Source organism: Natrix helvetica, assembly GCF_964273705.1.
Source record: "Natrix helvetica genome assembly, chromosome: 15".
Lineage (NCBI taxonomy): Eukaryota > Metazoa > Chordata > Lepidosauria > Squamata > Natricidae > Natrix > Natrix helvetica.
The window spans coordinates 10,720,893-10,861,693 of record NC_138565.1 but is presented as its reverse complement, the minus strand read 5'-3'; the positions used below and the strand labels follow the sequence as shown (position 1 = coordinate 10,861,693).

Genomic DNA, 140,801 nt, shown 5'->3' with positions numbered 1-140,801 from the left:
CTGCCGGCTGACTGCAATTTGGCAGTTCGAATCTCACCAGGTTCAAGGTTGACTCGGCCTTCCATCCTTCCGCGGTGGGTAAAATGAGGACCCAGAGTGTTGGGGGCAAAAGGCTGACTCTGTAAACTTAGAGAGGGCTGTAAAGCGATATATAAGTGTGAGTGCTATTGCTATTGCTACAGTGCTTTCCAGCCCTCTGTAAGCGGTTTACACAGTCAGCCTCTTTCTCCTAACAATCTGAATCCTCATTTTACCCACCTTGGAAGGATGGAAGGCTGCATCAACCTTGAACCTGGTGAGATTCGAACTGCCAAATTGCAGGCAGTCAGCAGAGGTAGTCTGCAGTACTGCACTCTAACCACTGCACCACCGTGGCTCATGTTTGTTTATTTGTGTCAGAAGCATCACAATTAAAATAAGGCATGCTATATGACATAAAATTTAAAATATAAAATATCAGATGAAAATTGGTACAAGTTAAACAGATCTTGTCCAGAAACTAGCAACATTAATTGTGTTCTATTACACTGCCATGAGGTTCTTAAGAGTACACTGATCAGGACACAAAGGGCAGGTATACACATGTGTTGTTGTCTGCATCTCACCACAATCACAAAGAACAGAAGCCACTGGATAGCCTCATTTGTTCAGAGTGTCTCTGTGTCTTGTACTCATGCACAGTTTATTCAATGATTTCCACACTGCCCAGCTTTCGCCAGACTCAGATGCCAGCTCCTCCGTTGGTTCTTTGTAGCTTTCCAATTTCTGAACTGAAATTGTTCAAAGTCTTCCATTGACTAAGGGAGCTTTTCCTGGATTTTAATCTCTGATGTTCTGGCCACAGGGAGAGCAAGATTGTAGTCCTCATTTAAGGACCATTTGTTCAGCTACTGATCAAAGTCAATGCTGAACGAGGGGGATTTATGACAGACCAAATTTATGACCGTTATTAACAGCCCTATGGTCACGTGATTCCCATGCACTTGCTGTGGGTTACCAAGCGCCCCTCCCCCTGTGCAATCTTGCCTGCTGGCTTCTCCAACAAGTCAGTGGGGAAACCACAGGGAAGGCCACAAGCCACTGCTCCATGCCCAGATGACTCCCTCTGGCTTGACTGAAAAATGACCATCCCAAAATCCAACCAGGATTTCCCACTTGGATTTTTGGAGGGTTTTTTTTTCACCCAGCCTCATTGGGAGCGAAAGACTCCATCCTGCGTGGAATGAAATCAATCTGTTGGGCATCATTTCTGCTGTCAAGGAGGCTGAGCGAAAAAGGCCCACGTGGGGGGATTTCTTGGGGGCAAAGGGGCTGCCTGATGGGTGGATTTCGCCTGGGGTGGGGGGTCTGAGCAGCAGGCAGGAGGGAAACTGCAGGCTAGGCTGGAGAAAAGACATTTGGCTCACAAAGATCCAAGTTCCGTTCCGAAGTCCTTCTGCTCCATCCACTTAATGACCTGCACACTGCAGTCACTTAGTGGCGGCAACAGAGAGAGAGAGCCAGGATTGCAATCGTTGAGTGAGGCAGTCCCTGGTTATAAGTTGAGACTATCTGAACAAATTCTATTTTATTTTTCTTTATGTACACTGAGAGCTTCTGCACCAGACAAATTCCTTGTGTGTCCAATCACACTTGGACAATAAATAATTCTATTCTATTCTACTCTCTAATAATTCTATTCTATTCTGTTCTGTTCTATTCTATTCTCTAATAATTCTATTCTATTCTGTTCTGTTCTATTCTATTCTATTCTCTAATAATTCTATTCTATTCTATTCCATTCTATTCCATTCTATTCTCTAATAATTCTATTCTGTTGTTCTATTCTATTCTATTCCATTCTATTCTCTAATAATTCTATTCTGTTGTATTCTATTCTATTCTATCTCTAATAATTCTATTCTATTCTATTGTTCTGTTCTATTCTATTCTCTAATAATTCTATTCTATTCTGTTCTGTTCTATTCTCTAATACTTCTATTCTATTCTATTCTATCTCTAATAATTCTATTCTATTCTATTGTTCTATTCTATTCTATTCTATTCTATCTCTAATAATTCTATTCTATTCTATTGTTCTGTTCTATTCTATTCTCTAATAATTCTATTCTGTTCTGTTCTGTTCTGTTCTGTTCTATTCTATTCTATTCTATTCTATTCTATTCTATTCTATTCTAAAAAAAGAACCTAAAGATGGCTTATATAATCAGAGTTAAAATGGGATATGTTACTATTTGAGGGGAATCATTTCTGGATTGGAAAAGCTGTTGGGTATTGAATGTGCTTATTAATGGGAATTGAGAGACGGAATGGTGAGTTACATCACCCAGACTGGAAGATATGTTTCGGATTGGGCTGGCCTTTAAGTCAGAGTTGTGGGATAAGAGTTTATAGGATGAACAGTTTCACATTTGTAACTCAGTGGAGGTGAAGAGATAGTGAGAATTTTTATGCTTGTCCTAATAAGGGGGGCAAATTGCTTTTTTAGTGGTTTTTTTACTTTTTTCTCTTTCTTGCACTTATTATTCTTTGTTATTATTGTAGTTAAAACATTTAATATAAATATTTTTTGAAAAATCGCAGGGCCAAAGTTCCTGACATTCCTGAACCCTCTAAGAAAAACAGAAACTAATTTCTCTTCTTTCCACCCCAGGAGATCTGGGAAAGCAATGAGGAGGAAGGGATGGGCTTCTCCAAAGCTCTCTCTGCAGGGAAGGGGCGAGCAGGGGTGCTGGCTGTGGCAGACACCCCACAAAGGGACACTCCTATCTGAAAACAGGCCGATCGGAAACACCTCCACCCCCAGCTATTTATTTTATTTTATTTATTTATTTTGTCAAGCATGTATTAGATAACATATATAAGTATAAACATGACTTTGAATACATGAAATGGATACGAATAAAAAGAAAGATTAGGACAGGGACGGTGGGCGTGCTGGTGGGCTTATGCATGCCCCTCACAGACCTTGTCATTTCATATACTTGCAGGAGATGTTATTTTATCTCGGAAGGGCATTTGGTGAATCCTCTTTTGTGGCAGGAAAGCAGCTACCCAACCACGTCACTCAAACCCTCGCCCGGAGTTTAATGCTCTCTGACGCCAGGTAAATCTCCAGCTGGGCCTCCCATGAAGATCTGGAGAACTTAAGGGTTTCCCCCCCTCACTTTTGGGAGTCTTAAAAGCAGTTTAGCCCTGGGAGAGATGCTGCCTCTGGGGCCTCCCCAGATATCCCGGTCAGAAGGAAAAGCAAATATTTGTCTGGGTTCTTTTCGCTTCCCCTTCAGGCAGAGGCCAGATTTACACTGTGTGTGTGCGTGTGTGTGTGCGTGTGTGTGCGCGCGCACGTGTGTGTGGTGCAAAGACACCTGCCAGGTGCCTAGGGCAATATCTGTGGCTTTTTGCTTCCAATTCAACGCCCTGAGCAAAGCAAAGGCAACCGAGGGCTTCTGGCAATGGTTCAAACACTTGCAGGGATCTCATCAGGAAGGCCCACAAGGTTTGGATGGATGGATGGAAGGAAGCATGGAAGGATGGAAGGATGGATGGATGGATGGATGGATGGATGGATGGACGGACGGATGGGTGGAAGGATGGATGGATGGATGGAAGAATGGATGGAAGAATAAAAGCAAGGATGGATGGATGGAAGGATGGATGGTTGGATGGATGGATGAATGGAAGGATAAATGGATGGATGGATGGATGGAAGGATGGATGGAAGGATGGATGGATGGAAGGATGGATGGAAGGATGGATGGAAGGATGGATGGATGGATGGATGGTTAGATGGATGGGTGGATGGATGGAAGGATGGATGGAAGGATGGTTAGATGGATGGATGGATGGATGGATGGAAGGATGGATGGAAGGATGGATGGATGGATCGATGGAAGGATGGATAGAAGGATGAATGGAAGGATGGATGGTTGGACAGATGGATGGATGGATGGATGGATGGATGGAAGGATGGATGGAAGGATGGTGGTTGGACGGACGGACGGAAGGATGGATGGAAGGATGGATGGATGGAAGGATGGATGGAAGGATGGATGGAAGGATGGATGGATGGATGGATGGATGGAAGGATGGATAGAAGGATGGTGGTTGGACGGATGGATGGATGGATGGATGGATGAAAGGAAGGATGGATGGATGGATGGTTAGATGGATGGATGGAAGGATGGATGGAAGGATGGATGGTTAGATGGATGGATGGAAGGATGGATGGTTAGATGGATGGATGGATGGGATGGAAGGATGGATGGATGGTTGGATGGACGGACGGACGGATGGGTGGAAGGATGGATGGATGGATGGAAGAATGGATGGAAGAATAAAAGGAAGGATGGATGGATGGAAGGATGGATGGTTGGATGGATGGTTGGATGGATGGATGAATGGAAGGATAAATGGATGGATGGATGGATGGATGGAAGGATGGATGGAAGGATGGATTGGAAGGATGGATGGAAGGATGGATGGATGGATGGATGGTTAGATGGATGGGTGGATGGATGGAAGGATGGTTAGATGGATGGATGGATGGATGGAAGGATGGATGGAAGGATGGATGGATGGATCGATGGAAGGATGGATGGAAGGATGGATGGATGGATCGATGGTTGGACAGATGTATGTATGGATGGATGGGATTAGGCATGGAAGCCAACCTGGGTGATGGGATTGGCAAACCACTTCTGAAAAAATTGCCAATAAAGTGACAGGATTTGAACCTGCAGGAGTCAGGATTGACTCAGAAGAAAACAATGAATGAACTGTGGGGATTTTCTCCTTCAAGATGATCTTTGCAGATCCAGGATCACCTGGTAGTGATCCTGAGAGACCCTTGGGGGATTCAAGGGCATCTTGATAAGTTGAAACCATCAGCTGAAACTAACAAGATGAAATTCACTAAAGCCAAATGTAAAATCCTACATTTGCCTAAGAAAAACCATGAACAGGGACCATGACCACACGGTATCTGAGGTTTGACTCTGACCACAAGCAAAGTGTGAGGCAGGAGCTGCATCCGTAGAAATATGGGGCTCAGATCAGGGGGAAGTCATTGTTCCCCTCCCCCCAGCATTGATCGGGTCTCACCCCAGGTTCTTTTTATCGGTCCCGTCCCACGCATCTGGCCCCTCATTCCTGGCTCAAGCATTGAAGAGCGTCACAACCCAAAGGCCCAAGAGATCTGCCTGCTTTCAGTTCTGGGATTTGAAGAAAATTGGGCTTAGCCAATGTTGGCCTCTTGCTTTTAACCAGCTTTATTGGATCAATTTACAGGACTGATTAAAGCTGATTGCACCCAGGCCTTATTGTATAACAGAAGATATTGGTTATAGAGTCGATGGTGATTCTTCTCAGCAGGGGACTGGCAAGTGAAGGGACTCCGTTGCCAGAGAGATTTCAGTCCCAGCAGGATAGGGTGGGAAAGGGCCCCTGAGGGCCCCTGAGGTCCAGCCCCTGCCAGTGCAGGAATCTTCATACCACCTGAGACAACTGCATCCAAGGTAGCAGGCAGGCAGGAATGAGCCTCTGCAAGTCACTCTGCGCATGCCCAGAGAACACTGCTCTTTTCTCCTGTAGAGCAGAGCAAACGATGCTAGCCTTCCTCCTTCCATGGCTGAGCCTTTCCGTCGGCCTTAGCCTTCAGGGGCAAGAAGGTGGGTGAGGCTGGGGAGGGAACAAGGCCATCCTCTTTGGCACCCCTTCCATGGTCCGTGAGGAACATTCAAGCTCCATTCAAGAGAAGCCATCCATCTTGGTTATAGAACAGGCAAAGTTCTTTTCTTGCTTAAAACAACCGACACAATTCCCTTGGTTTTGAGCCCAAGTCCCCAAAGAGACAGCCAAGAAAAAAAATCATTTATTTAGCCCCTACCCCCACCCCCACCCCCTCTGTGCCCTTGCAGACTGCCAGGAGGGGGGCTCTTGCTGGAACTGCCAATGGGCAGCTGGGCATCGAGGAAGGCAGTCCCTCCAGCCAGTGGTGCTGATGAGCAAGGGCGAGATCACAGCAAGGAAGACCTTTGAGGGGCCTCATTCCTCCTGCAGGAGAATCTCTTCCTCATACACCCCCCCCCCCTTAGTGTCTCTGAACCTGCACAACAGACGGGGGTTGCTGGCTCCTTGGAGGCTTAGTTGTGATTTTGCATTGTTCTAACAGTCAGTTCGGAATAAATGGCCAAAGAAGAAATTCATCCATGAGGATGAAAGACACACATTAGTGGCCCGCACCATGGCCAACTCATCATGACCAACTCATCATCGCCAACTTACCATGGCCAACTTGTCATGGCCAACTCACCACAGCCAATTTGTCACGGCCAACTTACCACGGCCAATTCGTCATGGCCAACTCACCACAGCCAGCTCGCCACAGGACAAAAGTTACACTAATATCAAAGGAATCCAATCCTGATGCTTTTAGCTGAATTGCATTTGCAGGAAAACATTTGACCAGTCTCTGCTGGGACAGATCTGCCGCCCCCTTTCCCATCCCTGTGCCCTTGGCCTGCCCAGTCTGATGACAAGAAGGGGACCCGGCCAGAGATGCCCCTCTGGCAACAGATGTGTTTTCCCAAGAGCAGGAGCCTCTGGTCACGGCTTTCCCTTCTGAAGCCTTCCTATGACTGGAGGGCAGGGGGGAGGCAGGAGGAATGGGTGGCCTGCACTGAAAGGCTCAGACACCCCCATAGCACTTGTCTTGTCCCGCAGAAATTGGAAGAACGCTCTCTCACCCAACCTCAATTCCTTGGAAGGGCTTTTGAAATCAGCTCTGTGATCAAACTGTCAGGAACCAAGTGACTGAGAAATAGGCAGAATTTCCCCGGTTCCCTCCCCTAGCAGGAGTGGTATTCAGCCGGTTCAGACCGGTTCGCCTAGACTAGTAGCAACAATCGCAGGTGAGCCCTCCCACCCCCCTGCCTCGGTTCTATGCCCTACTATTTAGGCATGTTTTTGAGGCTGGGCGCATGTGCGGAAGAGATGCACTAAGGCGAACCAGTGGTAACAAAATATGAAACCCACTGCTTCTCCTCTGGCTCTCCCCAGAGTCGCGTCCAGGACAGATCCCCTCTCAGCTCCAGGTCGGGGACTGGAGGCAAAGCAAGTGCCAAGAAGGGGCACACAGAAACACAGACGCACAAGCACAGAGCCCCTGCCCCAGAGAGCGGATACTTAGAAGGGCCCTCCCGCTGCCTTGCAAGTCCAACCCCTCCACCCCAGAGGTTGCTCTTCAAAGCCTCTGCTCGATTCCATTAAATCCACCTCTGAGACCTCCTGCTCACCGAGGGATTCTTTCTCTTTCATCGTGGCCCTTAACAGAAGCAGGTGGGGATTTAGGTTCCCATGTCCTGTGCAGAAAATGCAAAGCTGCAGCAGCAACTGTGCTGAAGAGTATTGCAGAGACCGGCCTTGCAACATCAAGGGAACTGCCCACTTCGCTCCCCTGGCCTTGCGGTGAAGTGACAGTACAGCTGGACAACCCTGCTGAGTGGAGGGTGCCCGCTGCCCCTCTGAGTGAAGCACCGCTGAAACAGGGGAGGCCTGCCCAGAACACTGATGCATCCAGGGGGGGGGGCATCTTGCAGGGTGCTGGTTTTTGAAGGGTTGCCTGCAGAGATTGTGGCCTCAACCTGAACAGGGGAGGGGGGGGGCGGAAGCTCAGCGTTCATTGCAGAGATCCATCGGAAGACGCAGCCCACCCTCCCCTTTCTGCCTCCGGATGTCAGGCAAAGTTCATGGCAGCTACGGAGGGCAGTTAAACTTTAACCAAGAGGGTTGCAGCACCCACCAGGCCCTGGCAAGGGAGCAGCGCTCTTCACGCACACACCCACCCACCCCTGGCTATCCTGGCACCAAGGATGGAGCAAAAAGAATTGTTGCATCAATTGGAACAAATCTCTGCCCAGATCTGGTAGCCTTAATTTATACTTCCCCCTTCCTCCCATTCAGAGACCACTCAGAGAGACAATGATGTTGGGTCAAAACCATAATGGTTGCATCCGTGTTACAGATCTAAATTGGTTTGTTTCGTTATCTTATTCATTGAAAATGTATATGGTTGCCCAACTCATTCACAGTGACTCCAGGTAGCTTACAAAAATAAACCCTAATACAAAAGCCAATAAACTCCTAATCCTGGTTATTGAATTCATGCATTTTCTAGGTTTCTACAACAAAGATCATGTGACTTACAGTGACGCAATGGCCGTAAGAATGGGTCCTAAGCCCTTTTGCCAAAGCTGACATAAATTCAAATTGTTTTTAAATGAAAATGAGATAAGAACCACCTATATAGGAAACGCCAATTCTTTATTCCACTCATTTCTTAACATCTGCATATCAAATTATTTTGTTGACAATATCTATAAAACCAATAATAGAAGTTTTAGTTTTAAAGGATTTAACAAGTTGTCCTAACACCTCAGGTCTCTCGGAAGCTGAAAATGTTGTTCGTTCAAACAATATTATTAACAAATGTTGTAATTGCAAATATTGCCATTGCAATACCCGAAGGGTCATATTTATCTCTTAACCGAAGCTACGTTAAATCATCTCTACCTGTGGACCCAAAGTCAATATTCCCGCTTCTATCCAATCTTTCATATCAACATCTTTTCCCCGGGTTTCAAAGTTTAACGTCCTAAGGAGGGAATAATTGTTTCCAGAGTTTTTAGTGCACAGGTAGTCCTCCACTTACGACAGTTCATTTGGTGACTGAAAAATGTGATTTATGACCACTTTTCAAAGTTACGACCTTTACAGCATCCCCATGGTCATGTGATCAAAATTCAGATGCTTGACAACCATTTCATATTTATGACCATTTCTCTCTCTCTCTCTCTCTCTCTCTCTCCCCCTCTCCCCCTCTCTCTGTGTATTCCAAAGTTGCCCAATTTGGAAAACGGCGACAGACTTCCAAAACTTAATACTTAAGCAACGCTCCACCCCTATTCTATGTCCTTCGTGCGCCAAGGCTTCTCCCTCCTGGGATCCTGTCTGTGATGGGCTGAAGCATCAAGTCATGGCTGGGAACTGGACCTGCCCAAAAGAGGCCTGGGGGTGTCTCAGGAGCAAGCCAACCCACAGTCTCACAGAGTGGGATGGAGGTGAAGAGAATGGAACCCCCCCCAATCAGCTGTTAAGCTGCCAGGGAAGATGTAGGGGAGGGCAGAGAGAGCATTAACAGATCAACAGAGTTGGAAGGGACCTTGTAGGTCATCTAGTTCATCCCCCACCCCCGCCCAAGCAGGAGACCCTACACCATTTCTGACAGATGGCAGTCCAGTCTCCTCTTGAAAGCCTCCTGGGATGGAGCTCTCGCAACTTCCGAAGGCAACTTCTGTTCTGTTGGTTGATTGTTCTCCCTGTCAGGAAATTCCTCCTTATTTCCAGGTTGCCTCTCTCCTTGGTCAGTTTCCATCCATTCTTCCTTGCTTGGCCTTCGGGTGCTCTAGGGCAGCCCCTCAACTACTGGAAGACTCCTATCCTGCCTCCCCTGGTCCTTCTCTTCCCTAGACCAGCCAGGCCCAGTTCCTGCAACCCTTCGTCGGACGTCTTCGTCTCCGCCCCGCCCAGCTGCTCCTCTGGCCCTCGGGGGCAAAGCGGGCACCGGCCGGCCGAGTCAAGCCGCTTCTTTCCCGCGGGCAGGGAGACTCCGTGGGCCGGCCTGGTAGGCAGAACTACGGGGCTGCCTCCCCGTGAAGCTCCCCGGGGCGGAGAGGCGCATCCGCCGCTCGCGCTGCCCGGGGGGGGGGCGCTGGGCGGGCGTCTAAGGGGCGCGGGGGGGGCGCCCTCTCTTCTGACGTCACTCCGTCCTTTTCCCGGGCGGGAGGCGGGGCCGCCCTCTGCTCCCCCCGCCCGCTTTGACCTGCCGTTCACCCCCAGCGCCCCCCCGCCCAGCCGGCGGAGAAAGAGCGGCGCCCGGGGAGCCCCCTTCCCAGTCCCCGGGCTTCCCCCGCCGGCCTCGGCTTCTCTTTTGCCTCCGCTCGGCTTTCTAGGAGTCTCCCAGCGGCGCTTTCCCTCCCTGAATGGCCCCAGGCAGGACCAGAACCTCTGACCGCCCCCAGAAGCCTCCCACGGCAGGCCCCTCGCTCCCTCCTCCTCGGAGGCTTTCTGGACCAGCTGTCGCTTCCCAGGGGTGTTCAAGGGCAGCCCCAGGTCGAGGGCATTGCAGAAGCCAACTGTACCAGGACTCTAAGAGGAATCCTGCCTTCAGTGCTGGTCGCCACCAGGTAGAAAAGATGTGGAGACTCTAGAAAGAGTGCAGAGAAGAGCAAGAAAGAGGATTAGGGGACTGGAGGCTAAAACATATGAAGAACGGTTGCAGGAACTGGGTATGTCTAGTTTAATAGAAAGAAGGACTAGAGGAGACATGATAGCAGTGTTCTCAGAGGTTGCCACAAAGAAGAGGGAGTCAAACTATTCTCCAAGGCACCTGAGGGTAGAACAAGAAGCAATGGGTGGAAACTAATCAAGGAGAGAAGCCACTTAGAACTGAGGAGAAACTTCCTGACAGTTAAAACAATTAATCAGTGGAACAGAAGTTGCCTCCAGAAGTTGTGAATGCCCCAACACTGGAAGTCTTTAAGAAGAGGTTGGATAGCCATTTGTCTGAAACGGTATAGGGTTTCCTGCCTAGGCAGGGGGTTGGACTAGAAGACCTCCAAGGTCCCTTCCAACTCTGCTATTGTATTGAATATTGTATTGTATTGACTGTATAAGAACATAAGGTAGTCCTGGCCCATCTAACCTACCAGTCTCTTTTCACAGGGGCCAACAGCTGCACAAGGAAGCCCGCAAACCTCAGATGAACTCTAACCTTCAGAAGCAGCCCCCCCCCCCCCGCCCTCAAGGCTAATCGCCATTTATCCCCATGGCTTCCCTTCATTGATCCAGCCCTCCTTTCATGCCAGGCAACTTGGTAGCCAGCACCGCCTCTTGAGGCTCTGAATTCCAGAGTTTAATTGTGCATTGGGTGACTGTCTCCTGTTGTTCGTCCAGCTTCTTCCAAGAGTCACATTCATGGGGTGATCTCTGGTTCTTGCATTTTGGGAAGGGTTATGTGTCCAATGTATCCATGACAGACATGGTCTTCAGCAGGTTCTGACCAGTTCTGGAGAACCAGGAGCGGAAAGTTTGAGTAGTTCAGAGAACCAGCAAATACCACCTCTGGCTGGCCCCGCCCCCATCTATCCCCGCCTCCTGAGTCCCGGCTGATCGGGAGGGAATGGGGATTTTGCAGTATCCTTCCCCTGCCACGCCCACCAAGCCACGCCCACAGAACCCGTAGTAAAAAAAATTGAATCCCACCACTGACACCATGCATAATTTTGTATGCCTCAATCATGTTCCTGATTGGTCATGTCGCCTCGAAAGGAAGTCATTTGCCTCTTTTTCTAAGCCAAAAGGCCCCACATCAGAGATGGGTTGCACTTACTGTCACTAACGGTTCGCTGATCACACGTGTGTGCATTCCATTTGCGTGCACGCCTGGGGCTCGTGCAGGTGCTGTGCGCGTGTGCGCAATTTGCCTTTTGCCATAAAAACAGGTCTAGAGCAGAGGTTGGTGGGCCAAAAGTGCCGGCTCTCTTGTCAGCTGTTCCAGGCCACTACCAGTTTGGCCAAAGCAGGCCGAATCGGCAGCACCGCACCTCTGCCCCAAATGTCACCCTCTTTCCTCAGCCAAGAGCTGCGCCAGCCCTGTCCTCCAGCTCCACCTTTCCTTGTAGAGGAAATGCGGCTACACCTGATGCGGCTGCACCATTGGAGCCTATCTGGGCATTTTGAGATTGGCATCTCTATTTTCAGTATTGTTTCTTAAAAGTCTGTAGAGATTCTCAGTCCTGGTTGTCTTTTTTGAAAAAGGTGCTTTTTCAGGAGTCAACTGGCGTTTCTAGTTTTTTCTTGAAGATGTTTCGCTTCTCATCCAAGAAGCTTCTTCTGCTCTGACAGGATAATGGAGAATAGAAGGATTTATATTTTCTTGCAGACAGTTGGTCATTTGCATCCTTTACATCATTGAAGCACTTGGAGGAGGTTTACCTGTGTCCTCAGGGTCACCTGAGTAGTTCTCCTGGTAGCTGAAGTCTGCAGTTTTTTTTTCCTCTGGAAATCCATTCCTATTTTTACACCATTAAAAAGAGTGTTCATCCCAAACTGCCTGGCTAAGAGCTGAAGGAGCTTCTTGGATAAGAAGTGAAATGTCTTCAGAGAAAAACAAGAAAGTCCCGTTGCCTCCTGAAAATACTCCTTTGGGAATCTTGTTTTTTGTTATCTCTGACACACTGTGGGTCTTTTTTACAGTGGATGCAGACCCTGCATTGAAGACTCATCCTTTGGTGCATTCCCTGCCCTTCCACATGTACGGAGGAAGACAAGTCATGCTGACAAGAGAAAATGCTGTTGATGTGATACTGGGTGAATGTCATTTAGTTTTAATCCTATTTACACACTTTTTATATGTGCTATACATTTATGAATTATTTTATATCTATTTTATTTTCTCAGTATTGAAGGTTATATATTTACAAGCTTCTGACACGAATAAAGAACTGTTTCCGAGATCTCTTTCCTGATCAGCTCAGATCCTGTGAATTAGTTTGGATTTTTTGGCCCCCGTGTGCATCACATTGAATGACCTCTTGTCATTTTGAACATCGGCCATTTATCTAAACTTTGAAACATCTGCAGCCTTTCCACCAGGTAACTTCGTGGCTTAGCCCAGCTGTGCGGAGCTGGCCCCTTACTCCCCACCCCAAGGAGCCCCGTGTCTGGCTGGCCTGGGTCCTCCGGAGCAGCTGGACCTCTCCCTGCCTGTGGGTGGACACCCAATGGGCCAAGCTTTTTGATGGCTGGCCAGCTGCGGAGAGAACTCCCGACTCACTTTCGCAAGGCAATCCAAGATGGACATTAGCCAAAGAGAGCGAGAAGCGTGGCTGGGGTGGGGTGGAGACAGGGGATCCATTACAATTGCCCACCTCTTGGCTCCTCACTCTTGTGCTCCCCTTAAGTAATGTGCTTGCCTACTCGCCCCTCCCCCCACTCAGTCTTAATATTTGTGTCCAGGCCAGACCAATGTTGATGTGACAGCGAGGCCACGCAGCCCAACGGAAAGTTCATGGTGGCCTCACGATTCATCCCTCCCCATCCCTACTCTTCCAGGGGCACCCTGAGCCTTACAGATTACAGATCAACAGAGTTGGAAGGGACCTTGTAGATCACCTAGACCAGTGGTGGGCAACCTTTTTTTTCAACTGAGCCAAATCTCGCCAAAACCACGATTGAAATTTACTTTGAGAGCCACATTTTTAAAACCGAAAATACATAGGATGGTACACTGTTTTTAGTTTCAATAAGTTTTTATTGAGAATATTCTGCATGCAAGTATCCACATAGGTCGGGAGGATACAAATAACACAACTAATAAAACAAAAACTTTAGAACGATATTATTTATCGATAACGTTAAATTCCGTAAAATTTGCCTTACAATGTAGAGAAAATTACATCCTGACATTGACTGACAAAGTCACAACCACTAATGTGAACATTGGCCTTGCATTTCCTTGGATAGTTTGAGTAAGTCAGGTTTGTATGTTGTTGTTTTTAATTTCATCTCTCTCTCCCACTTTCTTTCTTTTTTTCTTTTTCTTTCTCTCTCTCTCTCTCTGGCTCTTTGTCTCTCTCTCCCTCCCTCCCCCATCTCTGTCACTCTGTGTGTGTGTGTGACTGTCTGTCTCTCACTCACTCTGTGTGTGTGTGTGTCTGTCTCTGTCTCTCCCTCTGTCTCTCTCCCCTCCCTTCCTCTCTCTCTGTCACTCTGTGTATGTGGGTGTGTCTGTCTCTCACTCATTCACTTAATCACTCACTCTGTGTGTGTCTCTCTCTCTGTCTGTCTATCTTTCTCTCCCTCCCTCCCCCTCTCTGTCTCTGTGTGTGTGTGTGTGTCTGTCTGTCAGTCTCTCTCTGATTCCCTCACTCACTCCCTCTCTCTGTTCCTCTCTCTGTCTGTCTGTCTGTCTCACTCTCTCTCTCTCTCTCTCTCTCACACACACACACACTGTGGTCACCTTGTTGAGTGTTCCAATCACATTTGAAACACTCAACAACTGGCCTGCATTTATGGTATTTTGCAGCATTCTGCAGTCATAGGACCAAAATTGATTGTCACTTGCCCGGGCTTTTGCAGAAGCTTCCCTCCGAAGCCCGAGAGGAGGGAGGGGAGCGGGCACCCGGCACACAGAAGAGCCGCATTAAAGGGTGTAAAGAGCCACATGTGGCTCGCGAGCCGTGGGTTGCCCACCACTGACCTAGTCCAACCCCCCTCCCAAGCAGGAGACCCTGCACCATTTCTGACTGATGGCTGACCAGTCTCTTCTTGGAAGCTCCCAGGGATGAAGCTCCCACAACTTCCGAAGACAACTTCAGTTATGTTGGTTGATTGTTCTCACTGTCAGAAAATTCCTCCTTATTTCTAGGTTGAATCTCTCCAGTTTCTAACCATTGTTCCTTGTCTGGCCTTTGGGTGCTTTGGAGAATAGCTTTGAGCCCCTCCTCTCTGTGGCAGCCCCTCAAATATTGGAAGATTTGTATTCTGTCTCCCCTGGTCCTTCTCTTCACTAGACTAGCCATACCCAGTTCCTGCAACTGTTCATCATATGTTTTAGTCTCCAGTCCCCTAATCGTCCTGGTTGCTCTTCTCTGCACTCTTTCTAGAGTCTCAGCATCTTTTTTATAATGTGGTGACCAAAACTGGATGCAGTAGTCTAGGTGTGGCCTTTACAGAGTGGTAGTAGCACCTCCCTTGATCTTGACTGTATCCCTCTGTTAATGCAACTCAGGATTGCATTGGCTTTTTTGGCTGCTGCTGCACACAGCTGGCTCCGATTTAGCTGGTTGTCCACTAAGACTCCAAGATCCCTCTGACAGGCCAGGGCCCCCAGCCCTCCCCTCCCCAGGCAAGAAAGAGTGCAGGTCTGTGCTGCTCTCTTCTGCCTAGTTTGGAGGCAATTACTCAGCCAGGATTGTCTCTCTACCTTGGTCCTTGGTGGAGAACCCCCAGAGGCATGGCTGCTGTAGGACAAGGCTAACTGGGGAGCCCAGTTCCCACCGCTAGCCATCTTTGGCCAGCACGGTGCATTTCTATCCAGCCCTTCTCCAAGCAGGTGTCTCCATCCACCCTTTTTTGTGGTTACAACAACACTGTGATGTGAAGGACAGTGGTTCCCCCAGGGGCCAGGCAGGGCACCAACCGGGATGGGGTGGGGGAAACCTTAGTCCATCCCCCGTCCTCCGACTACTGCACCACATCACCACATCATTGAAGAGATACTTTTCAGAAGAAGGATGCAAAGAAACAATTATAGGAAAAGAAAAAAGCAACCTCGTATGCTGGGCTCCAGCAGCAGCTGAAACTGTCCCCAGACATCCTCCAGCCAACCAAACTTAATTTGCAAGGTGGAAAAGCCTCCTGAGCTCTCAGTAATTCAACCCCGTTTGTTTCTGATGCAAGGAAAGCTTTCCATGGGAAAGTGAGGAAGAGGGGCTGCAGCCTGGAGCCTCCGTGGAGAGAAGGGACTAGGAGCAGAATGAAAATGGCCTCTCAGCTTCACCCGTTCTCTTGGGGTTCTCTTGAGTGAAAGAAATCTGGTCCATGGCCTCGGGGAATAATGCATTGGATGCTGGGCAGACACCAGGGATGGCCGGGGAAACGGCTGCCACGGATGGAGCCCAGAAGGGGAGCTGGGGAATGTGCTTCTGTTTAGCCTCCTTCCTCCCTGTCAGATGAGCCATCATCATCATCATCATTTCCACATAGATTGCAGTGGGGTTTCCCCCTCCACCCAAAGCCGGAAGGGGTTTCACCTTTCTTTAAAAAGACAGCTTTAATTTAAATCTGACCACCGTGAGTCATTCTGTTCCCATTTCTGTGGTCGATCAGTGGCTAGAAAAGACAAAGAAATCCATTCTCTTTGCGTTTTCATGGAATCTTTTGTTTCCACTCCTTAAGGCCAAGATAAAAGGACTTGCCTTTCGTAAGATTCACACTTCCCAGCCTTTTGCATACTTTTAAAAGAAAATCAATGCATGTGGAGGAAAGTAAACAAGGGCGCATTTCAGACTTTGGGCTGGCTGGCTGACTGACAAAACTCAAATGAGGTGGGACAAACTTCAGGTTAGATCAGGGGTGTCAAGCTCGATTTCATTGAGGGCTGCATCAGGATTGTGTTTGACTTTGGGGGTCAAGGTGGGCATGCCTAGGGTGGGCGTGGCCAGCTCAATGTCACTCAGGTCAGGGGTTGCTTGTGGCCCAAGTGCTCTGCCAATGAAAATGGGCTCCTGAGCTCCGTTTTCAGCTGCGATGGCCTCCTGCAACCCTCTGCCAGCGAAAACAGAGCTCAGGAGGTTCCATTTTTGGTGGCAGAGGCATTGCAGACTGGTCCTTTGCTGTTTCCAGGTTGGCCCCCATGGGCCAGATCTAAGCACCCCGGGGGCCAGATTCGGCCCCCGGGCCTTGAGTTTGACACCCCTGGGTTAGATAAATGAGAAACGAATCAAATCCAACCTGACCAATTGTAACTGAACAAAAGTCTTGCAGTTGGTTTGGACTGAATGACTTCAAATATCCACTGATGGAGCCTGATGGACCAGAGAGATTTGAGGTGCCTTTGCCAATGCTGAGGCAACATCTCTCTCAGAGGTCATGGAATGAAAACACCGAATTATCAGTATCTCGTATGAAAATATGCCTCCTGCAATTAATCTATTCAGATTTCATTTCTTTGGTGCAAAAAAATAAATAAAAAAGAATATAGAAGTTGGAAAAGTTAGAGAAAAAGATGGAGAGAGGGAGAGTCAAGATGGCTGGTGGACTGAAGGCCACTCAGTTCAAAGAGTTGAAGATTCATGGAAGAATTTCCACTCTTCAATTGGTGACTCCACTTCCCCAGAAATGAGGGCTGCTCGGTGTGTGTGTGTGGGGGGGAACTAAGCATTTGTGCTTTTCCTGTTAGGGAAGCCCGCCTGTTGTGTCCCTGAGAAGGCAGAAGATAAAGTGAGACCTTCTGCCCTGTGAAAGCATGGATGAAGGAAGACTCAGCAGCCACCGTTTCCAAGGCAAAGGGCCCCGGGGAGCCTCCTCTGGCATTGACATCGTACCACCAGCCCCTTCTTTCCCCATCCCTGATCCAAAGAGTTGTAGCTGAAAAGACCCTTTCAGAAGTGTCAACTTTCTCCTACCAGGTTTCATGTGTGAAGGAGCCACGGATTCCTTCAAAGACCTGCCTGGTTTTTGGAGAAGGGGGAGAAGGAGGAGGACTGGAAAAGAAGCGGCCTACAGACGCACTGCTAAGGTGCCCCATTCAGTCAGTGGCGGCTTTACTGGGTTTGTCAGCACAGAAAGATATTTATGTTCATACATGCTACGTTTCGTCCATATGTAATGCTTCAGCCACATCAGGGAGGGATTTCTGGGAGGACTGAAGGTTGGTGCTGTGGCCCTCTGCGTCAGTCACACCAGCCATTTCCGGTCCTTGCTTTTCCTTCTCCGTATTAATTAAGGATTTGTTCCTGCGCCAACCAGTGAGGGATTTACAGCCATTGCCAGGAAAAAATGACCCCAGCCGAGAAAGCGGCCTTCCTACCCAATTCCCATGGAGCCAGAAGCTGTGGCTGCCTTGAGAAGGTCTTGGCCCTTCTGAGTGGGAAGGCTGCTTTCATGTCTCCCGCAGAAGTCCTCCTTCCCAAGCGAAATCCTCATTTAGTTTTCTGGGACGGGGGTCTCCAATTCTGGCAACTTTAGGACTTGTGGACTTCGATTCCCAGAATTCTGGGAGTTGAAGTCCACAGGTCTTAAAAGTGGCCAAGATTGGAGACCCTGCTCTGGGACACAATCAGACCATGTCACTGTGAGTGCAATAGCTTTCTCTCGCCACAATTTTCAGACAGATGTTGAACAGGAGGAGATAATACAGTTTTTACATTAACTAATTTTCAAAGGGCATTTGTTAAATAGCATAGTAAGATTAAGCAGCTGTTAATTTTATTCATTCTTTATATATCCCATTTACCTTGTGAGCATTACTGACCTTCGATTTCTTCTAAATCTGAATTTTACAAGTACTATGGTGCCAGCGCGAATTATGAACTGAAAGGACAACACAACTAGGTCTTTAGAAATCCATATGAAATCTAAATCAGTTAATGATCAGTTTTTAAAATTGCACATCCACCAAAGATTTTTTTTGCAGATTTTTTGCAGATGAGACTATTGTGTCTATCATAAACCCAACAGATTACTGACTTCGCTATATTCGGTGTAACCTTTGTCATCACAATTTATGATTATAGTTCAATGTACAAAACCGAGGAACAGAGTAGATGGCTTCGTTCCATCTGACTGATAGTGAACTACATGTTGCTGTCTTATCTTATCGGGATGCCCTACGCACAGTCACTCATGCGCTGGTGACGTCTCGCCTAGACTACTGTAACGCTCTCTACATGGGGCTTCCCTTGGGACGCGCCCGGAGACTGCAGCTAGTCCAGAACGCGGCCGCGCGGGTTGTCATGGGGAGCTCTAGATACTCCCATGTAACACCTCTCCTGCGCGAGCTGCACTGGCTACCTGTAGTTTTTCGGGTGCGTTTCAAGGTCCTGATTACCATCTTTAAAGCGCTCCATGGCTCAGGACCTAGTTACTTGCGGGATCGCATCCTCCCACATACATCCCTGCGGCCAATCCGCTCTCACAGGGAGGGCCTTCTCCAGGTGCCGTCCACTAGGCAATGCCAGCGGGCGACGCCAAGGAGTAGGGCCTTCTCTGTGATGGGCCCAACCCTCTGGAATGACCTCCCCCCCGACATTAGAACCACCTCGGACTTCTGCTCCTTCCGTCAAAAATTGAAGACTCACCTGTTCCGATTAGCTGGCCTGGCATAATTATAATTGTGACAACTGTTACCTCCTGGAAACATATTCTTACCTGGTCATTTATAGGGTACGGTTTTAAATTTAACTGATTTTAGGGTTTTTAGAACCAGATTTATATTCTTCCGTACAGTTCTTTTTAAATTTTTAACCTCCTCCTTATGTGTATTTATATGTGTATTTATATGTGTATTTATATTTGTATTTGATACTTGTTGTTTGTTGTGTGGACCGTACACCGCCCCGAGTCCTTTTCGGGAGAGGGGGCGGTCTAGAAATTCGAAGAAAATAAATAAATAAATAAACCTGTTCTTTTAATGGAGAAGAACCCTGAAGCAAGAATTATGTCATTCTTGAACAAGATAAAGACCCTGTTACCTGTTCCCAACGCATTTCTTCGATATCTGTGCAGCCTAATGTTTCAACCAGTCTCGGCTAAAGTCTGGGCCAGCAAATCTCGGGTGCTGCTTCTGGTTATGACAGAACCAGCTCCATTTGGATTTATACAAGGCCAATTAAGACTCTGACAACATTTATAGGGGAAAAGAGTAATAGAATTGTTAAGCTAAAGGTTTTCTATGTAAAAACTGAAATTGATGTATGTGGTTTATAGCAAAATAGGTTAATAGATAAAAGAAGAAAGGATAATCTGGTTTAAGATGATGATATTATTTAGATACTAAGAAGAAAATAAGTTTAAGATGAAAAAATGGAAAGAGAATAAATTGGGCTGGAAATGGAAACAGATCTATGATGAAAAAATTGTTAATTTGTCAAATTGGTATCATGGATGCATAATGAACTATTTGAGATGTTAAAAAAACTGTGTGAAACTTCGGAGGGCAAGGATAAACTAGGAACTTAGATGGAGCACTCGGACCAGGAAATAGAAGAGATTAAAAGAAGGCTTAATTGAAAAACAAGAATAGGATCTAAATACCATCTGTAAAACATTTTATAAAAATTCTCCCTTAAATTCTGTGACTGTGTAAATTTAACATTCTGAACCCATATTATGGCGGGGTTCGCTGAAATGGCAAAAATTTCAGCTTTCTTAAAAGCTCAGAAACAGGAGGATTACACACAGGAATGGGCAAAATGGATTGATTATATACAGAATAAATACCAGACTAGGAGTTATTATGTAGCCTTTAGGTAAGAATGTTTAGACCGATAGATGATCAGAGTAAATAGTATATGGGATGTTTGGAATTGTTAGAGTGGTATACAGCGGAAGTCAGGGGGGTGGGTTTGTGTGGGAGGTGGGGGAGGGTTAGGGTGGAGGGTGGGGCAATATATATGTATGAATAAATTAGAAGATGGGACTAATGAAACATTGTTAGGCTAGGAGAAATTTATATTAAGAGTTATAGATGTTAAATTAGCTTAGAAAATGATCAATGTGTTATTAATTTAAGAGTAATTTATATAGTTTTTGTTGGGAGGAGAGGGGTTATGAGTAATCTATTTTAAGATGGGGGGAGGGGAGGGGGTAAAGTGTTTGGTATAATATTTGAAAGTGAATTTTTGCGGGGGGGTTGGGGGGGTATAGCATTTGTATGAGATTTATATTGTGTGGAGGGGGGGTGAAAAGGGGGAAAATTTGTTTGTACAAAACTCTTTTAATAAAAAAAAAAGAAAAAGAAAAACAAGAATAGAAGAAAAAGGAATGGAAAATATGAGAAGAGAATAATAGAGTTGAAATTGGAAATAGAATTATGATGTAAAATGGATTATGTATAAAAGAGGATGTAAAAGGGGAAAAGCTGGACAATGCTTTGTTGATAAATATGTTATTTGTATTTAAAAAACAATAAAAACTTTATTTTTTAAAAAAAGACTGATAACTTTCAAACTGAAGTTGCCTCAACAGAATCCAGTAGCTCCAATTTGTTTTGAAAGCTTCTTCTTTGGTTACCTGGAGGTTTCTGAGGCAGGTATTGATACAATTTCTTCATAGTTATGTGGCTGGCCTGCCAGTTTTCCTCCATGCTTTTTCACTTATTCCCTAAATCACGTACAATTTTCAGTGCATCAACTTTGTCATCATCTTGGATTAAGGAGGCAGCGAAACATCTGAAGGATACTTTATATTTTCCATCTGGAGTCTCTTCCTTATGCTACTGGAAACCCCGAGGGCTTGAAAGGGATCCCAGCAGAAGCCGCAGAGCGCAAGGGGGCAGTTCACACGTTTTGTACCTCAGCCAGAAAAACTCCCATTCCTAATCCCATTTGGCTAACCGGTCTGTTGATAGCATAAATGGAGAAAACCAATGGGATGCCATTGGGATTAATTAATTTAAGAATTAATTTAACTTATTTTAAACTGCTGCCTGTCACGATGTTAAAAAGTTTGCTAGACATGAACTGACTGAAACTGACACTGAAGAGTTAAACGGAGAAAGCTTTATTGCGCAGGTCATAAAACAAAGTTATCTGAAAGTGATTTATTGCGCATGCTTCACACATTCCAGAGCTTTTCCTTTTGTTTTTTTGTCCGGCTGCCAAGTTGGTAGACGGAGCTTTTATTATCAAAATGTAACAATTTAGTTAACTTTCTGTTTTATTTACTTTTATTATTTTCGTATTAAAGTTTGTTTATTATTTAGAATATACTTCTCAAAGACTTTTATTTTATTTTCTTAACATCTCAAACGATATGCTGAAGGGAATCAGCCCGGTCCATAAACCTCATTATTCTTCAGGGTGTTTTTCCCCTGACACTGCCCAACTCCCTTCACAAATGACTTAAAAGATAAAAACAGGACATGAATAGAAATGAAAAAAAGCAAAAATGGCAGAATAACAAACTCACATGGGAAGAAAGAAAAGGAGCTTCAATTATTCCCCCCCCCCCTATGAAAGGCCATGTGAAGAGCCAAGTCTCAGGGTGGGGCACCTTCAAAAATCAGGGGGAGCTTCATGCCAGAGAGCAGCTGCTTCTATGGAGAAAGTGCCCCTCCTGGGTCCCAAGAGAGGCACCATTTAATTGAAGGAACAAGGGAGTGCCAACCCTACCAGATCAGATCGGCTGGGCAGATGTTTTGGTGGTCCTTAAGGGAAGCAGGACCTCTGCCCTATAAGGCTAAGTAGCACCCTTGAATCACTCCCAGAAGCGAGTTGGCAACCAGTGCAGCTCACAAAGATCACTTCTGCCACCACTGGACCTCTGAAGCTGAAATTTTGATATGGTCTTTGAGAGCAGCCCAAAGGGGAGGATGCTGCAATAGTTAAGTCACTTGGTGACCAGGGCATCTGAGGAGCCAATCTGGGGAGGACTGCAACTGGCACACCGATGCAAAGGTCTTCTTGGCCACAGTCAACACGTCCAACAAGATTACAGGAAGACTCCCAAATAGCACTCCTCCTTGAATGGGGAAGTGCACATCTGCCCAAGGTCAAAGGTATACTATTCCTGGATTTGCATGGTTCCATTCCATTCTGGTAGGATTTAAGAACTCAGTTTGAAAGTCCTGTTCTGCTTCCTTGTGTCTTTTGATTCAGAGATTCTTAGAAAGTTTTTTCAGCGGATAATTCTGAACTTTATCCTTGATTCAGATGAAGAATAAACTTGTTTTACAGCTGCCCTAGGATTCCATGGAGTGTCTGGGGAAGATGAATATGGCCAATGCAATTTAGCTGCAGGTTTGTCTTATATTTTGAAGGTCTTCTTAGCTTTATTCCTTCATAATATTTCAAGTAATTTTGCAGTATACACAATAACTTTACATGACAGGGGATCCCTCGAGATTTCCAGTAGATAAATTATTGTCACCTCTTGAGAAAAGTGAATTTAATTTTCCAAATTAAGAATATATTTCAAGGATTTTATTCTTTCTTTCAAGAATATCGTCAAGGATTTTTAAAATTTTGGTATTGGTTGAAATTAGGAACTTCAGAATTTAGTTTTCTTGGTCTCAGTGTGAAGACTATTATCTAATTGGTTAGTTATCCAGTAACTTGATTGTTTAATGATTGTGTACCATCAAGCCATTGTTGATTCTTAGCAACCTCATAGCTAGATTGCAGATCTGTTCTCAACCTGAACTTTCAGATCTCCAAATTTTGCCCTCATTCTCACTGTGACTGAGCCCATCCACCTTGCTGGTTCTCCTCTTGTCTTTCTTTCTTTCTTTCTTTCCACCTTTCCCAGCATCAAAACTTTCTCCAGAGCCCTGGATCAATAGCAGTAACTGTGAGAGAGAACTTGGAGTTCTAGTGGACAATCGCTTAAATATGAGGCAACAATGTGTAAGCGGCCACCAAAAAAGCCAAGAGTCCTAGACTGCATCAACAGAGGGATAGAATCAAGATCATGTGAAGCGTTAATACCACTTTATAATGCTTTGGTAAGGCCACACCTAGAATACCACTTCCGGTTTTGGTAACCAAGATATAAAGAAGAGACTCTGGAAAGAAGGCAGAGAGGAGCAATAAAGAGAGGCTAAAGCAGTGGTGGTTTCCGGACCCTGTCACAGCTGGTACGCTGCGCATGGGACCGGGTATCCTAGTCGGGCACGCGTGCTGCCACGCATGTGCAGGCCACCGCCCTGCGACACCCAGCTGCTCGGCGGAGGTTCTGCAGGCGCCACATGCTGTGCGCACGTGCGCAATTGGCTGGTTGCATTATAAACAGCCGTGGAATGTGGGTGGGCGGCTGGGCCAAACGAGCCACCGTACCGTGGGTGGGCCGTACTGCCCGCAACCCACCTCTGGGCTAAAGCCTAAAATATATGAAGAAGGGTTGCAGGATTTGGGTACGTCTAGTCAAGGTTCTCTTTATTTCCAGGTTGAATCTCTCTGTTCAGTTTCTGTCCATTGTTCCTTGTCTGGCCTTCGGGCGGCTTGGAAAACACTCAACCCCCAATACCTCTCTGCGGCAGCCTCTCAAGTCCAATGAAGATGCTATCCTGTCTCCCCTGGTCCTTCTCTTCCCTAGACCAGCCTCCAAGGTCCCTTCCAACGCTATCATTCTATGTTCTAATCTCCAACTTGTTCAGGGGGATTCTGGAGAAGGCATTGAAGTGTGACTCTCCGTGCAGTTTTCAGGACCACCAACCATGATGTCCTGGGTCTCCAAGGTCCTGGTCTTACAAAGGCTGGGGGTGCCCCCTGATGAGGGTTCTGCTTTTCCTTGGGTGAGTGGGCAATTCCAGGGCTCAGCAGTGGGGTCCCTTGTTGCTCTAATATGGGGTAGCTGAGGAGTCCTCTGTGTTCTTTAAAATCTATACCAATTGCTCCAAGGCTCGTCTGCTGGGTTGGAGTAAGGTTTCATCACTGTCCTAATCATACTCAGATCATGCTATCTGGTGACAGTGATACAAGGCCTCATTGCCCCATGCTTAGATTGCTGCACCAGCCTCTAGATGGGGCGTCCCAGAAGCTTGTCATCCTTCCATGCTGCGGCTTTTGGGTCCAATCCAACGTGATCTTGGCTGCCTCTTAGGTACAAAGGCCTGGCCGGTCAAATGGGAAAGCGCCCCCCCCCCCCACATTTGACCAGGCTGTCCCCACTTGACCTGGGTGTCCGACAGGAGGGCGGACCTCACGGCCATCGCGATGGGGGATCCCGAAGCTTCTCGCAGAAACGGCTCCCCTTCTTGGGCGGGCGGCCCCGTGGAGAAGTCCCGTTCCCGGCTTGCCAGCTCCGTCTTCCCGCGTCTCCGTGGGCTTCTCCCGCCGCGCGAGGGTGGCGCCGCCTTCGAGGCCGCGCGCGTCCCCTCCACGAACCCAAAACGGGGGCCGCGCGCGCTGTCGGGCCCGCCCCCTCGCTGCCATTGGAGGGCCGCAGGAGAGGCGCCCCTCCCGGCTCGGAATAAGCGGGAGGGGGGAATCGTGCTCTGGCCTTCGGTCCATCCTGCCGGGCAGCCGACGGTCGGCCGGGGTCGGGCGCCCCTCCGGCTCGGCCTCGGTGAGGTTGAGCGCTCCCGTCCGGCCGCCCCTGCCCTGTTTGCGGAGGCGACGCCAAGGCCAGCCTAGCTCGGGTGTCTTCCCGGCACAGGGCTGCGAGCGGTCTGTGGGTTTCGCGCCGGGCGGCAGCCGACAATCTCAGCCCGGCTTCGCTTTGCAGGCCGAGAGCCGCCGCCGCCGCCGCCGCCAGAGCCATGCCCCGGGTCTCGGGCGGTTGGCCGGAGCACTGCGGAGAGGGGGGAAGCGGTCGCCCCTCGGTTTCCGCAGCGCCCGCAGGGATCCGGCAAGTCGGCTTCCTTCCGCGCAGGACCCACCGCCCCCGCCCTTCGTCCATGGCGGGCAGGAAGGGCCCGGGACCCCCGCGGCTTCCACGCCGCTTCCCTCCCCCACCAAGCCTCCGTTCTCCGACTGGCACCCGACGCCGAGGCCCACCATCCCACCCCGGGGACGTCCCAGCCGGTTCGGGAAAGCCGGTCTTCTGGGCTCGCGGGGAGGGCCGCCGAGAGCCCCCGCCCCGGGAACAGCCCAGCGCACCGCCCCGTCGCCGTGGCCGGTCGGCCGTCGGACTCCCCCTTCGCCGGGCCCCTTCGCTCTGCGGCGCCTGGAGAGCGAGCGAGCGGAGAGAGGCGCGCGCGCGCGCACTGGCTGTCTCCTCGCTCGCCCGCTGCCCGCCAGCGGGGGCGCGCGTAGGCACCGACACAAGTCCTGTACTTTAGTTACATTGTTGGGCGAGTTTTACCAACTCCCTCCGCCGCGGCGTTGCGCACACCCCGCGGGACTGGCTCGGCTCCTCTGGGCTCTGCCTGCGGGGCGTTTCGAAAGGCGCTGCTGCCTGCGAGGAGGAGGCGAGGCCGGGAGCGAGGCTCCGTAGCGGCCGCGGCGGGAGGGGGGAGGAGAGTCCCGGCCCCCCATCCGCCAGCGCGACGCGGAGAGACGCCGAAGGGCCCTTCCAGCCGGCCGACCCGGGATCCGCCTCCCTGCGCCTCTGGCTCGGCGGGCTCCGCAGCGGGGCCCTCCCGCCGCCTCGGCTCTTTCCCGCCGCCGATCGCCAAGCCGAGCCGCAGGGCATGAGTTAAACCGCGGACATGGACACCAAACATTTCCTCCCGCTGGGTGAGTTGCTGCTTTTTCCTCCCGCAGAAAAGGGCCGAGGAGGGCTTGGCGGAATGGGAGCCCGCGCGCTGCGGGCGGCCACCCGGGCAGCGGCTGCCTCTGTTGCCCCAGAGCAGGCTTTCTCTGCGCGGCTGGAAGCTTCGGCCGGGCGCCAGGCCTCCTCGCCGCCGTGCGGACTCAGTCCGAGTTGCCGGGAGCGGCGGCAAGTCGCGGAGGTCTGCAACTCCCGCCGGTGGCCGGCAAGGCGAGGCCGCGGACGGGAGGCCAAAGTGACCCGAAGAGCCGGAGCTTCCTGATCGCCCCGCTCGGTCTCCGATCCTCGGCTGTAGCGGGCGACCTTCCAGTCCGGCCCGGCCGAGGGTCCTCCCGGGCGGTTCGAGAGGCTCCGCCTGGACTTTAGGGAGAGCCTCCCGGTCGCCCCCCGCGCTCCCGGCCGCCGCCGCCGCCCTCCCCGCCCTGTTCCCGGGGCCTCGTGGAACTTCGCGGAGCCCCTTTTCCCGAAGCCGGCCGGGAGTCCCGAGGCCCCGCGGGGTTCGGCGCCGCCCCAAGCGCGCTCCTCGGGACGTGAGCGGGCCTTCCTCCGCGGGGCGGCCGGTGTCGGCGTTGAGAGGGGCGCTGGGGGGAAAGAGCTTTCCAGGCAGACCGCCGGGAAGGGGCCGCGCTCGGCAGCGATGCCGAGGGAGGCCGCGGCTCGTCGCCTCGGAGGGCCGCGGCCAGAGCTCGGCGGTGGGGCTGGCCTGCGTGCGCTTTCCGCTCCTCCGCGAACTCTGCCCCCAAAACCCGGGGCAGGAAGGCCGGAGCCTCGCCAGGCCCGGAGGCGGCCGGAGGTGTTGTTGACAACTGCGAGCATCAGCGGGCGTGTTGTTCCTGTTGTGGGTGTGAGGCAGAGGCGCTCCGGAGTTGGCGGGGAGGGGGCGGCGGTCGGGGCTCAGCAGGCATGTAAACAACTCATTAGGTCGAAATCCCGTCCGCCGCCCCGGCTTTGTTGCCTCTTCTCCGCCTTGAAAGCGAGAAGTGATTCCCGTGCAGAGCGAAAGGCGGGTTTTCTCGTGGAAATCCGCGATTCTGTCGCTGAAGCTCCGTAGAGAACGGCTGCTGCGTCGGTTGTCCTAGTTTGTCAAGAGCTGCGATTATAGGAGGATCCAGGCTGACACCCAAGCTGGAGAACTGCTTGAGTGAGAAAACCAATGGAGCCAGGAAAGCATTTGGGGCAGAGGTGCCCCACGCCTGGGCTGAGAGGTGCCACCTGAGAGGGTGCCTTGTTGCATTGGCGCCTCTGATTCACAATCTCTGGGAGGCTGAGGAGTCTCCTCCACCTATTCAGGGTCCCCAGCCCACAACTGGAATCTGAGGGGCCAAAGACCATCACACAGGTGTGCATTTCTGATCCAGGTGAGGCAAAAGGGAATTTGCCTGCTCGGTTGTGGAGTTTCTCCTATGCAGACGCCCGAGGCCAGGGTCCGAGGCTGCAGAATTGTCACTGGATGATAATTTTGTTGGGCAGAACATGTTAATTATATTTAGCTTTCATTGACATAATTCTAATTAAGTGAGTTTGACTTTCCCCCCATTGGGCTGCCCTTCCACAGCTTGAGTGAGATTGGTCTCCCTGCTGTAAGGCCCCGACTATTGACTGATGGGCTGTGGTGTCCCATGGATGGATCATGTACCTTGCAGCCATTGTTGTTGTTGCCATTGTAGGAGGCTCCTCACTGGCTGCCCCAAAGGATGCTGGGTAGGGAGCATCTGCCTATCTGGGCTCTACTGCTCACATTAACCTGTGGGCGATGGGGGGGGGCGTTTTGCACCCTTTGCATGCAGGACTGAGATTGTCCTCATTGAGGTCTCTGGGATTGTGCTGGAGGCAATTGCACTGGGCTGAAAGGTCCAGAGCAGGGAATGGTCGGCCTCCCTGCTGGACAGTTGGGCGTCCAGAGTCAGTGCTCTGCTTACACAATGAATGACTGAAATGTTGATTCATCTGTCGATTTTTCTTTTTCAAACAGAAATTGATGCCGTTAAACTTTTGTGGGTCTGTTTGTCTTGAACTCCAGCCAGCTGTGCTCCTTTCCCAAGGAGAGCCCGGCCTCCCAGCCAAGTTGGCTTCTTTGCACACAGTGCCAGGGCTCTCCTGCTCCCTCCCTCCCTCCCTCCCTTTTGGGTCAGGGCAGAATTGACCTCTTGGGAGAACTTGGGGCAGGGGTGACCTGTGTCATCATCCCATTGAGACCTCTGGTCCAGTCAGTTGGCAGTGGTCAGGAAGGCTATTCAGTTTACTATCAGGGGCCAGACCTTCGGCTGAGTCCCATGGCAGAATGGGGGGGGGGGAGTTGTCCAGGATGCTCCTGTAGGGAAAGCACCTGCTTCAATTCAGATGCTTGCCTTCCAGCCTCAGGGAAGGGAGAAAAATCATCTCCTGTGACTCGGGTTGGATTCTGCCCAGGCCTGGCTTCACCCAACCACTGAGCCATGCCCGGCGGGCCTGGGTGGCCGGCAGTGATTGTGGCCGCTTCCAAGCTCCTCTCGGGGAGCCAGAAACTTGAGCAGGACAAATGGGGTGGGAGGGAGGGGGGCGCACTGGAGTGAACTATCGGCCATTGGGGAGGGGGGGCTGGGCGGGGCCTTCCTCCATTGCGACGGACCCGCGTAGTTCTCTCCGGCTCCGCTGCGCCGCTCCGGCCCCGGCTTCCCCGGAAGGCCGGGAAGGGGAAGGGGGGGAAGGGAAGCGGAGGATCCGCGGCGACTTCGGGGACTGACGTGGCCTCCGCAGCCCGCCCGGCGGCTACTCGGCTCCTAAAGCGCCTCGTCCGCGGCGCCCTCGGGCAGCGCCCGGTCCGGCCGGAGGGCGCGCTGAAGACAAGGCTGGGGAGCCTCCCAGGAGCCAAAGCGGGGTGGCGGGGGGGGGCTACTTGTGGCGCCTGGCGACCGGAGGCGAAACTTGGTCCTTTTCAACCGGGGTGATTATTTTGGACGGCTCGGCTTCTTGCGCAAATCCGGGCTGCTTGGGTTCAGGATACGCGGGCGCGAACGCAGCCGCCGGCAGAGCTCTTGGGTCAGCCAGGCGCAGGATCGGGCGGCTTCTGTGCGGAAGGCATGCAGGGAGCCAGCCAAGATGGGAGCTCAGGAAGTTTCGTGCGTTGGGAAAATGCTGGATCCTCGCAGTGTGTGAATGCAGCCGGGAGCCCTCTGGAGGCCGAGGGGTGGGGTGGGGGCCCCCCTCCCGCTTGACTTACCAGCCCTTCGCTTTTGGGAAGGGAGCACCAGAGGATGAGGAAGGAGCAGCAGCTGCAAGGATCTGGAGGAGGGGAGGGGTCTCTTTCTTGTCTTAGCAGCTTCAGAGTTGGGCCTCCTGTGACCCGGAATGAAAGGGCTGCAGATCTCTCCCCCTGCGGGGAAACCTGTGACTTCTCCCCATTCAGACCATTTTATAGTCTTTGAGTGAAAAGGCCAATTAAGGCCAAGCCGGCTTCAAAGGTCCAGGACCAGCCTGGATTTGTCTCTGGCCTCCCCTGGACAACTCAGAGGCTCTCCCCAAAAGGAGCTAGCTAGCTAACTAACTATGATGTGATGTGATAAGATATGATATATGATATGTGACATGATACAATATAATGTGATTTGTATGCTGCTTGGTTAGAGGAGGCACTTTATACTTCTCATTTTAGGAGCAGCTCACCTCCGAATGGTGGTCTGGGGTCTTTCCTCACGGTCAGAAGTGCAGCTCTCCTTTCAGCTCTCCTACCATACGGCTAAGCCTCGGTGATGTGAACTTTGTCTTTTTAAAACGAGAGGCAAATGGCTTTCCGTACGATGCTGTGTGGAATTACCCAGAATTCTTATTTGTGCATTTGCTGACATTTTCTATGGTGTATTATTCTACTCCTACAGGAAACATGAAGGGGCTACAATAAAACCTGCCCTTGGCTTCTTTTCTCCTTTGTTAGACTTGTCATTCTGTTCTTGCTTCCAGACCTCACTTTTTGTGTTTACTTGTCCAATTTCCACCCATTGTAATCAGAAGACTTAGTGGGCCGCAGTCACATCAAATGACAACACTTAAGCGTGCACGGTATCTTCATAGCAAATCCGCCACCTTCAGCAGAGGAGACAAACGAGGTGGCTTTGTGGCCAAGTGTGGAGCTGAACTCTCCTGTTCATGGTGAAAGGGAGAACGGTCTGATCTCTGCTGTGTGCCGACTCTTCCGCAATCCTCACAAATTTTGTGACTTTGGATTTCAGATCAGATCTGTAGGCTGTGAGATGTACTAACACTTGGTGTGACCTTCATTCCACCCCTCTGTTAATTGGCTTTTTTGGCAGCTGCTGGTTAAGTGATTGTCCACTAAGACTCTCAGATCCCTGTTGAGCCAGGTAATACCTATTTTGTACCCGTGTATTTGGTTTTTCTTGCTTAAGTGACCTTACTTTTCTCATCATTGAATTTCATTTTGTTGGGTATAGCCAGAGGTGGTATTCAGCGGGTTCTGACCAGTTCGGAGAACCGGCAGTGGAAATTTTGAGTAGTTCGGAGAACCGGCAAATGCCACCTCTGGCTGACCCTGCCCCCATCTATTCTCTGCCTCCCGAGTCCCAGCTGATTGGGAGGAAATGGGGATTTTGCTGTAATCTTCCCCTGGAGTGGGGTGGGAATGGAGATTTTACAGTATCCTTCCCCAGCCACACCCACCAAGCCACGCCCACGGAACTGGTAGTAAAAAAAAAATGAATCCCACCGCAGGGTATAGCCCAGTGTTGAAATCTGTTAAGATCCTTCTATATCTTGAGTCTATCTTCAAAAGGGTTTGGCTATTCTTCCAGCTTAGTGTCATCTGCAAATTTGATCGGTTTCCCTTCTGTCCCCTCACCCAAATCATTTATGAAGATATTGAAGAACATTGGGCTTAAGATAGAACTCCGAGGTTCTGCTTGCTTCCATCCATGTAGATGTAGTTCCATTGAGGACTATACATTGAGGGCAGTTGATCAGCCAGTTGCAAACCCATCTGGTGGTGATGTTGTCTATTCCACTTTTTTCTAGCTTATGAAAAGGTAGATTGTAGTTTACTTTGTCAAATGGCTGACTGAAGTCCAAGTACACTATGTTCACAGCATTTCGCTGGTCTGCTCATTTAATCACTTTGTCAAAGAATGAAATAAGATTGGTCTGGCATGATCGGTCATTGACAAACCCATGTTGGTTTCTAGTAATAGCTTTGCTTGTTTCTAGGTGTTCCCAGATCCCTTGCTTGCTTATCTTTTCCAGGATTTTCTCAGGTATTGATGCCAGGCTGATTGATCTGTAGTTTCCTTGGTCCATTTTTTTCTTCCTTCTTGGAGGATTGGAACAGTCAGCTGTTTTCCACTCCTCTGGTAGTTCCCTGGTGCTCCAGGATATTTGAAAGATACAGTTCAGCAGTTCTGAGATCACATCTGTCAACTCCTTCAGCACCCTGGGATATAATTCATCTGGTTCTGGTGATTGTCTAGAACGGACAGGTGTTTACCACTTTCTTGTCTATTTTGACTTATATTCCTAATCTGCCTTTTACGGTGCTGATTTTGTTAGGTTTCCCTTTTGTGTAAAGGCAGATGTAAAAAATAAATTAAGCAGTTGCACTTTCTGCCGGCTGCCCATCAGCTCCTTGCTATCTTCTCCAATTAGTAGACGGATTATTTCCTTGACTTTTTTCTTGGTTTTTACATATTGAAAAACTTTCGTTATTGTTATTATTGTTGAAATTTGTTGCAAGTCTTAATTCATTCTTTTTTTTTAAAAATCATTCTGAGCCTTAGCTTTCCTGACTTCATCTTTGTAGATTTGGGCTATTTATTGGTATTCTGCCTTAGTTATGTGTCCCTCTTTCAAATTTTTAATACTTTATAAAGTACCACTTTATAAAACCCTAGTAAGACCATGCCTAGAATACTGCAACCAATTTTGGTCTCCATACTACAAAAAAAATGTTGAGACTTTGGAAAAAGTTCAGAGAAGAGCAACTAAGATGATCAAAGGCCTGGAGACTAAAATGTAGGAAGAACGGCTGCAGGTTTGGGGTCTGGCTAGTCTAAAGAAAAGAAGAATTAGGGGTGACATGATAGCAGCCTTCCAGTATTTGAGGTGCCGCCACAAAGAAGAGGGGGGTGTCAAATTATTCTCCAAAGCCCCAGAAGGCAGGACAAGAAACAATGGATGGAAACTAATCAAAGAGAGAAGGAATATGGAAGTCAGGAGAAACTTCCTAACAGTGAGGACAATTAACCAGTGGAACAGCTTGCCACCAGAAATCGTGGGAGCCCCATCACTGGAGGCTTTTAAGAAGAGGCTGGACAGTCACTGAGCTGAAATAGTATAGGGTCTCATGCTTGAGCAGGGGGCTGGACTAGAAGACCTCCAAGGTCCCTTCCAGCTCTCTTCTCTTCTTCTATTTCTTTTGAACAATTTAAATCCCTTGAGCTGTAGAATGATTGGCAGGGTCCTTCCAGGGGTTAGGTAGGAAGTCCTTTGCTTTCTCTGCTGTTTCTGTTCACCTTGTTCCTCCCCATTGTGTCCTTGATGTTTAAATGGGGAACTTTTGAAAGACCCCTCAGCTTTGTCCAGAGACGGAGGGATCTCTTGGGTGACCGAAGCCATGGAGGCTGGCCTGGTACTCTGGGTAGGGGCTCCGGCCTCTCTAACGCCATCTGACCCTGGGGGCTTGTGGGAACATTGGAGAAACGATGGGCTTGGTTTGAGAGGAAGCACACATGGCCACTGTCTCCCTCCTCTGTGCTCCAGGGGGGGAAAAATGGGGCCGTGCGAGAATTTTCTCCCTTTCCTCCCTGCAATCCTGCATAAAAATGGAACTGCCGTTGATCAATGTGGCCTGGGGAAGGAAGAGGGAGGATCCAATGACTTTCCTGTCTCCTTGACGGCTCTGATTTTGCTCCAGCTGCTTGAAGGTTGTTTGATGCTGCAAGAGACACAGCCGCCCTTTGCCAGTCTCCCCCTCACGCTCCCATCTGGCAGAAGAAGTAGCTGCGGTGGTTGTCTGTGGTTGCTGAGATGCCCCTGGACTTTCCTCCCCTGTGCCCCACATGCAGAGATGATGCCCGCTTCTTCCTTGGGGTGTGAGCCTGATGCGCGAGAGGTGGGCACTTGGAGAGGTTGTTGGCAGGGGTACCTTCTTTTAAAACAGCCAGATATTAATATATCATGCCACCTGGTGTGCTGTGTGTGTAGGTGGGGGGGGGGGTTAAGTCCTGGTTTCCTCCTTTCCACCTTTCAACTACAGATGCGGGTTGTGTGCTCTGCCAACTGGTGCCACCCTTGTTGGGGTTTTTGGGGGGGGGGCTTTTTAATGGATCCCGCTTGTCTCCCACCCAGGCAGCTCCGTCTTCGGAAGTTGCAGCTCAGAATCTTGTGGTGGGATTTGATGGGTGCTGTGGGGCCAAGGCCGATGGTCATGTTTGCAGACCTCCCTCTTTGTTCACAGACTTTTCTGGGTGGCCATGAGGACTAGTCTCAGCAGAGGTACAAGCAGGGGGCTGAGCATGTAAGGCTCCAGGGGGCCCTTGTGGCCCCCTCTTTCCCTAGAATAATTAGAACCATTTCAACTTTCAGGGGTTGCAGCTTGAGGTGGCTTGGTGGGCAGAAGCAGCGAAGTCCTCAGGGAGGGGTGGGGGGCTGGGGAGGTTATTCCCTTGAAGAGGCCTGGAGCAGAGATCTTTCCTTCCCTCCACCTGGGCCAGGAGGACCCACCAGCGGTTGCTTTTCCTAGCCCCTTCCCTCCCAGCTTGAAGAAGGCTTATTGGGGTCTCAAGGATGTGTGTGTGTGTGTCTTTCCCTGCCTTTGTGAGGGAGGAGGGAGGTTGTGGCCTTTCATCCACTGGGCTGAAGCCCCCTTGTGCCTCCCACTCCTTGGGAAGCTGGGCAGAACTACAGTGCCCCCCCCCCTGCTCCTGTTTTTCTCCTCTGGGCGAAACGGCGGGTTTGGAGAGGCGAAAGGTTATGGAGATGAGCCACCCTGGAGGGGTCTCCAGCAGAAAGCCCACCACGACAGGAGCGCCTAACCCAAAGTGAGCTTGCAGAGAGAAGACCCTGCTGAGGAGGGAGAGCAAGGGTCACTTTGGGTCCAGCGGCTTCAGCTTCTGTGTCCCCAGGAGCTGTCTCTTAAGGTCATAAGCACTGGGCTCCATTGGCGGTGGCTGTCAAGCTTACCCATGAGGGCCAGGATCATGCCTTCTCTTTTAAACAACAATGACAGCATGAAGTTCTCCGAAGCTGAATTTCCTGCTCTGCAGCTTTTCCAGTCCTCCGGATGACCTCCTTGGCCAAACCTCCTGGGAAGAGACGTCACTTGCCTAAAATGACAGGGTTGCTGGCCAATGAAGCCAGGCAGGAGTCTGAGGTGGCCAGGAAGAGGAGGAGAGGCCTTCCATGGCTGAACCTTGCTCCACTTGGACCCGGAAATGCCTCTTTCTGCCTGGGACAGCCGTGGGGAGCAGCTGGGTTTTCCCTGCTTTGAACCCTTCTTCAGGCCATCTGCAGCTGGACAGCTCTGCTCATGAACCCATATCGCCCCCCCCTCTCATTGGGGATGGGGAAAGGGAGGGTTTGGAGGGGAGGGAGAATGAAGGAAGCTGCCCTCGCCCTGCCTTTGCTTCAAGAGGAGACCCTTCCCCCCCTTGTCCAAGGAAAGCCCCTGAGGTAGGAACAGGATGGGTTGGTGCTTCCCAACAGGCAAAGCACACTGGATAATTATTGGCCTCCATGAGGAAAGTGGCCGGGTTCTCTGCTGGCGTGCACAGTGCAGGCATCCTAGATCAGTTCAAAGACCTCAGCCCAGAAGACCCTGCCCTGACCCTGGGGAGGAATGTCTGCTGCTGGGTGGGGTCTCTGGGATTCTCCAGCCATGGGGACCTGGACCAGTCTTAGCAGGGGTGAACAAACCCCAACTCACGAGTCGTTTGTTCAGGCACAGTTCACTCTGTGTCAGCTTCAGTTATGGCAACCAACCCTTCGTAGTTCCACTCCCTCTGCCTCCTCGTCCCTCGTCTTCCTCGGTGGAGACCCGTGGCTTCTCGGGAGCCTTTCGCCCCTGGCTGTCCTGAGGCAAGGCGTGCCGGAGAGGCTAGGCGATCTAAGTGGGGTGTCCCCTGTGGGACTGCTCCCCTTCAATTCTGGAAGTCAACAAGGGCAAAGCTGTCCTAGAAAGGGAGGGGGCTACACCCTCCAATGCATTTGCAGCAGCTCCAAGATATTTTCCTGAGTGGGATTGGAACTTGATGGAAGGATTCGGCTCTGGATCCCATCAAACACCCGTAGTCTCTTTTTCCATAGGCGGCACCCAGGATGGTCCCTTGTGGGGAATCCTTTGATGGGCTATGAATTCAAAGCATAAGCAGATCGTGTGCTCCTCCCTTGGGAAAGACCGAGGGGGGGGGGGCATTGACTGACACATATCTGTATGTGGATCAGTTAAGACTTCAGAGTGGGGTGTGAATCTGTGTGTGTGAGCCTGGAGGGCCTGGTTAGCTCTGGCTTTCCTATTCACAGGAGGGGGTGGTGTTAGGTGCAGGGGCTTCCCAGCTGGCCCCAGGCTAGAAACTCCCTTTCAACCTCCTGGGTTACCCAGGCCCGGTGGGCAGCTCCACGTTCTCAGGCCCTGAACAGCTTTGTCTAGAGTGCTGCAACGGGGGAGCCTAGATGCCAGGTGGGCAGAGGGTTTCAGAGGGTTGTTTGGGGTTCTCCTGGGGGTGGGTGGGGAGGATGGGATTCTTCCTTTCTGCAAAGAGAAGGGAGGCCCTACTAGTTGGAGAGTCACTCATTTACTTGGCTTGGAGGCCAAGGCAGGACTAGAACTCTAGAGCTGAATTGCTACACCTACCTGACTCCTTTAAACATTTCTTGATGTCCAACTATAATCCCAACCACCATCTCCATCCTTGTAATAAAAACCCATCCTTTCTTGTCCTATCTTTGGAAGAACTATGAATAATTTGGCCCCATTTCCCCATAAGCCTGGAGGACTTCAACTCCCAGAATTCCCCAGCCAGCTTTGCTTGACGTTGAGGTCCTCCAGGCTCAAAGTTGCAAGGTTGGAGACCCCTGCTCCAGAGGAGAGACGTGGGGACTATTGAAAGGAGCCTTTGAGGGCAGGGCCCTCTGCTGTGACAGTGGGCTGGTCATAAGGCGAGTAGGCTGGGGCTCCCCTTATGGACGGTGCGGCTGTCCTGTGCCAGAAAATGACAAGATAAATCAACCCTCTTAGCAACGTAGAGCCTCTCCATTCAGGAGCAGCGTATAAACAGGAGACACAGATCACCTACGTTTGGCTAGTCTGAACTGTTGCAAAAGGCAGCAGGGTTACATGTGTGGTCTTTTATTTAAATATCTAATGTTCTTTATTTGACTGGCTGGGGAATTTGGGGAGTTGAAGTCCGCCAGTCTTAAAGTTGCCAACGTTGGAGACCCCCCACCCTAAAGGACAGCTTTTCATCAATTCCTTCTGCAGGCTAAACACATCCAGCTGTTCTTGATCATTTTTCTCCTAAAATCGGGTGCCCAGAACTGGATGCAACTTTCTAGCCGTGAGCTGACCAGGGCAGACTGGAGAGAAACAAGAACGGTCCTCAGAATCGCAGTTCTGTTGATGTATCCTAGAAAATTGCATGGGCTTTTTCTGCATTGACTCACGTTCAGCCAGATGGGTGGGATTCTTCTCTAGATACCAAATCCAGTAGGATTTTCCCCATCTTATGCCTATGCCTTCGTTTTCTCTCCCACTGAGGTGGGACCCTTGAAGAGGCCCCCACTGAAGTTCCATTTCCTGGCTTGTGCTCCATCTTGTCAAGACCCCGAATCATAAAACGCGGGGATTTGTGACACTGGGGACATTCAAGGGACTCCTTGACTTTCCAGTCTCCTGGCCTTGAGGACAAGTTTGAGGTGATGCAAGGAGCAGCTTGTGCAATGCTGGTAAGAGCATCAGCTGTGGGTTCGGTTGCTGCGTAGGAAGCGCCAGATGCAGAGAAAGCAAGTCAGGCAGCCTAGAGGAGGCCTTCCGGCTTTCCAAGCGTTGCCCAGGAACTGGACGGAGAGCTTGGAAGAGGATCAGCCCAGTGTGGCTTCTGGGGACGGAGTCTGGTGTAGGCAAAGCTAGCAGTCGGTGGGCCTCAGGCTGAAGCCCCTTCCCACCCTCTTAAGTGCAGCTTTGCCGCTGCTCATCCAGCACTTCTCAACGGCCTTCCCAGGCCCAGTTAGCCTCCACTGGCTCCTCCTCCAGACTCAGCTAAATTGGGGGGGGGGGCTTTATAGCCGTTTGTGCAGGTGGCTCTTTTTCCACCTGTGAGATTTTTACTGGAGGAAAGTGACAAACTCTGATGACGTCACCCTGCAAATATCCGATGCAAGTACACGGTTTCTTCATCGCAGGGTGATTGATGGATATGGGCATGGTCATCATTTTGGCATCGTCGCGTCTTGCCCTGGAGGGAGGCGGTTCCTTCAGTGGCCTTGCCCATGGGGGGGGCCATCAAGCCCACATTTTGAGGGTGGTTTCCAGGTTTGGTTTTGAAAGGCAGGTTTGCCCGATGTTGCCCCGAGTGCGGCAGGAAAGGGCTCCATAGGTTAATCCAGGCTGGGCTGCTGGAAGTGCTCTGGTGCCCTTTGGACGGCCCGTTTCCCTCCCCCCACCGTGTGTTTGTTCCCATGTCCCTTGCCTGGGCCGCTGTGTCCTTGTCTCGGCTGCTGACGGCTGATCTTGGTGTGCCAGAAGTTGCCTTGTTGCTGTGCCCCACCCAGGACATTCCCAGCTGCCTTGCAGGGACGTCCGGGGACCTGTTTTAAGCAGCGGATCAGATGCTCGTCTGCAAAAGGACACTGCAGCATTCCAAGACGCTGATGCGTGTTGGACTCCCAGGCTGGGTGCAAACGGGCCCATCTCTCTCAGCAGTTGATGCGCTGCTCTCCGTGCAGCAAGGAAGGTGGTGGGGGTGGGCAGGGCACATGCGAGCGGGGCTGCCCGCCCGAGAAGGCTGCGGAAGAGGAAAGAGGATGGGCATCTCCAGGATAATCCCCGGTGTTTTGAGAAGCCTTATTTAGACTTTGCGTGACAAGCACTTGGCCTGCTTTCAGGAGAGGCAGGGTGAAGGCTTGCCTTCTGACTTCCAGCGGAGAATTCTCAACGTGCTATCCTAGTTTTATTGCGGCTGGTGCAGCCTCAAAGGGGATGCAGAGCCCCCATGTATGTTTCCGTGCCACGTGAAGCCTGGAAAGAGCCATTCAAATGGAAGGTTTTATTGCAAATGCACTTCAGGTCTTGCATCTCCCCGCCAAGGAGGCCATTTGAACCAGAAACCCCAGTTCTCAGCAACATTTCCAGTTTATTCAAGTGACTCTTGCATAGAATAGACCTACAAGGGACCTTAGAGGTCTTCTAGTCCAGCCCCCTGCTCAAGCAGGAGAACCTATACTACTATTTCAGATAAGTGGCTGTCCAGTCTCTTCTTCAAAACCTTCAGTGATGAAGCATCCACAAAGTCCGAAGGGAAGCCCTTCCACTGGTTAATTGTCCTCAGTGTCAGGACGTTTCTCCTTAATTCCAGAATCTGGGGAGGAGGTGGATGCTCTGCCTGGCAAAACAGAACTTCCAGAACAGAATAAGAGAGTTGAAAGGGATCTTGGAGGTCTTCTAGTCCAACCTCCTGTTCAAACAAGAGACCCTCTATCATTCCAGATATGGCTGTCACGTCTTTTCTTAAAATCCCTCCATGATGGATTTTTCTTCCTCCATTCCAATGACCTGAGAGGGGGGATGGCAGAGATTTTGGCCGAGGGAAAACTCCTGGGCTCTTGCTTCTGCAAGAGGTAGCTCTTGCTACCTTTACTTGAAGGTACAGTTTTACATAGCCTCCTCCATTTATGTATTTATGTATTTATTTATATGCATCCTATTTGTATTTTAGCCTGACTGTACACCGCCCCGAGTCCCTTTTGGGAGAGGGGGCGGTCTAGAAATACGAAATAAAGTAAAGTAAAAGTAAAGTTGTGTTTTGCCAACGTGTTAAAACGGCTGCTCTTCTGTCCTCATGTCCTGCCAGGAGAACCAGCTGCCTTGCTGGCCTTTTGCTTTTGGCCTCCCCAAGCCAGACGGGGGGATTCTGGCCAGCCCTCCTGGTGGATCCAACCTAGGTTTCTTGGATGTGGGAATTCCAGGTTGAGTTTCCATTTGTGCAGCATCTCTTTGCCCAAAGGGACCTTCCTGCTTTGGGCTGTAGCACGAGGGCATCTGGAATCAGCAGAGGGCTCTGTAGATATACAGGTAGGTCCACAAAGCCCCCTGGGTGTCCTGGGGACAGTCCCCTCTCTTGGCCCTGAGAAGAAGGAACCAGCAACCCCCTCCTGGAAATCCTGGGGGAGAAAACGGCAGGGACCAGTGCAGGCAGCAGCCGGGAGTCAAAAACTGAACAACTTGGAAGTGTGGGATCCATGGGCTGATTTCTTCTATTGTGCATCTGGTGCTCCGTGTGTCTTTGCGTTGCCTTTTAAGTGGGCAGGTGGCACTTTTCCAGCATGAACTTAGGGCCTTGGGAGTCTCCGCAAAAGGTGCTGCTTTGGATTTGGAGCCCCAGATTTTGACGTCTGACCCGGGGTCCCGAATTAGGCAGCTTCCCGACAGAAGGGCGTTTCGTTACAAGGCAAAGTGGTGGACGGGCTCCTTAAAAGCAGGGAAGATGCTCACTCCCACGCACAGAGTCACGCCAGGGAGATCAGCTTACTTAACTTTTCAGGGGACTAATTAGTTCCTTGGCAAAGTGCTTGGAGAGCAAGCACTAATTAATTGGCATTATTTATGATCGCTCCCTCGGGGCTGTGATCTTCAGGGCCTCCGCTTCGGAAAGATATTCATGCTGCAAAAGGCAGCTCCCTCCCTCCCTCCCAGCTGCTTCCTCCAGCCTCCCTTTGCCTCAGCCAGCCTCCCAGCAACCCTCTGGAGGAGCTGCGTGCCTCAAGACCACTGAGAGGCAGCCTGCTTGTCCAGGGATTGGAAGGGGAGTTTCTGCATCCTCTCTGTGGTCCATTCAGTTGCAACAGTCTGTTGGGAGGGAGGAGGAGGGGGCTCAGGGGAGCAGAGGAGAGATCTTGTGACAGGGCGGTTAACCTTTGGTCCGGGTACTCCAAAAGGGGTGGGAGAGGGGAGTGAGGCACAGGCCGGCAGCCGCCAACGCCTCTTGGCTCTCCCGCCAGGCCTGCCTCCCTGGGAGGGTCATCCTGAGTCAACAGCGGTGCAGCCTGGAGAAGCGGCAGGCCTGCAGCCCCCAAGGGAAGCCCTGTGCCTCCTGACACCTGAGGAGCAGTGGGGCAGGAGGGAGAGGAGGGAGAGCCAGGGCCTCCAGAGGAGGAAGGACTTGCAAGATTTTTGCTGGGCAGAGGACGCCGTAGCACGGGTGTGTGTGTGTGTCAAACTTGAGGCCGGCCTGGAAATAGCAAAGGAGTTGGCCTCCGGGCCTCTGCTAGCAAAAACGCACCCCGCTCTGGGCCTAGATGGCCTCCTGCAGCACCCTTCCAATCAAAACAGGGCAAGCATTTTGGCCGGCAGGGGGCTGCAGGAAGGCATCCGCCCCATCTCCTCCTTCCTGCCCACCCCCACCCCCTGGCTGGTCTGCAGAGGGCAACGACAATGCTGATCCGGCCTTCCAAGAAGCCCAGTTTGGCACCCCTAACAGAAAAGATGCCGTTTCTACAGCCAAGAGGAGAACGTAATAGCTCAACTGTGGTGGGGGCTCTCATTACAACCTGGATTCTTGCACATTTAGGTTGGACATCAGTAAAGGCACCACCGTTATCAGTAAAGGGTATCAGTGAGGGCACTGCAGGGTACCACCCGCCAATTGCTGGAGTGATAAGCCCTGATGTTAGCTCACATCGGTTGCCCCCTTGCCTTGGCAGCCTTGCCCAAGACGCCGGTCGTTGCGGGTTGGACTCTAAACCGAGTAGACTCAGCGGAAACAAAGTCCGTCCGTTTGCAGTTTGCTCTGAAAAATGATCCATCACGTCAAGATTGGAGCTGATGCCCAGAGGGAGGCAGAGGATCGAGTTCCCTGGAGATGCCTGTTGACCCACCAATGACCTGATAAGGGCGAATGGCCTGGAATCCTGGTCTGTTGGACCAAGCCCCCCCCCCCCAGATAAGCCAGTTTTGATCAAGCCTTAGTTTAATTTGCCAACCTTGAGTTGAGCAAAATTGCAAGATGAGTTTATAGATACAGATTAACAGAATTGGAAGAGGCCTTGTAGGTCATCTAGTCCAACCATTTTTGCAGATGGCAGTCCAGTCTCTTGAAAGCTTCCAGGGATGAAGCTCCCACAACTTCTGAGTGCAACTTCTGTTCCATGGGTTGATTGTTTTACTGTCAGAAAATGTCTCCTTATGTCCAGGTTGAATCTCTCCTTGATCAGTTTCAGGTGTGGCCTTACTAAGGCTTTATAGAGTGGTAGTAGTACCTCCCTTGATCTTGATTGTATCCCTCTGTCAGTGCAGTTTAGGGTTACCTTGGCTTTTTGGCTGCCGCTGCTCACTCTTTTCCGGCCCTTGCTCAAGAAAACCCTTTGAAGAGATTCCAGGAGGCTCCTTTGAGGAATGTTACTTGTCCTGGGGACTCCCGGAGTGAAGCCTGGCTCCTGGGGGCTCCTCAATAGGGGTGGGGAGCCACTTAGCCGGCCGTTGCCTTTTCCGACTGATCCTCTTCCCCAACAGCCTTTGAGCTGAAGTTCCTGAAACTCTGCACAGCAAAATTAGGGTGTGTGATGCTTCTCCTTAAGAAATGTGTTTAGTTTTATGCTGCGGTTGGTTGTGATTTGATGGCATGAAACAGTTTAATGAATAAATAAGTTGCTGAAGTTGAAATGCTGAGATAATGTGGAAGTCTGGAAAGGAAAATCTCTGTTGAAAGTTTTCTGCCAACTGTTTCCTGGGAACAGCTCTCTCATTCCTCTCTGGTTAAGGCTGTAAGCAACTTATGGGGGAAGGCTCTACTTTTTAGCCTGTTCACATATAGTCGGCACAAACTGGGTTAGGTGGCAACCTGTGGATTGTGCAATTGTAGCCAGCTGGATTTATTTGGATGGATGTGAAGAGCCAGGGACCGCCTGGTCGAGTGCTTGCCAGGCAATTAAACCCCAGAGGCTGGTCTTGTCGAGGGAAGAATTTCCTTGACCCTTCCATACATTTGGCTCCGTCCTCCCCTCTGCCCTCCTCCCTCGTGGGTGGGCCCTCTGCAGCCGGGGAACCAACAGCCCAGGCTCTCTTGGGCCACTGATGGGTGGGCTGCTCCGTTCCCAGACCCCTCTTCTCATCCCAGCCTCTCAGCTGAGCTGACCACTTGGACCTGGCCAGCTTGGTCATGTTTTTCGGGTGTCTCCCCTTGTCTAGGTTATCCTGTCTAGTATCTCTAGGCAGACTGAGGGCTCCCACCGGCAGTTGGAAAGGTGGTCCCGCTCCTGCTCAGGACCCTCCTGGCTCCCTCCTTGCCCCTCTTCCTCCAGAGGCCCTTCTGCTGCCCCACCCCAGCAATAAGATAATCTACCGTATTTTTCAGAGTATAAAATGCACCTTTTGTCCTCAAAAAAGAGGCTGAAAATCTGGGTGCATCTTATACATCGAATACAGCATATTTGCCCCCCCCCAGCCCCCAGGAGCACTCTATAAGCCTCCATAAGGCTATGGATGCAATTTTTTGACAAAGAATGGGTCCATTTTCACAAAAAATGGGCTGATTTTGCTCGTTTCCCCCCCGAAACACTCTGCAAGTCCCCCAAAGGCTATTCATGCCTCTTTTTTTGAAAAAAAAGGGCCCATTTTCACGAAAAACAGGCTGTTTTGGGGAGGTTTGCAGAGTGCAAAAACTTTTTTCCCCTTTTGGAAAGCTCTTTAACTGATTGATGAGAATTAGATTGATCAAGGGCTGTGCCAGCAGAAACAAAGTCTTAGGTGCTGCAGATTGTCAGCGATTTCCTTCTCCAGCACATGGATAAATACACCTGGAAACATCTACCTACCTACCTACTCTCCCTCCCTTCCTACCTAGCTACTGTATTTCTCTCTCTCTCTCCCTCTCTCTCTCTCCCTCTATCTACCTACCTACCTAATTTCTCTCTCTCTCTCCCTACCTAGCTACTGTATTTCTCTCCCTCTCTCGATTTCTCTCTCTCTATCCCTATACCTACCAACTTATCTACTCTCTCTCCCCCTACCCATCTACTGTATTTCTCTCTGTCTCTTTCTATTTCTCTCTCTTTATCCTTCTACCTACCTACCTACCTACCTACCTACCTACCTACTCTCCCTCCCTCCCTATTGTATTTCTCTCCCTCTCTATCCCTCTATCTACCTTCCTACTTTTTTAAAAAAATTGCCTCTTCAAAACCTTGGTGCGTCTTCTATTCTGGTGCGTGTTATACTCCGGAAAATACGGTATGTGGCACAGTGGTCAGAGTGCAGTACTGCAGGCTCCTTCTGCTGCCTGCAGGCTGCCTGCAATTTGGCAGTTCGAATCTCCCCAGGCTCCAGGTTGACTCGCCCTTCCGTCCTTCTGAGTGAGGGCAAAATGAGGACCCAGATTGTTGGGGGCCAGAGGGTGGCTCTGTAAAGCGCTTAGAGAGGGCTGTAAAAAGGACTCTGAAGTGGCATATAAGTCTAAGTGTCATTGCTATTGCTAGTAGCAGAAATCTGAGGGGCTTCTGGGGGGGCAGCAAAGAGACCCAGAGGCACCTCACTTTTTGCTGGACATCTGGACTGTTGCAGCCCAGATCTGGTACCCCTGAAGAAAAGGAAGGTGGGAGACAGAAAAGGAAGCTCTTCCCTGGCCCCGCTTGCCTTGGTGACCGACCCTGACACAGGACATTGCTAGTTGTTTTGCTAAATCCGTTCAGTCAGTGAATCTGCAGGACGTCCCTGGGCTTGTAAGTCCCCCACATTCCTGTTTTTTCCACAGAGTTGCAAACTGCATTGGCCCACAGTGCGATTTTGGGGGTCCTGGTAGGGCTGAGCTTGTTTGCAGAGACTCTGGGGGAGCAGAAAGGCCTCTGGAAGAAGAGGGGCCGGGGGGGGGGGGAGCCAGGAGGAACCTGAGCAGGAGTGGGATCCCCTTGCCTGCTGCTGTGTGTGTGCGGGGGAAGCCCCCTATCTGTCAGTGCTGCTTAATTGGTCAGCTCCAGCTCCCTCTGCCGAGGGGGATGACAGGCTCCAGGACGGGAGGCCCAGATAACCTGTGTTGGAGCAGCCAGGAATTCACCCTTCTTATCAGGGCAGGCTGACCATTTTCCGTCAAAACAGGCCCTTGATAAGGGGGGCCCTTTCAGCAATGGAGCAGGAGGGAGACGTTGCTTGCAGGGCAGCGGCGGCGCCTGGTGAAAATAGGGGCGAGTGTGAGGGTGTAGGACGGAGTTGGCATTCAAGCATGGAGCCTCACACTTTCCAAGCATAGTTTGCAAACCATCATTTGCACATTTGTAATTTGCTGCACTCAAACAAACCATAATCTATTTTAAGATGATGGCCTGGGTCACACAGGGGCCAAGCTCTCAGGACACAAACACCTATGAAACATCCGGTTCTGTCTTGATCCAATGGGCTGTGTGGCTGTCAGTTGTGTGAATGGTCACGATTGATCGGTTGCTTTCCAAAAACCCCGGGACCCTGTTAGAAAGGCAGGATCTGCACTCCAGCCCTTTTCTAAGTAGCTGGGCACGTCAGACCCATCCTGCGGATTCCCTGTTTTCTGGCAGGGGGCTGCCACCCACCTTCTCCCCTCTTCAAGTGTTTGACACATTGATTCTGATCTTGGGGCTCCTGCTCTCGGTTGGTAGGTGTGGTTGTCTGAGCTAACGGAATAAGAAGGTCAGTCTAGAGTAGGGCTCTTCAACCTTGGCAACTTTAAGCCTGGAGGACTTCAACCCCCAGAATTCCCCAGCCAGCTTTGCTTGACGTTGAGGTCCTCCAGGCTCAAAGTTGCAAGGTTGGAGACCCCTGCTCCAGAGGAGAGACGTGGGAACTATTGAAAGGAGCCTTTGAGGGCAGGGCCCTCTGCTGTGACCGTGGGCTGGTCATAAGGCGAGTAGGCTGGGGCTCCCCTTATGGACGGTGCTGCTGTCCTGTGCCAGAAAATGGCAAGATAAATCAACCCTCTTAGCAACGTAGAGCCTCTCCATTCAGGAGCAGCGTTTACAGATCACCTATGTTTGGCTAGTCTGAACTGTTGCAAAAGGCAGCAGAGTTACAGGTGTGGTCTTTTATTTAAATATCTAATGTTCTTTATTTGACTAAATTCCCATTCCTAGCATCAGGCTAACAGCAAATTAGTACCATCGCATCACACGGGATTACAGTTAACTCTCCTCTGCTTTCCCTGCATACCGCCATTCCCAGAGTTGTACCTGCCAGGTGAATCCGGTCTTACAGCTCACATCGTCCCCAGCTGGGGGAAGAGCCGGCGTGGCTGGGGATGCTGTTCTCTGGATTCAATTCAGCCAGTACAAACCTCCAGGTGCAAAGCAGGCGTGGACAGGCCATTCCAGGCCAAGGCTGCTCCTGGCTTCTCTTGCCACAGGGGCAGTGGTGGAATTCAATTTTTTTTACTAACGGTTCTGTGGACGTGGCTTGGTAGGCGTGGCAGGGGAAGGAAACTGTAAAATCCCATTCCCTCCTCATCAGCTGGGACCTGGGAGGCAGAGAATAGATGGGGGCAGGGCCAGCCAGAGGTTCTCCTAACTACTCAAAATTTCTGCTAACGGTTCTCCAGAACCTGCTGAATTTCACCCCTGCACAGTGGGTGCAAGTTATGCCTGTGTGTCAGTGTTTGAACTGTGGGCAGGATCAGGCACCTGCCTCCTCGTGTCCCCGGAGGGCCCCCCTCGGCCCAGGAACATCTGCACCCTGGTTCCTTCTTGGACCCCAAGAAGGCTGCCTTTGCGGTGTCTCCCGGAACCACCTCTTCCCCTTAAGCAACAGGCCCTGACTTGGCTCCCCTGGAGAAAGAGGTCAGCCGCTCAGTTTCCATTTTGTAGATTTATACTTTATTCCTTTATATTATATATAAAGACAGAAAGGGGGAGTAGTGAGCTCCCTCCCATATTTGGGCATACCAGGGGTTGTAACACAAATACATACCTATTTCCCTGGCTCAGCTGATAAAGGAGGAGAGCCTGTGGCTTAGTGGCTAAGACTCTTGCCTAATATGTAATATAGCCCAGGTTCAAATCCCAGTAAGGGTATGGCTAGTTGATGAGAGCTAAATAGCTTGAAATAGATCTATACTAGTCTCCCTTTATTTATTTATCAGCACAAATACAACACACACAAACACACATATTAACCTCATGTGGTTGAGTTTGGGGGGCATTATGTGCTTTTTGTTGTATGCCACCCAGAGGGACCTGATTCGAGTTGGGCAATCTTCTAAACCTTAATAAATAAATCTTTGCCAAGTTGTGTGGCATAATCTTTCCAATGTGGGTGATGCACCCTGGTGTTTTCCAGACAAATTTAGGATGAAAAGAAGAAGAGGAAACTCCATCTTACGACAACCCAGCTGGCATTTCCTCCTTCCCCCGCAGGGACTGTTTTCTAGAGGGGTGGGTGGGGGTCGGCCTGGTCCTGCCCCATCTCCAGTCTGCAGCCGGGGGGGGGGGAGGAACGTGGGGAGGGTGACTCTGCCTGGTCTCGTGACGATGACGACATGGGGCTCAGCTGTGGAGAAGGAAAATGGGGAGAGGGCAGCAGCAGGGGAGAGGGGAGGAACCAGGATGGGAAAATGCTGAGGCCATGAAGTAAGAGGAAGTGGGCAAGAGCCCGCAACACCCGAGGCCGGCCCTCGTTCTGCTCTCTCTTCCTGGAAGGGAAGCTGTGGAGTGAGCTCCTGGGGCCAGTGGTGACTGAGAACAAGGAGGAGCAGTGGAGGCCTTTGCCTGCAGCGCATCAAGCGGAGGAGAGAATGCAGAAGAACCGAGTTGGAAGGGACCTGGGAGGTCTTCTAGTCCAACCTACCCCAGACCATTCTGGACAAATGGCCGTCCAACCTCTTCTTCAAAGCCTCCGGTTTTTAAGCACCATAATTTCTGAAGGCAAGCTGTCCCACTGACTAATTAAGTCAGGAAATTCCTCCTTAGTCCTTGCTTCTCTTCTTGATTGGTTTCCATCCGTTGCTTCTTCTCCTGCCTTCAGGTGCTTTGGAAAATAGGTTGACCTCTTCAAGTCCTGGAAGACTGCTATCATGTCCCCTCTAGTCAGTGGTGAATTTCACATTTTCTAACCACCGGTTCTTTGGGCGTGGCTTGGTGGGCATGGCAGGGGAAGGATGCTGCAAAATCCCCATTCCTTCCCCACTGGGGGGCCAGCCAGAGGTGGCATCTGCCGGTTCTCTGAACTACTCAAAATTTCCGCTACTGGTTCTCCAGAACCTGCTGAATTTCACCCTAGTCCTTCTCTTCACCAGAATAGCCAGACCCAGTTCCTGCAACCAGTTTTCATGTGTTTTAGCCTCCAGTCCCCTCATCATCTTTGTTGCTCTTCTCTGCACGCTTTCTAGAGCCTCCACATCTTTTTTATATCGTGGTAACAAAAGCTGGGTGCAGCATTGCAGTGGTGGACACATGGCCTAATGCTTTGCGCCTGGATTTCAGACTCTGCCCGGCTTCTCTGTCATCACGGTGTTAATTACTATCTTTAAAGCGCTCCATGGCTCAGGACCTAGGTACTTGCGGGATCGCATCCTACCACACACTTCCCTGCGACCGATTCGCTCTCACAGGGAAGGACTCCTCCGGGTGCCGTCCACTAAGCAATGCCAACGGGCGGCACCTAGGAGTAGGGCCTTCTCTGTGATGGGCCCAACCCTCTGGAATGACCTCCCCCCCGATATCAGAACCACCACCAACTTCCGCTCCTTTCGACAAAAACTGAAGACTCACCTGTTCCGTTTAGCCGGCCTGGCCCATTTATAGTTTTATTCTACCTCCTGGCAGATATTTTAATTGGGTATTTTTAGGGTATTTAAATATTGCTTTTAACTACTTTACTTCAGATATGTACAGTTTCTTATTGCCTCCTCTTTGTGTTTGTATTTTCTATTTATTGATGTGTTTTTATTTGACTGTACACCGCCCCGAGTCCCTTTGGGTAGAGGGGGCGGTATAAAAATCTAAATAAAAGTAAAGTAAAGTAAATCACCATCTCCTAGTAAAAGCTCCTTTTGAAAGGTTTTACTTTCTTGGGAAGGCAGTTGAGGCAGCTCCTTATATTTGGTCCCTCAGCTGCCAAAGAGGGGAAGTCACCCCCTTCATCCAGGGAGCAAGCCCATGGCACTGCTGGGCCTCCCTCCTGACCGTGGTGGGGTTAACTCTTCTCAGGAGCATCCTCCTCTGCCCTTTTGAGGGAGGACTGAAGGGCACGGCCTGGAGAGCATTTCTGAGCAGGCGCCTCACATAGAAAACGTCCCAAGTGGGGTCTGAGACCAGCGGCCCAGGCAATGCCAGCAGCCAATGAGCGTCAGTGAATCTTGTTTGACAGCCCTGGTCGAGGGGCTCCCCTAATCCCTTGCAAAGGCAGCGCAGCCGGTGCTCGGCCCCTCTCAGGATTTGGCCTGAGGCCACAGGTTTGTTAGGAAGAGGCCATAAGAAGCCTGCGGTCTCTGACACACTTCCTGTTGCCGCCTATCTGGAGTGTGCAACCAAGCCACACGGCCAATCACAGAAATTGTGGTGGCTCCGAATCTGACAGACGCGAAGCCGGCTTGCCACCGAGTGACAAAGACGGCTTCAGCCCACTCACTTTTGGGGGTTGCACAGGAAGCCCTGGAGTTACGGCCAATTCTTCGGTGACCGTCTGAAGTTACAGCCGTGCACTGAGGGCGCCCACGCCTGATCCCTGAAGTTGCATGACCCAAATCCAGGCGCTTGGCAGACTCCCCACGTTTAGGACTGCCGGGATGCCTCCGCTCTCCCTCCGCCTCTCCCCTTCTGGCCACCTTGCAAAGGGCCCTCCTGGGGAGGCGGAGTGGCGCTGGAGCTGAGCTGGTGGTCTGGGGTCTTCAGCACATGCGGCGGCCACCTCAAGTCTCCCACCAGAGCCCAGCGCCACTCCCCGAAGCCCATCCTCCCTGCCGTGCTAAGCTGACCTTTGCGACCTTCCTCCCGCAGCTGATGAGCCCCCTGGCCCCTCCCCCCACGAGGCAGCGCTTGCTTCTGAATCTGCTCGCACCCTTCCCCAAGTGGCACGTTTGGGAGGGAGAATGCCTGGCATGGGGAGGGAAGGGCAGCTTTGGGGGCGAGGGCGAGGTGGCCAAGGCGCCGGGGGTGGGGAGATGAAGGGGAGGAAGCCCTTCATGTTACTGAGGCTGAGGCTGGGGGGGGGGCTTCCGGGAGGGCTGGGCGTGATCAGGGTGGCTCCTCGTGATAATTGGTGGCATTTGGTTAACAAGGGCAGCCAGGAAGGCTTCCTCTTGCCCTGGCAGCCCTTCCTGGGCCGCCCTCCTCAGGCCTGGCAAGGGAGCAGGCAGGAGCCTCGGTGGGTCAGGGCTGCAGGGTCTCCAAAGAACAACAACACCCATGCGCAGACCCCGGTCCTCTTTCCTCCAGCCGATTCCCCGACAGAAGACCCCCTCGGTCACAGCTCGGATGAGCTTCCCAAAACACCCCAAAGAAAACCGGCCGGCTTCTGTCCCTCCCTTTGACCCCGAGAGCGGGCGTCATTTGCCCACCAGGGTCACTGCTAGGTGCCCTTAAGAAGGGAAAGTTCCTCATTGGTCACTTAACACAGGAGTGGAAGGGCAGCGGCGGCACATGCCAAGTGTGCAAGCCCAATTTGAGCAACGCCTGGCTCCCAGGTGAGAAAAAGTGCAAGGAAGGACTCCAGAGGAGGGATGAATCTCGGGAGGGCTGGGAGAGGAACTTGATGCTCCTCACAGGGAGACAGTTGAATCCCTTCTCTTTGCCTCCCTCACCGCACCTCCCCCTCCCCCACTCTTCCTTGCACCCCACTCAGGGGCAGAGGGGCCGGGCGGGTCTGCCTTAAGAACACAATTGTGGTCTTATCTTAGGTTTTAAGGGGAAATAGGAGCTGCTGCTGTATCCACACACCTGTGCAAAAGTGCACAATCCTGTTTGCTGGGACTTTTTCCTTGCTGGCAGCTGAAGGAGGCAGAAGAGTGATGGGTTGGTGTGATTTATGAGACGCCAATTGATGGGGGTGGGTGGGATGGGGGATAAATTCTACTTGAGCCTCTCCCAATTCCTGGAAGGCTCCCAACGTTGCCTTTCCCATCCAGGTGATGGATGTGTCTGTTTTGAGCTCTGCACACGCAGGCAGGCAGGCAGGTTCTCCCCTACAAGCCTCGACTTCTCCGCGTTCCCTGGGGGCCTGGGCAGAAGAAGCTTTTGGGGAACAAGTAGCGACTGGTGGGACCAGCAGGGCACTCCTTAGGCAGAGCTCAGGTTACCTGCCTGCCTGCATTTTGCACCTTCCCCTCCGTCTCTTCCTCCAAGGGAGGCCTGGGGTGAAGGGTTGTAGGACAACTGCCCCCACCTCTCCAAGATGCCTCTTCCCCCCCTCCCCGGAGGAAATCGAGGGTGAGGAAGAGAAGAGGGAGGGCAGTTGCCGCAAGGCAAGCAGATGGGGGACCTAAGCATCCCCCCACCCCCACGAGGCTCCACCATGTCGGGGTCTGGAAGCTTGAGAAAAGGGGGAGGGATTCCTTCAAGGAAGGAGGGGGAATTCCAGATAATCCGCCCCCCCTGCCCCCAGCGACTCCAGGATGGGGGGAGGGCTGGACGGTTCCATGAAGCAGCAAGGAAACCCAGGAATAGCAACAACCGGGTGAAAAACGGTTGTAACGAGACGTGTCGTTAGAAAACAGGTGAAGAACAATGAAGTGCATTGCTAATGAGGCCATGCTAACAAAATTACAAATTGGGTAATAATAATATTGTGTGAGCTTATTATTTTTATGAAACATTAGGACCGGAGAGATTGAAGGAACTTGTGGGTGTCTATTAGAGTGATGGGACCTGTCGGTCAGTGGGGGATCTCCAGAGTCCCTGGGTGCAGGGGGCGAATGCGTTGGTAAAAAGAAGTAGAATTTCGCTGCTTACACCAGGCTCACCAGTTGCATAGCTTCATTTTTAAAGCTATAAAGTTGAAAGTTCAACATCAGTAACTTCTGTGGAATGTTTCCAACACAGAGATCTGCACATAAGCTCTCCAAACAGCATCGGAATTATTCATACCAAATAGGTGAATCATGCCAACTGAATGTGGCAGGAAAAGCTTTTCCAGGTGGGGACCAAGGGCAGGGAGGGGTAATGCCCCCTGGTTTTAAAGGACAGGCCTCCCTCCCTCTGGGATGAGCCAGGGAGGACCCTGTCCTGCAGCTGGACACTCTGCATATCTGCCTATTAATCCCTAACGGACTGAGGTGTGATTCTCTTGGACTCCTTCATTGCAATCAGAGTGAGTAGGAAATGCAGCCGCCTCTCTTCTGAGTTGATACAGACTGAAAGCAGCAGTTTAAGAACAAGGAGAACTGAAAAGGGGTTCATTTGGGGGGGGGACTGAATGCCAGGTGCAGGGTGGCCCTGGTCCAGGGCAGCCACGCTGGGTAGTTGCTGCAGCTGGTAAGGGTGCCAGGGAGGAGCTGGAGGACCAGGGGAATTTCCTGGTAGGGAGGAGGGGCTTGAGTTGCTTCTCTTCTGCCAGGAAAGCCATCTAACCCCCCCCCCAAATCCCCATCTGTCCCCTTTCCCAGCTCCCTGCAAAAGGATCGCAGAAATGCGTGGCCCTTGCAAAGGGGGCATCCCCCACCCCAGCCTTTGAGCCAGCTCTCTTCTCAGAAATTAATTCTGGGTATGAAGAAGGCAGGTGTTTGGAGAGCCCCTTTGGCCTAGTGGTTACGGTCCCAGGCCAGAGATTGGGGAGCCTGGAGTTCTACTCCTTCCCTGGCATGAAGCCAGCTGGGGACCCTCTCAGCCCGTGAAGAAGCTGGCAAGAAGCCAAGAAAATGGCAGGATTAGTCCAGGAAGGCACTAAAATAACTCAACATGAAAGTCTCGAATGCGACTTTGCAGCTGGTGCAAAGGTTTGGCTGTGGCACTCCAGGTCTTCCCAGGAGGGCGCTGGCCATCATCCCCCTCTGGGGCTGCCCTTCTGATGTCTCGTGGTTACAGTGCCAGGGTACAGTGGTTACAGTGCCAGGCTAGGAGCAGGAACTCCCAGCCCGGTTTTGGTCACGAGTCCAGTGGGGTAGTTTGGGAAGTCTCTTCCTCTCAGCTGTCTGGAGGAGGCCAGGTAGCCCCTTCGGGAAAGCGCAGCGTTGCTTCCAGGGAGTTCCCAGGAGCCTGGTTATTGCTGGGCACCCAAGAGGTGCCCGTGAGGCCCTGGGCAGCTGCCTCTGCCTCCTTGGAGGACATAAACGCTGGACGTCCACTGCAGAGGCTGGAGCACCCAGCCTGGTCCCATGGGAGGTGGAAGGGAAGTCCTCTGCCTGCAGGGCAAGAACATTTCGGATGCTCTCCCTGGGATCGGCCTGCCGGGCCTTTCGGAAGCAGCACAAAGGCTGCCCACCTGGCTGCCTCTTGGCCGCCTTCTCCCTCCGAGACGTCCGGGGAGGATCGGCCTACTTGAGAAACATCATCTCTTTTTTCTCCCGGCCGTCAATATTGCATGGGGGTATTAAATATTTAAACTCAAATGAGCCTTGCTGTGGAGAGGAAAGGAGGGGGGGTAAAAACAACTCGGTTTCAAGTTCTGGTTAAATATTTTTTTTCTTTTATCATGCAGCTGTGTCGATTAGAAAAACGACACCGCTATTTAAAATGCTGTTCCGTGTCCCGCTTTAATTAAGGCAACGGCATAATGCCGATCTGCCCTCGTTAATGAATTTTTAACTATGGAAATGAGAATGTGGAGGCTTGCCGGAGGCTGAGGCCGTGGGCTGCGTTGGCATGCGGGGATCCTGACATGAAGTTCTAGAGAGGATCGGAGGAGGGCCACGGCTCCTCTGCATTTTAAAGAAATGACCCTGTCTGGAGACAGCCCCCGGCCGCAGGGGCTGGAGCTGCGGCCCCTTGGTGGATGCCAGTCGGTCTTCCTGGCCTGCAGGAGGCCTGGGGTGGCATGAGGGGAATGTTGTGCAAGGGGCTCCTCTCTGTCCCCTCCCTCATATTTTAGCATCAGGCCTTATAAAAAAGGTGCAAATTGCAGAAACTCGCTGGGGTCTTATTTTCGTCAGCTTCTTTGGAAGATCTTTTGCTGCTGTCCTCGTTTTGCGCTGCCTGTCCTGCCCCTCCCCCTGGAAAACAGCCCACCTGCTCTGGGCCGCGGAAGGCGAGGTGGGCCGAGGTGGGGGCTCGGCCAAGGCTTCTCAAGGGGCTGCTTGGAACAGAGGGAGCATCCCCAGGGAGCCTGGGGTTCTCGGCTCCATCATCTGGATGACAGAGTCCGTCAGGAGGAGTGGGGCCCCGGCCCACGCTGCCTGCCCATTTGTCTCAAGGAGCGTCTCACGGGCAGCCTTCAGGGCCACAGAGACCGTCCAGCACCGGAGGTCTCCTTGAGGCAGGTAGGACAGGCAGTGTTTTCCCCAGGACCCCCCCTTCTCCTGATGGGCAACATGGGGGCTCCCCAGGGTCCTCTGGCTAGCCTCCTTGGGCCCGTGGGATGCGTGTGTTATCTGCGTGGGAAAAGGAGGCTCCCTTCTTGACCTTTGGCCCAGCCAGACAGACCCCCTCACCTTAGAGGGCTACCCCCAAACCTGTCAAACTTGACTGTTTTGCACTGTTTGTGGCCTTGGCTCCTTTGGGTATTGACAGTTAGCAGATTAACAGAGTTGCAAGGGTCCCTGTGGGTCATCTAGCCCAAGCACCATTTTGGACAAGGCAGCCCAGTCTCTTCTTGAAAGCTTCCAGTGAGGAAGTTCCCACAATTTCCGAAGGCAGCTTCTGTCTCATGGGTGGATTGCTCTATATTATGTCTATTTTATTGACAATAAAAGCTGGGGTGGCCCCAAACGCTTCTCCCTTGGGCCATGCAGGTGGCAGCAAAGGAGCCAGGAGGATCTGGGCAAAGGAACTCTGGACACTGGCCAAGATCCTCCTGGCATTGAGGCTTGGCTATCCCTGCCCATCCCTCTCTGCCTCCGCCAGCATTTCCCTTCTGCTGCATCTTCGCTGCTTCCTGCCTCACTTCTTCAACTTCTCATCTCTTTGGGTATCTGGACTCTCCCACCATCATCCTTTCTCCCTTGGCTCCTCTCAGGTTGCCCACCGGCCTCTTGACTGGCACCCACTCCTTTGGGCAGGCAGCCTGTCCTCCTTGGCCTCGCCTTTCTCCCTCCCAGTGGGATGCCAGGCTGCCCACTGATGCCCATCCACTGCCTCTGCCAGCTTTGGGGCATCTCTTGGCTTCTGCTTTGAAACTAGCATTTGTGCCTTTGATATTTCTTGGCTTTCCATCGTCACATGCTACTAAGGTCCATCAGTCCTTGCGGGACTCTATAATTGAAGCCTTGGTGCACAACATTTATTTTCCCACCCAATGTTATTTATAAAAAAATAAATCAAGGATAAATAAATGAAAATAAAACAAAACATGACATCATTTGCACATTAAAGTACACATCCTTCCATGTTACCACAAGGCTTTCTTTTGATTTACCAATTAATACATTAAAAGAAACAAGCAACGTAACCAAACCTTCTTTTATTCTCTGTTCATAATTCACTTTATCGAATGCTTTCTCTAATGTGCAGAAAAGTCAGGTGTTCGCACATTCATCCCTGCCTGACCTAAAGCCGCACTGCTCTTCCCCAATTTTGCCTCTTGCGGCTTCTTGGATCCCCCATCAGTGTTCTGCCCAGTCCTTCCTTTCCCAGGGACATTCAGGGATGCTTCTTTCCCTTTGCAGAGAAGAGCAATGGTGACTAGTCCAGCATGGATGCAGCCTCCCTGCAAAGAGCAAATAAACACCTTACATCCACAGTTTTAGCATTTTATCACCTGCAATTTTGAGCTTTTTCAACTCTCTTGCAGAGTTTATGACTTGCCGTTTAAATAGCAATAGCACTTAAACTTTACAGCCCTCTCTGAGCGGTTTGCAGAGTCAGCATATTGCCCCCATCAATCTGGGTTCTCGGAAGGATGGAAGGCTGGGTCAACCTACAGCCTGTCAGGATCAAACTCTTGGCTGTGGGCAGAGTTGCAGTGCTCCACTCTAATCACTGCTCCACATCAGGGTTCCGTTCATCCAGCACTTTTGGGCCATTATAACATTTGTAGCCCTCGTTTAGCCTCCACTCTCTGACACATCACAGTTCTCCCAAAAACCTCCTCCTTCCAACCTTCGCTCCCTTTGCCCCCCCACCCCTCTATTTTCTTAACTTTCACTTTTTGTTCACCTGCTGGCCTCCATCCACTTCCTTAACAATTTAACATTTCCATCAGAATTTCTCTGTGTTTTTCTTCGTCTGCATTCTGGGCAGATGCCTGTGCCTGCCTTCCTGCCAGGCCTTTCCCTGAATATTTGCAGCCAAAGTCAAAATCTCTTGTGGGAAGTTTTCTCCCATCTGCAGCTCTCACTTCAGTGTCTCAAGAAGCCCCTTTTTCATTCTTCCTGTTAGCAGAGCCCCTCCAGCTTCTCTGATAAATCCCTTCCCTTCCGATTGCTCCTTCCTTCTTTCCTGCTTCCGTTGCTTTTTCTTTAATGCTTTCCGCCTTCCGTTCATCTGCTTTCCTTTGCATATCACCGTCTCTTTCCTGGCTGCTGTCAGCCTTCAGTGCCCTGCCCACAGCCTCCTCCATTTTTCCACCTCCGTTTTACTCCCAAGATCCGCTCCTGAGGATTTCCCTAGAAAAAAAAGGTCAGAATTGCATCATGTGGCAAGTCCTGAAGTTGGAGCGAAGGTGCAGCTGGGCTACATTTGCACTTTATTTCTGGCGTGGAGACCAAGAGAGACGGGCCTCTTTGGAGAAACTCTCCAATGCAAGGAGTCCTCGACTTACAGCGGTTTGTTTAGTGACCATTCAAGGTTATAAGGGCACTAGAAAAAGTGACTTACGACCACTTTCCACAGTTAGCACCTTTGCGGTATCCCCGTGGTCATGCAATCAAAATTCAGATGCTTGGCAACTGACTCACATTTATGACGGTTGCTATGTCCCAGGGGGGTGACGTGATCCCCTTTTGCGACCTTCTGACAGGCAAAGTCCACGGGGAAGCTCAGAGTCCCTTAACAAGCCACAACTTATCAACTGCATTGGTTCATTTAAGAACTGAAGCCAAATGGGCCAAAGTGCACAACAAATGTCTCACTTAACAACACCAATTTTGGGCTCTATTGTGGTCATGAGGACTTCCTGTATTTAAAAATGATACTCTTTGATCCTTCCTGCTACTCGTTTGTTCCTTTGGCGAAGTGAATCAGGGGAGGGAGATTCTTATACTTGCTTCAGTTGCTGAGTTCACACATTTCACAAGGCCAGTGTGGACTTTAGTTAATGTTAACCTGGGTTATTTTTTTTATGGCTAAGCATGTTGTATGAACATCGCTGAGTTGCCCAGTTTCTGGATTGTTTTATTGTATGAGCCACGGTGGTGCAGTGTTTAGAGTGCAATACTGCAGGCTATTTCTGTTGACTGACAGCTGCCTGCAGTTGGTAGTTCAAATCTCACCAGGCTCAAGGTGGGTCAAATGAGGACCCAGATTGTTGGGGCCAGAGGCTGACTCTGTAAACCGCTTAGAGATGGCTGGAAAGCACTGTGAAGTGGTATATTAATCTAAGAGCCCACCCACCCGCCCTCCCTTCTTCCCTCCCTTCCTCCCTTCCTCCCCAGTGATTAGAATATAGGATTGGAGGCTAATTCGTTGCTCACTGCCAGGGATTCATTCCTGACCAGCTCAAAGGTTGACTCAGACTTCTGTCCTTCTGAGGTGGGTAAAATGAGGACCCAGATTGTTGGGGGCAAGAGGCTGACTCTGTAAACCGCTTAGAGAGGGCTTTGAAGCACTGTGAAGCGGCCTATAAGTCTAACGGCTATTGCTGTTGCTATATGAACCAAGAACCAAGAAAGTGACGTCTGACACACCAGGTCAAAAGTGGGACGTGAACCCTGTCAACGCTGAATCTGTGTCTCTTGAGTACGTGTTTGATTCAAAGAAGCAACTTTCCGGCTCTTGTTCCCCCTGGGCCAGGCGTGCTGAAACTGCCCTCGACCCCCTGTCACTCGATGCCAAGGAATCAGGCCGGCTGATGGGAGGGCAGATTCGCTCCTCCATCAGGCCCAGCCTCCTCCCATGCCCTCTGCCTCCTCCCATGCCAGGAGCCGCTTCCGATGCTGAGCGAAAGGGAGGTTTGCCAGTGACGGGGGCCTTTATAGTAGTGCAAATGGCAAACGTTGCAGAAATATGCAGAAAATCTCCCCCAGCTTGCTTGCACCCCCCCCCTACATCCACCCCCCATCCAAGAGAAGCAACTACTGGGAAGGCACATGGAGCCTTTGGGCAATTTCCTGATTTGGCTACGAGAAGCCGCAGAAACCGAGGGCTGCCTCCTTTGTGCTTTTTCCTTCAGAGATGCCACCGATTCTCTGCCAGCTCCAAGCTTCTCTTTGCCCTCCCTGCTTTGTCCAAGGGCCCTGGGCCTACGTCATCCTTGTGATTAGGCATCCTCCAGGGGTGCCAGTCTGTCCTCTGGGGTTTCCTCTGGGGAGGAACGAGCCCCCCCTTCCTTCCTTCCTTCCTTCCTTCCTTCCTTCCTTCCTTCCTTCCTTCCTTCTTTCTTTCCTCCCTCCTTCCCTCCCTCCCTCCCTTCTTTCCTCCCTCCCTCCCTCCCTCCCTCCCTCCCTCCCTTCCTTCCTTCCTTCCTTCCTGTGGGTCACTGCCAGCCTCACTCTCAGTGGGAGGAAAGCAGCTCAGGGCTGCCCCAGAGCCTGGACTGCTGCTCTCTCGGCTGCATTTCCTGGCAGCTATTCCTGTCTCAGGGCTTGTAGGAAGATCATAGATCAAGATTATAAAAGTCTCTTTTATAATAAGCCTCTTTTCGAAAATAGCAACAGGTACAGTCAGTCAGCCATTATGTCGGGCAGCCGCCAGGGATCCCTTCCTGCCTGGTGAGCTCTTGGCAGCCTCCCAGGAGCATCTTGCCCCCCTCCCCCGTGGCCTTTTCAAGGAGGGCCAGAAAGACCCCGGGAAGGGGGGGGGCAAGCTGAGCGGCTGCATCCAGCTAGGCTTTTGCTGCTTTTCCCCATTCCTACCTGCTGGTGGGGGCAACCTGGTCCTGCCGCCATCGGCAGCACTTCTGCCAATCTGGGCAACACGCAGGATTGTGGCAGGGCAAGGATGCCCAGTGCACCATTGGGTGCTGCTTGGCTGTTACCCTGTGGCTTGTATAGAATGTGAGGGACGTGGGTTTGTGTTTTATTTTTAGAGTTATAAATTATGTACCCTGAGGATGGCATTTAATTTCATTGTATGAGGTGCCAGGACAAGAAGCGAAACTAAACTAAACCTGGGCAGGGTGTGACGTCCACCGGGGGTCTCGGAGGCCCAGGCCGGAAGGGGCCTCTGCCCTCCTCTTTGCGTCCCTCCATCCGCTTCCCAATCGATCAAGTGCCTTGCGGGGCCTCTGGCCAAGTTGGCTGCAGCTGCTTCGCCAGGCGGAAGCAATTCCTCCCGCTTGGGTCTCTCCCGCTGGCCACTGTTTTTCCTGGAAATATGAATGCCACAAATCCCGGCCTCAGAGGGAGATGGGACCCTCCTTGTTTCCCGGCCTTTCCTGGGTCAGCAGCCGCTTTCTGGCTTTTTCTGTCCTTTAATTTGGGGCTGCTTTGATCTGTCTCTTTGCTCTGGACGTGGGTTGCGAAGGCTCCAAAGCGCCTGTTATGCAGGAGGGAGTCCTAGTCACAGTCCGCAAAGGGACCTGGCAAAGATCTTGCTTGATTGCTGCAGCAGCCATTGCCCACAAGTAAGGGGGGGAGGAGGAGGAGGAGGAGGAGGAAGAGAAGGAAAAGTCCTCCTTGCAATCTCAGTGTTGACAATCAGGGAGGAGAGGGAGAACAAGCGAGAGGGTTTTCCCAGCTCTTCCGGGTGCTTCTGGCATGAATGGAGACGCAGCCCTGAGCTGACCCCAGCGGCTCTCCGAAGCTAAGCAGGGCCGGCCCTGGCTGGATGTGAGAAGGGCGCCTCGGGATGCAGGAAACCTCTCAAAGAAGGCAGGAGATTTCTAGGGTGATTAAACTGTTTGTTTAACTCCAAACCCGCCCATAGGGGACTCTGGATGCCCCATGAAAATTAAACAATCCACCAGGTAATAAAAGCCCCTCCCCTTCCCCGGGATGGGGTTGCCCTCAAAGCTGCACCTTTCTTGGGGCCATTGTGGCTCAACACAACCTCTCAGCTGCCGTCACAAGTGGTGAGTCTGCATGGGCAGCAGGCAGCCCGAAAGTGGGATCGGTGGAAGGAAGGAAGGAAGGAAGGAAGGAAGGAAGGAAGGAAGGAAGGAAGGAAGGAAGGAAGGAAGGAAGAAGGAAGGAAGGAAGGAAGAAAAAGCAGCTACTCCAGTCTGGAGCTTTGGGGTTTATGGGCGGTTTTTATGTAGCATGAAGGGCCAAACCCCTGCCTGGGCTTCCAGGAAGTTCTGCCGATTGCAGGATATCCTCAGGGCCTCCCCCGGGACTCGGGCGCCCAGCAGAGGCCGAGGGTCACTGGTCAGAGATCCACTCTGGCCCAGACCCTCATCAGGGGATGGGACAGGGGACCTTCCGGCCTTCGGGAGGGGCTGCAGGGAGGCTCTTTCGCTGGTGTCTCCTTGCTGGGTCTGCAGAGGCTTCCTTGTGCAGGAGGCTGCCAGAGGAGCTGGGAATGATGGGCTTGAAGTGCCTCTTCTCTGCTTGTGTTGCCTCTCCCCCTGTGGGACCGATGTGGTTGAAGCAGAAGGGCATCTCAGAGTGGAACCGAGGGGGCTCCTGCCTCCTCTCTCAGCTTGGCTGTTTGCTTGTAGCCGTTTTGTTCACTGGCCGGGCAACGTCATCAGTGCTGGTGAGAGTGGGGATTGCTCCCTGTTCCTACACAGTCACTTGCCCTGCTGGTGCTGGGGGTGGTGGTTGTTCTGTGTGGTTGTCTCCTTGTGCTGGTTGGGGCATCATTTGGTGCACCGGGCTAGAAACGGGCAGGCAAGGAATTCTAGGAGGTCTGCATGGTTTCCTGCCGCCCATGTCGCTTCCCCCCCATCTGATGACTTAGCAGAAGTGGGGGGGGGGTTTCCTGTGCAGTCCTGGAGAGTGGGGTCTGCAGGAAGGGTCTGCACGACAGAAACTGAGCTCGGCTCTGCCTGATGCTTCCCTGCCAGGAGACCTTGTTTCTGGGCAAGGATGAAGAAGGCCCCTTTGGAGAGATGCAGAAGGGGGGAGGGGGCCCAGGGACGGCTTGCCCCAACGGCTCTGGGGAGGGGGATGCAAGGTGCCTGATCCAGATGTGCCCTGCAGACACCTCCATTCCTTCCCCTTGGCTGCTGGGAGGGATTTCCCAGAGCAATGCAGGGAAGGGCAGTCTATGGGGGGGGGTGCGCTTGCTGGCAAGGAGACCCTCTTGGGGCCGCAGCCGACTGGAGCAGGTGGGCAGCCGTTCCATGGCTGACTCTGGGGAGGGTATCTCTCCTAATGGCCTGGGAGTAGCCACAGGGCAAAGGGACTCCTTCCAATCACATCTGCATCACAACCCCTTCCCCTTAGCCTTGAGAAGGCTTCCCTGTAGGACCCCCGTGCTGTGGGCTGGGGTGCCTTTCCTGCAGGGAAGAGGGCCGTGGGGCTGGCTTGCCCTAGCCGAGAGCTTCCCCCCCCCCCTTCAGGAGTGCCCCTTCCCTCTCTGAAACCATTTCCGGCCAGGCTCCTGCCCTGCATCTGGAAATGGTTACTGCTGGGGGCTGGGCTTGGCACAGAGGCGGCTAGTGCCTCCCCCTCCTGGCGCCTCTCGGTTCTGTGGGCAGAGGGAGGGGGCTCTTCTGTAAGCCCTGCCCCCGTGTTGTGTGTGTGTGCTGCTGCTGAGGGTGGTGCATGGGCTGCTCCTGGGCATTCCCCCCCCCCCCCACTGGGGCTGAGCTGTGTGTGGCGGTCTGGGTGTCGCCTGCAGTTCCCTGGGAGCTGGACGGAGGCGTCGTCTGCGGCCTTCTAGAGGACGGGCTCCCTCCGCCCTTTGGCCGTGGTGGGTCGGGGGCTCTATGCACAGGAGGCAGAGGCCATGGGGAGGACTCCTTTGAAAGCCTGGCCTTGCTGGCTGCTCCTGTCCCAACGTTGCGGAGGCCGTGAAGGAGGCTGCAGGTTGGCAAGGAGACCCCAACCCCCTGGGCCCATTTCCAGTCCACGGTCTGGTCTGGGGCTGAGCAAAGAGACCGGATTGCATTGTATTCCCCAGCGCTTTCGGGGCTGCTGAGTAAAACCTCGGGGCGGAGGGGCCAATCGGCCCTGGTGGGCTGCAAGGGAGTTGAGGCTGGCAGCGAAGCCCCTTCCCGCCCTCCCTGCTTCTGTGCCAGGAAAGTTTCGTCAGATCCGAGGGTTCCTTTTCATGCCCAAGGAGAAGCCGGTTGTGCAGATGGGCCGCCCTGGGCGCTCTCTGCCTTTCAGCCCCTCTCTTTCACCTGGGACGTGGCCCCGGAGGATTCAGGCTCCCACCCTGGAAGAAGAAGCCCCCAGCAGCGGAGGGACGGATGCGGTGGCCGTTCTCTGCCCCCTCAAATGCCCTTGTGGGTGAGATAGGGGCAGAAGCCCTGATTCAGCCCCACTGGGCAACCCCCAACTTCCTCGTCCCATAGAGAGCTTGGCTCTCCCAGTCTCCGGAGTTTTGCCTTTGGGAAGGAACATGCAGCCTGAGAAGGGATTGTGCAATTGTGCAGCCTTTGCCTCCCACTCTGTTCTTGGGGGCAAGGCGGGCAGGTGTGATGACATGGCTGCCTTCTCATGGATGTGAGGGGTTGGGCTAGCAGGCTCTTTGCCAAATGAGCCCCCACCCCCGCTCCACCCCCCCCTCCCGGCTGAAATTGCGGCTCTTTGCATGACCAGCTGCAGGGTGGATTTGATTTAAGTCAAGTCAATTTAAAACCATGCTTTAAATCACTAGTAAAAAGGCTTGATTTAAATCAACTCCATTTAAATCATAGTTTTCAAAGAGCAACTGTCGTCTCTGTCCCGCAGCAGCTCCTCCTCTGAGCCCCTGTTGACTCACCGACCATCCCATTCGCTTTAACGGCTGGTGATGCGGCAGGGACACAAGAAGGGGAGGGACGTGGCGGGCAGCAGGTGAGTGGATGCCCCTTCACAGGCCCTGCCTTGATGGATCTGAAATGAGAGCGGCTCTTTAATATTATATTTTTAAGCAGCTTAGAAGGTTTCACTTTCGTTTCTACTGCTTGCCCTTCCTCCTCATGCTTGGAGACTGCTGGCCCAGAGGCAGTTCTCTTCAAACCATCATACGGATTGTACTGTCCATAGATTTTAATTGGGTTTGGGATATTTTAATTGGGTTTGGGTTTTTAATTGGGGATGTTTTTAGGGTTTTAGAATATATTTATTTCTTGTACAGCCTATCTCCTCCATCCAAATGCATTTAATTGTTTTATGATTGTATTTTTATCTGCATTGACTGTACACCGCCCCGAGTCCCTTTTTGGGAGAGGGGGCGGTCTAGAAATCCAAGAAATAATAATAATAATAATAATAATAATAATAATAATAATAATAATAATAATAATAATAATAATAATAATAAGATTTGCAAAACAAAGGTGTTGCAGAAAATGACAGGCTTAGACTTCTCAGGATACAGGAAAAGTTTATTTGGCAGCCAGGTTCAGAAAGCTAGCACATAGCTAGCATTGGAAATTCTGAACAATCTTTATTATCGAAGCACACATTCTTATACATTCTCAAAGACAGTGTAACACGGAAACACTTAACTTATTTCTTATTGGTTACCTTGGGGAAAAAGCCCTATAAGGAGATGGGGGTCTTACTTCTCCTTTTGTTACAGGTAAGGGCTACGTGTCATTAACAAACTTTATTTGAACCTTGTGGTTTTGGACTTTTGACATAGGGACTTTTACTGGAACATGTTGTGGTTGAGGGCTGATGACATTTCCCTGTCCCTTTAAGCAAGTTTCCAACTGTCCCTTTTATGCCACATCTTCATTCTTATATTTTAATCCATATTTTACTCCACTTTATTTCCCCCCTTCTAGACTCTATTAAGGCCCACAATTGAGTCTAGCCTGTTAGATTAACAATATAAGCATGCAGAATACAGAATAGCAGAGAAAGCAAGGATACAAGAATACACATCTTAGGGCTTATCTTCTAAAATCACTTTCTCTACTTCTAAGAGGGCAATTTGAATATAGGAACTAGTATCTGAGACTTCATCTTCCTTGAAGGTATGTGGAGTTAGGCTTTCCATTAACATCAATTACTTTTCACCCTGTGCTTCCTTTACAGACCTCATAGTTGTTTAAGCAAGGGTATTATGCAGGGGAGGAAGGCTAAACTTGTGATTCCACATAATAAAAGAAATAGCATTTGCTTGATCCAACCTGTTCCCGGTAGCCAAGAGAACCACACATCTGTTCCTTGTACTTTTTTGACCAATAGAGGAATCTCAAACTAGTTCTTGGACCATCCTCCAGACTTTCCCTGATCTATTCATATGGAAACAGCAAGGTTTTCTCACATAAGAAGAAGACTCCATTTTCCCCTACACATACTCCTATGTTCATAGAAAAGGCATGGGCTCACAGGTTCTTTTCATTAGTCCAGACCTGTAAGGTTCCTGCCAAGTACATACCAGTTAGGGGCTGTAATGGAACTTATTGGTTAGGGTCCATTTGCCTATCCCTGAGAACTGGTCCTTCAAAGAGATGGTGGGAACTGGTGTTTCCAGGGGGAAAATGAACACAAAAATCCCATGGTGGATTGTATTGAAAGCCAAACGGGAAGTCGGGGTGGCTGGAATGGCCTTGGGGCAGCTTCCAGTGGTCAGATTCCCTTCCCATCGATTAAAAACAAGTGGAGGTTGGAGCGAGAAAGTGACCCTCTGTTGGAAGAGCTTGTGAGTAGAGGGAGACATGCTGTGAGTCAATTTCACATCTACAAGGGTTTTCCTGGGGGCAAGGTACATTTCAGATGGGCATTGTTCCTCTGATAGTCACCTCACAGGAATGCCAGGTTCTTGATATCATTTGATGTACAAGAACTATCTTAAGCTTTCTTGTTGTTGTTGTTGTTGTTGTTGTTGTTTTCAAAGATTTTGCTCAACTGAAACAGCATGATAAGGTAAAGATCCAGCAGACAGACACAACCAGTATTTTTGACCCAGGGCAGGATCAGACTGATTGATTAAGCTTTGACCTAATTCCAGCACTTTTTTCTCTGTTCCCCTTTTCTCAATTGTTGCAGGGGTCTGTTTTCCCTATGCTTTGCCCTTTTTCTTACAGGGTTTGTCAAATAATTGACTTTAGGTGTTGGGATTGGCTTATGGTTCTGTCCCCAAGCATAAATGATGCATCGTTGGCGGAAGCAGACCTGTACCACATCCTGTAACTTAATTCCACCCTGTTCTTTGGGATTTATAGCATCCACGGTTCTTTCTTCAAGAGCAAGGGGGGTTGCTCGGGTATTTTCACAACATTCAAAACGTCATCACTTAACAAGCTCATTGCCAATAACAGCCAGAGCCACAAAAGGCTCATAATTGTCCCTCACACAAAACTTCTCCTAACACAATTCTTTTATCCTACTGAATCACCATGTCAGGGAGAAGGCAGGGATTATATATAGTTGAGGAATGGCAATATCAGCTTTGGGCAATCCACAAAACCAAATCTTATTTGCTAAACATATCACCCACAATCCAAAAACTCCTATTATACTGCAAAGAACCCATTCCCACGGTTCCTCAAACATAAGTGTCATCAGATGATTCGGTTCCTCTTGATTACAATTAATGATCTTAGCCTCAGCACTGTCTTCCTCTGGAGGGGACAATTCCTGAGGGATGAATATGCAATATAACAAATAAGTGCATTCACTAAAGCGAGAGATAGTACAGTTATGACTATAAATACTTGGCTTGCCATTTCCTGACAGGTGCTCACACTTTCTAATACATCTTATATCTAATAAAGGAAACGTTGTCTTCCTCCTCCAAATCTTCAGCCGTACGTTGAGAAGTCAGCTTCCAGGGGGGTGACTTCAGTAGGGCTTCTTCTGCCCCGTAAGAGCTTACCCGTTACCGGTAGGGAAGCTTATAGGAGGCATTTCTTCAAGCATATCACTAGAGGAAGGGCTTCTTCCTCTGCTCCCAATACTCATCAGCAGCTAGCTTAACTTGAGTCCAGTGAATCCAAAGCTTGGATTCCAATACTTTTGCTGCAAGTGGAGAACACATGACCACAGTATATGGGCCCTTCCATCTAGGTTTCAAATTCTTCCCTTTCCAGTGTTTTACCACACTCTGTCCCCCACCTGAATATTATGACTGGAAGTTGTTAAAAATGGTGGGGGTAAGGGAGACACAATACTGTTGGATTACTTGTATTTACTTATTCAATTCTCCCACCATTTGATTCACCCATGAGGACCCCAATTGTCCTAGGTCCCTTATATGATTTTTCAATTATGGCTTATAACTGGTGGCCATCCAAACATCATTTCAAAAGGAGATAAATTAAGTTCTTTACATGGAGTACATCTCACAGAGCAGAGAGCTAAGGGTAAGGCATCAAAACACACCTTATCTTTTCCTTAACAGTGCAATTCACACATTTGCTTAATTTCTTTCCTGAGGCAGTTAAAAGACCTCTTTCCCTATAATCAGCAGTATTGATATGCAAAGTAAGGAAAGCATACAGAGTCAGTTCAGATGTTCACCCTTTCATTCTTTGTTCTTTCTAATGCACAAATTAAAGCCCACAATTCTGCCACTTGGGCACTGGTGCCTTTTGGGAGAGGTCCACTCTCAAAGACTTGGGCAAGGGAGACTACTGCATAGCCTGCATAATGTTCTCCCATAGTAATGAAGCTTGATCCAAGCTATAGTCTGCATATTTCAACGGCACATCAGTTAAGTCTGGTCTGCATGAAAACTGATTCTCAATGATTCTCATACAATTATACTCAATTTCGGGTCCTGGTATTGGCAAAAGGGTGGCAGGGTTTAGGGCATTTGTTTGCTTCAAGGTCACTTGTGGATTTTGAGTCAGGAGTGCCTGATATTTGTAAAATTCCTTGAATTGCATGGCTAGTGTAGATATTTGTAGGCTGTCTAAAAGTTAATTTATTAGCTTCCTCCATTAGGAGAGCTGTGGCGCTAGAATTTTAAGCAATGTAGCCAGCCTTTTGCAACAGTCCAGTTGTTTAGATAGATAAGTTGTTGTCAACTTCCTTTTTCTTATCAGAGCCTGAGATAATTCTGACTTTAGGGTTTCAAAGGCCCATTTCTGCAAGCAAGGGTTCTTCCTTTTTTTTCCACCCCCCTTCGTAGATGCGTAAGGAGGTTTGGCTAAAAGCACGAAATTTGAAATCCTCATTCTGCAATATCCTGCTGTTCATGGGTTCACAATTTGGCATATTATTACTCTTAAGTATTTAACTTGGGGCTTTTTGTCCCTGCCTTCCAGCTTTTTGCCTTGTCCATTAACAGATGAAGCAATTGATTGATTGGTATTTTTTTCAACAATTCTCCTTCGTCTGTTTGGTTACTGGGATATTATCTACATATTTCCATCTTCGCAAGGCTGGAAATTTTCTAGGCCTGAGGCAAAGACTTAACCAAAAAGGTAGGTAAAATTTTTAATCCTTGGAGAAACCTAGTCTTCAAGAGCAAACAGCCTCTTTTGACCTGTTACTTTTCCTACTCAAAAGCAAACAGTTTTTAGTTGTTTCTATGTATTTGAGATGGTGAAGAAGGCATAGGCAACAGGCATGGCTAGAGGCTTTACTTGTATAATTATTGGTGCATGATGATATGCATGGCCTGGTGGATTCTTGAACCACCATTGCCATATCTCATCTGGGGGAGTGCCTCATAATTAGAGCCATTTTATCTTCCTCAAAGGACAGTGTAGCTCCCATTTTGCATAGGATATCATGACCCAAAGGAGGAACTGGGCATTCAAGCATGTCTTGGGACATTCTTGTAGCCAGTGGCCTTTTCTTTTTTCTTACACCAATTACATCAACCTCTGCTTTGGGCTTTGGAATTATTTGACAATGCAACTGTCAGCAATTCAGCTTTACTTTGCATCCTGTCATCTCTCTTTCTCTCTTTTACTTTTCACAAAGACCTTTCATGCAATTTCTATTTTATTCAATCCACACAGACCTACATGCACAAATAGTCTGAAACAAAGACCTGGGGAAGAGTCTGTCCCTTTAAATCTCCAATTTTCTTTCCTTGGGAAACATGTGGGTTATTCTCCAAGCATGGGAAACTTAGAGATTAAAACTTTAAATCCTACTGTTCCCCACAACTTCAAGTCCAAGCTGAGAAGCTTACTTATTTTGCCCGCTGGTCAAACATATCAAAATCAATTGAACACCATTCAATTCTACATGTTATTAGTATAGATACACACCTAAGAATTACATCAAATTAATCAAGTCCAATTACCTAGATCTTCCTATTCAATAGGCTTTTACCTTTTTATGACCTGCTAAATTTCTTACTTTTGTTCGAAGTTATGCCCGTTTGTTCTATCTCCTTAAGCACTAGATGGTTAATACCTGTCTCTGCCCTGGGTGTTCCGTTTCTATCTTGACCTCCCAGCCGCGCTGGCATATTTTTAAAGATCAAGATGTATAGAGACAATGTATAGAGATGTTTGTCCATACATTGTTTGCATTCAGCCAGGGTTCTAGGTTGGATCTCCCAGCAGCGCTGGCATATTTTTAAAGATCCAGATATATGGAGACTTTCATTAACACATCGTTTGCATCTGGGGGGGCTCTTGATTCATCTGATGGTGGCCAGAATCTGAGGCCCTATTCAAAGGCACTCCAAATCTTGGCACAATGTCTTTTAGTACACACAAAACCAAGAGATCTCTAAATCTCACTTTCTGGGAAAATTGTGGGGACATCTATTTGCCACACAGCACCCGGGAGCCCTGTACAAGGACTTCCAAAGGAAGTTTCCATCCTGTCTTTGGGTTGTTTTGTCACAGCAGAGACAGGCTGCAGCAATCTGATTAACAGCATGTGTGCCTCTAACTACCGATCCCCGCAACAACCTCCTCGACAATTCTTCCGGCAGGTCCCCTTGCCTCCCACTCTATCTAAGAGCCTTGGAGAGAAAAATGTGTTTCCTCTTGCCTTTCGAAGTTCCTTCTTATCTGAGGTTTTGAGCCCTTGTATGCTCATTCCACAAATTCAGAGATGCCTTTCCTGGCCCCCCTTTTTTCCCTAATGTCATCTGCAGAGTGACCAATGAAGATACAATGCAATACAATAGCAGAGTTGGAAGGGACCTTGGAGGTCTTCTAGTCCAACCCCCTGCCTATACCATTTCAGACAAATGACTATCCAACATCTTCTTAAAGACTTCCAGTGTTGGGGTGTTCACAACTTCTGGAGGCAATTTCTGTTCCACTGATTGATGGTTCTAACTGTCAGGAAGTTTCTCCTCAGTTCTAAGTTGCTTCTCTCTTTGATTAGTTTCCACCCATTGCTTCTTGTTCTACCCTCAGGTGCCTTGGAGAATAGTTTTTGACTCCCTCTTCTTTGTTGCTCTTTTCTGCACTCTTTCTACATCGTGGTGACCAAAACTGAATGCAGTATTCCAAGTGATCTTTATTCTATCCCTCTGTTTATGCAGCCTAGAAATGTGTTGGCTTTGTTTGGCAGCTGCTGCACACAGCTGGCTCATATTTAAATGGTTGTCCACTAGGACTCCAAGATTCCTTTCATAGTTACTAATGTTGAGCAAGGTACTTGTGCATTTCATTTTTGTTGCCTAAATGTAGAATCTTACTCTTTTCACCATTGAATTTCATTTTATTAGATAGTGCTCAATGTTCAAGTTTGTCAAGATCCTTCTGTATCTTTAGCCTATCTTCTGGAGATCATATTGACCATTCTCTTATTTTCTTCAACCTCAGGATCTAATGTGGTATATTGCCTGAAGGTTTGATAAATGCATTCTAGGAATTCCCCTGGATTTTCATCCTGTTTCTGTTGAATTTAATAGACCTTCCCTAAATTCTTAACTTTTGTTTGAATCCTAACAAAACTAAGGTCCAATAGTTTTGCAGCTGAATGTACTAGGTTCCTAATCTGGTTCCTTCAGTAACCATGTTCAGTCTGGTTTTTTTTTTCATGATCCTTCTGCAAAGGCTTATTCAAAAGACTTATTCTTTTCTCTGTGGTTAATAAAATTTCCATCAGACTTTTTATGTGAGCCCAAACAGACTGGTGAGTTCAGAAAAATGGATGCAAAAAGGACATGCATCTCATCGGGATTTTCTCTATAAGCAGGAATTTTATTTTTCCAATTACATAAATCAGCCATTGAGAATGGAGCATATATCCAGACCTTACTTAGCTCCCCCTCAGCTTCTGGCAATAAAATTCCCTTAGGGCAATTTGAGTTTTTATCTCAACTGCTCCCTTGGACCAGGTTTGTGGTCCACTTGATCTATCCCTTCTATAACCTTTTTTTGGTTTTCTTTCTCCTGGCCCCACCTAATGGGACCGTTTGTTCTTTCTTTTTAACAAAACAAAAAAACACTTAAACACATCATCAAGGCAGGAACTAAATGTTTTGTTGAGACTCTCTCAAAGCTTTTTTTTCTTTCCTCCTTGAGGCTTTTATAATAGGGGTGAGGGTAATTTCTCTGCCAGAGACTTTTTACTAAAACTCTCTCAAGGCTTTTTTTCCTCAACATGCATTGGAGAGGCGTTCGAGGAACGCTCCCCACCTTCCCATGTTCTATTTCTATGACACTGTCACCGACCTGGGGTGCCGGAATACCACGGTCGCCTTCAGGAACTGCGATGACTTAACCACCCACACAAATCTAGAGCCTCATTAGGATACGCCGGTTCCATTTGGAACGGACGCTATCCCGGGCTCAGGGAGGTGATCAGGCCCCCTCTTCCACTCCTAACTGAGTGGGTCCACAATTATTTTAATACTTGCCTGCAGGCGTCTTCTTTCTCAGCCGGCGTAAATTTTATCAACTTGTCCTGATCCTGGTCAGATTCTTGGATTGGTGGTGTCCTCCGGATGCCCAAGAGGGATCATCAGCCCCCTTCCAGAGAAAGATCTCCGTGGCACCTGAAGAAGGGCGAGATGGCCTCGATGGGGCACCGGTCGGTCCTTTCCATCCTCAGCGAAATATCGCTCTAAGTCCTGCCGCCACGGTCGCCAGAATTGTTGCAGAAAATGACAGGCTTAGACTTCTCAGGATACAGGAAAAGTTTATTTGGCAGCCAGGTTCAGAAAGCTAGCACATAGCTAGCATTGGAAATTCTGAACAATCTTTATTATCGAAGCACACATTCTTATACATTCTCAAAGACAGTGTAACACGGAAACACTTAACTTATTTCTTATTGGTTACCTTGGGGAAAAAGCCCTATAAGGAGATGGGGGTCTTACTTCTCCTTTTGTTACAGGTAAGGGCTACGTGTCATTAACAAACTTTATTTGAACCTTGTGGTTTTGGACTTTTGACATAGGGACTTTTACTGGAACATGTTGTGGTTGAGGGCTGATGACATTTCCCTGTCCCTTTAAGCAAGTTTCCAACTGTCCCTTTTATGCCACATCTTCATTCTTATATTTTAATCCATATTTTACTCCACTTTAAAGGGATGAAGAAACATTCCTGAACTTGGTTTCGTGGTTTATCTCATGGTTATTGGGATATTGTGTGAATGCATCAATGCAGTGCATGTTATCTCAGCTTGCATTCATTGAACAAGTGTACCAAAAATGTAAATATTGCAGAATAGACGGCCTCCTCTTGCTACATCACTAAGCTCCATTTCATGCTGAATAAACTAAATTATTAATGTATCTGAAATAGAAAACTATCTTTGGATAGATTTTTACTCCGAAAGCATTTTATTTAAAATAAATTTAATAAAAATAAGAGAATACAATTTTTGAAATTATTTTTAAATCATGTATTTTTATCCATCCTGACTAGCTGGCTTTTTCAGCAGCCCCCCCCCCCCTTCTCCCTGCTGGTGACAACTTGGACCATCAGCCATCTCTGCCATGTGCCCCCCACTCCAGATGCCTTTTTTTAATGCCACCGGGCAGACTCCCTGAGGCCCCCTCCCAGACCAAGCGGGAATTTAAGGGTCCACGCAGTGCCCACACTCCCTGGGAGTCCCCACTCCTCCCAAGGAGTTGCACAGCTTTGAAACTTGTGCCACGAGGGAAATGTTTTGTAACCGCCTCACTCAAGGCTGCCCTGTGTGGGGGTATCCAGAGCAAGGGGGCCTGGGTCTTCAGGGATGGCCATGAACTGGGTTGGTCTTCTGTGCCTATTCCCGCACCCGGCCATCTGGGAGAGGAGCCAGCTTGTCCTGCCCAGCGGAGTAGTATCTGGCCCTTCTGGGGAAGGGGCAGCTTTCTTCCCACCCAGCCAGATGAAGTACATGACTCTTCTTACAAGGCTGCAATCCCCACATCTGGATTGGTGGTGGGCAGGGCTGCTCCTCTTGGGAGCCCCACGGGGATGCCCCTCTATCCACCTGACCCCTGCGTTTCCCCCAAGGGCTTGGTTCTCAGTTCAGAAAGGATGAAAACAGCTTTCTTCCTCTTTGGGCTCTGCCAGCATGGCCAGGAATTGGCTGGCATGGCCGCTGAGAGCAATAGAGCTGCCCTTGGAGTCTGCAGCCGCCCCCCTGCCTAACCCTCTCCTGGGCTGTGTGGGTTGTGCCCAGGGTGGGTTGGGGGCTCCTACCCAGCCGGCCCTGGGTTGCCTCATTTTCCAACCAAGCAGAGCCCCCAGAAACAAGGCCCCCAGAATAATAATCGCGAGTTTCATAAAACAAATAATATTTTAAATAGAAGAACTCCAAAGTAAACTTGGTCATTCCTAGCTAGAGATCACAAACGGTCTGATCATCAAGAAGCTGATTTTAAGAGGGGCCTTTTTTTTAGGTGTATTGTTTTCTGGCTCACTGGCGCTTCTGGGAACTGAAATTGGACTGGTGTGTGTGTGTGTGTGTGTATTTCTTACTTAGCAATATGGCTGCAACTCTTGATCTGCAGACTGGAGGGACTGTTTCCCTTGGCTGGGAACTCTGGCTCCCTCCCTTCAGTCTCAGTGTTGTCTGTCCGTCCGTCCGTCCGTCCCCTTCAGATATTGCTGCACCAGTTCAGGCACTGCAATGACTTGCAGCTATGCACACATCCCTTTGGGGAAGCTCCTGTACGTCCTCCTTTTACGTCCCGGCAGAGGAGCTGTCGAAAATGGTGGGATGGCTTTGCAATCCCTTCTAAGCAGCCACAGGGTTTGGGGTTTTTTCCCCCCTTTATTTCAACTCACAAACGCACAGAGTGTGAGCTACAGGTGTGAGGAGTGGCACGTTGGGGTTTGCTGCTTACTTTGTGGGTACAACGTGGGTTGGGGAAGGGAATGCTCGTGGTTTAGCATGACAGGCTCTGTTTAGTGGCTGTACCGGTCCTGTCTTTGAATGAACTTGGCAAGTCCTGCTCCTCAAAGCATCCCGAGAGGCCCGCAAAGCCGGCTGCTCTGGGATGGGATGGGACCATGTGTGTGTCTTGGCTCCTTTGGGCTTGTGCTCCAGGAGGGCCTTGGAGGCATCTGTGTGCCTTGATCCTTAAGAACGGAAGACTTTAAATGCAGTAAAGTTGCAGAAAGGGTTGGCTCTTCTGGCTTCCTTGACCCAGAATTTGTCAGACAGCACAAGAATGTTTCCCTTTCCCTTTTTGTGTTTATTGTTTTAATGCTGACCTGTGTAAAAGTGAGGTATTCGTGTACAATATAAAAACAGACCTACTTGTCCAACTTTCAAATTGTGTGGTTATTCCTCACCTAGCATGCTGGCTGCGAAATTCTGGGAGTCAAAGTCTACATATCTTAAAAGTCCACCGTTGTAGTAGAGGCTAAGCTAGTGGACATCCAGCATCTTTAATAGATTAACTAAATTGGAAGGGACCTTGTAGGTCATCTAGTCCAACCCCCCACCCACCCAAGCAGGAGGCCCTGAACCATTTCTGACAGATGGCAGCCCAGCCTCTTCTTGAAAGCCTCCAAATGATGAAGCTCCCATAACGTCTGAAGGCAACTTCTGTTCCATGGGTGAATTGTTCTCACTGTCAGGAAATTCCTCCTTATGTCCAGATTGAATCTCTCCTGGATTAGTTTCCATCCATTGTTCCCTGTGCAGCCTTTAGGTGCTTTGGAGAATAGCTTGACCCCTTCCTCTCTGTAGCAGCCCCTCCTTGCCACCCCCTCCCCCTTTGGGGTGGGATGAATCTGGGTGAGGCCCCCTCCCTCCCTTGAAGTGCATGGACTCCCCAGCCCCTTGGGATCCGAACAAAAGCCCAGCATTGGCCCTTTGTGAGCTCTGGAGGCTGACCAGATGTTTGCAGCTGGCTCTGGAGCGTTGCCTGCCAGGCCTGCCCAGGATGGTGGAGTCCAGGCAGCACAATTAAGCCGAGGAGTGATTTCATTCAGGAGCATAGAAAGGCTGATCTGGGGGGAATCCAAATAGGGCGCCCCACAGTTGCAGCCCAGCCCCAGAGGTCGGGCACCCTGAATTCAGCTGCTCCTCAGGAGCCCCGCAGAGGTGGGCAGTCCTGGTCAGCAGGCAGAGCCCTTGAAATGGTTGAGGATTCTCCTGTCGAATGGTGAGCATTAGAAGGAGAAACAAAGAGCCTGCTTTTGACCCGGGCATCCTTCGGCAAAGTCAACAAGGGTGGCGCCAGAGGCAGGGCCAAACTGGGAGCATGGGGGGAAAAGGGGGATGAAGCAGACCTTTCCTGAAATGGGGGGGCGGGCCACCCACCGGGAGTTGGGTCTGAGGTCTGTTTTGGCTAGAGGTGGCCCTGAGCACCTCTTACCTGAAGGCCTCTCCCCTCCTCCTTCAGGGCAGGGAGAAGGAGGGGCCGCATTCTTGAAAATGGGGCTGCCCCCTCCCCCCCCGCCCCGGCGTTTGGGGCCGGCAACTTCATTTCCTTGGAGTTTTAGAACCCAAGGTTTTTCATGAATTTGGCAGCGAAGGTTTTGCTTTCTGAGAAAACCGGAAAAGATCAGAGAATCGTGGAAAATGTCTAGTAACATTAAGTATTTATGGGGGTTTGCATATCCTCGTTCAGAAATCGCTCGTGGCAGTTCCTGAAATAGATTTTAAAGCAAAAAGAACGCGCGCACACACTTGCGTGAAACATGCAGCAAAAGCAACACAAAACGAAGTGTGCGGATTGAACAGCAGGGGACAAATGGCCACAGCCAGGGCACAAGACCCCCCCCCAGGCCCAAAGAGCCCCCCCCCAGGCGAGGAGAGCCAGAGCTAGCCTAAAAGGAAGAAAGCAAGATTTTCCGAGTATTTCCCAGTGCTAAGGAATCCAGATTGTGTGCCAAGAAACGAGTTGTGCGATAGTTGTGTTCTTTTTCCCTCTTGTGCTTGAATCTGGTTCCACCCTTCGAAGGGAGGTGGGTGGGGGGAGAGGCCCCTCCTTGGCTTCGGAGTTTTCAGGAATAATTTCCCACATGTTCCCAAACCTCCTTTCGTAATACAAAAACTGAAGTTTATTCTCTGTTTTTAGAAAGATGCCCTCTTGGGTTATAAGAAATACCCCCCCCCCCCCAGTCAGGAATTGGCAATCCAGGGGTTTCTTTTTTGAGCTGCTGGGTGGGCTCAGGGGGCTGAGGTGGCTGCTGCTTCCTGCTGGTTGTTCCAAAAGCCCCCTTCCTCCCTCCCCCCAATTTTATGCCCCTCCCTCAATGAATCCGTGCTTCTTCCCCGCCCTCCTATCCCAGCCACTGTCTGTCTCTCCAAGTCCCTTGAGGGTGGCCTGGCCTGCTTGCAGGGATACCTGGAGTCCTGGGTTCAGGTGCAGCAGGGATGGCTTGGCCTGGCCGCCTTCTCAGAGGTTCCCAGAACAGTGGCTGGGCTTTCACCGCCTGTCACCAGTCAGTTGGGGCAACTCCCACTTCTTGCTTTTGCTCTGTGTGCTTCCTCCCCCAGGGAAGGGGCTGTGGGCAGTGGTGGTTGTCTGCCCAGAGGAGCACCAGAGGATGAGACCATGGCAGGGCCCTTCCTTGAAGGACGAGAGGGAATGCCAGCCGATGCTGAATGCCCGGGGGTGGGGGTGGGGGCAGGGGGGAGTTGTGGAAAAGGACTTCAGCAGCAACACAACTAAAGATTGTGACTTAAGCCTGATTCATTCCGGGGGGGACGGGAAAGTGCCTGCAAGGGCATCCATGAGCCACAGAGCGGGGCGAGTGGGGAGACCCTCACCCACTTGTAAATTAGCCATAAAGTTTATTCTTGAAGGATGAGTGGAAAAGCAAGCTGATGCCGAATGCCCGGGGGAGGGGCTCAGGCTAGAGAGCCCCCTTTGCCAGGGCTGCGTGGGGCATTTCTGGGACCGTGAGGATAGCCGAGATTGGCCAAAGCGGTTTGTGGTTTTGACTTCTGGAGCTGCCTTTTTGGCCCTCGGTCTGATGTGCAGCCCCCAAATTTCCAGACAGGCAAGAGCTGGCCCTGCTTGGGTTCCAAGCCCGGCTGAGACCCCGGGGGACCTGGAAGACCTCAAGAACTGTGGCCAGAACATGGGAGGCTGCTCTTCCCTGCTTTCCATCCTGCCTGGAGCCCGCTTTGCACCTGTGATGCTGGGTTCATAGCGGGGGATGCCCATACTCGGGGCATTGATCCTTAGGAGGCGCTTGGCTGCTCAGTCGATCCTGAGACCCACCTGCTCTACCCAGCCTTTTTTTCTGGAGAAGCCGCACCACTCTTGGCACGAAAGGGCCCCTTGACATGTCCTGCTCCCCCCGCCCTCCATTGGGCTCTCCGGACACATTCACTTTCAGTCTAGAAACAGCTTGTCGTATAAACATGTTCAGAATATTTGGTTTTCTGTCCAGTTGCCCTTGGGACAGTCTCATCTGCCCATCTTCCTCTGAAATGCCCGGCCTGATAGGGGGCAGTTGCTGGCTGGAGCTCATTCCCCCTCCCCCCAGCACTTCTGCTACTGGGAATAAACTCCTTATGCAAGGGGCTTTTCCCGCCAGCCTTTAACAAGCATGGATGTGATTGTTGGGAGGAGAGGGGGTACAATATGTGAACGAGTAATTTACTTTAAGACGGGGGGAGGGGAGGGGGTAAAGTATTTGGTATAATATTTGAATGAGAATTTTTGCGGGGGGGGGTTGGGGGGAGGGGACGGGGCATAGTATTTGTATGTGATTTATACTGTATGGGGGGGGGTTAAAAGGGGGAAATTTGTCTGTATAAAACTTTTTCAATAAAAAAAAAAAGCATGGATGGCATTGGGCATTTCAGTGACAAGTAACATTTGCCTACCATCCGTGTCTGTCTGTGTGTGTGTGTGTGTTTGTGCATCTGTCTAATGTTTTTAAAGCATTTCTCAAAGACATTTTGGAAACCTGTAAAAGGTTTCATTTTAGAGGCAGGAGATTTGGACTTTGAAGAGTGTTTGGAGGCACCGTCACCACGACAGGTAGGTGGGAAAGGAGTGGCTAGTCAAAGGTCACCCATTCCCTAGATCAGGTGGTTCCTGCCACTCCTGGCCCATTATGCAGTGTTGCACAAGACGTAACCACACAAAATGCCAAATTGCGTCTCTTGGGACAAGCTCTGCTCTCTTGCCTCCAGTTGGAGATTCTTCCCTCCCAGCCCTTGCCCGTCCCTCGGTCGTGGCAGGATGCCCAGCCCCCCCCCTTTCCTTCCTCCTGCGGAGAGCATTTGTGCTACTCTTTCTGAGATTCTGGGAGATTTACGCCAGTGAGTTGCTCCGGTTAGAAGGGCTGCACCCCCACCCTTGGTATAAAAGGGGCCAACCAGAAATGCCTCTGGGGCAGTTGCGGGGGGCGGTTTGGGAGGAAGCGTGTTTAGACGGCTGCAGGTGAGGGCAACGGCAGGAGAAATGGGTTGGTGCTTTCTCTGAATGTCATTTTTTTGGAACGGAACATGCAAAAGGGAGGGGCAGATGCTTCTGATGCTGGCAGGCAGGAATATTTATGGGCTCCGCTGTGAGAAAACACTTGGAGTGGTTTACCTTTCAAGTTGCTCTGGTCCACGCTTGTAAGCAGCTCAACCACAGCAAGCTAGCTGGCACATGGATCAGCTACTGAGCGCACGATGCGCTGGCTCCCTCTGGCTCTGCTAACTTCCAGATGGGGAACCGTGCCCTGTCCTGACTGGCACAATAGGCTTCAGTCTGACCCAGGGCAGGATGGGCCATTTGGCTGCAAGTGCCCGACATACTCTCGACCAGCCCACGGGCTCTTTTCTATTCCAAATTCAGTTCCATTATGGTTTCTCTCGGTTGCTGGTCTCGAGCATAGGAATCAGCCTGGACAACGGGAGGCTTCAAAGGCATCCCACGTTGATCCTTCCTTCCTTCTCTTTCCTGCCCCAAATTGGAAGGGGGGATGTGTATGTTACTCGAGGTTGCCATTCTCTTCGTCGGAGGGGCCTAAAGGAGGCAGGTACGGAGGGCACACGCCTTTTCTGCATCTTGCACAATGCTGCTTGCAGGAGAAACATTGTGGTGGCCGTGTTTGTTAGCAAATTAGAGAAATGGGCTGGAAGGAACAGAATATAATGCTGTAAGAAAATAGCAGGATGCTGGTGATGTAGCTGGGTTGGCAGTGGTACTTGGAGCAAGATTGGAGCAGAGAGGCCAATCGATGGTGGCTTATTCTGAATGAGCGAGGAGGGCAAAGCAGTCTTAAGGCTTTGTTTCCAGACCAGGGCAAAGCAGCTCCACTCTTCCATAGAGCCATGCCAGAGAAGGGCAGTCAGGAAGGCTATCCTGCCAGTCGGGGGGCAGTTGCGATAGCCAGCCCTGCCTTCTTGAGCGTCCTGATTCTTTTGCCACAGATTGGTTGGGGGTGGCATGCAAGATAGAACATGCCTCCTTTGCTCCCAAGATGGCAGCCCCTCCCTGGACGAATTCGCCATATGGGTTGCCCCAAAGCTGCCTTCTTTTTCAGGAGGCAACTGGACTTCCTTGTTTTTTCTTTTGAAGATGTTTCACTTCTCATCCAAGAAGCTTCTTCAGCTCTGACAGGATACAAACTCCACAGACTTTTAGCTATACAGTTTGGGATGAGAATCCTTGGAATGGAGTGGGAGGAGGAATGGGTTCCCAGAGGAAAAATTGCAGACCACAGGAACCATTGGCACCACTCAGGTGACCCTCCTGAGGACGTAGAGAAAACCTCCAGGTGGCCTCAATGACCCTCTAAAAAGGAGGCCAATGACCAGCTGCCTGCAAGGAGTATAAACCCTTCCATTCCCCTCCATCCAGTCAGAACTGAAGAAGCTCCTTGGATGAGAAGCGAAACATCTTCAAACAAAAAACGGAAAGCCCAGTTGCCTCTTGAAAAAGCCCCTTTGGGACAACCATGATCCGGAGGACGGAGAATGTCAACAGACATAGAACGTTTCCCGTCCTTTCCTGTCCCCACAAGGCCTCCATGCCTGGCAGCCCATGGGATGTGTGGGTCCAAGTCCCCCAGACCACCTCCCCCTTCTGGGAGCCCCCATCTTGTGGGGGTTGGAGGACAACTGTTGCCTCATGGATTGGCACCTGCACCTTCCCGAGGCCTTTTTTGGTCCTCAAGCAAGATGCCAGATTTGCGAGTTCAAATCTTGGATATCTTTATTTCTAAGGAAGCTGAAATGCTGGGAGGACGAAGGGTCAGCATCCTGGGCCTGCCTCCCAAATGCTCCTAAGGGAGGGAACTGCAAGCGGACCAAAGACCACGGTTAGGAAGAGATGACCCAGGCGACCATTGGCTGCTCTTAGGGCTGGCTGGGCGCAGTGCCTGCCTGTCATCTCAGTTAGAACCAGCCTTACTTCCCCCCCCCCCCCTCTGCCCTGCCAGGAAGGGAATGGTTTTTCTGGATTGCCCCCCCACCACCACCGCCACTTGTGGCCTCTCTCCCACCCGGAGCAGAGCAGGCTGCTCCTCCTGCTGTGCCAGTGGGACGTGGGGTGGCAGCCACTTGCGCAATCCAGTGGGAGGCGTCCTGTCAAAGCTTGCTATGCTCTTTGGGGAAGGAAGGAAGGAGGGAAGGGAAAAAAACCCAGAGCAGGTCTGGCCACTGACTCATTCGTAGTGCTGCATTGATCTCTGTGTGTGTGTGTGTGTGTGTAAATTAGGGGGGGAGCCCTTTGAAGAAAGGGAGGGGCTTTCCGAAAGGTGAATCTTCAGTGGCAAAAGCAGGCCTCCCGGTCTCAGCTCTGCCTGAAGCTCTTATTCCAAGCACCCACGGAAGGATCTCTAAGCAGACACTGGTGTGTGTCTGTGTGTGTGCGTGCATGTGTGTACATGTGATTTTACAGATTCCCCACCTCCCAAGAGAGAAGAGGCATTTTGGTGCAGTGGCATTTCTAAGAGATTGCTGGAGAATGGCCTGATATTCTCCCTGCCCTTGGAGGAGGGGAGGGGAGGGCACATGCGGGGGGGGGGGCAAACAAATGAAGGCCCTGTGTGTGTGTGCATTCTCTCTCTCTCTCTCTCTCTCTCCCCCCTGTAATTTTGATTGAAGGTTTTTACAAGAATGAAAGCAAATATGGAAACATACATAAGGAAAAATTAAAAAGAAGATTTTTTTTAAAAAAGCCGAGTAGAGAAGAAAGACAGAAGGACCGCAGAGATAAGAAAGGATGATTAAAGAAGTGACTTCCGTCCTTCATTACGGCAAACACAGGAGTCCACTCTGACATTACATAGTTGCCCTCCATGCCCAGATTCAACCCCTTTTTAAATTTATAAATATAAAAGTCACCAACTTATTTTCCCTCACCCCGATTTCAGCAAAATGTGCACGGAGAGCCTCCGACTGTTTTATAAAAAAAAAAAATACTTAGTTTTAAGTATTAAAAATGATCAAATGGATCAATTCCAAATTCAGAGGCCTCTTAGGGCCACGGATTCCCAGAAAGGGCTCAGCAGTTCTCCCCCCGCAAAGATCCCCCACTTTCCTGCCACTAAAGATCCACTAAAATCCTGCTGAGGATGACTAAAGCCTTTGAGCCGGAAGGAGCCCTTGAGGTCATCCACACCAACCTTCTTAAGGAGGAATCCAAATGGGAGCCTCCCCTGCCCCCCCTTCACCTATCCAGCTGCTTTTCTGGCTTCCAGGGGAAAACTAATTTCTTCCTGTAGGATACAGGTAGTCCTCAACTTACGACAGTTCATTTAGTGATGGTTCAGTTACAAAAAATGACTTATGGCCGTTTTTCACACTTATGACCCTTTTAGCTTCCTCATGGCCACATGATCAAAATTCAGACAATTGTCATATTTATGACAATTGTGGTATCCCGGGGTCACGTGATCACCTTTTGTAACGTTCTGACAAGCAGTGGAAGCCGGATTCACTTAACAACCAGGTCGCTAACTTAACAGTTGCAGTAATTCGCTTAGCAACGGTGGCAAGGAAAGTCGTAAAATGGGGCAAAGCTCCTTTAAATGTCTCACCTAGCAACATAAAGTTTGGACTCTGTTGTGGTCACTAGTCAAACTGTGTTTGTTAGTGAGCAAGGACAGTGTGTGTTTGTGCACCTTACAGCTGCATGGAAGCTTCCAGCATCGGGTGGGCACGATTTATCCCAAGCCCCAACCCTGCGTGCTTGGCTCTCTCCAACGGAGGGCAGAACCTGAGTGAGATGGATGGAGGATTCCCGGAAGGTGGCACATCCTGGCACATAGACCCAGTGCTGGCTCAAACCTCAGCAATGCGCCTGCCCAAAGACGCAGCCACAGATTTCATTCAGATGCAAGTGAACTCTCTCTCACACAATCCTGCCATCCAAGTGGGCACCTAAGGGGCCGTGTGGGAGGGGACAGGCAGCCTTTGCCACCCAGCCACTCAGTTCTGAGGTTTGAGTCAGCACTGGGTACATGTGCCATCTCCCGGGAATTCCTCACATCTCTGGCCCAGGGATGCGGCCTAGGTGGTCACAAAAGGCTTGCAAGGCAAAACCGGCCACCCAGCCCACCAGGGGTTTCCCAGCATGCTTCCACCCCGTTGCCTTCAGAGGCCCTGCACCCTCCCACAATGTAGAGCGTTTTTCCCCACGCATTCATAGGGGGGGCAGAAGCCTTGAAGGGAACGGCAGAAGGTGGGTGGGTTTCGGGTGCCCTTGGGAAGACGATTGGATTTGCGCCTGGCGTTCTCCACGCCCGCCTGCTCTTCTGGGTGGCCTTCCCAGGTTGGGGGTGCAGCGAGGGAGTCCCCCACGTCAACTTCCTCCCTCTTGAGAAAAGGCAGGAGGGGACCCTGAGGAAGCCATAAAGGGCAGGGGTCCTCTTTGGGTTATTTTGAGAGGAAGGGAGGATGTTCCCACAGGCAAATAAACACACACACAAGCCCACCACACAGCATTTGGCTGCCCACCTTTCCTTATCTCCTGAAAGGGGCTAAAAGAAGAAATGCCCCTGGGCAGAAGGGAAAGGGAAGTGGCCGGACGCAGGAGAATGTCTCTCTCGGGCCCTAGAAATGAAAGCAGGAGTGGGACTTTCCCTTTTCTTGGTGGAATTTATTGCCATTGGAGCCCCCGGTTTTGAGATCAGAGCAGAACGCCTGGGCGGATGAAAGCAGCGAGGAGCAAAAAGAGCTGCCTTTCCCCCTTTCGCTTTGCTGTCAGGGTCTTTTTCACCCAGTGCTCCTCCCCAGGAGGTGGGGAGGGGGCTAATTAGCAGAAGGCATGGGGGAGACCCCTTGAGACAAGTGGGACAAGCTAAGATTAGATTAACGGAGTTGGAAGGGACCTTGTAGGTCATCTAGTCCAACCCCCTGCCCAAGCCAGGCCGGTGGGCACCAGGACTGCTCCACTGTCGGAGGGGCTGGCGTTTGAGCTGATGCCTTTGCAAAATCAGCTGTAATTAGTGGCGGCCATTTCCGCTAGAGGCGTCGTCTGAATCACTGTAACTTTCGTATTTTATGTTCCTTTTCTTTGCGGCTGACACACAAAGCAATAAAGCCAAACCATGGGCACAACCTAAAGGGGTCTCCAACCTTGGCAACCTTAAGCCTGGAGGACTTCGACTCCCAGAATTCCCCAGGCAGTAAAGCTGAATTGAACTGAAGTCCTCCAGGCTTAAAAGTTGCCTCATCTCAAGGGTAGATTTTAGTGCAGACCACGCGTTTCCCATCTGGCTGGCAGGGGAGCGAGTGTCCCCCTCCCAGGCAGAGGACCAGGGACCCGTTTCCGCCTGGCATTGCTGCTTGCCTCTGGCTGAAATGGAGCTCTGCCTCTCCTGCCCTGGAGGAAGCCAGGCCTGGCTGGGCATTTGAACCTTTTGGGCTCTGGCACCTGAGCAGGCCTGATGCAGCTGGACTGTGGCATTGCTCCTCCGGGCTCCGTCTTCTTTCTGAGGCTGCAGTCCCGTCCGGACATTTAGGACCCACCCACCCAGGAAACCAGGGGACTGCTGCATCCAGGGGCTTTCTGTTCCTCTTGGCCAGTGAAAGAACCCAATTAATAGCCTTAATATTAGCAAATTGTGGTCTGACCGTGAAATGGAGGGAGTGAGGCACATCTTGATTGATTTATGTCCAAATGCCACTTGGTTGGTGTGCACCGCCCGGGGTGTCTAATGTCATTGTGTCGGCACTGAGCGTTGTAGAAGTTGTGATGAGGGCTTTTGTCGCTGAGCCACCTCCGGGCGATTCAGCTTTCATTGTGGGCTGCAACAAGCGTGTGTGGAGTGGATTGCGGGTACATTGAAGTAATAAAACAGGAGTGCCCTCAGAACAAATCTCGTGTGGCCACATCCTCACTCGGACATCATGGGAATTCCAGACTTCGTTCTTTCAGGTCAGGGGCAGAGTTGGTGTGTGTGTGTGTGTGTTTGTGAAGTGCCATGATTTGATTCTCCTAGGAGAATTTCTGCTGGCCATTTTCAAATCGGGGAGAGAGGCAGGCAGCCCCTTCCCCAAAGAGGCAGGCTGCCTTCCCTGCATGTCCCTGCTGTGTTTGAGAGCCGCATCCTTAACCTTCTCTGGATTCCATGCTGTCCATGCTGAGCTCTCGCATTCCTGGTCCTGGGATGAAGAGCGCTTCCCTGTGGCCCCCGTGCCCCCCCCCCGGCCCTGGTCTTTTCTCAGATCGAAAGCCTCCTGGCTGGGAAAGGCCGTCGGGCTCTGGAGCAAAGGCAAAGCGCGTGACTTAAGTGTGGCAAGAATTTCAGCAGCTGGCAGAGAGCGGACGCCGGGCTGCCGGTTCCCACGGGAGGAAAATCCAGGTCAGGGAATCTGCTCCGTTTCTGCTCGCTGCCTGGTCATTGCCCGAGACCACCAAGCTCGCCGTCCTGATTAGAGGACTTGCCCCTTCCTAATTAGGCCAGGAGCCAAGAGGGGAAGCGAGGGGGGTGGAACGAAACATCCGATGGGATCAGAAGTGACGGTCCAGCCCGTTCCCAGCTGGCTTCCATGCAAAAAATGGAAGGGGAGGGGAATGTCCAAAGAGCTGAAAAGAAAACAAGACATCTTTCTTTCTCACGTGGTGCAGCTGAGAGGAGAAATGAATTATTTGTATGGCTGGATCGGTCCCCACTTGGGCCATAGTTCCAGTGGAAACTCTCCAGTAGCTGAGAAGCTGCCGGGTTCCTCAGTGGTGAAGCTGTTTCGGTCCTTCACGTAGAATAGATCATGGGTGCAAGAAATGAACGGGCCGAAAATGTCAGGTGTATCTTGCGTCCTTCAAGAACAGGACTGAGTAGTTTAAGCTTTTCAGGAACTGAAGGCACCCAGTCAGCTCTGGAAAGGCCCGTTCCACGTCTGGCTTCTGATCCAGGCCTCTTTGGGCAGCTGCCCACTACTGGTTGATTGGAAGCATAAGTAACTGTCCTGGCTCGGGTGCCAGTTTCTGTCTGCCACGCAGCTTGTGTGCGCCTCAGAAGTTGGAGATGAGGCTGTTGGTTCTGTTAGATACAGATTACAGATGAACAGAGATGGAAGGGACCTTGAAGGTCATCTAGTCCAACCTCCCACCCAAGCAGGAGACCCTACATCGTTTCTGACAGATGGCAGCCCAGTCTCTTCTTGAAAGCTCCCAGGGATGAAGCTCCCACAACCTCCGAAGGCAACTTCTGTTCCATGGGTGGATTGTTCTCAGTGTCTGAAAATTCCTCCTTATTTCCAGGTTGAATCTCTCCTTGGTTTCCATCCATTTTTCCTTATCTGGCCTTCGGGTGCTTTGGAGAATAGCTTGAGCCCCTCCTCTCTGGGGCAGCCCCTCAAATATTGGAAGACTGCTGTCCTGTCTCCCCTGGTCCTTCTCTTCCCTAGACTAGCCAGGCCCAATTCCTGCAACCGTTCATTGTATGTTTCAGCTTCCAGTCCCCCTCATCATCCTGGTTGCTCTTCTCTGCACTTTTTCTAGAGTCCCAACATCTTTTTTATAGTGTGGTGACCAAAACTGGATGAAGGATTTTAGGTGTGGCCTTTCTAAGGCTTTATAGTTTGGTATGAGTACCTCCCTTGATCTTGATTGTATTTTGTATCCCTCCGTTTTGAAGGCCAGGGAGGTCAGCCGTTACCACTTGTCCCATTCCTGTTCTTCTAAACTTCAGCTTCTCATCCATTGTTCTTCCTTCTCTGCCTGTCTGAAGCATCTGGCCCTGTGCAAGATGTCCGTGACGCCCCCAATCCCCCCAAATGCCTTTATGTGCGCCCTCTGAGATCTCAAGAGGTGATCCAGGATCTGCTTGGTAACTGAGGTCGTTTCTTTGATGGTTCTGCCGATACTCTAAAGGGGGAGCCCAGATCAAGCAGCTTGTTGGGATCCCTCAAAGGAATCCATGGTGAAATGGAACTTCTGTTCTTGATTTGTGGCTTTTGATTGCAGACGTTGAGCAGTTTGTGTGGGTGGGATAAAAGGGGTGAGTTACCCTTTAGTTTAGTCCCACCCTGGCTGTCCTTGCAAAGAATTTCTGGAAATACAAGATTTTCCTCCCATGCTTCAGTTAGCGCTTTTTGTGGAGTTTTTTGGGGGGACGGGTGGAGTTTTGCAGGAAGGGGGATTGAGGAGGAGGAGGGAGGCTGCAAAAGGAGCAGTTGGAGGCTGGGCTCAGTCTGGGTGTTTGGTCTCTGCTGCCCCTGCCTGCACCCCTTCCCCCAAAAGAAGACACTGCTGCTTCCCTCAAAGCTTAGCTTACAAAGAGGTAATGGGGGGGGGAGGGGAAGAAGCTGAGCCTGTGAAGAGAGAGGGACCCAGCTGGGGGAGGGGCAGGGGAGCATCCCTCCCACCTGCCAGAGGGGGGAGACCCAGGGAAGGGATTCAAGTGGAGGGAATTGGGAGACGGCCTTTCCAGGGGGAAGAGCAGTTGGGAGGGGGGTCTCTGGGCTGGATGTCTTCTGCTGGGGCTGGGCAGCCTCCAGATCCTTGGGTGGGGGCGTCTGTGCCTGAGTGGCCCTTCCAGCCTTGAAACTTTCTAACTCAGCTCTGCAGGGAGGGGGGGCGATGGAAGCCCTGACTTTGGCGTTTCTTGTCCCTGAAGCCAAGCGCCATCATTTGGTGGGAAAGGCCAAACATGCTTCTGCGTTGAGGAAGCCCTGCTGGGGAAAGTTCAATGTTTAGGGGAAAAACACCTAAAACATTCCCCTGGTTGCTGATTTGAGACATTGAGGGGCCAGGGGACCATTGGTAGTGTGAGCCCCTCAGAACGAAAGGTGGAATACATGGGAAGGAAAGGCTGCCTAGGGAGACCCTCCTGGGACTCTGGAAAAAGGACCCTTAAATTCAGTTCAGTTTGGGGGGGGTAGCCTCAATATGCCCCCAGCCCTGCTGAGGAAGGGAGCCGGGTGCTGGAGGTGCAGTTGGACAGCTGCCCCCAAAAGCTGGAGATTGGCCCTGGGTCAAAGGCTGGAGGGTCAGAGAGCAGATCTGCTGTGGCTGGACAGGCAGGCTTGTCCCGGGTGGCTGCCCGTGGTCTCTGGGGGGGGGGGATGAGGGGCGAGGGAGAGGCTGGCAGCGCTGGGAGACCCAACCCCAGGCAGGTGTGCTGGTGCTGCTCCTGACCCTCCTTTTTTGTAAGTTGCGTTGCTGGTGTTTGGTTTTTGCCCTTGCTATGATGGGCAGCCTGGTATCTTAGAGGAAGGAGGGGAGACCTTTGGGGGGGGGGGGAGACGTCTGTGCTTGAGAAGAACAGGGTGATGGATATAAAAATAACATATTGAAAATATTGAACAGCTAAATAATAAAGGATTATAAGTTGAAGAAGCAAATAATGGAAGATTTCAATTTAGCATAAATGTTTGTGCTATTATTAGAATGATATAAGCTTGTTAAAAGTAATAGAGACGATCAATCGTATTCTATTGGCACTTAGAATCGGGTGATTGGCATAGAAATGACACACTGAAATGTTGAATGACTAAATAATGAAAGATTGCAATTTCATTAAAAAAATGTATGCATTATATAAGCTTGTTAAATGAAACAAATATGATTAATGCTATTTTATTTGTATTAAAATGTATGACGCTCAAGTGCCACACTCTTCACACATTGATATGTTTGTAAAAAATAAAAATAAAAACTTTTAAAAATATAAAAAAAGAAGTGCCCAGCTGAGCTGGCCTCTTCCTTAAGGGGTTCCCTTAATCGGGGGTGGGGTTTTCCTGTGTCCCCATCTCGCTGCGCTGCTCCAACTATCCGGGGCTGCCCAGAAGGAGGACGGGGCCGCCTGGGGATTGGCATCCCTCCAGCACCGTCCTCCCCCTCCCACTGACTTCTCAAAGCCTCCCCAGAACGGCCGGCTCTCCTGCCCCTCCCCAGCCTCAGCAAACAGACCCTGGACTTTATTCCCAGCCCGCCCAGCCTTCCCGCTTTCGGCTTGGGTCGAAGTTCGGCGCCTCCCGACCGGCCATTGGGCCAATTCCATCCAGGTGCCGTTGCTGCAATTCGGAGCCTGCACCCTGCCTCCCGGGCTGGGCCTCCCCTCCTGGAGGGGTTGGTTCAGAGCAAGCCTGGCCTTCCTGAGGGGAAGTGGGGGGGGTCTCAGGCCATTTCCGGGGTGTCCTGCAGCTGTGGTGACCACACCGTCACCCTGTGAGCAGCGTTCGGACGTGAGGTTCAGCGTTTCTCCTTATTGCCATTGATATTTCTGCAAAGGTGACCTGAAGAGGGGAGCCACAAAGAATCACAGCTGAATTTCTTGGCGTGTCTTAATGTTATCTTCCTTTATTCCATCGTTAGTGCTCACCTGGGGGGAAACCATGACCACTTGGGGCTCAGCCTATTCGGGTGGCTCAGGTGGGACAGGAAGCCCAAATTGTGATGCCTTCCAGCTGGCTGCTCTCCAAGCTTCTCCTCCTCCTCCTCACATGGGCTTCCTGCTCGGTTCTAAAGAGCCCCCAGGAGACCTCCAGGGCTGGGCTGGCTGAACCTGGAGTCTCCTTCCAAGTCAGCAAAGATGGGGCTTCAGGGGGAGAGAAGCTGCCCTGGATGAGCCTCCCAACAAAGGGGATGTGAAAGGGAGCGGCTGCCGGGGCCCCCAAGCAGCTCCTGGGGAGCCTCAGAGTCCGTGCTGAGAGGGGGGTTGAGCAGGGCCACCCGGGGGGTCCAGGGCCCTCACGGGAGGTTAAAGGAACCGGATAGACCAGTGATGGCTAAACGTCCGGTTGGCCCGTTGGGCATGTTTTTCACCCTCTCCATCCTCCGGAGGCTTTCCTGAAAACGGCCTCCCCCAGCCCTCCAGAAGGCCCAAAATCAGCTGGCCAGCGTGCACGTGCGCACCAGGGCTGAGGGCTGCCGTGCTGGCAAATATGGCTCCACGTGCCCTAGGTTCATCATAGGGGAGAGACTGAGTGGTTACGATCATCCAAAATGTCTGGATCTGCTGTCTGGTTCTGGGGTGCAGAAGCCGGAAGGATTTGGCCACAGGAAGGAAAACTCTGTTGGATGTTAGATAACAGTGGCACCCAGCAGGAAAGTGAGGCCAGGGACCTTGAGCAGAAGTTCGTCTGTTGGAGATGCTTCAGTTTGGAGCCCTGCACTGAGGAAGGGTTGGATTGGATGGCCTCAAGGGTCCTTCCAAGTTGAGAATTTAATATTTTGAAATAAAGCTGCCCCAAACGTAGGCTGCCGTTGAGGAGAGTGATTATGCAGGCCAGATCTGGACCAAACTAATTTTTAGAAGAGAGAAACAAAAATCAAGCTGTTCCGTTTCTCGCCCCATGATGGGCAGGTGGGCTCCTTGGTGTGAGCCCCCTCACCTTGAGGCTTTGTCAGAGATGGAAACTGCCTCCTCGTCCAACATCAAGGCTCGGGACCCCTGGGTTTGCCCAAAAGGGGCGCCTGGGCAGAGCGGGCAGCGCCTAGAAAACAGGCCCTTGGCATGGATTCCCACTTGGCCTTCCCTTCCTCACTAGCCACTCCAGTTCCTGGCCCCGATCCACATGTCGGTCCGGTGTTTACCTGGGATCTGCTGAACAGGTGTGTGGTGTGTCAGGGAGATCTTCTTGGCAACCGAAAGGCCTGTGTACGTTTAACTGGACGGCTGAGTTTTGCTTGCTGGTGTTGATGAGTCTTTGACTACTTGACTTAGGGTCAAATTGGAAGCTGCTTTCCCATCGCAAAGCACGGTGGCTCTTCAGTGAGTCACGCCCAATTTTGTGACTTTTTGTCACAGTTGTCATCTTCAATTGTTGAGTGACTCATGCAGTTTGTTCACTGCTTGTCAGAAGCTGGCTGGGAAGTCACAAACGGCAATCAAGTGTGCCTGGAACACGGCAACTGTCAACAATTCACCCTAGTTGCCAAAGGTCCACATTTTGATCCTGACTGGGGGGATTCTGTGGGCGGTTCCATGAGGACCCGTTGTAAATGCTGTTGCCACTTTGAATAGCCACTAAAGGAAGGGTCGCAAGCCTGAGACATTGTATTGAGGTCAGCTGGCAGGAGGCCGAGAAATGCCCCCTTCAAAACTCACCCACCTTTCAGCGCAAGGCTGATGCCCACCCTGGAGGGAGGAAGATTCCCTGCAATGTAGCAGTCCTTGCGCTGCCCTGTCGTTTCCGTGCAATGAGTCGTAGCTTTGCTCTGCTTGTTTATTTTTGTGGCTTAGTGTGCAAAGCGGGGAACGTCCTCACTCCTTAAGGCGCTTCAGCATCCCAAGGAAGCTCAACCGTGGGGGGTAATTCACACATCGGCTGTGCCTAAAATAAACCGCACACATGGTGAGGAAGGCCGATGACTCTTGGCTTCAAGCCGTCTGCAGAAGGGCTGCCTGCTTGCCAGCTGCCTTGGGCAACCGGGGTTGGGGCCTGGGGCCTGGGGCATGGGACGCAGCCTGACTTGGGGACAGCAGACCAGCTATTTGAGGGGAGGCCGAGGGCCCAGGCGCAACGCTAGGATGCCCACGAAAGGGGCCCCTTGTAATCCAGGTGCACGTTGCATTCCAGGGCTGAAGGGTTGCACCCTCCCCATATTTGCCCTGATGTTGAACCCCCGGGAAGCCCCTCCCCCTCGCCTTGAGCATGGAAGGAAGCAGGTGGGTGAATGTAAGCTTTGCTTGGCTGGTGGGTGAACACACCTGGGATGGGACTGGCTGCCTTCTGCGGCAGATGTTATTCTCCAGGAAGGCTCCTGAGAATAAGCCCAACCTCTCACTGAGATTGCTGTCTTCTGACAAGGCACAATTGCCCTTCTTTGCTTTGCCTGGACATCCTGGCCTTTTTCTCCCCAGGTGGAAACGGGGTGCCAGAAAATGGCCCAAGCCTTGGGGCCTCTGTCTGGCCAGAGAGGATTCAGATTCAGATTAACAGAGTTGGAAGGGGTCTTGCAGGTCATCTAGTCTAACCCACCCCCACCCCCAAGCAAGAGCCCCGACACCATTTTTGTCAGAGGGCAGCCCAGCCTCTTCTTGGAAGCCCCCAGGTATAGAGCTCCCACAACCTCTGAAGGCAACTTCTGTTCCATCGGTTGACTGTTCTCCCTGTCAGGAAATTCCTCCTTATTTCCAGGTTGAATCTCTCCTTGATCAGTTTCCATCCATTATTCCTTGCCTGGCCTTTGGGTGCTTTGGAAAACAGCTTGACCCCCTCCTCTCTGGAGCAGCCCCTCAAGTATTGGAAGATGCTCTCAGGTCTCCCCTGGTCCTTCTCTTTCCTAGACTAGCCATGCCCAGATCCTGCAACCGTTCATTGTATGTTTTAGCCCCCAGTCCCCTCATCATCCTCGTTGCTCTTCTCTGCACTCTTTCTAGCGTCTCAACCTCTTTTTTTATAGTGTGGTGACTTCCCTTGAGCAGGAGCCTCGGCCTCACCAACTTTCCACAGTTTCAAGCAGATGCAAACAGCTGGCAGTTCAGCCGAGGTCCCTCCCCCACCCCCCAGTTAGCTTTGGAAAAAGATTAGAGTGCTGAATGGCAATGGGGCTTTCCCCATTGCTCAGCCTTCCTCTTGGTAAACCCCTGGAAGTCTCCCAATGCCACTTGCTTAGAATAGAAACTGCTATTTTTAGAGCAATTCTCTGGGTGGCACACAAAAAAATAATCCATAAACTTTAAAAATGCAAAAGAAACGTTAAAACGAGAACGTAGAACACAAATGCAATAATTAACAAGGGCAGAACACGGGAGATGCAAATTGTTTCTCATTTCGGCAAAACACCTGGAGTTGACCTGCTCACACCAATTAGCATGTTCCTAGGTTTTTCAAAAACTTTTGCTAAACTTTACTACAATTAGAGAAGCCCTTCCTTTACACAGCTGAAATTAAAAAGAAGTTTACTTTTCAAAAAGAGGAGAGATGCTCTCAAAGAAGAGTTCCTGAACTTGGAAATAGGCAGGTGCAGGAACTCCTGCACAGGCGCAACAAACCCTCTGAGCATGAGGAATGCCTGGCCTTCCAAGGGGGATTTAACCACTGCAAGAAGGGGGAGACCTTGCCATGAATGGGGCAGGCACAGCCGTGCACAACCTTCTGACTTGCTGAATAGATAGCATGTCAGGGCCGATGGTCTGGAGCAGGGATCTCCAAACTTTTACCCTGGCGTACTTCAACTCCCAGAATTCTCCAGCAGCGAAGCTGGAATTCTGGGAATTGAGGTCCGCCAGGCTTAAAGTTGCCAATGTTGGAGACCCCTGGTCTGGAGGGTGGCAACAGCTGGGGACTGTGACACGGGAGCAAAAACAGGGGCCAGCTGCAAGGGGCAGCAGCAGGAGAGTTGTGGGTTGAGAGTTAACCCTGCTTAACCCAAGGCAGCTTCTGCTCATGGCAGGGCTCCCTTGATCAGCACCCCTTCCCACTGGCCAGGCAGGCAGCAGGGCTGTGGGGTGGGCAGCCAGCCAGCCAGTCCGACTAGAAGCTTCGAGTGCCAGGTCTGGCAGGGAGGTTGGCATTCTCAGCTGCTTTGCAACTTGACCTTGTTTTCTGAAGACTGACCGGGCAACGCGTGGTGATGCTCCCCCTCCCCCCGTCAGTGGGTTTGCCCTCATTAAATGTGCCTGGTGGGCAGGAGGGCGAGGCAGGCTGTTCAGTCCGCAGGGCATTGGCAGGGGTGGTGCATTTCACAACCCACTGTGCTTTCCCCCCTCCCCCTGATTAAGTAAGTGGTGTGATCCAGGCCTGTGCTGTGGTGGGATGGGAGTCCAGCACTGACCGTCCCATTTGTGGACCTGCCGCTGATGGGACAAGGAACTTTAATGGGAGTGCCAGGGCGACCTCTGCCACCCGGGCCCTTGTGCCCTGGTTCTGAGGGCCACTCGGCCTCCCAGGGAGCAGCCTTCCTCTCTGTGCAGTTGAAGGGAGGCTGTGTGTGTACAGAACAAGTGGGACCCTGGTTTCGACTGTCCTCCCCCCCAAGGGTTTTTAGGCAAATGTTTGCAGGTGGGAGGGGGGGGTTGATGTGATCTTTGTTTTGCAAGGAAGTTTTTGGAAAGGCAGCCTGACAACCTTCCCCTTGGTCATGTCACACTCGGCACAGCACAACGTTGGCTTTCCCGCACAAGAACTGATTTTCTTGGCTGCTGCATCCGTGCTTTTAAAATACTGAATTTTTGATGTGCCTTCGGGTCTGTGTGAAAGTGACTTCCCCCCTGCTTTAAAATAGGTCATTCAGTCTCTTGCTCTGCAGCTGCAGAGGGAGATTCTGAGAACAGGTCAGAGATGACCCAGCGGATCGTGGCCACACTGTCCCGCCCCCCCGCCCCTCCCCCCATGCCAGAAGGGGAGATGCTCTTCAAAGGCTCCCTATTTTAGCCATTCCCCCACATCCCCTCTCACGGAGGTTCTTGCAGCAGGACTGACATGTGGACGTCAGTGGGGGGAATGTCACTGCTCTGGGCTGATGTGGGTCTCAGTCAAGAGGGCTGGCTTACCCCTTGGTCACCAGTCACACACACACACACACACACACACACACCTCACCGATGCCTTCAGGACTGGAGGCCCATCAACACAAAACAAACTTCAGCAGGCAAAATGTCTCTCTGTGTGTCTGTGTGAGTGCATTGACAGGCTCATCTTGGGGTAGGGGGGTGTCCTTTATGCCCGTGAAGGCCACCCCCACCCCTGCCCCACATGGTCCTTCAGCTGAGCCTGGACTGTCGACCCAAACCAGCTCCTTGGGACCTCTCCGTCCAAACCCCAGGTGCCCGGCCTTCTGTCCTTCTCCCGGTGTTTTTCGGGGTGATGGGGCATTATACTGAGGCTGGATGTCTTGAACCCCTGAAAGGCCCCAGAAGCTTTCAGTTGGGTGGGGCTGGCCTTGGGAATCAGTCTCCACCCATCCAGATGCACGTCTCCCTACTCAGCCTGAGTTGCCTGAATCCGAGGGACGCCTGGCTGGGGTTCTGAATGGAGGCGGCTGAAGGGAGCCTGCTTTGGGCCTCACCCCATAGCCAGGGGGGCATTTTGGGGCTTCCCAGGTGGGCCGAGGGACAGGAAACACTGGTGGGACTTCACAGCTGGTTCCTGCACAGCCCACAGCCAAGAACACCCCTCAAAAGGAAATTGGGGGGGGGGGGGCTCCCGGGGAGAGAGAAAGTCCTGAGCAAGCTGGCATTTAGAGCCATTCTGGTCAAAGGTTGAAACTTATATTTCCCAATTGTCTCAGTGTGGAAATTCCCAGAGAAAAGGTGCATCCCAGCCACACAACCGATGCAAAACTCTGGCGAGATTTTCTGCCTTGTAGTGGAAGAGCTTTTTGTGACTTTGTCGATTCGGAAGGCTGCTGTGGCCCCCGATGCTTCTGTGCCCCACATTGCCCTGCCCTGAGCATCTCCCCCGCTTTCACTCTAAAAACCTGCCTCTCTGACGTGACACAGACTCCCCTTCCCTTCCGTTGTGCGAGGAGGATGTTTGGGATCGGAAGGTGGCAGCCTCGGAAATGCCCCCATCTCACAACTCGCTTCCTTTCTTTGCTCGACAGATTTTTCCACCCAAGTGAATTCGACCTCCTTAAGTTCTCCGACCGGCCGGGGGAGCCACATGGGCACACCTGCCCTCCACCCCTCCATGGGGCCCAGCCTTGGGGGCTCCTTGGGGTCGCCCAGCCAGCTCCACTCGCCCATCAACGGCATGGGGCCGCCCTTCTCCGTCATCAGCTCCCCGATGGGGCCTCACCCCATGTCTGGACCGCCCACGCCCGGCCTCGGATACGGAGCTGGCAGCCCACAGGTGAGTGCCCGGCTGGCTGGCTGGGTTGGGGGGGGCAAGGGGGGATTTAGAGGGGGCTCTTCCGAGGGTCTGTTCTGAAGGCTATGGGGGAGGAGGGGGAGATGCTTAGCCCTCCCACCCCACCTTTGCTCCAGGTAGCACCTGCCTCCTCAGTTGGGAGGGGCCCACTTTCTGTCCTTTTGGTGTGGATTTTCTGAGGAATATATTAAATATGAAGAACACCCGAGGCTGAATGTGCCTTTCATTGGATGAGGATAAAGCGGCGCTGTTGCTGCCCACCGGAGGACATGCGGTGGGTCCTTCCTAGGGCTTTCCCCCATAAGTAGACACCTTGAGCATCATGTGGGGTAGTGGGCTTATAGCCTGACCCATCTGGCACCATCTCTCCCGCCCTCCCTCCCTCCTTGTCTGGGGGCCTTTGCTGCAGGTGCTGCCTCGACGGTGTCCGTCCCTCTGCAGGGCTTTTTCAGAGAAAATGTGCTCTTGATGAAGATGATGAATGATGATGTGTGAATGGAGGCCTCCTGCCCAGCCCCAGCCTGCAGCCCCTTGGCCTCCCCCTCCCCACTTTGAAGCAGCTGGGCCAGGATAAGGCCCCTCATCCTCTCCCTGAGCAAGGGAGGGGCCCAAGGGGCATGGGCTATACCCAGGAAGGCCGGTGTGTGTGTGTGTGTGTGTGTGTGATGGAGCTGGCTACACAGACCTGGGGCTGAGGTTTCCGGGGCAGAAGCCCTGCCCTGCAGAGGCTGGTTAAAGGAGTCGGGTGCCACCTGTTACTGGCACTGTAGCTGGGAAGGAGGGGAGGGGTGACCCAGCGGGGCAGGACCCGGTTGCCCCCCCCACCCCCCAACGTTGCTACAGCTGCCTTGATGGCTTCCAGTGGTTACCAAGGGCTTGGGCACCCGCCAGGCTTGGCCTGACCAAGTCACAGAGGGCTGGCGTGGGGGCCCTGGGCTGAAGCAAGGGGGCACAAGGGAGTGGCTGAGTGCCCACCTCCCTTCACGTGGGGTCTCCGCTTGCTGCAAAGAGGCTGGAGAGCCACGAGGTGGTGGTGGGGAATGGGTTGCCTGGTTGTGATCTATATTGCCCCCCTTTTTTCTGTGCCCTTCTGGAGGTAGAGCCTCTCCAGGCTCTGAAGGAGACCCCTCCCCAGGCTTTCACTGCCTGAATTACCCTTTGGGGGAAATGGGGCCAGAAGGAGCTCGGGGGGGGGGGGGGGGAGGTTCTCCTGTTACCTGTACATACGGTTCCCCCCCTCCCCCCTGCAGCTTCTGCATCACAAAGAGAATGCCAGGAGTTTGGTTTGGCTGAGGGTCCATCGCAGAGCCCCATAAATAGCTACCACTTTGGCGGGAAGGTAACCGCGCTCTGTGATGTCAGGCTGGCCACATGACCACAGAAATGTCTTTGGGCAGCGCTGAAATGGAGGTCAGCACCAGAATTCTGGGCGTTGAAGTCCACCAGGCTTAAAGTTGCCAAGGTTGGAGACCCCGGTCTATAAAGTGCACATCTCCATCCGTTATCTTTTTCCTTTGCCTTGCAAAACAACGATCCAATTTTGCTAAGTGAGGAGCCTCTTCTCTTCTGCGCTGCTGTCCTCCGAGGTTTCCTTCTGGCTCCCTTCCCAGCCTCTCTCTCTCTAACCAGCGTCCATTGCTCAGAGCTGCCAAATATCCGCTTTAAATGCAGGGGGGGCGGCTGGTTCTTAGATGGCCCCCGGATGTGGCGGTCAGGGCCGCCTTCTCTCTTACAGTTTAGGTAGGAGGTCTGAGGACTGAACTGCTCATTTATCTAAAAGAAAAGGCTCATTTTTGGCTGCAAAACTGGAGAATTTGAGCTGATGGACAAGCCAGCCCCCCGCCCCCTTCCTTGGCCCACTCACTCCGCTGCCCCCCTCTTGCCCGGTTTGGGTCAGGAGCTGAAGCTTGGAGCAGGTGGGTTGGTGGCTCCCTCGTTGACTCCTTCACTGCCCTCTTTGCCCTCCAACTATTGGATGGGGGTGGCCTTCCTGGCTCCCTCTGTGCCCTCTTGCTGCCATACGCCCACCCACCCCATTACTGACCAGATAGAAGCTTCCTCTCCTTTCTAAAAAAAACTTTGCACTACTTGCTAATTGTCTGCTGAAGTTGGGCAGCCGACAGGTTGAAACAAACAAAGAAATAAAGCAATGGGTGCCCAGCTTTGCCTACAAGCAAATGCCAGATAATTTCCTTCTCCAAGAGCCAGGAGCGGGCAAGGCTCAGGGACACCGGGTAAGGCCCAGAGGATGCAGATACCAGTAATGCACAGCCAGACGGACTGGCACCGGCCTTGGAGATACCAGTCTGTGGGGCGCAGCGTCCTGTTCGTGGCTTTTACTGCCCAAATGAATCCACAATCGTCCTGCACATTAGAGATGCATCTAAATATTGGCCCTCCGGTGTTGGTTCCCTTTGAGCCAGACAGTGAGCATCCGTGGGCCTGGGGGAAGGGGGGCACCTTTCCCTGCGGGGCTTCTTTGCTCCCTCCCTTCTGGCTGGAGACCCCCGTGTGGGCACCGGCCTCTCCTCGGGGCCCTGCTGCTCACAGGGAGCGGGATTCTTTCTGGGCCAGATGGAGGCCTCCAATTCACACCAAACACAGGAAGAAGAAGGAGGAAATGGAGACATCTCAGGACCCCCTGAGGGGAACCTTCCAGAGCTGCTGGCAGAGCGGGCAGCCCCTGGCACCTGAAGAGACCAAACCAGAAACCCCAAAATGTCCGTCTAGGGAGGATTTTCTCAGCCAGCTCTGGGATTTCTGGCTTCCAGCCCCCTCCCCACTTTCCTGATCCCACGCCCCATGTGCCAGCACCTCACATCAGTCCCCAAAAGCCTCACCCTCAGGGGGAAATGCCTGTTGGAGATGCGGACTCCCTCAGCTCCCCTCCCGCTTCATCAGGGTGCTGGAGAGGGTCTTTCCCGCAAATGGGTGGGGGTCTCTGCAGTGGAATCTCCTAGGGCTTTCCCTGGCCGATGGGGCAGCCTAGCTGCTCTGGGGGCCCTTCTGTTTCCCTTGAGGAAAGGTGGGTCCAACCCCTCCCCCATCCCCAAAAGAGACAGGGCCCTGAGTGAAAGGGCCCCACGGCCCAGGAAGGGCCTCCCCATCTTTGCTTGGGTAGTAGAAAGATTCTGCTGCTGGGAGAGCAGAGGGGCGCAGGGGGGAGGTTACCCCTTCCTCACCAGGGGGGATTTTAGGCTCCCTAAGAGGTTTCTTGAGGGCCAAGAGCAGCTGGCAGTGGAAGCTCACCCAGAGCCTGGCTTTGCTCTCTGGGCCTGTGTGTGTGTGAGCATGCAAGTCGAGCCTGCACCCCCAACCTCTGGGTGTTTGGAGCTGTGTGGTGAGCTGCAGTGGAGTGGAGGGCCACCGGGCCCAGTTCCTTGGCGTGAGCTGGTGGGATGGATGGGTACTGGCCTCCCCCCTCACTGGGTCCTCTCCCTGGGCACCCTGGCGCTGCACCAGTGGGAGAGGAAGGCTGCTGGCGCCTGGAGGGGAGGAAGGAAGCAAAGTGGCGCCAGGCTGGGCCAAAAGGGGAACCCCTCGCGTTTGTGGGGCGTCCCCTCCGGAGGCTCTGAGTCAGCAGCTGCTCCGGGAAGCATCAGAGCAGATTGGGCAGAAACGCCCCCACCCCCATTGTCCTTCTCTCTGTCTCCTTCAGTGGAGCATCTCCCCTGAGCCCCTTCCCCAGAAACACCTTCCTTGGAACTTGTGTGGGGTGACAGGGAGGATGGGAGCAGGGTCTCCTCACTGGCCCAGAGTCCCCCCAGGCCAGAAGCTCTTTTGTTCTCTTCCCCTACAGGCTCCCCGGGGCTGCCATGCAGAGGATGGGGAGACCACCCTGGTTTTAGTGGAGGGGTTTTTTTTTCTTGTGTTGCAGGCGCCACAAATGCATGGTGGAACTTTGAAGGTTGATGAGACAATCGCTTTGGGCTTTAATGTTTACCCGACGTGTTCAAACGCTGTGTTGTTTCTAAAATGTCTTGAACTCTATTGGGTCCTTCAGGAGACTCCACAGGCTGGTCCACATCCCCCACCCCCACCCCAGTCATGTCAAGAGCCACGCTAGGACTCCCCTCACCTGGCTAATCTTCCTTGGATGCCCAAAGAGCTGCGGCTGCTGGGCCCCTTCCCTGCCAGCCTCCTGATCTCCAGGTAGTGGGGGAAGGGAGCTGGGCTTTGCCCCTGGCACAGACTACCCCCACCCCCGCCCCCGTCTCTCTCTGGCAGCTGAGCTGAATGAGCAGGGGATTTTGCAGGAAGAAGCGGCCATAGGAAGAGCAGCCATGTCTTCCCTGGGGGTTCTTGGCTCTGCCCACAAGGAGCCTGCCCACCTCACTGCCACTCCACAGCCAGGGAAGCACTTTGCCCCCCCCCCCCGGGGTGTAAGCAGCACCCCAGATCTCTCCCTTCGGAGCCTCCGTCTGGCTTCCCCTGGGGGTCCAACTTGGCGCCTGCATTGGAAGCACCCCAGAAGAGGAGGAAGAGCAGCACTTCCATGGGGCACCACTTTCCCTTCTGCATTTGCTCACCTGGCGGTGTGAGCCAGGCCTGAGGGGCATTTGGGGACTCCCAGCGGATCCAGCGCTCTTCACCCCTCAGGAGAGCCAGCGTTTCCCACAGGTGGGCTGGGCGGGGCAGGAGGGGCCAGCAGCTGACTGGCTGTGGATTGACTTTATGCCGGAGGTTGTGCTGTGCCCTCCCCTGACAAGCTGGATTGGGGCCGCGCACTCAGGAGAGATTCCCTGCGGGAAAGCTGCAGCTGGAAGGAGTTTCCGCCTAACTCAGCTTCTCCGCCTTAGGATGGGAGGGAGCCCATTTCTTGCTTAATTTTCCCGGTTTCTGAGCTTTTGGGGCAGGTCTCTCCATCTCTCACCCAGTTTGGCAGTTTGGGCTTTGTGGACTCAGAGGGTTGGCATAAGATAAGCTGCCTGCCGTCATTGCGTCCACCGTCTCTTCCCCAGAGTGCAAAGTCACCACAGCTGGCCAAGCCTGGCTGCTACACACCCACAGCCGCTGGCTCTGCCGACTTTGGGAAATAGCTTGACCCCCTAACTCCTCTCTGTGGCAGCCCCTCAAATATTAGAAAACTTCTCATGTCTCCCCTGGCCCTTCTCTTCCCTAGACCAGCCATGCCCAGTTCCTGCAACCGTTCATTGTATGTTTTAGCCTCCAGCCCCCTCATCATCCTGGTTGCTCTTCTCTGCACTCTTTCTAGAGTCTCAACATCTTTTTTATAGTCTGGTGACCGAAATTGGATGCAGTGTCCTAGGTGTGGCCTTCCTAGGGATTTACAGAGTGGTGTTAGCACCTCATTTGATCTTGATTGCAATCCCTCTGTTGGCTTTTTTGGCTGCTGCTGCACACAGCTGGCTCCCATTTAGCTGGTTGTCCACCAAGATCCTTCTCCCAGTTCCTGCTATGCCTCCCCCTGCCCACCCCAGCCTTTCTGTCCCAACACCAGGCCATGCAGCTGCTCCTGGACCCAGCCCAGAACCCCCAGCTGGAGCTTCCCATCTGCACTGCCAGCTGGGGGAGTGGTGTGTGTGTGTGTGTGTGTGTGTAGCCTGGGTGTGGAACCCGAGAGCTTCTGGGATTTAATGGTGGAACCCTTCGGGCAGTCTCTTGCCCAAGGTGGGCACAGATGGCACAAGAGAGGCCTGTGGAGGAAGGATCAGATCACCTGCCCTGGGAAGTTTGACTGAGAGCAGGAGTGGATAGAGAAATGGAACAAACTTAATAAATATCCAGAAATGTGTTTTCATAGAAATGTGATCCACGTTGCTGAAAGAAATAAAGAATATTTAATATAAATCTACGAGCTCTTTCAGCTGAATTGGTCTGCAGTGTTGGTTTCATGTGATGGAGGGAAAGTGGGGGTGGGGGGGTGGGGAGAAGGATCCTGGCCAGCCCAGTCAGGAGGGCTCCCCTCAGCCTGGGCAGAGCCGGGCTGGCGTGTAGTCTGGCAGACCGAGGCGTCCCCTTCCTCTTTTGTGGTGGGAAGGAACCGAGTCTCACTTCCCAAACAGGCCTTGGGGGCCAGGGGATCGGATTCTGCTGAGGGCGGCATTTTCTGAGAGAGAAGCGGGCAGTGAAAACAGCCCCATAAGGTCTGGGAAAATTCCTTGGGGAAAAGTGAAAGTGGGGGTGCAAAGAGGCCTTAGAAGAAAGGGCTTGGAAAGGTGCAGGTTGCCAGCTGGATTGGGCATCAGGAAAATGAAGAACGGGGTTACTGCAGAATTGGCAGGAAGCGTCGTGTCCCCCCCCCCCCAATTGGCATGAGCAAAGCTATTCACAATGAAATGGCCCATTCAGGAGCCCCTCCTCCAGGGACTGTGTGTGTGTGTGTGTGTGTGTTGGGTGCAAAAGACCTCCCTCCTTAGGTGGGCGTTCAGGCTGGCCCACCACCTCCTGAAATGGGGAGGGGGGGTCAACCCTGCCCAGCCCTGGGACGGGAGCCCCAAGGAGATTTGGGGTTTCAGGGTTTCTAACGACAGCCTTCCTTTCTTGCCCCATCTTTCCTCCCAGCTCAACTCCCCTCTCAACCCCGTGAGCAGCACGGAAGACATCAAGCCCCCCCTGGGAATCAACGGGGTTCTCAAAGTGCCAATGCACCCTTCCTCCGCCATGCCCGCCTTCACCAAGCACATCTGCGCCATCTGCGGAGACCGCTCCTCAGGTAATGCCCTCCTTGCACTGTTTCTAGCTGGCATCTAACTGCTCTGCCCAGGCCTCTGCTCCCAGTTAGTCTTCAGCTGCCCACTTGGCAGGGAAGGCGTTTCCCACAAGGGGTGTGACTAACAGGGCTCCCCTCCCTCCCTCCCTCAAAAAAGTCCCCAAGCACACAGCAGGTGGGCTCTCCCTGCCTGGCAGGACTCAGCGGGATGCCAAGCTGGGCAGCTGAATCTCTCCCTTTCCCACCCACTGCTCCAGATTCTGGGGCAGAGAGGCTGGTACTGCCACTCTGTGTGGACGTCACTCCTGTCCCCTTAACCTTTGACTGAGTGCCCTCCTAGGTGGCATGAAGGCTCCTCTAACAAAGGAACAGGCTGGCACTTGCCATCCCTGCACCAGAGGGCCAGCCAGAGGCCGAAGGGAAACATTTCTTGGAGACCGCCCTCCCATTTGCCCTGCCCTTCCTGTCCTGCCTCCCCTTCCCACTGGGTCCCGGTGCCAAGTGGAGCCTTCTTCCTTCCCTACCAGCCGCGTCTGTCTTCTCCTCCCCCCTCAGGCAAGCATTACGGGGTGTACAGCTGCGAGGGCTGCAAGGGCTTCTTCAAACGGACGGTGCGCAAAGACCTGAGCTATACTTGCCGGGACAACAAGGACTGCCTGATTGACAAGCGCCAGCGGAACCGGTGCCAGTACTGCCGCTACCAGAAGTGCCTGGCGATGGGCATGAAGAGGGAAGGTGAGGCCAGGAGAGCTCAGACGGTGGAGGGGCGGTCATAGTTGTGAAGGCTTCTGGTGCTCAAGGAAGCATTGAATGGAAGGGCTAAAAGGGGATTTGGAGGTCATCTAGACCAACTTCCCCTCAACGGGACAATTATATTGTTTTCACATTTATCCACTGGCAGTGCAGAATCAGTCGCCCCACCCCCGCCCCTTTGTAAGGCATTGCCTTGTTCCTTGTTTGTGTGCTGTTTGATATAACTGTCAGGCCTGCTCCACTGAGATCCCTAGGCAAGAGAGACCCTCGACTCCCATTTGGTTGGAATGATGGGTTCTTTTATTAAGGATTAGTGGTGAAAGCAAGAGTAGGTTTGAATATTACCGCAGAAAGGTTATACTTTCCCCCTTTCCACGGCCCTTCCGCCTTTGTCCCTTTTATCGGGGTCCAGGTGCCCAGTTGCAAGCAGCTCCAACGTTTTGGGAACCACTTAGATATTTGGCCCATCTCGGTGCAATTTCTCACTCTGCTCCCAGGTTTGGTGTCCTTGGCACCCAGTGTGGTTTGATGGAGGGGAGTCAAGGCCAGGCACTTCGTTCTTTGTAACATGCAGGTCAAGCTGAGAATGGCAATGCTTGACCCAGGACAGTGAGGAAGCCAGGAGTAAGCAGAGTTTTTGTTAAGCAGGAACATTGGCAGCTTAATGCCAGTCAACTCGCGTCCCCTGTTTTATTCCTCACAACTCTACATTTCTCCATCATTTCATTTTGCATCAGCGTCCATCCCATGAGCACAGGACATTGTATTTTGGCGTCCCTCCCATTCGCTTTGAAATACTCAGATGTGATCATAAGGACTAGACACTTAGGTTTTTTTTTAGTATAGTCTGCCTGTGATGAAGTGGATTTCATAGCTTTGGCACCGTCCTTTCTCCTCTTCACGAAAGCCACCCAGGAAGCAGGTCCCTTGTCTGGGTTGGGTTGAGGAGAAGGCCGGGCCTGGTGGCGCCATCAAGCCAGTGGGCACGTCCTTACCCCGGCCACACCTGTCCCCTGGGCTTGGGGTGTCCGGTTTCCTGCAGCCATTGCCTGCTTCCCCCTCCCTCTGGGGCATCTCTCCTCTCTCTGTGGCCTCTTCCAGACTTCCCGACTGGGGCGCAGGGGAGGGAGACCCCATGGAGAGCATTCAGACGGGGGCGGGATTCAGTTAGCGCCTGCCAGGTGTGGACACGTCAGCCCTTCAAAGTAGACCAGATTAGGGAACCGAAGTCATGCATGCTAGTACTACTTTTATTATAAGCTTATGATAGCAGAATCTGAATGCGCCTCCTCCCCTCCCCCGCTCCCTTTATCCTCCCGAGAACCAGGGAGGGTCTTCACGCTTCCTCAGATTACATTTCTCTCCAGGTCTCAGATTTCTCTTCTCTGACCATTGTCTCCTTGTCCGGGTAGCGTCTCCTCTTTCTTCTGTTCCTCAAGGCCGTTCCTGCTGGCCAAGGCAGGGCAAAGGCAAAGCCCGTCTTCAGGTCCTACGGGGCCTTTTGTGCCAATTGGATGAGGAATGGGGGAGTCCTTGGTGCTCTCAGAGCTCGGTTGCTTCCTTACAGACATTTCACGACCCACGTAGGCAATGTCATCAGGGCTAGAACGGAGCGGGGTTTGCTCTCTTATCTATCTATACTAGTAGGTTTCCTTTTAGGTGGGACGCAGTGGCTCAGTGGCTAAGACGCTGAGCTTGTCGATCAGAAAGGTCAGCAGTTCGAATCCCTAGCGCTGTGTAACGGAGTGAGCCCCCGTGACTTCTCCCTGCTTCTGCCAACCGAGCAGTTCGAAAGCATGTAAAAAATGCAAGTAGGAAAATAGGAACCACCTTTGGTGGGAAGGGAACAGCCTTCCATGCGCCTTCGGCATTGAGTCATGCCGGCCACATGACCACGGAGACCTCTTGCGTTGGCTCTTCAGCTTTGAAACGGAGATGAGCACCGCCCCCTAGAGTCAGGAACGACTAGCACATACGTGCAAGGGGAACCTTTGCCTTGCTGTTTTTAGTGAGCTCTGCCCTGTGGCTGGCTCTGTGGAAGGTGCTCAGCATAACAGGTCCACAAAATGGGAGTGAAGTGGAATGGGGGCGAGAAGGCTCCCCTGGGACCCTGCCTGCCTGTGGGACAGCTGCTCAGGCTACTTGTGGGGATGCGAGGGCAGCTTCTGCTGGGGGTCCCCCCCTTGGAGGTGTGGGGCAATCACCTGCAGGGGGACTCAGGGTGCAGGCTGGACCAAAGACATCCCAGCAGGCAGGATAGGAGAGAAATACGCCCGCCGTTTCCTGGCAAGATAGTCTATCTCTGCAAGAGGAGGTTCCATCTGGATAGCACCCTCCCTTACCTGCGTCAGGAAAATAAGATCTGTCTGGTAAGCAAGCCATTCTGGAGAGCAATTGTTCATTTGCCTCTTTTCCGGGTTAAGAAGGGAAGAAGTAGAAATAATGGGAAATAAAAAGTCAGCCAGTTGTTCAAAAGCAAAACTTGTGTGTGTGTGTGTGTGTGGAGGTGAGTGTGAGATCATAATGACCCTATGAAGAGGTGGGAGGTTAGGGAGGGTGAGGGGGGGGTCTCCCTTGCCTCCTCCCCCTTTGTTCGGAAGGAGATGCAGAGGGATGGCACTGTCCTGTGTTCGGGACCTGGTGGGCTTCGGTGCAGAGAGCAGGCCAGCACTTCCTGCCTTGGACTCAGCCCTGGGGCCATGCAGTGCCCCACGTCTTCCAGGGGTGGGGAAGGAATGCCACCTCGGGTGCCCTCCCCCGTACACACTGAAGGCTGCCAGCTCCCTCTGAGCCCACCTAAAGCTTTCCTTGGCCCTCAGGATGGGGGTGGGGGGTGGGGAGAGGTCTGGACTTTCCCTTGTTTGAGACGGACCTTTTGGGATTTATTTTAGTGAATTGATTAAGCCGCCAACTTCATTTCATGGCTCAGGGTGCTGGCAGCAGCTATCTAATTAGAACATCAGAGGTAAAATTACAGCCAAGTTTAAAACAATAGCGCTCTGGGTTTTAAATCCCTTTAACGTTGCATAGTCAAGGGGCTTGGATAAATGGCTGTGCCCCCAGCACCCTCCCCACAGCTAGCAAAGAGGCAGCTTTTTGAGGCTGAGGCTGCCCAGGGAGAGCGGAAGGGGCCAGAGAAGGACGGCTGTAGGCACAAGAGGATCCGCCAGGCGCCTCAGGCAAATGGGCAGGAGGGCTGAGCTCCCTGCCGTCTTTGGATGGCTGGTGCCCAAGTTGCCAAAACTGGGTCTTCCTCCTCCAGGTGGGAGCCAGGTGTTTTCTCAGCCAATGCTGCTCAAGGCTCTCTTGGCACCAGTCCAGGATCCAGCCAGCCCAGGAGGTGCCACCTGGCATTCTGTGATGGGGGGGGATGGACCCCCACCTGGGCCATATTCAGTCCTAGGACCAGGTTGAAAAGGACGAGGAGGCCAGGGGAATTTCTGTGCGGTGGCCTTCTCCACCAGCCTGGCTAAGTGTGGGAAGTGTGGGGCCTGTTTGAATTGGTGCATTGTTGTCTTTTTTAGGGGGCAGGAAACTTTGACCAGGGCTGCCGAGGGCGTTAATGCTCCTCTGGCTGTGGGCAAAGCCTTTAAACGGCCTCAGGAGCCAATCCAGGCAGGGACCCAGCCTACGGGGAGTGGCACACACAGGTGCCAGAAACCCTCCATTATTGGACTGTGTGATGGGCTCCGTAGGAATCGGTCCCAGGCCAAACTGTGTGCTCCGATGCCATCTGGGCATCAGCCAGAATCACCCTTGGGCAGCTCTCCACGGAAGCCTCCTGGCTCCACAGAAGAGGCGGCGATGCCACTAAAGTCATGGTCCAAAGTCCCCCTTAAGCCACCAGGTGAGGCCTATTCCGCTCCCTTCTCTTCTCGCCTCCCGGTTCCCGTCCTCCTCGCCGCTGCTGCTCTCCAAACTCGAGTGCCGAGGCCAGAGTGATGGTTTGCGGTTCTCCAGATTCTGTGGCCGGATGGAGAGAGGGGTGGGGGGTGTCCCTTCTAGGATGCTCCGTGTTCTGTGGGGCTTCCAGAAATTGCATATACATTTGGCCCGGCTGCTCTGTCCTCGCTCTTGAGCCCTGGAGATCTGAACTCATCTGAGGTCAAGAGACACTCCCTGCTTGGGTCCCTGAGATGCCCCAGCTGGGATCCTCTTCCTTCCACCCGCCCTTCCTACTTTCCCAGGGGGCCACTTATCCTCCCCTCCGAGGAGACCGCCCTCCCTCCCTCCCTCCCCTGCCCGGAGCAGAGGGCTCCTGCTTGTTTTCTGTTGTTCTTTGGCTGCCTTCCCTGAGTATCTGACACACCGATTCCTTTCCTTCTGGGCTCAACGCGGCTCAGAAGCTCCTCCTATCCCCCTTAGCAGCGTCTGAGGACTTTCCTTGCTTTTGGCCACCACGTTCCAAAGCCTCCTTCTGCCCCTCCTTGGCCGCTTTCCCTGCCTTGGTTTCTGCCCCAAGGGATCGAAGGAGCCCAGGACGCAGCATGATCAGCCCTCAGTGGAGGGGCCTGGAGGGGCTCCAGAAGAGCGGCACAAATCCCCCGGCAAGCTGCAGAAACGGACCTCCAATCTGCCCAAACGCTGGCAAATGACGTCGTTCCGGAAGGCTCAGAATGGTGGCATTGGCTGGCATTGTCCCCTCCGATGAGAAAAGCGCTAGAGAAGGCTGCTGTTTTCCAGCTTTTTCCATCCCAAAGGGGAAATGCGAGTGCCAGCATTTCTGCCCCTCCAGTGGGGAAAACATACCAAATGCCAATGGTCTGAGGATGGCATTCACCAGATTGGAGGCCCGTTCTCTCAGCGCATTGGGGGGGGGGGTGTTTCTTTGCTTGCCTGGAGCCGAGGGAAAATCCTTCCTTGTGCCCCCAGAACAGACCTCAAATCCGAACTTCCCCTCCGCTGGCAACCTTTCCTTCTGGCTTCTTCATTGACTTTCTGGGGAAGCCGGTAGAGAAAACTGCGAATGGCCATCCCAGGATGGATGGATGGATGGATGGCAGGGCCCTGGTGTTGTAAATCAGAATAGTTTGCCAAGCACTTGAAATGCATTCATGTGACGGGGTGGCGCTGCGATGTTTTACAATGGCCGGAAGTGCTTCAGGGGCCATAAACCACCAGGTCTTGAGGCTCCTGTAGCTGTGGACAGAGAGCAAATGAGCAGCGGTCAGTTAAGGACCACATGTGTTGGGTCCAGCAGAGGCTGGACATCCCTGAGAAAATAGCAGAAAAAAGATTTGAGGATAGATTTTTAGCCAGGCAAAAAAGTTCTTCATTTCCTTAGTGTACAATTTCTGACCTCGATAAACTATCAGAGCCTTTCTCAGAAGAAACAACCCCCAAAATTATAAATATTTTGATCAGTGGAGGAAGCGAATCGGAGGAGCCCTTCCAGGGAGATCTGGAGCTGAGCTGGGAAGGCCTGGGAAGGATTCGTCCCCTCTGGGCCGTGTGTCTGAAGGGCGGCCGTAGATTTTGCTCTGCAGATGGGAGTCTTGTGCGTTCCCAGGCCAGGAAATGGTTGTGGCTTCCCTGTGGTGGATGTTTGTGAAACAGAGAATCCGCAGAGAGTCTCTTACTCAATCTGAGAACTCAGGAAGAACGAGAAACGGCCCTGATTTTAAAAGCAGGCAGGCAGGCGGCCAAAATACGTCCACCCGCCGTACAGAAATAAGAAAGCATTCACGTTCTAAGAATGAGCTTGGTGTGATCCGTGGCATGCTTTGCCCCATGAGAAGAAATTATGGGATGGGATGTGGGGCGGGGGTGCTCTTTGTGCCATACGCCGCCCTCTGGGGTGGGGTCAGAGGTCTCCCGCCAGACGTGAAGGCTGACAGATGCCACCCCAAAGCTGCTCTGCTCCGGTTGGCTCTTTCTGTGCCAATCCGCCATAAACTCCGGGAACCTGATGGGCGGGGGACACTTCGGAGTCCAAGCTGAGGCAGGGCTGACAAAGGCCACCCACCTGCCCCGTTCCTTCCTTTGGCTGGGCCCAAACTGACCCCTCTCTTGGAGAAAAGAGTTTTATTCGATCTCAAAGTAGGACAGAGTGCCTGGGTGCCCACCTCATTTTCCCAGGGAGGGCTCCTTTTAGCTTGGGAGGGGTAGGGGGCCGTGGCCAGAGACGCTTAGCCCCTTCCCTGGCCCCATCCTAAGAGAGACCAGAAACCACCAGCATTCCTTGAATGTGTTTGCAGCCTCTCTTCAGCCCAGAAGGCTCCCTGAAAGATTTGCCAGGGAAGAAAATAGCCATAGCCGTTAGGCTTATATACCGCTTCATGGTGCTTTTGCAGCCCTCTCTAAGCAGTTTACGGGGTCAGCCTCTTGCCCCCCCAACAATCTGGGTCCTCATTTTACCCACTTAGGAAAGGTGGAAGGCTGAGTCAACCTTGAGTCAGTTGGTCAGGATCGAACTATTGGCAGTGGGCAGAGTTAGCTTGCAATACTACCTTCTAACCACTGGGAGGGAGAGAGGAAGATAGCAATGGCAGTAGCACTTATATACCACTCCGTAGTGCTTCACAGCCCTCTCTAAGAGGTTTACAAAGTCAACATCTTGGCCACAACAATCTGGGTCCTCATTTTGCCGACCTCGGAAAGACGGAAGGCTGAGTCAGACCCACAGAACACCAGCCGGTCAGAATCGAACTCCTGGCAGTGGGCAGAGTCGGACTGCAGTGCTTCACTTTAGCCACTGCCCCACCAGGGCTGAAGATCAGAGTTTAGAGGAAGGCAGAGGAACCGGGAGGGGAAGACGTGGCCCATGGTGGCTTCTCTACATTTTCCTCCCTGAGTTTTCTAGCAGCTCAGGAGAGGGGCGCCTAGAGATGGAGCCCTCGTCTTCCAATCAGGAGGCTGTGAGTTCGATCCTAGGTAGAGGCAGCTATTTTTCTTTCTGGGCACGATGAGGATATATCTGCTGAACAAAACTCTGCATTGGGGACAGGAAGGGCATCCGGCCAGTAAACACTCTGCTCCATTCAGTTGCCCAGACTCCAACCCCATTGGGCAAGGGGTCATTAAAAGGAGATGTTCCAGCAGCTTAGGACACAAGGAGCCCCCTCCCACTCCCCCCACTCCCCAGCCTGCCTGTTGATGGGACAGAGAGAGGGAGAAGGGGGCTTGTGTGGACTGCTTGCCCTCTGGCCCCAAAGATTTCATCTGAGAGGGGAAAGGAAGAAGAGCCCCTTAAGACCCTGGGCCAGAAACATCCCCCCCTCCCTTCAGTCTGGGAAAAGGGAGAGGTGCCATCAGGTCTCTGGGTGCTTCTGCTGCCACAGTCAAGAGCAGCTGCCGTTGAATGACTGAAACATGCACCGCGGTGGCGGCCTTCCTCTCTTCTAATGTTCTTTCATTTCCCAATCTCTACTCTATTGCAGGGATGGAGCACCATCCATCCCGACCCACAAGACTCCCTGGAAGGCAGGAGCAACCAGGTACTCCCATTTCAATCTTACTAGACCAGCTGTTAAGCAGCAAACATCTCTTGGGGTCCCCAGAGGGTTACCTGGAGAGGCCGAGTCCTCCCAGAACCGGCCGAGTCCCCCTCCCTCTGCAGGGGCGGCTTCTCTGGCCAGGAAAGGAGAGGAACAGAAAACAATTCAGGCCAGGCAGACTCTCCGCATGGAGGGCCACATCCCAGAGGGGCTGCAGGGCAAAAGGAGAGGCAGACTGCCCTGCCCGGGGAAGGGATGCGGCAGGGCCACAAGGCAGCGAGAGCTTTCCGTGGCTCGTGGTGGGCTGGAGTGTGGCTCTCGTGCAGGGCCAGTTCCACAAGGCACCAGGCGAGCTTTTAAGGCACTCGAGACGGTCAAAGTGGCTCAGAATCTGCGTTACTGAACCGTTTCTTCCAAGGCAGGTCGTGGCTGGAGGGTCCCTTTGAAGGCAGCGCTTGAAGTGGGAGGATGCTCAGCCAGTGGGGCCCTCAGCACTTTCCAAGCTCTGCCTTGTGATGCCTGAGGGGCCGCAACCAAGTCAGTCCTTCACAGGTCCTTTGACTACGCAGTGGCCCGTTCTGTGGCAGCCCCGAGGATTTGGGAAGTGGCGCGTTAGCGATGGTCGCATTTGCCCCGTTAACCGGACAGGTGTGGGCCTGCAGCTCTTGAGAATAAACAGGCAGGCAGGTGTTCTGTGGGCCTGGCCTTAACCAAAGCCTCCACGAGCAAAGGCAGGGAAGCTCAGCGTCACAGCGGTGTTGAGAAGAGGTGGTGGGCAGCCTCCCCTCCTCTCCATTTCTGTTGAAGGCTTTCTGACTTGGGGTCCTGGCGGGGCTGCGTGTGGCAAGGGAGGTTGTGGTGGGCAGGCTGGCCATCGGGTGACCCATTGGCAGCAGCGTCCCTGGCATCAATTCCCCAAAGATGAAGGCAGGTGTGATGTTCTGGGCTGGGCTTTGTCTCTTCTTTGTGTCTCAGCAGTGAGCGTCACGCACGGAGGTCCCACAAAGGAAACCTAGCGGGGGGGGGGAGCAGGCATAAGGGCCACCAAGGGGGTGGAGCGGGCATAACTTAGGGGGGTGGAGCGGGCATAAGGGCCACCAAGGAATGGGGGGTACCAAAAAACCCCACTGGCTGCAATGCAAGAGGGGGCAGCAAACTTCGGTTGCTACCAAGCTTGGCCAATTCCGTGCCGGGCTCTGTAGCAAACAGAGAGAGCAAATGGATGTTTTTCTTTGTCGGACGGTGGCTGAAAAGAGAAGGAGGGGAAAGAGCTGCCTTTTCGCCCTGAAAGGGACCGTTTTGCAGTCTGCTTTAGGGAGATGGAGACTTCCATACAAGAAGAGATTTTACAGTCTTGCTCTGAGCTTCCCTGCAGCAGAATAAATGTCTGGGCATCCTTCGGGTTGGGACCCCTTACCTCCCCCCCCCCACCACTCAAGTGCTGGCCTCTGAGGGCTGGGGATGCCCTCCCCATGGGTGGGCACGGGGGGCTCTGGGCCTCTGTCCCAGCGGGGCGCTTGGCCTCCTTTTGCCCATGTGGACTGCAGGGCTGGCTAAGTGCAGAAGAGCAGCCCCGTGGCACATGGGCCCTGCCTGAGCCAAGGGCCGAAGCCTGGCCAACCCCCGCCAAGCCCCTCCCTGCTGACCCTTGAAAGAAATGGAGCAATTCCGGGAAGGGAAAATTCTATCCCGTTTCTCGCCAGGAGGTCAGTCTGCCACCCAGTGCCAGGCTCTGGCCATGCCGGCAAATGCCAGGAGAGGAATGCCCAAATAGCCTTCAGTAAGTGTCTTGGCACAAAGGAAGCCTAAATTGGACTGCCGTTTGGGGAGGGGGCAGAGGGTGAAGCCACGGACGGTGCTTTGCTTTAGGTTTCCTGGGAAGACAGCTGCCTTTCTGTTGCATCTGTGTGTGTTTCTAGCCGGACTCCAGGCGACGCGGGGAGTAGCTCTCCTGTGATCTGGTGGGGAGCCATTGGCCGAGTCCGGAAGGGTCCGGGTCTCCTTGGAAGGAAGGCGCCTGGTGGGTTAGTTAATGGCCCCTCTAAGGAGAGCCGCTCAGACTCCTCTCTCTCGCAGGGCAATTGTCAGCTAGCAATAAACCACCAAGTTCTGCAAGTCTTTAGAGTTGCACAGAATTTGCACCCTGGCCGTGGCAACTAGAAACCTCTGGAGCGAAGGGATTCCCCGCTTGGGTCCAGTCGAGCGAGTGGCTGAAGGGGTTTCATTGGCTGCTGTGTAATGCATTGCGGGGCTTCCGTGTGTTTGGCCTGTGACTGTGTACCCTTAATGAGCTAAAGTGACCTCAGCCAGGGCAGCCCTCCCACCCGGCGCTTCCGCCTTCCCTGCATCCAGACGGTTGGTGCACATCCCCTCCACCATCGGGAGGAAGCCCACCCATTCCGAATGGAAAGGCACCACAGCTTCACGATGCTCTGAACCACCCTCAAGGGGGGTAGGGATGTCCTGGGGCTGAGCCCCCTACAGGGTCAAAGCAGTCCAGGCCGGGGGTCTCACAGCCTGCTGCCCTGTCCAACATGCTGGACAATGTCAGGGCTCCCCGAAGCCCAGAACCCCCGCAGGCCGACGGGGGCTTCGCTCAGGAGAGGCAGGTCCTGCCCCTGGGTGACTCCGTGCCATTCTGCCAAATGGGGGGGTGGCCCTCAGGTTTGGGGGTCCCCTTTGGTCTTTATGTCCTGCCTGAGGGCCACAAGGGGTTTCCAGCCCAGCTGAGGGAGCTTCTGGGTGAAATGGGCAACTCGAGCCTTGGGGTGGGTCAAGGCCCCACTTGAAAGCAACTCAGGGAAAATTAGCTCAGTTTGGGCTGGAAAAAGGTTTTTAAGGCTGTGATTTCCCTTAAACCCCAAAGCACCAAAATCATTGTTTTCTCATCCCTTTCCATCCCTTCTCCCCCAAACAAAAAGAAGAGACCAGGTAGTCCTCGTTCAGTGACTGCTTCGTTCAGCAACCACTTGGGGTTACCGTACGGATTAAAAAAGAAATAACTTTTGTGGCTTCCAAAACTGATACAGTCCTCTCATTTACGACCTTTGCAAATCTGCAAAGCTGAATTAAGGAAAGGAAGATCATAATCACAGCAGCTGTTTTTTTACTTGCCAGCTGCTTTGCTTAATGGCTGAGTTGCCCATCCCAATGGTGTCACTAAATGAGGACTACCAGTACCGTACATTGTTTTCCACACCCATAGACTCCGGGTGGCCCACCTCGTTTCCAAGCTCCCTGCCGTGAAAGCTTTCAGCACCCAAAGCTGTCAGACTGACCCCTCCTCCTTTCTTGACCCTTCCAGCTGTCCAGGAGGAGCGGCAGAGAGGCAAGGACCGCAACGAGAACGAGGTGGAATCCACCAGCAATGCGAACGAGGACATGCCGGTGGAGAAGATCCTGGAAGCTGAACTGGCGGTGGAGCCCAAGACGGAGACCTACATCGAAGCCAACATGGGCCTGGCTCCTAATTCGGTAGGCGAGGGGCCTGTCTGGCCTCTGTCAAAGCCCACAGGCAGGATCTCTTGGCTCCTGCTGGAAAAGATGCCCTCCCAGGAGGCCTTGGGTAGCCGTAGCTCTCCTCTTCCTTGCCTTTTTGGGTGGGATGGAGGAATCCAGGATGGTCCAGCCATTTTTCTTCCAACCCCATGGGAGAAGAGGAACGTTTGAGAGTGAGGGTCCCACAGGGGCTTGTTCAGGAGGCAACTGGACTTTCTTGTTTTTCCTTTTGAAGATGTTTTGCTTCTCATCCAAGAAGCTTCTTCAGCTCTGACTGGATGGAGGGGAATGGAAGGATTTATATTCCTTGCCGACAGCTGGTCCTTCGCATCCTTTGAGAGGGTCGTTGAAATTAAACTACTTTGTAGTTTGAGAACGAGTTTCCAGGGTCTCCGGGAAACACAAAGAGACTTCCCACAACCCACGCAAAGTCATGGGCAGCAAAGCCTGAGGTGCCTGGTCCAGATTTCTCCAGGGCCAGAGTGGCCCTGCAGAGTCTCTGGGGCAGGACCCCCACCATCCCAGGAGCATCAGTAGCACTGCAGGTGGGGCAGTCTGCCCTGTCTGGAGGGCAGGAAGCCAGGGAGCGAGAGAGTGGACAGAGGGAGGCTGGGACCACCCAAGACATGCTAGAAGGGCTGTTCACCCAGCAGCCTTGCCTGCCCCTCCCCCCAGCAACCCCCCCCCCCCGAGAATTGAGCAGAATTCCCCCCATTTCCCCTCCTGATTGTTTCTCTGGGGTGAGAGTTGCAGGGGCGGAAGTGCTTTCTGCCACCCACAGGTTCTCTGCCAATGCTGCCAAAGGGAACCTGGCCCACTGCCAGCCTGCCTCTGCCTTCGCTGGGCCAGCCAGGACTCTTGGCAAGGCACAGAAAGCGGCCGCTTCCCCCTGGCTGCCTGGGTGCAAACTCCCCAGGGGAGATGGGCAAGGCCAGGGGGGCAGAGGAAGCAGCAGCAAATGAAGGCCAGCTTCTCCTTGGAGGCGGCCCCTCGCCAGGTTCGGGCATCTGTCTGGCTGGGGGGGAAAGCCCCTGGGGTGGCACCCACAACCTGTGCTCAGCCTGGGATGCTCCTCAGTCAAGCCATGCCTGAGGAAGAGGCGTGAGCTGAGAAGGGGATCTGGGACGGTCCTTTGCACGCAGGGAGGTTGCTACCCCTGGGGCTGCCCTGGATTCTGTAGTCCCAGGAGAAAGGCTCCTGGTTCCCCTGAGCAGCCGCCTTGTGAAGGGGCTTCCTGGTGCCGAGGCTTGCTGGGGGCATCAGGGGGTCTTCCCCAATGACTCCAGAGCTGTGGATCTCTGGCCTGGTAGAGCTGGCTGGAGCCAGAGGCAAGGGGCGCTGGGCTCAGCTGGCTGGAGAATTCTGGGAGGTCCACAAGTCTTAAAGTTGCCAAGTTTGGGGACCCCTGCTCTAGGGTCTCTGAGCCCAGCGCCCCTTGCCTCTGGCTCCAGCCAGCTCTACCAGGCCAGAGATCCACAGCTCTGGAGTCATTGGGGAAGACCCCCTGATGCCCCCAGCAAGCCTCGGCACCAGGAAGCCCCTTCACAAGGCGGCTGCTCAGGGGAACCAGGAGCCTTTCTCCTGGGACTACAGAATCCAGGGCAGCCCCAGCAACCTCCCTGCGTGCAAAGGACCGTCCCAGATCCCCTTCTCAGCTCACACACACTCCACTTCCCTTCTTGCTTTGCTGCCTCCTCCCTGACCCCCAGCCCCTCAGATGCAGACTTGCCCCCCAGGAGCCTCTGCCTGGCTTCAGAGCAGCCCCCGAGCCTCTTGGCACACGGGGATGGCACTGAGGGAGGGAGGGGGCTGCTTCAGCTCTGGACTCTTGCCTCCCCTCCTCCAGGGCCTCCATTGCTCCCTCCCTTGTGAGGACAGGCTGGATGGGAGGGATGGGGGGTGACTTTCCTTAATGTCCTTGCCAGAGCTGAAAGGATCAGGGTGTGAGAAAGGGCAGAGAAAGGGCTGGCAGGAACTATCGCGTGGACATCTCACCTCTCCCAGGGCCCTTGCCGGGGGGGGGGGGGGGATACATGCCCCCACAGCCCAAAAGCAGCAGCAGCAGCCAAGGAAGATTAGGATAAAGTCAGCCCCTTCGCAAAATCCAGGTGTTGAAACCTCCCCCCTTCTATTTCAGGGGCAAAAGAGATTGCAGGAGGGGGTGGGGGAGGGGGCACCTATGGGGTGTGTGTGAGAGTGGCAGGGCCTTGGCCCTCTGATGCCCATTGCGGGGTCTCTTCTCTCGGCAGCCCAATGACCCGGTCACCAACATCTGCCAAGCAGCAGACAAGCAGCTCTTCACCCTGGTGGAGTGGGCCAAGCGGATTCCCCATTTCTCCGAGCTCCCACTGGACGACCAGGTGATCCTGCTCCGAGCTGGTGAGTAGCCGGTCAGCCCGGAGGTCCAGCAAAGCTGAGAACGCGGAGCCAAGCAGCCCAACAGGGGACGGTGCTCTATAGGGGAGGTCAGGGCAACTGAGCAAGCATTCAGGCTCTGCATTAGTGCAGATTCTACAGAGTAACAGAATTGAGAGGGACCTTGTAGGTCATCTAGTCCAACCTCCCGCCCAAGCAGGAGAGCCTACACCATATCTGTAGGCTGCCTGACTGTTCAATGACTTTTGATTCTGAGGTCACACTTGCAGTAAACATCTATATGGCCTTTCCTTCCTTCCTTCCTTCCTTCCTTCCTTCCTTCCTTCCTTCCTTCCTTCCTTCCTTCCATTTTCCTTCCTTCCTTCCTTCCTTCATTTTCCTTCCTTCCTTCCTTCCTTCCTTCCTTCCTTCCTTCTTTCCTTCCTTCATTTTCCTTCCTTCCTTCCTTCCTTCCTTCCTTCCTTCCTTCCTTCCTTCCTTCCTTCCTTCCTTCCTTCCTTCCTTCCAGAGAGGGACTTGAAGTCCTAGTGGACAATCACTTAAACACGAGCCAGCCATCTGCGCAGCAGCCAAAAAGGCTAACACGGTCCTTGGATGGCATAGAAAAAGAGGCAGAGGATCAAAATCACGTGAAGTGTTAATACCGCTTTATAAATCCTTAGTAAGGCCACACCTGCAACAATCCATCCAGTTTTGGCCACCACATTACAAAAGCAATGTTGAGACTTTGGGGAAAGTGCAGAGAAGAGCAACTAAGACGATCAAAGGCCTGGAGGCTAAAACAGTTGCAGGATTTGGGTTTGGCCAGTGGAGAGAACAGAAGAATTAAGGGTGAGATGATAGCAATCGTCCAGTATTGGAGGGGCTGCCAAAAAAGAGGAAGGGGTCAACCTATTCTCCAAAGCACCGGAGGCCAGAAATAATGGTTGGAAACTAATCAAAGAGAGAAGCAACCTGGAATGAAGGAGAAACTTCCTGGTAATTAACCAGGGGAACGTCATGCCTTCAGACGTTGTGGTCTTCCATCACTGGAGGCTTTTAAGAAGAGACTGGATAGTCACTTGTCTGAAATGGTACAGGGGGTTGGACTAGAAGACCTCCAGGGTCCCTTCCAGGTCTATCCTGATTGATGGCTTGATTGTAGTTAATACTAGCAGCGTGTATCAAGGAAGAGGGGGAGGAGGAGGAATATTCAGCTCTTGCCTGCAGAGCTTCACCTTAGGCAGAGTCCCTTCCACCTGGGAATGGGGGAAGCCTGAGCAGCCTTCCAAGGCACCTTATGGCCGAGGACCCTCCAAGCAGCTGGGAGGAGTTGCCGGCTGAACTTCCCAACCGCTTCCTCTTGGCAGGCAGATCCCACTTTACAATACAATACAATAATACAATACAATACAATACAATACAATAGTAGAGTTGGAAGGGACCTTGGAGGTCTTCTAGTCCAACCCCCTGCCTAGGGGGTTCACCTCTGGAATAATTCGGGGTGTTCCAATCCTTGCAGGCTGCAACCACACAAGCTTGTCCGAAAGTTTATTGCTCTCGAAGGGCTGTTTGTTTCCTCTGCACACACATCTGGGGCGGAGAGTGAAGGACCCACATCCAGCCACTTCCTTTAGACTCCAAATGTAGGGGAAAAACGGCTGTGGCAAGTTTAAAAGAGCTGGAAGAGAGGGAGGGTGGGGGGGGCAGGACAGCCAGGTGTGGAAGCTGCAGGTCAGAGTTGGGGTGATCTGGAAAGCAGGCCTGGGCCCCCTCAGCTGGGCTCCTGCCTGCCTGACGTTTCTCACAGTTGTGACTGCTGTCTGGGCTGGGAATTGCAGCATCCACACAGCCAGAATTGCTGTTTGCATAATTCTATCTAACAAAATGAAATTCAAGGTAGAGAAAAGTAAAGTCTTGAACTTAGGTGAGAAAAACCAAAAGGACGCATATATAGACTGGGTGAAACCAGGCTTAATAGAAGTGGCTGTGAGAGGGATCTTGGAGCCTTAGTGGACATTCAGCTAAATAGGAGCCAGCCTAAAAAGCCAATGCAATTCTAAGTTGCATTAACAGAGGGATACAATCAAGCTCAAGGGAGGTACTACTACCACTCTATAAAGCCTTAGGAAGACCCCACCTAGAATCCTGCATCCAGTTTTGGTCACACACTATAAAAAAGAGGTTGAGACTCTAGAAAGAGTGCAGAGAAGAGCAACCAGGATGATGAGGGGACTGGAGGTTCAAACATACGATGAACGGTTGCAGGAACTGGGCACGGTTAATCTAGTGAAGAGAAGGACCAGGGGAGACAGGAGAGCATCTTCCAATATTTGAGGGGCTGCCACAGAGAGGAAGGGGAGGGCCAAGCTATTCTCCAAAGCCCCCGAAGGCCAGACAAGGAACAATGGATGGAAACTGAACAAGGAGAGATTCCACCTGGAAATAAGAGGGAATTTCCTGACAGGGAGAGCAATCAACCAACAGAACAGAAGTTGCCTTCGGAAGTTGTGGGAGCTTCATCACTGGAGGCTTTCAAGAAGCCACTGGGCTGCCATCTGACAGATATGGTGTAGGGTTTCCTGCTTGGGCAGAGGGTTGGACTAGATGACCCACAAGGTCCCTTCCAACTCTCTGAATCTGTTAATCTGTTAAACTAGGCAAGATGAGGCTCCTCAGGTAGGCAGATCCACAGCCTTCTGTAGACTTTGTGGTAGCAGCAAAGAGCTCTCCCTCCCTTGGCTGCTGCTTCCAAAGCTCCTGTTCCCCCAAAGCCCCCTTAGTGAGGATGGACCCACCCTGCCATGCCTTGCGAAAGAACTCTGCTGGGCATTTTATTCTGCCCAGATAATTAATTTCCTCCTGAAAAGAAGCTCTGGGGTGTAATGACCCCCCCTCCCCCCGCAGGGCTCTGGCTGACTTCTCCCCCCCTCCCCCCTCTGCTTCCCCCCAGGTTGGAATGAGTTGCTGATCGCCTCCTTCTCCCACCGATCCATTGCGGTGAAAGACGGGATCCTCCTGGCCACAGGTCTCCACGTCCACAGGAACAGTGCCCACAGCGCAGGCGTCGGGGCCATCTTTGACAGGTGAGGGGCAGCGGCTGGTGGAGGGGGCACGCACGGCCTTGCCCGTTCCCCTCTTGTGCCCGGGATCCAGCCGTGGCCTTTGTGGTGAGGAAAGGGACCACGAACAGCCCTCGGGGGTCCCAGAGACTGCGCAGAAAGGGCAGGGAAATGGCACTGGGGCAAAGACGAGGCCAACGTAACGCCAGCTCCTCTCTCCTTGTGTCTGGGGCCCTGCAGGGTACTGACCGAACTCGTCTCGAAGATGCGAGACATGCAGATGGACAAGACGGAGTTGGGCTGCCTGCGAGCCATCGTCCTCTTCAACCCAGGTACCCCTCTCCTGCCCCAGGAAGGGAAGACCCCCCCCCACGCCCCCTTTGGCAACCGGCCCTTCATCCAATGTGAAACTGGTCCTTGGAGAGCTTTGCAGGCCTTGAAGCTGTGGAGTCTGACGGCAGCATCAGGCCTTCCTTGCCCCCAACTCTTTGGCTGGGGAAAAACGAGCATTAGGGAATCAGGAGATGGAAGCAGTTATTTTCAAAGGCAGGGGGTTATCAAGGTGCACAGTTGGAGGGGGCATTCATCCTCTTTTAACAACCCCATAATCCCTTGCATTGGGGTGGAGTCTGGGCAACTGAATGGAGCTGGGTGTTTACTGGCCTGATGCCCTTCCTGTCACCAATGCAGAGTTTTGTTCAGCAGATATATTCCCATTGTGCCCAGAGAGAGAAATATCTGCCTCTACCTAGGATCAAACTCACAGCCTCCCGATTGTGAGGGAAGAGCTCCCCCTCTAGGCCACCGCACCACTCACAGTTGGAGCGGGCATTGCCATGAAAAATTGGTGTCGTAAAACAAGTCATCCTCTGATGGCACCAACTAATGACACTCCCCATTGTGGTTGTTAAGTGAGAATCGCCGGTCATTCAAGGTCCACCCAATCCAAGCCATTCCAGGCTCTGATCCCTCCTGCCCCCCTCCCCCCGCCTCTGTGAGGTAAGGAAGTGGCCCCCACTGCCTTGTAGGGCAGCCTGACTCTGGGGCTGCTTGCCATGTGCAGCCTCTTCCCGAAAGCCTCCAGGGATGAAGCTCCCAGCACTTCTGAAGGCCGCTTCTGTTCAGGGGCTCCACCTCAGTGACCGCCTCATCCCATGCCGAGGGCCGCGGGGTGGGGCTCCCCTCTGCAGCCATTGTGCAAGCGCCTCTCCTGGCTTCAGAGCCCCAGTGAGAGAAGCCTCCGGGGGCTTCCAGGAAGAGGGGCTGTTGCAGCACATTAAGGCCGGGGGACTTTCCAAAACCAGCCCACGGAGGCAGGAGAGCTGCGGAAGGACCAGGTGGGCAGGCAGCTCCTTGGGCCCCCTGAAGCCTTCGGGGAAAGTCCTCCTGGAGGGCCTCTGGGAGGAAGCTCTTTGCAGCAGGAGAGCCTCGCATGAGGTCAAGAGAGGATCTGAGGGAAGAACTGGATTTCTCAGGTTATGAAATCCTGACCCGCGTGAAGAGGGAAGGGAGCCAGGCTCGGCCGAGGTCCTCTGGACCTTCTCTCAGGCCATCCTGGCTGGGCTTCCAGGTCAGGTTCCAACTCACAAAACCCTCGTGGGCAGCATCCAGTTGGTCCCGGGTGCCCACTGGGGCTGCTGTGATCTCAGAGTCGGTCCTTGCAACTGCAGTGCCCATCAGTAGACATCCGGGGCTCCCCTCGGGTGCTCCTGGCCCCCTGGGAGAGGCCTTGGACGGCCTTTGAGCCTCTCCTTCCCTCCTCCTCTTGCAGACTCCAAGGGCCTCTCCAGCCCCACTGAGGTCGAGGCGCTGCGGGAAAAGGTCTACGCCTCCCTGGAGGCCTACTGCAAACAGAGGTACCCTGAGCAGCCAGGCAGGTGAGTGAGGAGCCCCTTCCCACTGGGGGCGCCCTTTGAACGGCCTTCTCCAAAGCCAGAGAGCCGGGTGCGAAATGAGCAGGACAGCCACCGCTTGCTCCCCCAACTCCTCTGGGGGTCTCCTTCTGGCCCACCTCCAGGATCAACCCAGGAGGGCCGCGGGAATTTCCTGGATCTTGCAAGGCCTTTATCTTTCATCTGGGTGGTCTTTTTTTTTCTAACCAAAATCCATCCCCTCCCATTTCCTCTGCCTGATGGGACCCGATTAACCTCACGGCAATCAGCAAACGGGGCTGGACGGGGGCCAGGATCCCATCACTCTTCTCCAGGCTGGCGGCTTCCCAAGGGGGAGGCTGCAGCTGAGCGAGTGGTTGACTCCACTGGCCGAGAGGAGGTTGGCATTTGGAGCCCCCTGGAGAGCAGGAGGGCCTGACTGGGGGCCTCAGCTTCTCCACGGACCTCCTCGTGGCTGGGGAGGGAAGAGCTCTGGGCACAGCCAGAGAAGGGAAAATCCACCCCCCCCCCAGCAGAGGGCCATTCTCCTCCCAGGGAGCCCTCCTGGGCCTCCTGGTGTCAGGAAGAGGATGGTTTTCCCTTAACTAAAACAGAGGGGAGGGGTTTGCTGTGGGGGGGGGAGGGACGGGTGGGTGTGTATGTGTGTGTGACTGCTGATGGCTGCTCCTCTTTCCTTGCTAGATGCCCCTCCTGCCAGTGATTGGGGGGGGGGGCAAAGGAAGGCAGCCAAGCTAACCCTGGCCTCCCCGCCCTGCTCTTCCCTGGCAACCCTGTGGGGACGTGACCCTCGGTGCAGCCACCCCTCCTGGCCCACTCCTGAAGCATCCTTCCCTCCCCCCCTCTTCCTCTCATCCTTCAGTCAAATGGTTCTTAAAATCACCTGGTTGTTTCATAGTTAAAACGTTTCTGCACATCGCTCATCTGTTTCAGTTTAAATGCCAAGCGCTTGGGCTAGGAGCGGGGAGGGAAGAGACTGGCAGGGTTTGATCCGGATTTTCCTGGCCGGGCTCCCAGCCACCCACGGCACTTGCCAGCTCAGCCTCTGAAGGAAGTGCCAGTTCAGGATGCGGCCCTCCTCAGCCAAGAGTCCAGCAGCCCCCAGCCCTTTGAGGCGCTCTGGGGAGAGCGCCTCAAAGGGCTGGGGAAAGGAAGAGCCATGGGGCAGGAGGGACGGAGGACATCAGAGCGCTGCTTAAAAGCGGATGCAGCCGGTTGGAGCCTAGAGTCTCTCTCTGTGTGTGTGTGTGTGTGTGTGTGTGTGTGTGTGTGCTTTTGTGTCTGTTGTGGCATTTCCTGAATCAAAGGAAGCAGCACTGAGATCTGGAAACTGGAGGCCAAACGTTTGGCCGGGGTTTTCGGGGAAGGGCACATCTCGTGCGCCCTGCAGACTGTCTTTTGCACAGCCAGTTAGGCATGGACATTCAAGGCCCGCCTGCTAATACTGAATTCAGCCGATGGACATGAAGCCAAGCACGTCTTCTGGACTTGGGCCACATGCTAAGCCAGGCACCAGGTTCACAAACAGAAGGTCTGTGGACACACAGAAGCCCAACCCAACCCAACCCACCAACCAGTTCTGACCGAGGCTTCAAAAAATCACAATGCAGGCTCCTTGACCAGGACAAAGCCCCCTTTTATTCAGCTAATGTGAATTCTTCTCATTCACATCCAGCAAAGTCCCGGCAAACAGGCTTTCAAGGGTGGATTTACAACCACAGACCTTATCAGGCTTGAAGAGGCCGATATCTTCCAAACTCCAGGCTGTAGCAGCAATTACTTTGCAAGAAGACAGGAAGGGATCTTCACCCTAATGAGTTGAACTCATTGTCTCCTGCAAGCTCCCCTCCCCTTTCGCTCCTCTTTATTTCCTCTGGGAGGGGTCATTCACTGTCCACCTGTGGCTTTACTCCCGAGTCGGCCCTTGCTCCTTAGCTGTTCCCTTCTCCTGGCAGCTCTGCGCATGCACACACTGGGAACAGGCTCCAGCTGTTCTTCTGCCCCACTGATCTCCGACCAAAGCTGATAACTCTCAGACTGCCCTGGGCCCCCCTCTGCCTCCGACACAGAGCCCTCACCAGAGCCTTCCCCAGACTCCAGGACCGGCCCAGGTTCCTCCCCAACCTCCTCCCTGTCCAACCTGCCAGCAGCTTTGCTGGTGGGCCACAACACAACCAACCACATCGTGGCTTACTGGGCATCCTGGATCATTCCACAGGCTCAAACCAGGACTGGGCCCAACCAGATCTCTCCTTTCAGCCCACTCTGGCCAGATGGGCAACCTAATTGAAAAACGGTAGCCAAGGGGCCAAGTGCTGCTGATTTTAACATTAAAAAGCCAGCAATAAAATGAAGGAAAGGAACATCAACCCCCCCCCCCCCGAGGAGAAGGGGGCCACCTGGCCTTCTTGCAGGATCCGTGTGTGGAGGGAGGCTGACTTTGTGGGAGGCAGCGGAAGTGTCTCTTTTTGAACTCATGGATGGGCAGAGTCTGTTTTGACGCCCCTTCCTCTTATTCTAGGTTTGCCAAGCTGCTGCTTCGCCTCCCCGCCCTCCGGTCGATCGGCCTGAAGTGTTTGGAGCACCTCTTCTTCTTCAAACTCATAGGGGACACGCCCATCGACACCTTCCTGATGGAGATGCTGGAAGCCCCCCACCAGATGACTTAAAAGGACGCTGGGCCAGGCCAGCTGCTTTCCTCAGCCCAGGGGGCTGCTGCCACCCACCGGGACCTCCAATCTGAGACCCGTCCTGCTGCCACTTCCCCCCCACCACCATGCAAGGGATGCTGCCTGCCCCATCCACCCCCCACCCCCACCTGGGAACGTTGGCTGGCTGGCTTGGTCCTTTTGTTGCTTCGGCAAACCACTGAGGACAAACGGCTTTTGCAGATGGGAGAACGGCTCGGATAGCAGCCACGGACAGCTTGCACCCTGCCCCCCCCCCCCCCCCCAGTGCAGAATGGTGAATTTACGCCAACTCCCCCGGAAGGGTTTCAGGACTCTCTAAAGCCCCCTTTACTTAGGAAGAAGGGGTTATGCTGGTGGGCACTGGAGAGGCTAGGAGGGTGGGCAGCTGCACCTGTGGACCTCCAGAGATGGCACTTCCTGGGCATGAAATTGAGCAAGGCTGTCTCCTCAAGCCAGAGGTGGGCAGGGCTGCCAGGCGGGTTTCGCTGCCCCTCAGCTGCCCCTGCTGCCTTATGCGGGCAGACAAAGTGGGCAGAGTGTCTTTGCTGGCAGATGGCAGGCTGAGCCACCCTGGCAGGGTCTGGGATAAGAGACCTCCCCTTTTTATTGGGAGGAAGAGGGATTGAAGGCTCACAGAAGCTCTGCAATTTGGGTGGCGCTGGGTGTTGGTGGCATCGGGCTTCCCTGGCCCGTTGCTTTGTAAGCGCCAGCGGGCAGAGAGGATGCCCTGGTTGACTTCCAGTGTCAGAGACGTGGGGCAGAAGGGTGGTGGTGGCTCAGATTGGGTGCCAAGGCAGAGTCTGCCCTGGCTGAAGCCCCACATCTTATGCCCAAGCAGGAACTGGCTGCCACTGACAAGAGGCCTGGAATTGACAAGGAGGAGGCCCGTGGCCTCTGCAGGAGTCCCTGCTCTGCTTAGAAGAGGGACCCGTGTAGTGAGGCACATTCCCCAGTGGGGGGGGGGGAAGTAAAAGTTTGTCTCCCCTTTCAGTTCACCCCAAAAAAACCAAAAGCACTAAAGCTGCTTCATCCGGGCAGGTTCAGGCACTTTCCCCCCTTCAGTGCCTGGGGGCTGCCATTCCTTCGCCCTGCGCCTCCCATCTCCCAAATCTGACAGCATTGCAAATGCAGCTGGGGGCCCTTGGAGTTTGTGGGGGGGGGGGTCAGATTCAGCCCAGAAGTCCTCTTCAGGCTAGGGCTGCTGATTTAGAGGCTGCTTGGGTGGAGCTTCCCTGGGCAGGAGCAGTCTAGCCCTGTTGCTCATTTCCAGAATACAGCACAGGAGACTAGTTCAGCCTGGCCCCTGGGGGGGGGGGGGATATCAGCCTGGACAGGTGGGGCTGGGGGGGTTTGCCCTAAGGGCCAATCTGGGGAGGGCCCCTGGGGGTTTCTTGCAGAATTCAGAAAGAAAAGAGCGCAGGGGGGAAGGTCTTTGGGAGGGCTGAAGGGCCCCCAAGGCCAGTCTGGATGCAGGCGGGGAAGGGGGGGGCAGCCCTGTGGAAAGGCTCCCCTGCCACTCGCCCTCTTGCAGGAGGCGCCAGGTGGGAGCGGCTGCCTGGGCAGGGAAAGGGGCTCCGGGCCCCTCCCTCCCTCCCTCTTGGGGCTCCCCTGCCCCTTCCCAAGCGCTGCTGCTTCCCGGGGCTCTTTGCTGGGTGGGGGAGCGGGGGCTTCTCCGCCCTGCCAGGGCAGCCGAGGGGGGGGGCGCTGGTTGAAGGCTGAGCCCTCCCCCCCCTTGAGCCAGGCCGATGCGGGGCACCAGAAGCGCCGCGGGGGGCGTGGAACTTGGCGAGCGGGGGGGGGGCGTAGGGAGGGGCCGGAGGGACGCCCGTTTCCCGACGGAGTTCAGGTCAGCGACGGGCTTGGAGAAAAGGGATATGGCTCCCTTGGGCGGAACGGAGTCCCGATTTCTTCGCCCGCCGCCGGTGCAGCGGCTGAGGCCGGCCCTGCGCTTTGGCTGCTGGCGGGGAAGCGGCGGGTTTTGCTCCGACCGGACTCCGCTCGCCCTCCGGCCTTATCCCTCGAGGGCTCCGGTTCCACTTCCGGGGGGAGGAAGCACAGCCCCCCCCCCCGGGAGAGCCCAGCCAGCTTGCAGCGAGGAGCTCAGCCCCCCCTCGGCGCTTCCCCCGCCCCCCGTTTGTTACCTGCCCATTGGGGGAAGGCGTGGGGCTCGCCCAGACTCAGGAGGCCCCTTTGCTTGAAGAGGGGGGGGGGTGCAAACTAGGGAGCGGCTCTGCCTTCGGGAGGCAGCCTGCAAAGGGGCCACGCGTACAGCCGGGGGCGGGGATGGGTGCCCCCCCTTCGTGGAAGCAGAAGGGCAATGCAGGCAAACAGCGGAGGGGCGTCCCTGGGGGGATGCAGTCTTTCCCTGCGGGAGTCTCCGGGAGTGGGAGTTGGGGGGGGCTCCTACAACTTGAGGTGGCGCGATGCGTGTGTGTATACATGTATGTAGTGTAGATATATACACTCTATAAATATCCCCCTTCACGTATGCATACTCTTACCCCCGCCTTTGGGGTAAACTTTCTGCTCCTCTTCTCCCCAATCTCCTCGTCTTCTTCTTTTTTCCCTCCCCGTTTCCCTTGCTTTGTGAAAGCGAGGCCTCCGCCCCCCGGACTGATGGCAAACAAAACTGGAGCTTTTGTAACCCGAGCAGAGGGAAGGAAACGCATCTATTTTCAGATGCCGGAGTGGGGAGAAGCTGGTGGGCGAGCTGGGGGCTTCAGCGATTCCCGACGGAAATGGTTAGGGAAAGCGAGGCCGCCTTGGCTATCCGGAGCTCGTAGCTGAAGCAGGCGAGAAAAAGAAAAAAAAAATGACAGAAGGTGAGCAAAAGATCTAATTGTCAATAAAGTTAAATATCTATTTTTGTACAAATGTAATTTTATCCCTTGCGTATGCTTAGATAATTTGGGGAGGGGGGCTGCTTTTATAGGATTTGTCCTACATCTCTCACTATGCTCAGCCTTAAGACGCCTCTCTGAAGCGAAGGACAAGCTTTATTGGGTGTTCAAATGTCTTTAGTATCCAAAATCACTTCCCAAGGAATGGGTTTCGGTCCCCACGCGGAGACCCCCACCACACAGCCCACCTCTCCGGTGGCGCCTCCGAGATTCTCTTCTTGCAGCATTAACTCTACTGTGAAATCACGACCCTATATTATTGCTCACTAAAAAAATAAAGCTGATAAATAAATCCGCTGGAAATGCCAGTATTTTGACAAAATGTATCAGGGTTGTTTTTTTTTTTTAAAAGGTAAATGAAAATATATGAGCGTTTTAAAATGCAACGGCGTTCTAAGTTCTCTTCTTTAGTACCTTCTGCACTCACTTAAATTGTCTTTCACTTACTTTTGGATAATTAGAGCGGAAGTCCAATAATGTTTTTGTAAGGGGAGGGGAAGGGAGGCTGGTCTGATAATGGTGGTGGTGGTGGGGGGTTGGACTAGATGACCTATAAGTCCCTTCCAATTCTTGTTAATCTGCTCGAAGGATGATGAAGATTCAAATCTTGCCTCTCCTTTTGCTTCTGGCTGCTGGGCGTGAGAGAGCAGGTGACTCCGCTGTCCCCCCCCCCCCCAGTCAAGCGGTAGCGGCAGAAGGGGGGAAGACCCGCTGAAGGGCTTCTTACTCACCTGGCCTCTCCAAGAAATTTTTCTTCACTTGTGTACCAGCAATTCATATTAAAATGATGCATTATTATGCCAGCCATTCTTCATTCGGGGATTGCCTTGATGAATGTGTACTGGTTTAAAAAGAGACTGGACAGTCACCTGACTGAAATAGTATAGACTACTAGGGTCTCCTCCTTGAGCAGGGGGTTGGACTAGAAGACCTCCAAGGTCCCTTCCAACTTTATTCTGAGTGGAATTGTCCCCAGAGAAAGGGTCAGCCCAGAGGGTCTTGGCCTGTGGGGCTTGCCTGAATCCAGAAGTTGTAGGCGGCCCCTGGAAGGCCAAGCACAGCACGTCTCCTTGTGGGCATACTTAGCATCGATTAGACTGAAGGGGGGGAGGGGGTGCTCAGTTTATGGCCCATACCCCCACCAAGGAGGGGGGGGGATCTGGGAAGGCAGAAAATTGGGTGCTGCACTATTTCTCCCCACCAACCCTTGACCAATGGATTGTGTACCCAGAACATGGAATCCCAGGGCTGGAAGGAATCTTTGGAGGTCTTTAATCCAACCAACCCCCTACTCAAAGCAGGAACCGTATACAAGTGGTTGTACAGGGTATTTTTAAACACCTCCAGTGACGGAACAGCTACAACTTCTGTAGGCCGGACATTCCACGGATTATTTGGTCAGGAAATTTCTCCTTAGTTCCAGATGGGATCTCTCTTTGTTAAGCTTCCACCTGTTGCTTCTTCTCCTGCCTTCAGGTGCTTTGGAGAATAGTTTGAAACCACCCCCCTCTTCTTTGTGGCAGACCCTCTAGTACTGGAAGGCATCCATCATGTCTCCCCTCCCCCCATCCTTCTCTTCATGAAGCTAGACATACCTCATTCCCTCAACCATTCATCATTCTTCCACGCTGCTTGATGGCATTTAGATTGAGAGAGCAGAGACCACCGTTTCCCCTCTGAACTTCTCCACTCGGGGCCCCTCCTGCCCAGTGAATGGCTAAGGAACCAGGCATCTTGCAGCAGGTTTCCAGGCTCACTACTGGATGTGAGCCCTTGGGTTGGCAGCAGCAGGTCTCAGGCATTTCTGTCCGGAAGGAGAACCAGCCGGGCACCACTGCAGGGGTGTCGTTTTGCTGCTGCTGGACCTCAAGGTTGCTGCTCCTCACACAAGAATAGGGTGTTTCAAAGCAGGGCGTTGCCTTCAGGCAGAGTGACTGGCTGTGTCCTTGGATGGACTTTGGAGATGGGGCGCAAATTTGACCAGCAGGTCCTTCTAAAGGCAGGGTTTCCCCCTTCAAGTCTCAGAATCCCCCAGCCAGCCACAGGCTGTTACATCCATGCATTTGACAACATTTAGACCAGTGTTTCTCAAACTTGGCGACTTTAAGTCCTGTGGACTTCAACTCCCAGAATTCCCCAGCCAGCATAGGATTCTGGGGAGCAGGATTCTGGGAGTTGAAGTCCACAGGACTTAAAGTCGCCAAGTTTGAGAAACACTGATTTAGACCCTCATCTGTTCCCAGCAATGCAATTCAGAATTCAATCCCTTCCAGCCAAATCCTGGAAATACACTGTAAGTAGCAATAACGTCCATTTATATTTTTCTCAGCCTCCCTCCCTCTTCCATTAGGGACCCGCAGGAGGGCGGTCGCGGGCTCGCATCTTCCCAAGTGCCGAGGGGGCCCCCTCCCTCCCTCCCTCCCACCCCTCGTGGTGGCACCCACCAAGAGCCCCTGAACTTGGGAAAGGGCCCAAGGGGCTGCCAGTGGCCGCAGCAGATGGACCGACCGTCGAGGTGTCCGTGCGTGTTCCAGCCCCGCAGGCTGGGGCTCCGAAGGGTCGCCGTCCCCACAAGCGGATGAGAGTCCTTCGGGAGGGGGGGGGCGAGGGAAGAAGACGTCCGGTCGAAGCCTGAGCAGCCCAACTGCTGATCTTCAGAGGTCGAGGGAGCTTCATCCCTGGAAGCTTCCAAGAAGAGACTGGACCGCCATCGGTCAGAAACGGCGTAGGGTCTCCTGCTTGGGTGGGGGGTTGGACTAGATGACCTCCAAGGTCTCTTCCAACTTTGTTAACCTATTAACGCCACGTGGAAGCCCGAGCAGCAGCCCGAGATAAGCGGGCAGGGCGAGCGAAGGACCGCGTCGCAAGCGCGGAGCCATCCGTGGCGGGGATGGGGACGCCGGCCTGGGGGTGGGGGGCAGAAGAAAAGACACCCCCCCCTTCTGGGATCCTACGAGGACAGCACTTCGGTCCGAGCGAGGGAGCAGTTGTGCCCGGGCGGAGAGCCTTCCAGAGCGGCCCTCTGCTGCCCCCCCCGGCGGCCTACTGGAGCTCTTGCACCGCACCCGGACCCGGGAGGGGAAAGGCGGGGCCAGAGGTGCCGCCCCCGGAGCTGGAAAGGCGGGGCTACCGCACGCGGCCAATCGCGGCCTGATGGCGTCATTGTGGGCGAGGCAGCCGCGGGAGAGGCCCCGCCTGGGGAGGAAGGGGGCGGAGCCGCACCTGGTCACCTGCGCAGCGCCCTCTTCGCTCCCCCTTTCCCCGATGCCGGGCGGGTCACGTGTATCCCCCCCCCAGCAGGGTTTTGGCGGCTGAAGCTGCAACCGCTCAGGCGCCCCCTCCCCCTCCCCAACATTTCCCCCACGCGGGGACCCTTCTGTGAAAGCAGCTTCCCTAAAAGTTAGAATAGAAGGAATGAGCTGGAAGGGAGCTTTGAGGTCTTCTAGTCCAGCCCCTGCTCACGCAGGAGAACCCATATGCCATTTCAGACAGGGGGTTGCCCAGTCTCTTCTTAAAAACCTCCAGGGATGGATGCCCCAAAGGTGGTGGAAAAGCCCCCTGGGACAACCATGACCTGGATGACTGACAATCCCCTACAGTCTCCAAGGGTGGTGCACCCACAACTTCTGGTGGCAAGCTGTTCCACTGGTTAATTGTCCCCACTATTAGGAAGTTTTTCTTAATTCCAGGTTGCTTCTGTCCTTGATTAGTTTCCATCCATTGTTTCTTGCCTTGCCTTCCTGAAGATGAGTGCCCTGCATGTGTGGGGGCCGTTTGCTCAAAGGCTTCTGCCTGAGCAAGGAGGAGACCCCTAGGCTCCCTTCCAGCCCATGAGGGCACCAGATGGGTGGCTGGAAAGGAGCCAAGGCCGCTGGTTCGACCTCTGGCAAACCCCTGTTGTGTGTCCGCCTCTCTCAGGATCTCCATCGTCCGCCTGGCACCTTACTGGCATCCTGCCATCAAAGGGGGAAGGGATGGGGGAGGAATTTGGGGCAATCCACACCTGTTATCTTCAAGACTCTGTAGGAAGTTAAAACCCTCCCTCCTCTTAGGAAAATGAAATATCCTGGGAAATATTGAAAAGGCAGAATATTCTATTTCCCAGGATCAGAAATGGAGAAACATGTTTTTAGGCAGGAAAGAGACTCACTCTTAATAGCTACCCCCACCGTTGTCAATGGGCCATTTAAAAAGCCTGGGCAGTCTATTGTACATAACAAAGATCTTCCCCCTTCAGCTCCAGGGTGATGGGATTAAGGCATGATAGTATTAGCCCATCTCACCACGGGGCACCTGGGAAGAAGCCATGCTCAACCCAAATGTGGACTCACAGCCTAGAGGGTTTCCCCTGCATGGCCCCATGGGAGTCTGACAACCAATCAGAATACAAGATCAAGATCAAAGGCCAAGAGAGGGCCTAAAACCAGGGACTTTCAGCATCTCTGCCTCCTTTCCTTCTTCACCCAACATCTGGAAGCATGGGATTCCCTCCCCCCCCCTTTCTGTTCAGGAGCTCAAGCCATGGGGTCCTGTCCACCATTAAACCATCTTTCCAAGCAGCCTCCATGTCTCCAGTGTCTTTTTCCCCCACTTGGAACTGAACCTTCCAACAACCGCTTGCCCTGGGAGTGAAATTCCAGCAGCCTAAACAACTCAGTGTTTCTTCGCACAACATCACAGTGCTCCCGGATTGGGTGGCAACGGGTGGGACAGTGGGGGGAGGGATGGGGAACAATGGTTTGGCTCTTTGTATCGCTCAGTGGGAACTTGGGATTCCGCCTCACCGTCCTGCAATCGCTCTTTAAAAGTTTTTTTCCTTTCGGTCCTTTGGCGTTGAGAGTCTTTCCTACAAGATTGTTTGGGGGCAGGTCTGACAGCTGCTTTGTTTGCAAGCTAAACTCTGGCAAGGATGCAACCGTTGCAGCCCTGGAAGGGCAGCAGAGGGAGCCCTCCCTCCACCTGTGAAGGAGGACTCTGCGCTCCCTGGCCCAGCCCTGGCTGCTGTTTCCAAGCCTGCTTGTGTCTGTGCAGGGGGGGGGGAAGAGGCTGCCCTCCCTGCCTAAGGAAGCCCCCAACTGAGGAGCCCCCCCACGGGACATCAGCTGAGCCCGCCCACTTTGAATGCGGCACAAGAAGAAGGGAGAAACTTCTTCTCCCCCATTCAGGGTCCCTTACATTTGAACTACCTCAGATTACAGATTAGCAGAGTTGGAAGGGATCTTGGAGGTCATCTAGTCCAACTCCTGCCCAAGCAGGAGACCTTACGCCATTTCTGAGTTCAGAGACTGGCAGTCCAGGCTCTTCTTGAAAGCCTCCAGGGATGAAGCTCCCACAACTTCCAAAGGCAACTTCTGTTCCATGGGTTGATTGTTCTCACTGTCAGGAAATTTCTCCTTATTTCCAGGTTGAATCTCTCCTTGGTCAGTTTCCATCCATTATTCCTTGTTTGGCCTTGGGGGGCTTTGGAGAATAGCTTGACCCCCTCCTCTCTGTGGCTTCAGCTTCCTAGATTCTGAAAATTGATGTCATACTTGGCACAAAGAAACAAGTGGGGCCTCTTAGAGAGGAATCCATCCATCCAGGTGGGGGGTGGGCTAGAGCCCTCTAGAGACATGCTGGGCAGCTTCCCAAAAGGGGAGGGGAGTTGTCATCTGCTGGTCTTTGGGCAGTAGCCAGCCCGACTGCAGGGCGATTCCTTCTGGGGTTGGGAATGCTAGGCCTTTGGTGACATGTTAGTTGGTGTTCCTCACATGGGTATTTCTGCACTGTAGTCACAGTTCTGTCTTCTAAATTGCAGAAGGCACCAGCAAAGGAGATGCCTTCAAATGCGCAATCATGTCAATCTGGGATGGAGGGAGCAGTTCCCGTCCCTCAGCCTGGCCTGGTGAGCCCCACATTGCAACATGGAAGGTGCTTCTGTCTCCATGTTTCTAACGGGGGGGGGGGGAGATTGTCTCTGTGCAGAGCTAGAGCATCTGGTGGGACCCCTAAATCTTGCAAGATGTGGGAGCTTCTAGTGCAATTCATCTAGCAGGACAGAATTGGAAGGGTCTTTTTAATGGGGAAACAGGCTGCTGTTAACTTGAAGAACATTTAATTCAGTTCAAGCTGCAGGGATTAGTTCCTAGTGGAGGGTCAACATTTGGCCAAGAAAAGCGCCTAATAAAAGCAGCGCTTTGCCTGAGTCTGCTTTTGGTTTCTTATTTTAATCTCTGGTTTCATTAAATACTTTTCTATTCTTGTTTCATATGCAGTTTTTTTGGTGAGCTTTCGGGGGCATCTTAATACTGAAAGATGAAACAAAAATGTTTGGTAAATTCAAGAAACAAATGCTGAAATTCCCCACAAACCACAAAGTGCTTTGCACAGCTTGTGCAAGTGAATACGAAGCAGGGAGGGGACGACCCAGCAAACAAACATCCTATTCCTTTATTCTGTCACGGCTTTAAAGGAAAATGGAAAAGTCCGTCCACTGAGAGAAGAAGCCAAAACGTAAGCAACAAAGAGGTTGCACAAGGTTAAGTTCTCTGCAAACGCAGTTCTTTGGGTTCCTGGGACCAACGTACCATCAACATTAGTGTAGTTTAGCTGAACACTGGATGACCTTTAACACAGGTGGAGTGTAACGGAATTATTCAGCCCTGGGAAGTGGGCAGAAAAATCATGAAAAACCACAAAATTGCAGACTGCAGGAACCATTTGCACCACTCAGGTGACCCCAAGGACACACCTAAACCTCCAACCAGCCTCAATGACCCTCTCAAAGGACGCCAATGACCAGCTCTCTGCAAGGAATATAAATCCTCCCATTCCCCACCATCCAGTCAGAGCTGAAGAAGCTTCTTGGATGAGAAGCGAAACGTCTTCAAAAGAAAAAACAAGAAAGTCCAGTGGCCTCTTGAAAAAGCACCTTTGGGACGTCCATCACTGGAGGTTTTTAATGAGATTGGACAGCCGTTAGTTCGGAATCATATAGGGTCTCCTGCTTGAGCAGGGGGTTGGACTAGAAGACCTCCAAGGTCCCTTCCAATTCTGTTATTCTGTTATTCTCAAAGGGTCTGGTTAGCTGAGAAATTCTCGTGTGTTTGAGGCAGATAAGGAGTAAGTTTTCGAACTAAAAAAGGGGGCATCTGAGTGGGTAGATTTGGAAGCCCTTATGGAAGAGGCTTTTTCAATTCCAGCATCATCTCATTTTCTCTGTCCCTCAGAGTGATGCGTAGACCCATACTTTCATTTCTCCTACTGTAGAAAATCAGTTTCTAATAGATTAAAGGCATCATACATATATTTCAACAATATTTTTATTGAAAATATCCACTGAACTGCCAGCTGAAAGCAATTTCTGAATATTATTTACACTCACACGCATAATATGTCCTTTACATTTATTTTGAGAGAAATTGCATGAGAGAAAACTATTGCAATTACAAATTAATGCAGAAATGAAAGAATTAGCAAAGCATGCAAGGAGGAGCCAGATCAGGTAATGAGAGCTAATTGTCTGTCAAGGTAGCCTTGCTGGGCTCCCAATATCTTGTGTAGAATCATGTCTGCATGAATGTATCATCTATTGTATATAGAAGATCTGGAAGAAACGATACAGTAGTAGTTACAACATGTAACCAAATATGCTTGAGGACTGGTCTCCTTTGAAGGGCTGACACCTTAGGACCTCCTCTTGATTAGCCTAACCTGGTGCTTTCAGGGATGGCCTGGAGAGGTGCTCTCACTTATTCCCAAAGGGTCCAGAGCCAGACAGTCAGACCAGGAGAGGACTGGCTTGGAGCCTCTGAGACTGGCCACCATTATACAGTCAGGCACACAGGTTGCCCCAAGTCTTCTGTTCCTCACAGGTGCTGGGAGATTCGGAGAAGTGGGCCTTAATTCCCTTTCCGTCCAGTTCTGTTCTGTTCCGTTCTGTTTGGTTCAACTCAACTTGACTCTATAGTCTACTCTACTCTATATTCTATTCTACTCCACTCCATCTTGCAGGAAGGAAATGCAGGAACTTCTGTCCTGGTTGAAATGCAAAAGTGTTGCCTTAAACTGAGAGCTGGTTGGTGTAGTGGTGGAAGTGCTGGGCAACAAACCAGGAGCTGGGGAGTTCTGGTGCTGCCTTAGCCATGAAAGCCAGCTGGGGAGCTATAGGCAGTTCACTCTCTCTTAGCCCTCCTCTGAAGGGTTGTCGTTGTCGGGAAAGGGGAGGAGGAAGGAGTATTAGGTAGGTTTGCTGAGTTTATATCAAAAAGGCAAGAACGCCACATTGGAATAACAACACCTCAGAAGATCCTTCAGCTGGGGGCACCCACAGAGATCCTGAGGTCACATCCTTGCTCAAAGGGGGCTTCCAAAGGGAGGCGTGGCTGGTGAATGTCCCACCATCCCCAGGTGCCTCTGCACGGTCAGTGGCAGCCCAGGACGGGCACCTGGTATTTTTTTATGCTTGATGTCATTCTTACTATTTGGTGTTGGGCTGATCTTCTTAGTTTGGTGGGGGCCAAGATGCGCCCTGGGCTGCCTTCTCTTTTCTAGCTGGGCAACATGGAAAAGGCAGCCCTGGGGAGGGGGATACAGCCCCCCCCATGAGGTTCTGGGGAGTCTCCCCCACAACGTGTGCAGAGACCGTCCTGCTCTTGTTTGCCCAGTTACTCAGGAGTAGAGCAAAGCCATGCAATGGATCTTCTCCCTGTGCAGGAACCCCTCCCTTCCCCCTCCCCCCCAACGATTCAAGGCTGGCTTGACACTGTCAAAAAACCACATCTGGATTCCTTTTTCCTCTCGATTCACAGATGCCAGAAACCAACATTTTAATATATCTGCCCTCCCTCCATCAGACAATCTGCTCTTCATAGTTTTCCAGTTGAGTCATCAGCTCGGCTGAAGCTGCCACTGACTGGGGAGCCTCAGAGCCACAAACACAGTTGCTTCTCTTCAGGAAGGAGACGGCCGGCCGGGGCGGCTTCTTCCCACCATCCCGAGAGAGGAAGAGCAATACCTGGGCAGTGCCCCCCTCGGCTTCTGCATCTTCCCTGCCCAGGCCACCAAAGGCAGCGCCCAGTGTCCACCTTGGAAGCAGAGCCCTTAAGAGAGCTCTGTCAGGGGGAGGGAGGGAGGGTGATGGAGACTTGGATGGGATATGGGTGATTCGTCTGAACACTGGATCCCTTCTGCCCGAAGAGTGTTGCCCAAGGGGTGATAGGCTCTGGAACTGCACTCACGGTGCCAAGGAACAACCCACTAAGCCAAAAAGCCTGATTAAATCTGCAGCCACTTAATCCCAACTGCGAGGAGCTTTTTATCCACATTTTAGGCTTGCATAAAGGGGAAACAAAGGCTTATTATAGGGTCCCGTTCCAGGTTGCGAAAATCCAAGATGGAAGTTGAGCTGAGCTCACTGGCCAGCTACGAAGGGAACGAGACCGACTGACCGACAATCGCAGGTCGCCTTTGTCCCAGAAGACGTGAAAAATTTGGGCTCCTCTCTTACTAATTCCCAGGTGGATGGGCAGCACCTCAGCGGTCTTGCTGGTCCTCTGCAGGGGGCTGGATTAGAAGACCTCCAAGGTCCCTTCCAACTCTGTTTATTCTCTTCTCTTCTCTTCTCTTCTCTTCTCTTCTCTTCTCTTCTCTTCTCTTCTCTTCTCTTCCCTTCCCCTTCCCCTTCCCCTTCCCCTTCCCCTCTCCTCTCCTCTTTTCAACTGATCTTAATAAAGGTAGGGAGCAGAAGGATGCCCAAACAAAGCTCTGAGTGGGCCAGGAGGGGGCTGTGGGTCAGAGCCTGGACAGACAAAAGGCCCCTGTGCCCTCTGACCGCTGCCAGGAGGACTCTTGCCCCAGAGATCCAGAGGCCCCATGGAGACCTTTCCTGAGCTCCATTTTTTGCAACTGATGGAAAGGGGGTGGGGACACTTTTGGCTCCTTGTTTCAGAGCAGAGCTGGATCTAATTGTGTCCCCGATCCCCGATGCCATTGGGGGCCCAAGCCCCGTGCACCAGAGAGGGAGCCTGGGAAGGAGAAGGGCCCTGGGCCCCTGCCACCTGCAAGCCACCTTCTTCTGGGTACTTTAAGTTTCCACAAAGAGCTGAAGGCGTCGTGGGGGAGAGTTGGGTGGGAACATTTCAGGAAAGGAAGTCAGGGTTGAGCTGCATTCCTTGCTTCTCTCAGAGGTTTCCAAACACGCTTTAAAGAAAAGGAAAGAAAAGAAAGCATGGCAAATTTCAAGGAACCGGGAGAGCGGTGCCATTTGGCAGAGAGGGGCCTCTCTGTGCGGCTGCTTGGCTCGCATGCTCGGCCTCTAACATGGATGCTTGACAACCACACGATCTTGGTTCAACGGCACCACGAAACCAAGCTGGCAGCTCTGCAGAGAAGCTTTGCAAGCTGCCAAACGTTCAGAAAGGCTGTGAAACAACCACCAGAACTTGTGCGAAAGGGAAGGGAGCAGGAAGCTGCTTGGGAAACTTTGCAACCAGACCAGCCGCCCAGCTCATTTGCCCCAGGAAGGCAGCTGCTGCAGGGCTGGTTCCTTTTAGACCTTTCGGGTTGCACACAACCATCTTTTCAGGGAGTTTAGAGGCCCAGTGAAGAGGGCAAAAGGCAACCGTCGCTTCTCAGCAGCAGGTCCTGTTGTCTTAAAAACCGAACAGCACAAATAAGAAACTGGTTGCTGAAGAGCTGGGGCGAATAAAGGCTTTTCTGCACAGACGAGGAGAAGCCGCCTTGGGGGAGCATTTCAGGCATGGCTGCTGCAGGTGGGAAGGCCTCGGATTTGCCAAGGAGGACTGAGGAGAATTTGCATTCTGCAGCTGAAGTGTTCTGACCCGGCTCCCAAACACGACAAACCCTCGGTCGTTAAACAAATGTTCCATTTATTAGGAGCACCAGCAGCCCCGGCAAAAAGTCTCCCCCCCTCTCACACAGCAGACTAACAAGTCCGTCTGGCAGGGAGATGAACAGTTGCCTGCCACTCCTATTTATCTCCCCCCCACTGCCTTTCATCCCCAGAGCTAGGATGGGGCTTTGCTAGCAGTAGTGGCTCTTCTGTCCCAAGGACCAGACGATAGATTTCCACTGCTCTCCTCTCCTTTGCCTTTTGTGCATTTGCGTGTCAGGCACTGGACCCAGCAGTTCCTCCTCTTCCTCATCAGCCACCTCCAGACCTGGGTGCTGATGAACAGCCCAGGATCCGCTCTGTCTCTATCTCTGACAACCCCATTTCTTCTCCCCCCTCGGAGCTCTCAGGTTGCCTTGCTGCTGGTCCTAACTCCCACGCCTCCTCCTCCTCCTCCTCCTCCTCACCTGATACGGCTGCTGGAGGGGCCAGCGTCCGAGAGGCCTCAACATGTTGGAAAGACTCACATGACCCGCGAACTAGTCACAGACTCTTCAGGAGCAATCCTGGTTTGGCCCCTGGGAGGGAAGGGTTGCCAGCAGCCATCCTGGACCAAAACACTTCAAGGAAAGCCTCCCATCCTGAGCTCAGTGTAGGCGAAGAGGAAGCCCGTTGGTTCCAGAGGGGAAAACCCACCAAGGATCAGAAAAAGGAACTCACAGAGGCTGTGGCTGGAATCCCTCTCCATCCCTCACTACCACAACTGACTGGCCTTCATCTCTAGCTCCTTAGAAGAGGTTACAACTGGAATACTCTTGGCTCAAACAGACACACACCCCCTTAGCCTTTGGGAGGAGCAGGAGAGGGAGAGGACCAGAGGTGGATTTCACATAATTTCACCACTGGCCTGCTGCACACCGAAACTGAGCACTCGTGTGCACACGCTGGTTTTGCGCGGGTGCATGGCTTGCACGCATGCGCGTGGCTTAGAAAATGTGACTAAATAGAAGGGCCTAGAGCCTGGGCGGTTGCACTACTGGTTTATCTGAACTGGTCCGATCCAGCTGAATCCCACCACTGGAGAGGAGCCTCCTCATGCTTAGAGGTTGCTCTGAGCACAATAGGGCTTGTAGGCCAGGGGTTTGAGCCACCTGAGGGATGCTGGGGGGGGGGAAGAGCTGCTTTTCTTGTCCTGCCCAGGTCCAGGCCTTGTGAACTGGGTCTGCTAGGCTGAGGCCTCGGGCCCAGCCCCACACCTGCTTCCTGCAGGAATTCCCCCGTGCATGGCGTCTCCACTTCTGCCTCTTTTAGGAGCCTCCTGCTCCTGCCTGTCCATCTGTCCAGCTTTGCTGTTGCTCAGAATCAGACACAGGAACAGCTGCAGCTCCTCCGTCCTGTTTCTGTAGAGATTTTCCGTCATCCGAGGTCGTGGTTGTCCCACGGGGGCTTTTTCAAGAGACAAATGGACTTTCTTGTTTTTTTCTTTTGAAGACGTTTCACTTCTCATCCAAGAAGCTTCTTCAGCTCTGACTGGCTGGTGGGGAATGGAAGGATTTATACTCCTTGCAGACAGCTGGTCCTTGGCATCCTTCCATTCCCCACAAATGTCTTCAAAGAAAAAAACAAGAAGGTCCAGTTGCCTCCTGAAAAAGCACCTTGGGGAGAACCAGGACTTGGAGGAGGGAGAATCTCTACAGACTTTTAGCTCTGCAATTTGGGATGAAGACCCTTGGAATGGAGTGGGAGGAGGAGTGGATTCCCAGAGGGAAAAAATTGCAGACTACAGGAACCTTTTGCACCACTCAGGTGACCCCGAGGACACAGAGAAACCTGCAAGTGGCCTCAATGGCCCCCACAAAGGATGCAAATGACCAGCTGCAGGACCATGTGGGCAACAAAGCCTGACTGGGTGGGCTGGATGTGCTCTTCCCTCCTGCCTCAGCCCTCCAGCCAGGCCCCAGCTGTGCCTGGGATTTAATAATCAGTATAGAGCTGGAAGGGACCTCAGAGATCTTCTAGTCCAGCCCCCTGCTCATGTAGAACTATGCCATCTCAGACAAGTGAGTGTCCAGTCTTTTCTTAAAAGCCTCCAATGATGGAGCGCCCAAAACGTCTGAAGGCAAGCTAGTTAATTGTCTTCACTGTTAGGAAGTTTCTCCTTAATTCCAGGTTGCTTCTCTCCTTGATTAGTTTCCATCCATTGTTTCTTGTCCTGCCTTCTGGGGCTTTGGAGAATAATTTGACCTCTTCCTCTTCTTTGTGGCAGCCCCTCAAATACTGGAACGCTGCTATCATGTCACCCCTAATTCTTCTTTTCTCAGGCCAAACCCAAATCCTGCAGCCGTTCTTCCTATCTCTTTGTCTCTAGGCCTTTAATCATCTTACTTTCTCTTCCTTGCACTTTTTCCAAAGTCTCAACATCTTTTTTATAATGTGGTGACCAAAACTGGATGGATTGTTGCAGGTGTGGCCTTACTAAGGATTTATAAAGCGGTACTAACACTTCACGTGATTTTGATCCTCTGCCTCTTTTTCTATGCCATCCAAGGACCGTGTTAGCCTTTTTGGCTGCTGCCGCAGACGGCTGGCTCGTGTTTAAGTGATTGTCCACTAGGACTTCAAGTCCCTCTCTGGAAGGAAGGAAGGAAGGAAGGAAGGAAGGAAGGAAGGAAGGAAGGAAGGGCCATATAGATGTTTACTGCAAGTGTGACCTCAGAGTCAAAAGTCATTGAACAGTCAGGCAGCATTCAAGATGATGATTCCAGAGTATCTGAGATTATATTAGTTAAGTAAGATCCTTATAGTGCTAAAATGTGCCTTTTCTCTGCTCTCCTCTCCTCTTCCTTCCTCTCCCCTCCCCTCCCCTCCCCTCCCTTAATCCTCCCCTTTCCTCTGCTCTCCTCTCCCCTCTCTTCCTCTCCCCTCCCCTCCTCCCCTCCCCCTTTTCCTCTCCCCTTCACCTTTCCCCTCCCCTCCCCTCTTGACAGAAGAAGATTTAATCTCGTAAATATTTAAATTGGGGATTATTTTACAGAACACCAGGCTGGGAAAGGCTGCTGTATCATGGCATGAAAACGACAAACGGTCTGTGGGTAGCTATCCCCCAACTAGAAGAATGAAATATTTGGAGAAATATTAAAAAAGGCAGATAAAGTATTTCCCCTAAAAGGGAAATAAAAATCTTAAGAGAGACAGAAACTCAGAGCCTCAGTTCCTTGCCCCCCCCAGGCAGATACTGAGCTGGGGCAGCTTTAGAAATGCACGTTTGGTAACCCATTACTCTCTGCAGCAAAATCTGAACAAAGGTAGGATTAACCCACCACCATCCGACAGCAGAGCTCCCCACATGGCCCAATCTCCTAAAGACATTGCATCCTTCACCCTTCAACCACCCTTAGCTCAGACAACCTACAGAGCCAGCTATGCTCCCTATAACAGCCAATAGAAGACATGCTCTTGCACAGGAAGAGGAAGCTCAGTGCAAAGCCCAAGAAAAGGTATAACCCCCCCACAACTCTCAATTCCATGTGGTCAGCTGCACCAGAAGACCCGTGGTTCTGTTTCATCATTAAACCATCTTTCCAATCAGCCTCCAGCCTCCATTCTGTCTCCAGTCTCAGCTTGGAACCGAACCAGATGCATATTTCTTCCAACAGATCCTGAGGACGTTGTAAGGCCTCTGAATGGCTTCAGGTGTTTCCAAAAGTCACCTGGGCAGCTTCCTCCTTGGCTTCCACGCAGGCTCTCAGTCCACCTCTCAGGAGCTGGAAGTGTAATCTCGCCAGTCAATAACGAACTCCTTGAATGATTTGGATGGGAAAAAATAACCCTCCCAAAAGCGTCAGAGGGCTGGAAATGCGTTTTGAGTCAAGGTCTCCAACTCCTTAAGGCTTCAGGGCCCCCAAAGTCCAGGGGAGCCTACCTGGAAGCTCCAGTGGAAACCGAGCCCCACAAGAGCTCAGCCGTTCACCAAACGTTAGGCAAAAACGGGATTCCGAAAGTCTCTTTTGAGAGAGGGGTGGTCTAGAAATCCAATAAAGTTAAGTTAAGTTAAGCTGGTAAAGCTGCTTGCATCAACATTGCTTGCAAAGGAGGCTCGATGGGGGGGGGGGGAAGAAGCCCCCCTCCCTGCTCACATTCTAGACGCAGTTTGCCTCTTGCTCCAGAATTCCTGACTTCCGCCAAATGTTCCACAGCTGCAAGTAACGTTTCTTGGAGCGTCTCATGCGGCGAGCAGCCACCTGGCAGGCCCAGAGTGAGTCCATCCACCTGATTCTGTCAGCCTGAGACTTTCCCTTGGACGCAAAGCTTCTCATCGCAGAGGCTCCTTGGCCAAAAGGTCCCCGAGACGGTTTCCAGGGTTTTCCATAGAAACTAATTTTGGTCACTGCCTCGGCAATGGGAGCTTTGCCTCCTGTGACACTCGGAGGTTCTGGGCTGCTGGTTCTCAGCTGGTGTGTCAGGGCACGGAGGGCACCATTAAAGGTACGCAAAAAGCACACCTGAGAATTAAGCAACTCTGTGGAATATTCAGCGACCCCAGGAATTTGCAGGAGAAGCAAAGGAGAGTCAATTGATGTACGTTTGCAAGCAAAATGATCTACAGCATTTTGCACCTTCTAAGTTTAATATGTGAATTGGAATTTAATTGGGCCCTCTGTTTTCTAATGGTTGCCATGTCTTGTGAAGCTGTTATCTGATTAAAAAAAATCCAGCCAGGAGACTTGCTTGCAAAAGCCGGCAGGCAGGAGGGGAAAAATAGGGCACGCAAATTTCTTTTTTTTTTTTTTTGACTTTGAATAATTTTTTATTGTTTTTGTCTTTTTATCACATATTACACTCTTTATATCAACAGTT

General features: G+C 52.3%; 1 protein-coding gene across 2 annotated transcripts; it reads left to right on the top strand.

Annotated features, from left to right (window-relative positions):
- Window positions 1-25,524: 25,524 nt before the first annotated feature.
- Window positions 25,525-123,519, top strand: RXRA (retinoid X receptor alpha). Of its 2 annotated transcripts, XM_081967494.1 has the most exons (11): window positions 25,525-25,961; window positions 93,592-93,839; window positions 100,383-100,533; window positions 101,086-101,265; window positions 108,663-108,719; window positions 112,024-112,193; window positions 114,467-114,596; window positions 117,526-117,658; window positions 117,875-117,966; window positions 119,406-119,511; window positions 122,045-123,519. In XM_081967494.1, exons 1-11 carry the CDS (start codon window positions 25,934-25,936, stop codon window positions 122,190-122,192), a joined length of 1,443 nt encoding a protein of 480 aa, XP_081823620.1. In that variant the 5' UTR covers window positions 25,525-25,933; the 3' UTR covers window positions 122,193-123,519. The 2 variants fall into 2 exon arrangements, with proteins under 2 accessions (XP_081823620.1, XP_081823621.1); XM_081967495.1 differs by lacking the exon at window positions 108,663-108,719 and having other exon boundaries at window positions 25,527-25,961.
- Window positions 123,520-140,801: the final 17,282 nt, after the last annotated feature.

Excerpts from the sequence above, each read along its gene's own strand:
- RXRA (XM_081967494.1), top strand. The coding sequence starts at position 25,934 with ATGGACACCAAACATTTCCTCCCGCTGG. Across the intron at positions 93,840-100,382 it reads ACGGAGCTGGCAGCCCACAG|CTCAACTCCCCTCTCAACCC; the intron begins GTGAGTGCCCGG and ends CTTTCCTCCCAG. Across the intron at positions 119,512-122,044 it reads TACCCTGAGCAGCCAGGCAG|GTTTGCCAAGCTGCTGCTTC; the intron begins GTGAGTGAGGAG and ends CTCTTATTCTAG.